Below are 109,006 nucleotides of genomic sequence, written 5' to 3'. Positions count from 1 at the left end.
TCCACCACTGTCAAAGGTCAAGTTCCAACGAAATAACCCACGTATTCATAGTGTGACGTAAAGAAGGGGCGGATACCTTCTCCCTGTTCAATTATAGAGGTTGGAGGAGAATGAGAGAGAGAAGAGAAGAAGACCACAGGAACAAGTGAGAACAAGTGTTTGAGATCAAGGAGTCAGCATGAAGATCACAGTCTTGCTTTTTTTCATTCTCCAGGTGGCACTTGTTGTCAGATCTAGCCTTTTTTCGCGGAGCCGACACATTAGAAACAACAGCATCACAGACGACCAAACCTCCCAGATTAAACAACTGACAGGTGAGAGCTTCGATTGATTGATTGATTGAGTCGGCCTACTTTATTAACAGTTCGCAAAAAAAAAGAACAGAAAGTACAGTTCTATACAAAAGAATGCTAAAAGGATTAAACCCAAGAAAGCATGGCTAGTTGTTTCCATTGGGGTCCATGTGTATTCATGATTGTTTAATTAAAGGTAGGGTAAGTGATTTGCTTTGGTTAAAATAAGTGTTAAATAGATCTATATTCTGATAGTACTCATTGCTATAGAGTGTTTGTTCAGTATTAGGAGTCTCCTTGTCTCTCCACCTCTTTATTAAACAGAAAATGAAATGTTTCAGTTTCATTTCCAATTTTATCCAACCAGGATAGAGAACTCAATCAGGATACAGATTAAACAAGTGAAATTGGAAGTGATGACACTAAGAAATGAGCAGGCAAAATTGGAACTGGAACACTATACAAATTAAGCTTAAAAATGGGTACTTTCTCCTGATTGGCTGAGATTTTGACACCTACCGAAAAATGTATTTTCTGTTAAAGAGCTGGAGAGACAGGGAGACATCTGTTACTGAAAAGACACTCTATAGCAATGATTACTATCAGAATATAGTGCTTTAACCTTTTAACAAAATACTTTTTGTTTTAACCAAAAAATATCACTTACCCTACCTTTAAGCTTGATTGTCAATTTTATGTTGAAATGCAATCATCAGTTTGCTTGTTTTTTCAGGTGAAATATGATTTTTATTGATTAAAGTCTATAGTCTATTCCAGTGGTGTAAAGTACATCTACTCAAGTACTGTACTTATAAGTAAATTTAATTTTGAGGTATTTTTTGCATTTTTACATCTCAAAGAATATTGTACTTTTACTCCACTAGCCTACAATTAAATGAACACTTTAGAACTTTAGTTACTTTATAGATTTTGATTATTATTACAAAACAAGTAACCACTTCAGCCCTATACATTTCAGCCATTTGAAAATAGCAGATCTGCAAGCTCACAATGCATCGTGATGTGATGCATTGTGAGCTTGTAGATATGCTATTTTCAAAAGATCTTTTATATTTTGAACTTGTGAAATGGGACATTCTGCACAATGGGTAGGTAGGTTTTAAGTACATATTTTGATGCCGATACTTTTGTACTTTTACTCAAGTACATTTTTAATACAGGACTTTTGCTTGTAACAGAGTCTACATTGTAGTATTGATACTTTTACTTAAGTAAATCATGTGAGTAGCTTCTTACATGGTCTATTCTAAAAGTGAAGCAACGATCGGGGGAATTGTGGGAAAACGTTGGTTTCTTATTTGTTCATTATTATTATTAGGCTACTTGTAAATATAATTTGTAACTAAAGCTTAGAAGGAACAAAATATTTGCTAAGTGTGTTGTGTGCATGTGTTCTTACACATAGGCATATGCTTAATGCATGCTCAACTCAAATAACCTTGTAAATTCTGCCAGTATTGCCTATATAGACATAGGGCAGGGGTCTTCAAGGTTTTTCAGGCCAAGGACCCCTGAGAGAGAGATGAAGCAGGGACCCCCCCCCCCCTCCCCACACACACACACACACACACACACACACACACACACACACACACACACACACACACACACACACACACACACACACACACACACACACACACACACACACTACATTGCATAAAATAGTGTTGCAGATAAAAGTATTTCATAGATAGCTTCATACTTGTTTGACAGCACTGTCATCAGTGTTGTGTCAATTGAAGTTTTGTGTTTGTTAACACGTTATCTTGGATTCATGTGTATTTTTAGACATTTAACCACTTAAACCCATAAATACTTGGCTCTGTACTTGTTCTGCTCCTTTTCCCCTCTACACCAAACCTTTTTGCTAAAAAGAATAGAAAAAAAATTGCAGATCTACATGCTCACAATGCCTCGGCTTATACTCCCCTCAGAATAGGGATGCTCTAGGGTTGAAGTGGTTAATGTAATAAAACAACAAAAAGTTCATACCACACAAAGATTTGGCGGCCCCCCCTAACTCTGAGGACCCCTTAGGCGAACTCATCCAATCAATCAATCAATCAATCCAAAAAATTAAATAAAAATCTGTCTGTCATTTAATATCAATATGAATTGAGTACAAAGGACCCTATTGAAACAGCAATATCTATGAATTCAAGTCTCCATGGGGTGACTAATTGATATTTATGATTTTTTTTTCGGTGAACTGTATCTATGAATTCAAGTCTCCATGGGGTGACTAATTGATATTTATGATTTTTTTTCGGTGAACTGTCCCTTTAATGTTGTAATTCTATCACCTGCCCCTGGCCCCTTGCCATTTTTGTAATGTGGCCCACAGGTTCAGCTATTTGAGTATCTCTGCCCTAGGCTCCTGAGTCACAGAGGATCGAAATACCGCTTCTCTTAGACCACAGTGTAATTACATAATAAACAACAAAGCTTTAAAAATAGCCTACTAGGATAAACGATACAAAAAAAGCCTTATAGAATTAAGTTAAACTGTGGGTCAAGGTAGCTAATTACGCATGTATGCGCGTGTCGTGCTCGCATGTTTTCTTTTGGCCATCAGTGGGTTGATGGATGATACGAGGTTAACCCATTTTGCCCAAGTATTTGGTGTGATGAGGAAAAAGGACATTTTTCTGTTTGGTCTAAAGTCTTGAAATATTTCATTGACATACTTTGGGGTGGGTCAAGTTGTCTATACTAGTTTTTAATTGTTAAAATCAGGGGTCTTCAATGGGGGTCCTCAGAGTACTACAGGGGTCCGCCAAATCTTTGTTGATTTTTTTAAATTTAAATTAACTGCTTGAACCCTAGCATCCCTCCCTATTCTGAGGGGAACATTTTCGGCAAAGAGGTTTGGTGTAGAGGGAAAAAGGAGCAAAGTACAGAGCCAAAGGTAAAGTCTTGAGGGTTTAAGTTGTTAAATGTCTGAGCCCCATGGAGCTAACTCCATTGGATCCTCAAACTTTCTGCTGGTTTAGCAGAAAGTTTGAGGATCCAATGGAGTTAGCTGGTTTTGTCAGAAGCGCTTTTTAATACTTTTCATTGGTTCAATATTTTTTTAATTAACACACAGGCTGTTGTTTGTTGATAGCACTGATTTATGGAAAACTAGATAAAGTGCTCCTCGGAGCACAGGTCTCCGCCAGGTCAGATACGTTATTGTGGCCTCCTGGTGGCGCTATAATAGGCCAAGGTGAAAAGGGTGCCATTTATTCTTAGGTCGTTCACGGCAATCGGACACTGCATTCATGATTTGAAGCATTTTGTTCCAAAAATGTGTTTTGCTAAATTGTAAATTAGACCTGCTGGTGGCGCTATAACAGGCCAATGTGAAAAGGGTGGCATTTCTTCCTCGGCCTAGTGGGAATGTGCGTGTGAAATTTCACGGAAATCGCACGCTGCGTTCATGGTTTGAGGCAGTTTGTTCAAAACGGACCAATCCTGCAAACTTTGGATGGCAACCTTAACCAATAAGGATGGAATATGGGAAATCGGACAGATCAGGGTTGATCACATGACTATAGAGATACTGTGTACCGATTTGCATGACGTTTGGTTAAAAACTGTAGGAATAATGTGAAAAAAATGGGTTTTGCACAAATCGGCCTCCTGGTGGCGCTATAACAGGCCCATGTGAAAAATTTGAGCCAGAGGTTCTGAATTGGCATCCAGGGAGTGTGTGTGCACAGTTTCGCAGCGACCGGGCCAACGGTGCCGGAGATTTGGTGGTAACACACGGACACACGGACGGACACACGGACGGACGGACACACGGACGGAGGGTAAAACATACTCTCTCGCCATACCTTACGGCCTGGCGGAGACAATGAATGTAAAAGCGGAAAAATGGAGTTAGCTGGTTTCTGCCCGACAACTATTCTATTATTGCCATGGGGCTCCATAGCAAGACTAGAATAGCTATTACAGTCAGGAGCTCAGGTTCTCCTTTCATAGTCACTGTCAATATATGACACCTTGTAAAAAACGTTGGTCCCAAAATGCCTCTACTACAGTTCTTCTGATACGCCGTGGTTATAGCTGTTCAGAGGCATAGTATTTTAATGGTGGCGGTCTCTTGAAACTCTTCGGCAGCTGTTTGAGCGCAGGGAGGCTCACATTGACTTTACAGCAGCCATAATCTTCTCAAGATTTACACATGTTCCTCCAAGGGGATGATTAATAAAGTGTATGCAAATGTATGCTAACTAAAGAAACCAAAAGCACTCACGAAATGTTTTCCATTCATATTTGTGACAGGATTTCATAGAATGTGCTGCAAGTAGGCAAACATGATGAAAGTGTGCAAATCAAGGAAAAAGTTTGTAATTTCTTTTATCTTTATAAATGTTTTCATATTACACAAGATTACATTACCACTCACACTCAATATAACAAACAGCACTTTTAGATAACCACTTGAACCTTTGCATTCCTATTCTGGGGGCGAACATTCTACAAAAATCGCTGATCTGCAAGCTCACAACACGTTACCTTTGTGATGCGTTGTGAGCTTGTACTGTAGATCGGATATATTCGGCAGAGAAGAGATTTGGCATAGAGCGAAATACTATAGTGGACCTAGAATATAGCTGTGAGGTACCCCGGCTCAGCTTCTTGATATGAGGTTTTAACAACATTCAAATAAATATATCTTCTTCAACTATTTTCAGATTTCAATGTATGGCACATCATTTAAAGCTTACATTCTGCACCTTATGCAGCATAATGTTAAAAAAGAAATTATTTTTTATTAACTCAAAATATAAATACGAGCAATGATATCGGTGAGCAGAGTTTGTGGGGTGCAGGTGGGCAGGCTATGGTGGGGTATTGAGGGGTTGTGTACACACCAGGCCGGCAACACATCACTGCAATACTGTGCTGTCCATTGTAAAACTATGCCATTTGACCTAAATTAGCTTATATCGTTTGACAACATTATCCAACATACAGTATATATATTTTTTATTATATTTCCAACAAGCTGGTAGTATTCTGAGCATCACCTTAGCTCTTGTTTCTCTGTAACTTAATGTTCTTGGACAGCACCTCATGTACTGTGTGTACAAAGTGTACACACAAGGCTTTATATTAAAGGGGGTGTAATTGAGGTGTTTTTGTAAAAAGAAAAAAACATACTAGTTTATCGTGTATGCCGTATTAGTTCTCTCTCCTGATTGGATAAAGTTGGTATCCTGACCTGAAAATGTATTTTCTGATTACTAAAGAGTTAGAGAGATGAGGAGACCCCTGTAACTAAACAAACACTCTATAGCAATGATTACTATCAGAATATAGAGCTATTTAACACTTACTTTAACATTTCACTTACATTCTAATCTACATACAGTACATCCTGAGGAATCTCACCACACTCCGCACTTTTACAGACTCCATATTGTTTCCCACAGCGCCTATGATGAAAGGGAGACAACGAACGCTGTTTGCTAGAAGAGTGTATGATAGTCAGAGGCTACATGCGGCGGTAAGTTGGGATAAATCTTATCAGCATGGAGGGCAGGGTCTGTGAACCAACAATGATTTCTGGTGATATGATAAGTTGTTTTGCTTCATCACCGGGTAGCAGCTCAAGGCTGTACAACAGTATATTGATTCATGGGTAAGAGGTTTTTCGCTTTCTAAATTGAAGTCACAGAGAAGTGAATGTACCAACAAAAACAATCATTTGCAACCGGGAAAAACATTAAAAAGGTTAAAGTACTATATTCTGATAGTAATCATTGCTACAGAGTGTTTGTTCGGTCACAGGGGTCTCTCCAGCTCTTTAGTAAACAGAATATAGTACATTTTCAGGTAGGTGACAACATTTAAGCCAATCAGGAGAGAGCACTGAAAATGCATTTTCTGTTTAATAAAGAGCTGGAGAGACATGGGAGACTCCTTTTACTGAACAAACACACTATAGCAATGAGTACTATCAGAATATAGAGCTATTTAACACTTATTTTAACCAAAGTAAATCACTTACCCTACCTTTAAATGTATTATTTGACAATCATAATAATGTTTGGTGGGGGGATAAATACTGTTATTCCACACCTTTCTTTTCTCTGTGGATGTATAATGTTCTCATTTGTTTATATAAACTGCCTTTGGGTTGATTTTCAAAAGGAAATTAGTTACGGTAATGGAAGTATCGATACCTGCATCTCTACTGGTTTGTGTGTTGACCACATTATCGCAACATCTAATTCACGCTTTCCTGTCTCTTTGGTTGAATAACTGATTGAATAATTGATTGATTGATTAAATACTTTATTAACACGTTTGTTGACAGTACATGTAGTACAGTCAAACGTTATGCTAAAGTTATCCTTGCTTTGATATTGTGTATACGTAATCTGCTTTGCTGCAACCTGTCAAATGTTGCACAAACTCATTTGGAGAGGCAGATGTGCCATATACCACATTTGGAAATAAGCCACCTGATTGTAATTCATTGCAGCAGGTTAACATTTGGCTCCTGGAACGTGTCCAAAGCATTGTACATGCCTGGTTCTGTAGCTCACCATAAACCCAGCTAAAAAGGCTCTCAGATGTCTGAAAGACGAGGAACAGATATTGACTTATGTTTTGTTTTGTCTCATGTTGGCTCCTTGAGTCCTTGGTCTCTTTTCTCTTCACCACAGAATCTCAAAGTGGTCCCTGAACCTTCCAAGTTGGCCCCTCCTAAGGTAATGCCGAACCCCATGAGCCCGAGTTGCTCCATGCTTGTGGACAGCTCGCACTCCCTTTGCTGTGACTCTTGCGTTTGCTGCCACTGTCGCTTCTTCAATGCTATCTGTTACTGCTGGAAGACAAACTCGCAATGCAGAAAGAAACATAAAGAATGAAACACACCTACAGTAGTTGCATAGATGGATATGCACTCAGAAAATGCATCCAGTAGAGGCGTGTACACGTAGGCCCCATTTGCACCTGGTTTTAACATGTGTTTTGTATCCAGATAGTGTAGGTACAATTCAAACAGATTAGTATAAACATCTGTTTTACACATGCAACATGCTGTTCTCTTCATTTCCACTTTCTGTACATTCTTCAGAAAATGGTGACGCCTGGGAAATCCTGTAATGTTATATGATGGACTTAATTAAATGTTTTCATAACTGATGAGAACCCATGATCTGCTGCTGGTAGTAATATGCAACCTGCAGTTTGTGGATTACAGCAGGGATTCTCAACCACAGGGCTCCGGTTTATAGTCGCAGAATAATATTTGGTTAGAAGGTAGTGGTCCTTAGTGGATCACTGGCAGCATGGCGCCATAGTAATTAACTTAATATTAAATCAATTATGTTTTCAAGGCAAGAAATACGAATATCAATATAAAAAATGTAATAATTATGTCTATCTCTGGAGTAATCATATCGTTATTGTGAGACATCACTGGGCAGGTGCGTGCACATCTGGAATGTGGCTGAATGTTAGAGGTCCCTCAAACAAAAACCAAACAGCAATGCAGCTAATCGTACAAAATGACTTTCCTCTGAATGTATATTCTAGAGTAGACTACATTCATCTGAATGTATATTCCAGAATGTATTCAATATTTATTTGCCCGACTGTGGAGGTTATGACACTGCACCATAAGTCCAGTGTGTCCAGTTTACTAGAGGGTTTATGTGGTTAATTTAAGCACTGAATTTTGGCGCTTAATTAATGAATGACAGTAGTAGCCAAATATGTCTTGAGAATTATTTTTCCTATTTATAATGATGAATATATGGGCCTTGATGTGGAAAGGTTTGAGAACCCCTGGATTACAGCATGTACTTCCTAGTTTGATATGCACGCACAAAAGTTTATGTTTAAATGTTTGTGATTCATTTCTGCAGATTAACATTTGACCATTGGAAAGTGTCCAAATACATACTCCAGTATGTAGTAAGACCCTTAAGTGCCAGGTTCTGCAGCTCACCATAAACCTAGAAAAAAAAACTCTCATATGTCAGAAAGACATACCAGACTTGTGCTTTGTTTAAAATCACTGTTAATAATAATAAACTTTATTTGTATAGCACCTTTCATGACATGACATGCAGCTCAAAGGGCTTTACAGAGCAAGAATACAATTACAGTTACAAATAATTTAAGAAAAATAAGAAAAGCAGAAGCATAAAACACATTAAAATAATAGCAACGGGCAGTGAATCAGGCAATACAATGAAGACATGTACAACAACAACAATGTTGACATTGTTTCATTGTGTCTCATGTTGGCTCCTTTCTTTTCACTACAGAATCCCAAAGCGGCCCCTGAACGCCCTCCCAAGGTGATGCCAAACCCCATCAGCCCGAGATGCTCCGTGCTTGGGGACAGCTGTGTGCCCCACTCCCATTGCTGTGACCCATGTGCTAGCTGCCACTGTCACTTCTTCAACGCTATTTGTTACTGCCGGAAGACAAACTTACAATGTAGGAAGAAATATTAAAGGAACGCAAGCACGCCTACAGTCGTTGCAAAGATGGACATGCGCTCAGAAAATACATCCAGTAGATGTGTGTCCACATAGGCCACATTTGCACCTGGATTTAACCTGTGTTTTATATCCAGATAATGTAAGTACAATTCAAATGGATTATATTTACACCTGGCACATTACCAATATTAACACTGAGATCAGATATGCTTTATGCACGCAAGTGTGCTGTTTCCTTCATTTCCTCTCACACTGTCTGGTAAATCCTGTTACGTTATTATATGGACTTTGGAATCCATGTTACAGTATGTTACTGTATATGTTGCTGGTATGTTGATGGTAGTAATATGCAACCTGGCTGTTTGTGGATTACATTAGCCTATACTTCCTACAGTAGTTTGATCTTGTGTTAGCATTAGGGTGTTAGCAGCAACAGAGAAAGTTCATTGTTCAAGGGGAATTGGCAAAATAATAGGAAAAATAGCAAACAAAAAACAAAGAGGAATTTAATCAATACAAAGCATTTGGATTTACCTGATACATCTGTATCAGATTATGCCCCTCTCCACAGATAAAGCCCCCTCTGCAAATGAAACCACTTAATTTTGGGTGACCTGATAGCCGAATGGTTAGAGCGCATACCACATAATGCCTGACAGCAAGTCCCTTCAAGTCTATTCAGCCGGCATTTCCCATTTGCTGTATGTCATTCCCCTACTCTCTATGCGTGTTTCCTGTCTCTCTGCACTGTACAGTACATATCAAATAAAGACTCAGAAAAAGATCAAATGAAAACAATTTTTTTAGGTGTATTACTGTTTGTGTAGCATATGATAGTAAACTGAAATCTTGACAGCTCCGGCAAAAGATGAATTACAATATTATATACGGTACTGTAGTTATCAACAACAATGTAGACAATCCACAATTCTCTTTTGTCGCAGCCACATGATTTCAGCTTGGTCTAGTATTCAGTTGAATGGCTGTTGTTCATGAATACAACCTAGTCAGAGGATTGTTATCGATGAGTCTTGTGATGTGAACAGATGGGGCATATTTTTTTTAATATTATTATCATTATTTGTATACTTTTTGAATAATTAATCATTAACATTTTTTAATTAAAGTATTGTGTTCTTCTTTTTTTTTGTGAATACAGTTATCCCATAGCATTTTAGACTAATGCATATTCTGTTGCATTGTTTGATAGTTTTATATGGGGAAAGCACCATTCTCACATGGATTCCATAATATTGCTGGGTTAGAAATACCCAGCTAAGGCAGTGGATAGTCACTGACATATTGGTCTCCTTTTAGGGAGACGTTCTGTATGGTGTTCCGTACAAAAACATGTTACATAATCCATATGGTGTTCTTCTGTATGTATGGTGTTCCATAAGGTAGAAATGCTTTCCTAATTTGGATGTGTACTGTTAGTTGACCCAACATTGCTCATAAGAATTTGCTTGATTAAAATGATGCCTTCTTGGAGCACCCTATCATTTACTGACCACATACAGTAACTGGGCCCGGGGCCGGCCTTACCCGCTAAACAAAGTAAACATTTGTTTTGGGGCCCCCTCAGTCCAAGATAATAATTTGTATCTGTACACAGTACACACACAACCATAACAATGAAATGTGGTATGTTTCACTCATCCCATATATGATTTACTTTGTAACCACATGAACCCTATAGCATCCCTATTCTGGGGGTGACAGTTCGGAGAAAATAGCTTATCTACGAGCTCACAACGCGTAGCTATATAACACGTTGTGAGCTTGTAGATCAGCTATTTTTGCCGAAGAGATTTAGAGGATGGCTTAATAGTGTGATAAGTATTCCAATTTTAATATAGTCTGTGATAATTGTAACTTAAGACATGTTGCGAGCTGGTGGAGCAGCTATTCATGCTTAATATTGTTGACACAGGGGGGCGCCCGCTGGCCTAGCGGTCCAGGCGCAAACCATATACGCTGGTAATCCAGCTTGACAGCGTGTCGCGGGTTTGACTCGCGATCCTGGCGACCTTTGCTGTGTGTCACCCCCTATATCTCTCCCCATTTCCTATCAGCCTACTTTCCTATCAATAAAGGCAGAAAAAGACTCAAACATTTTAAATATCTTTAATATATATATATATATATATATATATATTGTTGACACATTTTTATATTGTGTGCTACTTTTGAATTTATCTGAACATATTTCTATTGGTGTCAAATATTGCTTGCTGGGGCTTGGGGGTAGTTTTTGACCGAAACAGAGAGCCCCATAAATACTTTTTGTTTTAATAGGGGCCAGCATTGCACTACTGTACCTATCACCATGATTCTTTGTTACTTTTATGGGACATGACGAGACACAGACAGGACTGAAATTGACCAAGAACAACAAAAAACTAAAACTAAAACAAACAACAAAACAAAATTGAACACAGACAAAAAATATAACCAAGATACAATGGGGCGGAGTTTACGTCAAGAGTATCTGAGGTGCTCACCTCAGAGAAGGAGTATTTCTTTAGGATCAGTCTGGGTCAAGGGATGTGCATGACGTCAAATTATGTGGGGTGAAAACAGTTCACACAGAAACAACAGTTTGGTGGATGAAGAAATATTGTAGGGGGGATAGTGGATAGAGACAAATACCTGAAGAAAAAAGCTAAACTTGATTTCTTACATACTCTCAACTTGGTAAGTCATTGTGGGGCCTTCACAGAATAAAGTTTCATTTCTCAGGTTCTTCTTAGGTTACTTGAAATACAATACTTTTTTTCCCAGAAGATATGATTAACCCAATAGCCACCAGAATTATTCCAGGAAAAGGGGATTAGGAGAGAGCCATTGTACTGTTATAGCATACTTATTTGCTGCTTTTCTCAGAAATTACGTAGTAAATGTTAAATGGTGCATTTATATAGCGCTTTTATCCAAAGCGCTTTACATAGATTGTGCATTACATTCACCCATTCACACACCGATGGCGAAGGAAACCATGCAAGGCACCAACCTGCTCATCAGGAGCAATTAGGGGTTCAGCGTCTTGCTCAAGGACACTTCGACACTAACTCTGGGGGAGCCCGGGATTGAACTGGGAACCTTTGTGGTTCCCATCCAACCGCTCTACCGGCCACTTTACCCCTGAACAACTGCCGCCCATGTTGTGGTTTGTACCAGAGGTTTTCAAAGTTTTCTTGCTAATGGTTGTAAAACCAAGGACCACCCAGTAGATGCACATCCCATCATGGATTTAAATGCAATAAATGTGAAGCTACATTGTGTCACATTCCAAGGGTCATTCAGCTCATTTATTGTACATCAAAGGACAATTCTGAATGCATTAGAACATTCATTCAACTCTTTCGCAGAATAGAACACTGAAACTAACATAATCATGATTTAAGTACACACACACACGCACGCACGCACGCACGCACGCACGCACGCACGCACGCACGCACGCACGCACGCACGCACGCACGCACGCACGCACGCACACACACACACACACACACACACACACACACACACACACACACACACACACACACACACACACACACATTATATTGATTTATTACATACTGTACTTGGACATATTACAGTACATTACACAACAAATGTGCTAATGTCTATTTGTGTGTGCATACATATGCACAGGACATGCATGTGTGTATGGGCAGTATGAAGGGTTTGCTAAAAAGTAGGACATATACACATATTGATGGATTCAAGGAATAACAGATGGACTAACAGAGGAAGCCAAGTCCAGCCATCCGTAGGGATGGAAAGTGTTCTACAAGTCAATTCAATTAAAGTCAAGTCAATTTTATTTACATAAAGCACATTTAAAAACAACCAGAGTTGGCTAAAGTGCATAAGATATAAAAGATAGACAATAACACAAAGAACAGAAGATAAAAAGGCATGGTACAGAGAGCACATTTTTGTTTTGGATTAAAAGCATGTGAGTTTACAGCATGTAAGTTAAAACCGTATAAGACATAACAGAATAACACACAGAACAGAAGTTGTGCATGATACGCAAAATGATTTAAAAAAGATTCAAAGGCCAGGAAGAAAAAGTACTGTACTGTATTTGTCTTGATTTCAGTGTACAAAGAAGGGGCAGACCTACAGTACAGGGAAGGGTAGCCACATAGCAAAGCAACATAAAAGACACAATCACCCTTATGCTTCACCGAGGCTCGTGGGACAGTAAGAAGCATCTGGTCAGCGGATCTAAGTGGCCTAGCGGTGGAATGGGGGCACAGGGGGTCAGGTTATAAAAATAAATAATAAAACTTTAAAATCAGTTCTAATTTTTGAGACTTTGAATGGGGTGTTGATTTACGATTTCATTATTATCTGCTGAGGTTTGACCTACGTATTATATGCTTTATTTGTGGAGTATTATACTGGATTACATTGCTATAAGTTATTGTATTAGGAGTCTTGATCATGGCTTGCCATATGGTTATCAGTTAGATATGAATCATAGTACCAGACACAGTGTCTGCCTGCACATACGTGGCAAGGCTTTATAACAACTTGCTGTAAATAGCATATAATGTTGAGGAGTTGGCTCCTAAACTCTAAAACCCTAGTTAGGAACTGTTCAGGTGGATCTCCTGGCTAACATCTGACACCAGACTGAATGCACTCCAGGCAGAAAATACTGCCTACTTCAAAGAACATGTCTGGAAGAGGTTCCAGAAAATGTAAACATATCACTTCTAAGCGGGTGAGACAACCTATTATTCTGTTCAGTTATGGACAGGATAGGCTTGCCTATGTGTGCGAGTTGTGAAGACAAAGAGGAAGAAGAAGTAAGAAGTGTGAATGTGTGCATTTTCTTTTATATTTGTAAAAGTTTTGAAAATCTATGAAAAATGTTCGAATGTGGTTAAAAAGGTAGAATTATCACCGTATTAAAATCTATCTGGGAGGAGCGAAATACACATTTAATTTACCTGTTGTGTGTACTGTATATTGGGTAATTGATTGGTAAAAATAAATAAATAATACAAATTATTAATATTATGTTATAATTCAAGTGGTTAAATGTTGAATTAACATAAAGCAGAAGGACTGTCCGGAAACCATTACATAGGCGGCCAGAATTGTATTGCAATATGGATTAAAGGAAAGTCTGTATCTGAGATAAACCTAGAAAGGCTGAGTTGCCTAACCAGGGCTGTATAAGTCATGGGTTGCAGCCGTCTGATTTGAGGTGCCCCCTATGGCCAGAAGTGAAATCGCTTTTTGAGGCGTGCGCTATGGCTCCTGAACATTCCAATTTGGGGTTGATTGGATGTTGTATTCATGATATAATATAGTAATTGGGTGTGTTAGATTTTGTTGTGCCCAGAGCCATGTACAATGACAGTAGTCAACAGCATTGTCAATGCTTGCGCATTTGTACACCTAATCTAACACACGTAACTATTATTACTTTTATGCATCACTGTGGACTATAAGGTCAGCTTTATGCAGCCCGCCATGTTTTACCCCTCTGTAATCTTTTACTTGAACCAGAAAACAAGCTACAAAATTAGCATAGGGTTTATTGCCCCCCTTAAATTACTGCACACATGTTTCTTTTCCGCCTGATGTTTTGAAGTTCAAACACAATTGAATAGTTGTGTCTTGAGATATAAATGTTGGCATGACAGATGTAGCCAACTCACAGAATTGTGAAAACAAACAAACATGAGTGGATGAGTGTTGCTGGATGGAGAGCTGCATCTGCTGCTGCCATCTTCCTTGGTCGGTAATAACATACCGGTCAGGCTGACCATGCTGTCAGCATTAATAACTTGCACACTGTTTTCTTTTAAAAGGGATTTTCTTCATTGTCTTAGAATGCTAATGTAGCTATATGAGTACTTTGAGGGGCATAGAGAAATGTATTTGTAATGTAAGAATATACTCAACAGATACTCAGGAATAAGTAGGCTACTTAAATAAAGGAGTGACGTAGTTTTACTTAAGTAGCCTATTTACCACATCTGTGTAGATGGTGTGGGCGTCTTATTCGTTTATTTTAAAGGAAATGTCACCAGTGCAAGCTGAACTACACTATTTTTAAAAAAAATAATAGTTTATAGACATTTGCAAAAGCCTAGTTGGAAGAACCTACAGCAAACCTACTCGGCCCGGTCAAATTGGAACCAGGTATTTCTGGCCACCAAAACCCACTCTGCCCAGTCAAATTCACAACGTTCGGCACAGCGTTTTAACTGTTTTTTGCCTAACTACTTCCTAACTTAATATTAGGGGCTGTAGTCTGTTCTCTCCAACGGGCCCGAGTGTTCCGCGAAGAAAATGGGGCCGACTTAGGTTTTGGGCCGACCGTTCCGGTTACCTTGCGGAGTGACCAGACCGTAAAATGTATAAAAAACAAGACACTTCCAAGGTTGATATCTTATGAACTTGAAATATGCCAACATTTTGTAACCATTCAGACGGCTCACAGAAGAGGTGTTGAGTGGGAATGGACAACAGATACTGAAAAGTCCTCTTGCCTTAACAAGTGAACACTGTTTTGCCCGGTTGGACTGGCATGAGATAGGGCGATAGGCTATACAACTGTGCGGAAAGGATATTAAAACAACAAAACTGAATCTTTATTCTAATAAATCTGTGTCTTTAGATATAATTTACCCCCCCCCCCCTTTCTTTTTCCAGTTTAGACTTTAGAGGATTGTTGAATTGGCTTGCATTAACATCAAAGCTGGAATCTTGCTTAGATGCCCAGTACCCTGGAGATGAATACATTTAGGCAGTGCATACCTAAGTGTTGACTCCCTCACTTGACTTGTTTACTATGAACCACTGGGCATTCATACAGACATAATACCTACGTAATTCGCACCAGATTATGGAATGGAAGAACCCCCAGGGGCATCCGCAGTAAGAGATGTTCAGAAACTTTGGCCAACTTTATGCAATGTAACTGAAGTAGCATATTTATAAAACATATGGGGAAATCACAAAAGGGACGAGGTTGAGTTCCTTCAAAGCATACAAGTGGTTTTCACGTGGGAGTTTGAAAAACTGCATGTTCACATTGGACTCTGTTTTCTTTATTTATAATATCTGGCAGAGAAAGTGGACTCTTAAGAGGCTCTGCTCAGGCCTGACCAATGAATGATTGTATTGTCTTAACCACTTAAGCCTTATATCGTTTGTTGTACAACAAAAATAGATATCTTTCAACAGATAGGTTTAAAGTGATAGATTCAAGCTTCAAGAATAGCTTCAAGAATAACAAAATAATAAATAATAAGAGGGACTAAACGGGTAGTAATGCACAGTTCAGGCATTAGATTAAGCATCAAAAACCTAAGGACTTTTGAATTTCTTTGAAAATCTTTGCTTATAATGAATTGCCCAAAATAGGGATGCCAAGTTGAAAATGATTAATGGCATCTTCAAATCCATGGAAGCTGGTGGTTTAACTATGTGTTAGGAAAAAGGAAAATAGAGACCATGGCGCCCTCTGGTGGCCTGGGCACATCTCTCTTTCTTGCACCCACACACGCACAGACACGCGCACACACACACACACACACACACACACACACACACACACACACACACACACACACACACACACACACACACACACACACACACACACACACACACACACACACACACACACACACACACACACACACACACACACACACACACACACACACACACACTATAACATAACTGCGGTGGCTGGTTGTATTTGCCCTGCTCTTCTATTGAGAAATTCTGATCTCGTGGTAGGTTATGGTCACAACTGCTGGTTGACAAGTGGTGCAGCCTAAAAGGTAAAAATGTCAGCACTTGCGTGGGGATAGTGTGTGTTCGTCCTCTTGCATTACACCCTCCCGGTCAGCAGTGACAGGGACTACATGAGCAATTGGCATAATAATGATTAAATTGGGAGAAAAGGGCATTTAAAAATAAAATTGAAATCAAATAAAAAAAATAAACAAACAAAATGAGCACTACTGTTGATTATGCAACAGATTAGTAAAAACAACAATGGTATTATTACTATCATCATTATCTCAAATTTAAGGATTTCAATCACAGTAAAGGTTAAGGAATTTGTGAAAATTCCTTAAAGGGTTTCAGCAAGAAAACGTTCAACTTGTTATTCTTAAGGGACCAGCGTTTTGCTGGACCGTCTCTAGAGCAGCGGTTCTCAAATTGGGGTCCAGGGACCCCCAGGAGTCCTTGAAAGGGTTCCAGATGATCCCCAGCTAAATTATTAATATTCACCAAATAGTGACAAAAATGTTTGTTTGCTTAGATTGGGGTCGTCCCATACATAAGAATCTAATCAAATGGGGTCCGTAATGTAGGCTACAGTAGATCAGACTGGGGGTCCTTGAAAATAAAAAAGTTTGAGAATCACTGGTCTACTTGCAATGCATGCATCCACTTGTACTCAGAGAGTACACAACAAAAGGTCAACAGTAATCATGATAATGTATGTATACTGTACTTACTGTACTATCTTTTTCATTTTAGAGGATAGAGGAATTAGCATTCTGCGGTCAGAATGAAGCCAGTGTCCATGGAAGCTGTTTGACCTTTGGCTGTTGGTTTTCTAACGCCTGCTGAGGCTGGTGTTCCCACATGTACATGGTGTTATAACAAAAGGCTGCAAGCTGGCCATCCCAAGCCTGTCAAAATAAGGAGAACAGAGGGAGGGGGAGAGTTTGAGAAAAAGATCCAGCAGAGAGAGGAGAGATAGAGGAAGAAGATTCAGAGTCCTTGAAGCTGTACTGTTAAGGGGCATGTCAAGAAAGACCTCACCAAAAGACATCCTTTTAACGGTTCAGAAAAGAAAACATTGTGTTACAGTAGAAATACAAAACCTCTTTTGCCAAACTCAATGTTACACTCAGAGGTTGTAAATTAGGCTACTTCCCTTAGGCTGCTTGTCATGTAGTTTTAGTGTTATTACTCTGTCACAATTCAAGTTAATTTTATTAGAGTCCTAAATCCTTTATTGCTGAATTTCTATACATTGTGTATTAAAATCAAAACAATAAACGTGATATAGGCTACTTCTGTGTCAGTTAGCAGTATTTGAGGAGGTGTCCACTAGCTCTTATTTGCCCTAAAATGTTTTTTTTAATGTGTACATAGCATTTTGTTACATAGCACTTACATAGCACTTTGTTATTGGTAAGTGAGTGATATTTAACCCACTGTTCTTTAAACCCCCAAACACAACACAACAACGAGGTCAAAAGAACATTTAGAGTTTATTTGCCAAAATAGTGCTGAGGTCAAACGTACAGTTGTCCTGGTGCCCACTCGTCCAGGTGCCCAGTTATCTCCACAAGTGCCCACTCGTCCAGGTGCCCACATGTCCCTAGTGCCCAGATGGTTTTGGTGCCTACTCGTCCTAACCTGACCCTGCCAGATGGGGCGGTATTCTTCTTGGATCTGGTAGCGTCAGGTTATACTCGTCCAGGTGCCCAGTCATCCCGAAAATATGGTGCCCAGATGTCCCTAGTGCCCACCTGTCTTGTATTCCGTTTTATGTTTTCTTTTCTCCTGTCAGTGTTGTTCTTTTTACAAGTGTTGTTGTTTTTTGTTCTGTTTTTTTTTTAATGTTATTTGTATGTTGCATAACTTGCATATATTTGAAAAGCCTGTCGATTTCTACTCTGTATAACCTTACATTTTGTACTCATGCTTCGCCAATAAATCTTATTTGACAAAAAAAAACACAAAAAAAAGAAAAACACGTTTTATTCATAAAGTCTGTGGCACTTCCGCATAATGGTGATGACATCACTGACGAAACCTTGATGTGTTTGTCCCAGCCTATGCTGCTGTTGTGTGTCTGTCTGTCTGTAAGGGCTGCTGGAGAATGATGATGGCAAAACAACCGGCCTGAAAGAAACAACACGACTAGTCTGGGGCATTTTACCAGCTTCAAAGGACACACTGGGAGCCGACAAAAAAACAGGAGCGGACGGTAAAAAAAACAAAAAGAGACATGTGTTCTTTCTAGCTTCGTTCCCTCGCCACGAATGACTTTCTGTCGTTGACAGAAACATACTGACTGGCTCTTAACCATTGAAGTATAGGTTTAGAAGCTAGGTGATGGCGGACGGTTCAGGCTAAACAACACGAACTGCGTCTCGCGAACGCTGGCCACGAGCGAAAATGACGCAGTTTCACCTGCGATGAGTGTCGACGCGACGCGCGGCTACACTTATTCCAGGTGAAAATGCGTCAATTTTTGTCGAGCGACATTTGTTGAAAACGGGGTCGCACGGTGAAGCCAAATCTGCTAACCAGGGTTGCCATGTCTGCTTATTATCGCTAGAGTCGCTTGTAAATATTGTGTTGCGGTGTTTTGGGTTTGTTTCCAAAGTGTAGTTGCTTATTTGGGCTTGTTTCCTAATGTTGTTACCAGTGGTTCTCAAACATTAGATCGGCTATTTTCTAATAGCCAATGCATATAGGGTAAAAAGTGCTCATGTGGCCTAATAGTTGCTTCTTTTGGGCTTGTTTTCATACACCTGGTTGCTTATTTCTCTCGCAGAATCTGGCAACCCTGCTGCTAACTAGCAGTTGGATGTAACTATGAACTGGTGTTGTTTAGCTTTATTTCTTCACATGGCTTGACATTAATATTATAAAACTCGGGTGCATAAAACAGTTATTCTTATAACTTGTTAAGTCAATATGAATATTCACTTCATATTTAAAGTGAAGTGAATAAGTTGTTTCTATTTGGCAGCCTGGTAGGCTAAAGGTTGCTAAAGCTACTCACTCAGGTAGAGGACCGTTACACCACAATTGGTGGCCTGTCGAATACTGTGTCTCTTAAAGTTGGCTGTGAAAAGATTTGGTTGGGGGTTTTAGATGGCACTTGTGGGACATAGTATTTGTATTGACTTTTAGTATGAAATAATACTAATTCTCACTGTTCTCAGCATTAATCTGACAATTATCATAATACGTATGTCAATTTACTTAAGGTTCAGATCAGATCTCTGAGCTCACAGTTGCAAATGGGTCACCTATTTTTCTGTAACATCAACTTAGCTCGTTGCTAGTTAGCTAACGTTGGCATATCAACCTGTTCATCTACAAATTATACTTTTATGAGCTCATATTAACTAACTTTGATTGCTCAAATGTTCCTCCACTGGTTTGGTGCAGGTCAAAACTAAATGTGTAAATTACAAGTGTATAGATGTATCTGATAAGTTCAGTCCATTGCATTTTGTGTTCTAACTTAAGTCAGTTGTTGGGAGTGGTTTGGAATATTAACTTCTTTGCTTTAGGGCTCCACAAGTACCACTGACCTGTGCCTTATATTTCCAAATTACTTTATTCTTGTTGTACTGTTGTTGGTATTACATGATAAGAAAGAAAGAAAGCAGACTACTCCTGCTGATGTGCCTGTCTGGCACATATTTCCCACAGAGTTGTGATTTGTTGGTTGGTTTGTGTTTGGTCACTGTAGCTGAGTCAATATGGATAAACATAGGCCTGATGTGAGGCACGCTGTTATTTCTTGCTGCCTAGCTAGTGCATATTAGCAAAATCACATACATACACAGGACAGAAGAAAAATGGTGCTGCTGAGTAGGAAGAACAGAGTAGAAAATGAGTGCAACGTATTACTAGACATAAGTTAAGGTTCATTTAGATTTGGTATATACTGAACAGTCCTAATGAAACAGGTGAAGGTGGGTTAATGTGCCAAGATTCCAAACATTAAGATAAAAATGTCATGTATATGCCACCTTATTTGTTTCACTTGCTTACTAAGCTGTTCCATGCAAATTGGGCTACTGTGTTTCAGGACCATGGCAGTTTGTGGCACATCCAGCTGTCTCACCCAACCATTAAAGGTGCAGTAAGTGATATTCTTTTGTTAAAATAAGTGTTAAATAGCTCTATATTCTATTAGTAATTATTGCTATAGTGTTTGTTCAGTAAGAGGGGTCTCTCCAGCTCTTTAGTAAACAGAAAATGCATTTTCAGGTAGGGATTACCAATTATCCAATCAGGAGACAGAAATTTACATCCCATCTAATGACTTTTCTGTTTAATAAAGAGCTGGAGAGACAGGGAGACCCGTTATTGAACAAACACTCCATATCAATCATTACAAAGAATCTGAATATAGAGCTTTAACTTTTTTTTTAACAAAACAATGTTTTGTTTCAACCGAAACATATCACTTAAACTACCTCAAAGCCAGGTCAACCCTGGCTTGCACAGCAAAGGTGTACTGTTTTACACTGGGGGGGGATTATTTACAGGAAGCTGTCACTTTAGCAGCAACTTATGCTGGCTGGCTCTTAAATAATACTTATTTTGTGTCTTTCTCTCTCTCTCTCTCACACACACACACACACACACACACACACACACACACACACACACACACACACACACATACACACATACACATACACACACATGCGTGCACACACACACTCTCTCTCTTTCTCTCTGACCTTTTGCAAAGCAAGGAAACAGCTGTTGGGAAAGCTGTAGACCACCCCCACTGTGTGAAGCTGGTGGCGTGTGCCAAGCAGCGAAGCTAGAAACATGGTATTTGTGCATAAAGGCCTCTGTTTGTTGTTGTAAGGTTGTTGTAAGTTGGGTTAGCTTTTAAGTGAATTACCCAAGGAGTGCACAAACAATGCAAACAAGATGGACAGTTAAGTCACTTTCTCATTACTGAGGCTAAAACCAACCACTTTTGAGAACTTTTGGGAGGTGGATGGCTGCATAAGCTGCTGCAGTGCAGCCTGAGCTGTCTAGACAGATTGATCTGCACCTCTGATGGGATAAAGGTTAAGCAGAGAACTTGTTAAAATTCTTAGACGCAAGCCCATAGTCACTCCGACAGATCAACAACAGAGCTGCAGGGCTGCAAGGATGGGACACTTTGCCTCTGCCTAACTTGTTTTCTGAATCTGATAGTGTCTGAGGTTATGACTTAGCTTTTTTTTTGTTGCTGCCTGGATTCGCAGAGCTGGGGTGTGGGCCGAGAGAGAGAGAGAAGGGGAGACTTAAGCCCTTTTCATGTAAGGGAACACCCCACTGACATCATGGTCTCCCCTGATGTTTGTGGTGAGCACAGCTCTCACAGTGTGCGAGTGTGTGTGTGTGTGTGTGTGTGTGTGCGTGCGTGCGTGCGTGTATAAACTGTCATGTGGGTGAAATAAGAGAGCTTTAAGCTCACTGTATGAACCCAAATGCTTAGGTCTGTCAACAACCTTCCCTAGCAAAGAAGCAGCTTGTGCATGATCTTGCACTACAGAATTGCAAGCACACACTCTGCAAAATTTGAAATGCTTATTGCATCTCTGTGTGTCGGTCTGTCTGACTTTCTCGTACATAACTCAGGAACCATCTGACCGATAAACTTGCCGTGTCTATCGACGAGGACCCAAGGGTGTTTTGTGCTGAGTGCGAATTCGATTGGATCACGGTTGTGAAACACAAATCCATAAATTTCTCCATCTGTCTGAGTTTCTGTCTGTGTGTGTGTTTAATGCCCATATTTAGAGATCTCTGTGTCTGTCTCTCTGTACATTTGCTACTTTCAAAATAACTTGCCCCACCATTGTAACCTCTAGCCCAGGAACATTACTTCATTCAGCAAATAACAGTCAAGAATTGAACCTCGTAATGAAGAAAATGAACCAATCTGATGTATTAGCAATTTATTAAAAACCTAATTCTAAGTTGGAACATATTCTCCATATTTTTTCTGGTAGCCTGCATCTACTTTGTATTCATAATTGACATGCACACCAGCTAACACAGCGTTTGTTTCATTTGCTGCCTTCTGTCTCTTCACACACAACTTGTGTGAGAGACAGTGTTTTCATTCGGGTCAAACCTTGTTGAGCGTTCTACGAGTGTAGAATCCCTACAATAAACAAGAAAAAAAACAGGGTTTTGACATTATGTTTTTTCCCCTATTATCTGTCTGTGTCCCTTTTTATGCCCATGCATAGAGATCCCTTATGTCACCAATTTGACATCATAGGCTGGCCTCTAAGTACTATGATAATGGTTACTTGGCAATGGGTACAATGGGTACTCTGACAAGTGACAACGGGCATTGCGTAAGCGGAGGGGCATGCGTTACTTGCCCTGCAGGGAAAGTAGGCCATTTCTCAAATCTACTTTCCCCGTCTACAGGTATTTTTTTTAAACTGAGTTTTCCCTCCTTCGTTTAAAAAAATATCCCGTCTACAGTCTCTACACGAGCACGTTCATAAACAAATTTCTCTCAACATTAAAATGCAAAAAACACAGCTGTCAGTACATCGTGAGACTGCCTATTGTTAGCCTGTCAACAACTTCAGTCTTGCGATGACAGGCAGCCGTACAGTCCGGTCTGTGCTTTTTAGATGCCTCAATAAAATTATACAATGTGCACATTGAAAAACAAGATATCAGATAACAATGTGTGATATGTATTATTTTATTTTGAACCGATTAGTTTGTAATGATTCAGATATAGTGTTTCATACGCTTGTCTTATTTATTGCCTTGGGTGTTTGAGCTCCTGCACACCCAATTGCCTCTCTGAAGATAAATTGAGTTGTATTCTAGTGCAACTGAACAGACATCAGTAGTATCCTACTTGAAGTGGACAAGCCAACCGTCTCTGTATGGTCAGAGCCTACAAGTTGAACAAGGGTCAAATAAAATTAAACAGTGATCTGTCTTTCTGGAAATGTTTTCCACTGCCTTGTGGGTCACGCAGGGGGCGTTCCCAGCTTCCCATAGTAAGACACTCACTAATGCTACTAAGAAAATTTGGGTTACACTACCTTATGTTTTTCTACTTTGTCTCAGCTATATACAGTTTCAGATTAAATCTTTAGTTTCTTTTAAAAAACAAACCTTTGAAGCTGGTTTGTGAGTTAATATGATACATTTTGTGTCAGATTTCAACTAGCTGTGGTCCTAGTAGTATGTTGATCCCAGGTCCCAGGTTCGATTCCAGCCCTCAGCAGTGTGTTGAATTACATTCGCCCCCGCGGCGAGTCAGTTAGCCCATGTTATGGGTAGGGATGCCACCGATTTTTCGAATATTCGTTACAGTCTCCATAATCGAAAATTATTTTTAAATTTAGATTTTATTTATATATATTTTTTATTATTATTTAAGATTTGTTTTTTTACTTTTGTATGCCTTAGTTTCAACCAAAATATATGCTAATAGTAATATAGTATTAATAATCGAAAATGATTCGCCAGGGCTGTCCGATTTTCGAATTTGATCACGGTCAGTTTGTGGCATCCCTAGTTATGGGCCCAGAGTGTTTCAATAGTGCGTCCGGGCCAGCCCCCCATTTATAATGTGGACTGTGGAGCTCTGCATTGTGTAGCAGAGCAGTATCTGTCTTGTAAGCAAACCCACCCCCACAGAACACACTGCTGGCTTTCTCTTTTTTTTTTTAGTTTTTTCTTGTCTGACTATTGCATCAGGACAACAATTCACAACATTCTTATTTCATACAGACCTTTCATGATAAGCTGAATAAAAGCTGAAAATATTCCAAAATGTAATTCCCAGATCTGTCATGGTTAAATGACTCCAAGTTTGTAGTTATTGTCCTAATACCAGGGTTTATTTGATGCTGGTATGTGTGTGTGATAATGATCATCACATGGCTAAGGCAGGCAATCAATGCTTTTCCCCCCTCAAGGGCAAGTGTGCATATCAGAGGATATTATTTAGGCATACAGTACTACAGTGATCAAAGCTTAATGGAAGGTCAAGTGATTCTGATTCAAACGTGCTGTGTTTGGTTTTGTATGTCAATATCTCACTGCGTGTTAGACTTTATCTTAACTCTGCCACCTTGGCGAACCTTTGAAGCCGGAACAACATGATGCTTGCTTGATTTCTAAGTAACATTTCAAACTAGAGAATTGTGTTAGTATGCTGTAGGTACAGAACCTACAGCCTACTACTACTAGGCCTACGTATATTACAAGTTGCACTTCACACAGGTCTACTCACAAAGCACATGGACAGGACTTGCATTAGTACAAAATAAATTGCAGAACACTTTGGCATGATGGCAGACTCTTAAAGCTACTGAAGCAAAGTTCCTCAAAGAATTGCATCACCAATACAATAAAGGCCAGAGCTAGTGAATAGATGAAGCCTTGCACGGTTGCTGTAGAATTTCCGGTAATAGTGCTATGATGACTCACGTAAGGCCTTCGCCCTGGTCGCTGACCTAGGCTGTCCATCCTGCTTGTGTTTGCAAGATGCTCTTTTACAGTTTGAGACGTTCTATGTTTTACTGCAGTGGTTCTCAAACTTTTTCGTGCCAAGGACACTTATTAGCCCGCGGACCCCCATTTGAAAAGATAAGCCAGGGACCCCCCATAAGAGAAGATTTTTACGGCTCTCTAGCAGTGATTCTCAACCATTTTAATTTCAAGTACCCCCAGTTTAACATGCATTAGGCTACGGACCCCCATTTAATGGCATTTATATCTCTGGGACCCCAATTCATATTGTAAAATCAATGTTAATTTAACTCTGAGAGTGTACAAATGGAACTAACAGGTCCATTTGGTTCCATTTGTACACTCTCAGAGTTACAGACCCATAAGGGTCCATTTGGTTCCTATCCATCATTTAGCTGGGGACCCCCTGGAACCCCCTCAAGTACCCCTGGGGGTCCCCGGACCCCACTTTGAGAACCAATGTTTTACTGTATGACTGCCTAATGTTTTGCCAGTGATTGGCTGTTCAACATGTGGCAACGAATATTCATTGTATGAACATCATACTTGGCAGTTATTTATGATAAGATTTAAGGGAAGGGGAATCCTTTATTAATCCTGCGGGAGAAATTCTGTTTCAGCTTCACCCAGCTGCTGGCTGCTCAGATGGTTATGATTATGATGGTGTGCCAGGCACCATTATTCATTTGTTGGCTAAAGTATCTAAATGACTAGTAACTAAATATAAAATCAACCGTAAGTATTTTTTCCAAAGATATATTCTGATTTAATATGAAATGAAAATACTATAGATGTAATCTAAAATGTAAACTTTTTCAATGACACAATGACATGCTGCGTTCAGTCACATTTACATAGCTGCAAGCCTGCAACACATTTTTAAATGTGTTTCAATGTGTCACCTCTCTCTCGACGGAGAGAGGTGATAAAACAAAACATTTACAGCTGAGTCAAGAGGGAATCCCCCTTGGCCACGGGATATATTTGGCGTATGAGAGCTTCAGGCAGGGCTACTTGTCAACCAGCCCTACCCAACAGAACACCAGGGTCTACATTTCTCAATGGAAGAGTAGGGACACCATCTATTCTCCAACCACTGTAATAGGTATAGTGTATGTGAGAGATTTGTGGGGCATACTTAGTGGGGGCTCTGGTTTGAGGCCTGTGCAAGCTGGGACAGTGCAGATGTCGACACACACACACACACACACACACACACACACACACACACACACACACACACACACACACCATTTCTGTCCATTGTCAGCTCCTGGGATGATCATGAGTATTGGGCTGAGACATGCAGCGCATGCACTTCTGTTTTGACTGGAATGGCATCGTTTGTCTGTGCACTGGGGACACAGACAAACTGGGGTCTTCTGGAGTAGATGGTTGGAGATGGTGGCAGTCCACTCTTGTGTCTCTATGGTGATTGCCAGTCTACCACCATCCCACTTCGTTACACAATATTCATAGAGAGAGGGCGAGATCGCAAAGGTCCATTTGCCATCGTCATACACCAGCCGTTGCTTCTCTCTTGGCCAGATGTGTGGTAATACTAAGATGCTCGGTGATTGAGGGATATTATGTCCTGTCTATCAGATCTTTTCTGATGCTCAGTGTGTAAGTCAAACAAATAGTTACAGAAGGTGTGGGGAACTTGCCTGTAATACTTACCGTTGTTGTGTTTCTTGTTTAATTATGGATGGATGGCCGGCTTGTAGGGACTTGGGGGATTAGAGGGACTAGTTTGAGACTAGTTTGTGTTTGTTTTTCTTTTGTTATGATATAATTTGGACAGATATGTTTTACACCTTACTACGGTCTTGTATCCTACATGACTAACAGTCTAGAGTGTCCAATATGGCATTTCTGAGCTGATAATCTATAATTACCTGCTTGTTTCACTGGGAAAATGTTTTCTTTTTTGGGTTAGAAAAATACATTCATTGAACAGCAATGATTTTTCTGAAGATTTAAACCACACCATGAGACTTGTGGAATTGGTCTTTATATGATCATTAATAATTTTCTTTTGGAACAATTGAGGTCTATCGTATCTGTATAAACATGCGTTAATGTAATGTTCATTGTTCAATGTTCATTGATTTAAGCTGCTGTAGAACAGCAATTTTGACACAAATCATTTTAAACATTGATTTTTGTTCAAACAGGCAACAGCAGTACATTAGCACAGTTTTTGTTTTTCAGCCATTGAGTATGGTGTTTTTAATATAAAACCACCAGGTGCTTTGTGTAAAACCGCACATGTATTCCTTGGTGCTGTCGATGGCAGGATTTACACAACTTTTCACAAAAGGAAATCGCTGACTTGCAGTACTGCACGTACACACATTTTTTTTTCCCTTATTGCATGTGTGGTGAAACAATGCGCTTCGCTCACAGCTTCACAAGGTTTGCTCAGTTTAAGTTAAGCACATGAGCCCTAGTGTCCATATTCTGGGCATTTCATAATAGGCGAACATAGGTGAAAATAGCAGATCAACAAGCTCAAAATGCATCGCCTGTGCCGCGTTCTGAGCCTGTAGATTGGCTATATTTTGCGAAGAGATTTGGATTAGAGGGAATAAAAGGAGTTCACATAGTATAGAGCCCCTAGTTTCAGCCTTCAAAACGTACTCAAACCGTTTCAGGGGAAGTTTTTGCACATACTGTATGTGAACACTCCAAAAGGACTCAGACCCCTTTGAAGTAAACCAAACTCAGACCACCTTTAGGAGGTGGTTGAAGTACGGTTTGCTTCTAGTCCCTGGCTGGTGCGGTTCCCTTTTAATGTGAAGTTTGAACACAAAGCACTCCAGGTTCACTTTGCCTTTTGACAGTTTTAACCCTGGGTCTTCAACAGGGGGTTACTGCAGGGAGGTCGCCAAATCTTTGTGTGATAGGAACCTTTTGCTTTTACATTAACCCATTTAGACCTGGGGCCGATTCTAAAAACGCCTTCTAAATCCTGACTTAAGTTTTCTGAAAAACTTCAAATATTTATTCAAAAATTACAACAAATGTATGTTGCTATATACTGTACATAGCAACAAGAACCTCAAAAGGGGTTCCCGTCCTGAAAGGTATAGTTACAAATAGGGGTTCCCGCCCAAAATGGGTTAACCACTTGAAGTGAACCCTAGCATCCCTATTTTGGGGGAAACATTTGCCGGAATAGCAGATCTACAAGCTCACAATACGTTGCAGCACGTAATAGTGCTGTCAAACAAGTCTATGAAGTTATCTATGAAACCTATGAAAAAGTATAGAATAATGAGTGTCCCACTGTCCCTGCTTCCTCTCTCTCAGCTAAGGGGTCCTTGGCCTGAAAATGTTTTGAAGACCCTTGCTTCTAGGGTTGTAGATATGCTCCATCAGCTATTATTGATAGCCACTCTCATAGACCAGTAAATTTACATTTTACCCTTGCTGATTATGCTGAGTAGATTCAAGCCCAGGACTGTGTATATATAGCCCAGGAAGTATATAAGAATATTATTGGCCTCTTCCAGAGATGTGAAATATTGTGTCATTCTGGTACGTCCTTAGTCTAGACGGTATAGTGTATCAGTAACCAGACCTGACCTATTGACCCCTGGGTGCCGCTCAACCCATATCTGCAGTGCTTGGGGGGAAGAGTGGATTAGCAACCAGTCTGTTGCCTGGCCAATATTCCTTTTCATTAGTCAGGGCCTTGGAGAGTGGTGGCAGACAAGCACTGGACCCTGTCTCAGTCCCAGCCCCCTGCCTGGTTTGCCCCCTTGCGTGCTAATCGTTGTGGGCCTCCTTACTTTGAATGGCAGTAAGGCAAAGTGAAAGTGTTTCCTCAGTCAGAATCAGAACTGTTTTTAATTTTTTTGACTCAGTTGATTTTATTATCTCTGAGAGTCCATAAATTGCCCTCCAACCTAGCTACTATGAGAATAATAATATACGTTTTTGACTAGACAAACCAAACCAGCCTGTATGTTTTGTTGAACTTGGCAGAGAGGGGCTGTTGTTTGTTGTGAAGAGTTTCGTATGGTGGGTGCATTTTTAAACGTGTGAGTTTTGTTTGTGTAGTCCAGTGTGTGCTTACAATGTAAGCACACACTGCTGCTGGACGACTACAGATGTAAGTCTTACATCATACTTGGCTTTGCGTGGTAGTAGTAGCTTGGGATTAGCACCACAGAAGAGAGAGAAATACATTTTGGAAAAAGGCATCCAACCCCTCCATTGCAACATGGCTACTGAAACTATTGCTTTAATTGCAGGATTAGATGTATAGTAACGAAGTCTGACGTGAAAGCCCAAATACCACGGCGTGGCTCTGCAGGAGGCTTGCTGTCTATAAAGGCCCTGTCACACTGAAAGCTTGATTTGAGTGTCACTGACGCGTGTCAAGTTAGGCCACATCATGTTCACATTGGAAGCGTCAAATAGTCTGTATATTTTCAGGCTGCACCACAATTATTATTAATTTGAATCGCATTGTACCGACCCAAATGAAACGAGGGACATACTGTACCAAAACACACACACACACACACACACACACACACACACACACACACACACACACACACACACACACACACACACACACACACACACACACACACACACACACACACACACACACACACACACACACACACACACATTGTACACTTACGCAAGCTGGGACTGTTGAAGCATCGTTCTTTACAGTTCTCAGTCCACCAAAGAAAGGTAGACCATAAAGTTTTAATTACATAATTAAGTTTACCTTAATAGCATATTTGACGTGTGTGTTCTGTCTGTGTTTGCAGGAATTTTACGAGTGAGCGTGCATCAGAGAGTTGCTCGGGCTTGAGTTTTGGGCCCATGCAGGGCTCTACTCTTTTTCTCTCTCTGTGTTAAGCATGCACTCAGACCACCGGCTTACTCCAGTAAGCTAACGTAGTATCTTCAGTTTTTTTCACATGTGTTTGAAATATTTAACGTTCATTTCGTAATGGAATGGACTCCGATTAGACTGAAACCTTGCCCTAATTTGGAGTAAATACAAATTGTATTAAATGACTCGGATTGGGGGCAAAAATAACTCGAATTGAACCTCCCGTTTTTGTCTCCCCTGAACTCTCAGTGGAGGGTCATAGTCTGGTCTCATAGGGTTAATGATGGTCATATTGAGCTGAGGGTGTGGTCACTGCTGGCCCATAGTCTGAGAACATAAATGAGAACATAATTATCTGCGCTCTGCTGTAATTTTAAATAATGGTTATGGTATGGGAAGTTTAGCGTGTGTGTGTGTGTGTGTGTGTGTGTGTGTGTGTGTGTGTGTGTGTGTGTGTGTGTGTGTGTGTGTGTGTGCGTGTGCGTGTGCATGTGCATACATCAGAATCTGTTTTACTTCTGTGGAGTATTACAGAACATGGTATTTTTCAAGCCATGTAGAAGTTACTCGGGTCGGGTACCCTTTGAGTGTTTGATGTTAAAGATCACCATGGGTAGCAGTGGTAACCTTGGCTGGCAGCCTGGCACCATGGATCTGTGGCGCTGACATGTACACTAATACCCTGATTAAGGGCCGCTGACGCTGAGCACTATAACTATTACGATAACTGTAACTATATCGTTCACCACTAAAATCTGCAATTGACTTAGTATTACTTACTATTTTTAAAACTATATTTTTAGTTCTAGACTTCTAGTGCTCAGTGTGAACAGCCTTCTGGGAATAATTAGGTTATGCCAAGCAATAATTTCATTGAAGCATTTGGCAAGTTTATATATAAATAAATAGAGAGACAAAACTGTTCTGCCATCTTAATCAGGTTTTCCTTTCCCACGACTACCCTTACCCTACATTACATTACATTACATTACGGTCATTTAGCAGACGCTTTTATCCAAACCGACTTACAATAAGTGCATTCAACATGGGTAGGGAACGAAACTACTAATCACCAGAAGTCTTAAGTGCATTCTCCTCTAAAACAAGCAACTAAGAGTATTGTAATGATTTTTCTGTACCTTCACACCATAAGAGATAAAGTTAAAATACTCAAGTAATAACCAAGGTGCAAGTTCAGAGGTTCTGTGAAATGGGGAGACGTTAAAACACCCTTAAAGAAAGTGACAGGTGATTTACAATTGTAAGATCAAATCATTTATTATCCTTAAACTAAGTTTACAATTATTTCTGAGCCTATGAAACTATTAGAATGAATTATCAAACAAACAGTAAAGATACAATACCACTCAAATAACAGCGCGCTGGATACAAAAATCTCTCCCTCATCACAGAGTAATGATGCTCCAGACAAGGCGATATTTCTGCACTGAAGCATCCTTTCCCTATTCCAGCGTTACATCATAAAAACATTATCAATTAGATCTTGATGTTGGCTTCAGAGGACAAGGCTTCCTGCTGTTCTCACGCTGACTCCACACCTTCCCCGTCACAGGCCTCTGGACTCCTTCACCTCCCTTCGATGGTCCTACACTCCCTTACTTTTGATTGCGATAAGCGTCTATGAACCCTTTGTCTAAATAATTTGGCCAAGGTATATGGCATTTTTAGTTTTCTATTTCCTGGCTGGGAACTAACACTCTGACTTCTGCTGTGTAATTTTATGTCATTTTGATATCCATATTAAAGCTTTTAGTATATTACCATAAGAGTAACAAGAATATACAATTGTTATGACCTAATATTACTTTTGAGGCATCCCTAGTGCCTGTATTTTCAGTGAAACATTCCTTTCAAAAAGGGAGTAAATGAGAGAGAGGGAAAGACAGGGCCTCTCTCACTATGATCTCCTCTCCTCCTTGGTAAACACATTTTCTTTGAATAAGGTTATAATGACATAGTTAAACTAAAACTTAACACTTTTAGTCATACTAATGATTAAAATATACGGTATATATACAGTACACAGTATAATAGTCTATATACCACTGTGTGGCTTAAGTGATTAGAATAGCTGAACTTAAAGCAGTTATATGTTTAAACAGCAGGATATAAACAGGAGCCACTATGTGCCCCCCTTTTTACTCTTCTAAATTCCTCCATTTATGCAGTTTTCTACAGACACATTCATTATACTTCTAGACTTTAAATCTAATTTTCCTAACAGTATACTGTACGGTAAGGTAAAAGTGCAATATATCAGCTACCTACTTTCTTAAACAGATGAGACAAGTAGGAGAATCAAATGAGCAAGAGCTAAAACAAATAAGTATCGAATAAACAAGAACCAATAAGACAAGAGCCCGTACAACTAATTGACAACAAGTAGGCAAGGCAAAGAGGAAGGGTAGTGTTTCCTGAAGAGGTGGGTTACCCTAGTTCTGGATCTTAGATGAATGGTGATTGCACAACCATATGAATGAACAGAAATGCCTCAACCGATGTAAGATCGTCATTAGTTGACATGTAAACTCTTACTCTCTAGCTCTCTCTCTCCCCCACAGTCCGCCCTCTGAACGCTTATATTATGACCTTTATCTTCTTAATTAGCCTAGCTTAAACGCAGCCTGCTCAAAGTGTGTGTGTGTGTGTGTGTGTATGTGTGTGTGTGTGTGTGTGTGTGTGTGTGTGTGTGTGTGTGTGTGTGTGTGTGTGTGTGTGTGTGTGTGTGTGTGTGTGTGTGTGTGTGTGTGTGTGTGTGTGTGTGTGTGTGTGTGTGTGTGTGTGTGTGTGTGTGTGTGTGTGTGTGCGTGCGTGCGTGCGAGAGAAAGCCTGGTGCTCAAAGTCATATACAAAGGTTGACACTAATTGGAACCTCTGTACAGGATCAGAAAAGAGTGGGAGTTTTAGTATGAAGCAGAAAGTCTGTCAATTAATGGGTATTTTGCCTGGAATTTGTATACAGCCTTACATAATGATCTGTTAACTCTGCTTGCTTCTGTATCTAACTGCTGAACCGAAACCCTGGGAGCAGTACAATTACTTTGTGTCACAGTAATTATAATATAATAATACTTCAGACTTATAATATCGCTTATTGTCTCCACCAGGCCCCGAAGGCGTGTCAGAGACTATGTTTTGCACCCTGTCCGTCCGTCCGTTTGTCCGTCCTGTCTGCGAGCAGCTAATCTCCGGCACCGTTGGCCCGATGGCAGCGCAACTGTGCACGCACGCACACTCTCTGGATGCCAGAGCAGAACCTCTGCCCAAAATCTTTCAGATCGGCCTGTTAAAGCGCCACCAGGAGGCCGATTCTTTATATTACTCCTACAGATTCTATCCATACATCACGCAAATCGGTACATAGTATCTCTATAGTCATGTGATCAAGACAGATCTATCCAATTTTTCATATTCCATCCTGATTGGCGAATTCCGAACATTGCTGGCCCACAATAACCTACCTGACCTGGCGGAGACCTGTGCTCCGAGGAGCACTTTTTGTAGTCTGGACTGTGGTTACTAGATACTTTACAAAACAAAATAATTTATTAAGGCAAAAAGAAATAAAAGAACATAGGGTCTACAAATTATGACTAAAAGTCAACAGTTAAAAATAGAATGATAGAAAAAGCAGAAACGGGATTAGGCACGGAAGGCAAGAATGCAGATGTGGGTTTTGAGGCTGGTTTTAAAAGAGGAGAGGGTGGGGGCTGCTTTGATGTGACCAGTGCCATATTTACACTGTTTGAAAGGAGATGGTGTTAAAAAGGCTACTACTGTATAATTAATTTTACAATCCATTTTATACCCAGATTTCAAATGTAAGGTTTGCCTTTTTTAAGATCGGAATTCAAAGTGACACATCATGGTACTAGTGAGACTTGAAAGTACTGCATGACTTGTTTGAAACAGATTACTTCACTTGCCCTGTGCATGTGTGTGCATATGCATGTTGAATCCCAGACCATAGAATTGTATGGGAACAGACTATATCCTAAATAATGGAGAAGACTAGAGACTTCAGCCACGATCAGTCATTGAACCATTATAGTGGTTACAAGCTGAAACCAAACCATGCCGTGACCGTGACACCTTCCTATTTCCTCTCACAGGGGAACCATGGGACACGGAGTAGGCTGACAGGGAGGGCCTAGCAACACACACCAATCGTGAGTATACGATTTGATCTTTCTTAACCACATGAACCCTGAAGTTTAAGTGTAAATTTGGTTCTTCTATTTTTTTCTTTTTAATATATTTCTTTCTCATAAGATTTTGTGTTAATATAAAACTGTTAAGAAGGGGTAGGACATTATGAGCATTAGCTTCTTCCTGCTTTTACACATCTATGATTTATTGTTCATTGAGAGTTGGATTTGTTTTATTGTTTTATTGTGACTTTGTATGTAAAATTATGGGCCAAAATTCAACGGAAATAGCAGATCTACAAGCTCACAACACGGGTTGCGACATTGTGAACTTGTAGATCGGCTATTTTCGGCAAACAGATTTGGTGTAGAGGGAAAAAATGAGGGCGCCTAATATAAACTAGGCTTTGGTGATTGGATGAGTCCGACTGACGATTGAATGAGTCCAATCAATGGTTGTTTTTATGGCCGATGTTTAGGGACGATTTGTGTCATTTTATTTTGCTAGTGTAATGAGAATTCAACTCATCAAAAATTGCCTAAAGCACAATACAAAGCGTGCGTGCGTGAAATGAGAATCAATTTGGACCGTATTATGCAGTGCACATTCTTGTTGCACTGATTTCCAAAGAGACAGAACAAATCAGGGGTGACTGACTACGATAACCTAAATTACAATTAAGCCGTCTTCTAGTGGTTGCTGTCCAATCTATTTAAAACAATGATTCATAAATCATATTTGAGAGCTAGATGACAACTGGACATGCAGATGTGCATTGCACCCTGGCAATTTAAAGGTAGGGTAAGTGATTTGCATTGGTTAAAATAAGTGTTAAATAGCTCTATTCTGATAGTACTCATTGCTATAGAGTGTTTGTTCAGTATTAGGAGTCTCCTTGTCTCTCCACCTCTTTATTAAACAGAAAATGCATTTTCGTTTCAGTTTCATTTCCAATTTTATCCAACCAGGACAGAGAACTCAATCAGGATACAGATTAAACAAGTGAAATTGGAAGTGATGACACTAAGAAACAAGCAGACAAAATTGGAACTGGAACACTATACAAATTAAGCTTAAAAATGGGTACTTTCTCCTGATTGGCTGAGATTTTGACACCTACCGAAAAATGTATTTTCTGTTTATTAAAGAGCTGGAGAGACATGGAGACTTCTGTTACTGAACAAACACTCTATAGCAATGATTACTATCAGAATATAGTATTTTAACCTTTTAACAAAATACTTTTTGTTTTAACCCAAAAATATCACTTACCCTACCTTTAACACTATAGTTATGAGTCCCCGGTACTGAATGGAGCGGAGGAGAGATAGAATAACTTTTATGTTCCTAGTTGTCTATTTACCAGCTACAGTTTGAGAGCAAAAACGTATATTTATTTTTAAGATAAGCCATAACTAACGAAAGTGAAATCTATCTATCTACAGTAGCTGGTTTCTTTAAAGAATGCAAAGCCTTTCTGAGCAAGTGAAGCTTGGCGACGCATGTCACCGATCTTGTACGATCCTGTACACTTAGGCCAAAACTCATTTATTTTTGGAAGTGTGTCGGAGTCCTGAGTTCACTTCCAGTGACTAGCCGAAGTGGCAAACGTGTTAACTCAGTATTTGATTCATTTGATCAATTTGAAGACATCACAGGTGAGGGAGAAACCTGTTATCACCTTGAAAAGTGCAAAGCAAAGCAAACGCGTTACATTTTAGTATAGTATTAATGAAGGTCCATATTCCAGAGTCTGACTTGGCAGTGAGTAATTTATTTTAATATACTGCCATACATTGACCTTTGTGTGTTTATATTGCTTTTGTATTGGTATTTGATTTTTGTGTATGTGTGCATGCTTCTAGGCTTCCACTGTGGTGTATGACATGGCCACGGCCTCGTCTAGAACAGAGTCTAGCAATAACCACGGAGGAACAAAACAGCTCCATGCCATTGGTGAGTTCAAATATTTACCTATCAAGTACCTCATGAGCTACATCAGCAACAGCACTGATTCTCAACCTTTTTAATTTCAAGGACCCACGGTTTGATAGCCATTATGCCATGGACTCTCATTTGATACGATCTTTAACTCTGGGACCCTAATCTACACTGTAATTGTAACTCTGAAAGTGTGCAAATTGGTCATTATATCCTTATAATGGGTACATTCTAGGAGTTATAGACATGTAAGGGTCCATTTGGTTTGTAACTATCAATCATTTAGCTGGGGACCCCCTGGAACCCTCTCAAGGCCCCCTGGGGGTCCCCGGACCACTGTGTGAATTAATGTGATTATGTCATTTTTAGCTTGACTTACATTGAACCAAACGTTAATTGGGGTGCACATGCACAGCTAATGACCAAACACACACAGTTGTTTTGTGTTAATTCCCTACATTGACATTGCACCGTTAATGTAATAGGTTACATAGGAATGAATAGCTTATTTGAACTGGTGAATAAGACACCTTATTTCATGTAGTTTAAAATGTGGGCACATTGTAATTCAGCTGTGATTGGCTGTCAATGAGCAAGCCATGAATAATGTTTTATTTGCAGTCACATTTTCTTGTACAAACAAATTGGTCTCTGTACTGGGTACAGAGACCAGGAACTCCATTATGTGACAGACAGACAGATGACCATGTAGTGATGTAAATGATAATATTTGTGAATGCCATTGCTGTTTGGCCGATTTATCATTCCTTCCCTCATCCTGCTGTGGTCAGTTTCCTGTGCCAAACTCAAGAGGAAGAAGAGCCTCTTTGGAACGGCCATCTATGTGGAGGTGACCGCCGAGGGGGAATCATGTCGCACGGCAAAATCACACAGCTCCTCCAACCCCAAGTGGGATGAGAGACTCACTCTGTAAGCAACAAATATCAATCGTCCTAAGCCTGTCATAAACAACCGATTTTCAAGCTGTGTGTGTCACATAGTTAGCTTGAAAATCTGTTATTTTTGGTAAACAGCGCCGTCTTGACTCAATTCTGTCTCTCTGGCTTGTACCTCTCTATACGTCTGTGTCTATTCCGCTGCCTCTCTTTCCCTCATTCATCTGTAGCACATGAACTTGCTACGTGTATTTGTATACAGTAAGCCATACTGTACATACAGCCCCGGGGCGTTCCAGGAATAAGGGAGACTAGCCTGAATGAATCCCCATGGTATCTAGAGAACACGAGGAATACAGATGGGGGCAAACCTCTCTCTGTTGAAATAACCATGAATCTCCCTTTTCTTTCCTCTTGCTTACTCACGTCACATACTGTATGGCCCTATGTGCTGTAAGTTCTTCTGTTTATTCTCTTTTATAGGAAGGGAATGTCTGCTCTCACAATTTTCAGATGTTGTTTTCTTCCAATCACGGTGCTGCCCACCAGAGCTTCATTAAATGAGTGACTTGTTGCATTTTACTACTGAACATTGACACTGAAGAAACCCTGATGGACCGAACATGTTGAATAAACTTGAAGATTTTGATCTTGAGTTATGAGTGCCGACCATCTCTTCTCATGATATATACTGTGTCTGCAATAAATCTATGTACCTGAAACAACCCACAAGAACATTATACAGGGCCTGTCTCCAGTTCTACCAGCCCTTTTATGTACGACCATTTTGTAGTTGTATCCCATTATAATGAAACATCATTACCCAATATGGACACGAAATATTAATATAATAAAGCTTGTCAATAGCACGAGAACTGTTTAAGTTAACATGCTGACAACAGCGCTCATTAATTGAAGACAACACTGGTCAGTGGAACTTGTGCATGGACTCCTTGCGTAACACAACCATGTGTTCAAGTTTTTTCTCTATTAGGATGTGAAGCTACTCTGGATGTGCAATAAGTCCAACTCATACATCCTGCTATCCTATTATAAAATGAGGAAACCTCTGTCAGTCATTCTGTCCTCGTCCATTTTTCTCCTTTAGTGGGTTGACCATCGATCTGAACTTGTACACAGACATTGACCGCTGGCATATGAAGAGAGTGACGAAGGCAATTTTTCACTTTGATAAAATGTAATATTTTATTTGCATTTTGCCGTGGGCCCTTTTGTCACGGTAGGCTATAGGATCTGTAGCCATGGTTGTGGTCCCATAACCTAACCGGACGGTGGATAGACCTAGCTTCGGGGCTACAGTGTACACAGTAACACATACAACGCTAGAGAGAGAGAGAGAGAACACCAGCAGAGAGAGGTTGCACAGCACTACAAAGTTGTAAATTACTTTGTTTTAAATGCATGGTGTGTAGTACACCCAGCGAGGCTGTAGTGTATATTACGTGTGTATAAAATAAAGAGCAGAAGTGGTCACAGTCCCGACGCCTGGACGGATTGTTGGTTGCCCTGGCTTCGAGGCTACAGTCATCACACAACAGCAGAGAGAGAGAGCTGGCTCAATGGTGCAAAGTTGTAATAACGGTTGTTGTCCCAATGTCTGCATATAGTTCGGGCGCGCACATCCCTGTGTATGTACCTAGTCACTTATAATTTTACGGTCGTCTATGACGTATCTATGACATGACTCCAAATGTGGACAATATTTTCAGCCCATTCAGAGCCCCATTGATTTCCATCATAAGATTAAAGTTAATCTCTGAAAATGGATTAGTCCATTACTTCTGTGGCCTACTACTGGAAGTGGCGCTAATCGGTCCTGCGGTTTATGAAATTAGCTCCGGACACACAGACAGACAGGCAGATAAGACAGACCCTCTTGTAGAACCATGCCGTAAAAATGTAACGCATCATGATGCAACGTGTTGTGAGCTTGTAGATCGGCTATTTTCGCTACCCGATGTATGACAAAGTATATAGGGCTTCAGTGGTTAAGTCAGAGAAGCCCTGTGGAGTCAACAGCAGCTTGTAAGTGGGCAGAACTTTGCAGCTCTTTGGCGTCTGAATGGCACATGGCCGAATGCCAGACATGTCATCATGGAAACTAATTGGCTTGATTGGATAATCAAGACAAAACGGTGTGCTGCTGTGTTGGTGGTCATGTTTTTTCTGATGCAGAAGTTTTGTTGCTGGTCAGGTCTTTTAACAATACGCCTTTAGGCTGTAATCCTATATTGCTCCACTTTAGGTTATACTGTATACACATCCTTTAATCCTTTAATATAAAGACAGTACTGTGCTACTTTACTGTGTTGAGTAAAGTAGCACGAGAGCAGTGTTGTCTGTTAGTACAATGCCTATGCCTATTCTATGGCATAAAATGTTCTCATACACTCTTAAGCCAAAACGATTCTCTATATGAAACCAAAGAATGCACTGTAGCTCTGGTACTTTTCAGTGGTACCTACTTTGGGCTACTCAGTCAACAATCGATGAATGCAGTTTTAGCTTATCTTGAGGCCCTGAGGAAGGTCCTCTCTTGTAGTCGACCTTATTTGCCCTTAATCACAGTCGCGGTCTCAAAGGGCCTCACTGGTCCAGATTTAAGAAAAGAAACAAAATGATGACCCCTGACCTTCAATCTGGAGTCATTTCAAATGGGTCTTCATTCAGAATCCAGGTTATTATTTTTAGTCTCTCGAACCCGAGCGTTCCTATTCTGGGCATGTTATATTAGGTGAACATTCTGCGAAAATATCCGATCCACAAGCTCATAATGTTTCGCAAAGAGATTTGGAGTAGAGGGTGAAAAAGGTGTGGGACATGGTTGGACCCTTGGGGGACCCTGAACAACAAAGTGTATAGGGGTTAAGTAGTTAATAGAACCAAATGTTTCCGTATGGAATCTTTTTCTGTCCCTTGTTTTTGCAAGATTGTACGCAGTTGTCTGCCCCAGGAACAGTATTTGTTCTCTGATGAGGAAGCTAATGCAGAGAGAATGGGTTGTATTGTGCCAAAGTACACACTTCCAGTACTATGGCAGTATCTCAACTCTCTCCTCCCCACCCTGGTTTAGGTATATTAACAATTTTAACCCTGGCGTCCATAATTTGGCATGTCATTATTATCTCTATAAATTACGCAAAAAGTATTGAAAATTATAAAAGTCACATCTGCTATAAGAGATGCAAGGTAAAGGGCACAGAGTGAGGAGAAGGAGACATTTTTCATTAAAGCCACTGTAATGGATAGGTAGCTGTTTAATCCTCCTGAGCATTCCAAACACTAACATTTGTGTTCCCAGTGCCAAGAACTGCTCCCTCTGCGGTTTCTTTCCCATGAAAACCTCCCTGCAGGGTGTAGGACTGACGCTGGGGTCACTCTCTGTCTCACTGGACAGGAAGGGAAAGGAGAAGTCAAGTGAGATCGATGAGTCCCCATGCTTTGTTTTCACATTGAATGAGTCGGCTCTGTACTTGATCTGCTCTTGTTTCCTTATATACCAAATCTCTTTGCCAGAAATAGCTGATCTACAAGCTCACAATGTGTTGCAAAGCGCCACATTGTGAGCTTGTAGATCGGCTATTTCTGGCTAATGTTCCCCCCACAATAGGGGTTCAAGTTGTTAATTACATCTCTGGATAACACTTGGTGGCATATTTGTTTTTTGTAATGTAAGTGTAGCTCTATGAACGTAGGCCAGGTCATTTCGGTTTTAAATGGGTAAATGTAAGCTTGTTACAGTTGTATGAAAGTGCAAACCTCAGAGGTTTATTGAGAGCCTTTTAAACTTGACTGCTAAGCGTTTGTGTGCTTGTGATTCTGGTATTTCTTGGGGATACACAACTTTGTTGAGGTCACACACCACAAGTGATTTTATTATTTGATTATCGTTCATTTACGATTTGTCTGCTCCCTGGAGTTTATATTTTGTGTGTTGTGTTTTTCCAGGAATGTAACGCCACACACACAGGTGGACTTCAAGGTATGGAGCCATCACACCTTAAAGGCAGATGCTCTGCTTGGCAAAGCCACACTGGACCTTCTGCAAGCCTTAGAGCAGCACGACAGAAAATGTATGAATATACTTTATCTCGCACTCACACTCACTCTCTCTCTCTCACACACACACACACACACACACACACACACACACACACACACACACACACACACACACACACACACACACACACACCCCTCTCCCTTACCCCTCCTCTTATTACATCTATTATAGTTTTAGTTATGACCTCTACATGCATCATCTCTGGTTGTAATGATGTGTGTCTATCTTTCTGAGGATGCGCGTGTGTCTGTATGTAAATACATGTGTGTGTGTTTGTACATTGGTATTTAGTGAAGGTGAGTAGAGAGCGTGCGGCCATCAATTAACCTTTCCTCCGAAACGACTTGGCTTGACCTTTTCCTCTTCAAATCAATGTCTTCTCCCTCCGTCCTCTGTCTTCCCAGTGGAGAATGTGAAGGAAGTGTTGAAGCTGAGCGTGGAGCAGAAAGGTTCTGCCGTGGCAACGGGTGAACTCACCGTCTACCTAGATGGACTGACGGTCTCTGAGCAGGAGCCACTGGCAACACTCACCAACGGCAACACCGGCAGTGCCACCAGTGAGCTCAATACATTGACATGGTCATACAAACACATACTGTACACAAGGAGACACTCACACTCAGACACACGCAAGCACATGTGGGAAACTGGAAGTATGAACATGTTGGTGGTTACATGGTTCGATGATACTGACTAGTACTTTGATCTAAACACACACATTTTAGTTCTAAACACACACATTTTAAAATAAATATATGTGGGATGATGAAAATTGAGATGACTGACGGCATCAAAATGACATAATTGATATGCCAGAATAAATGATAAAAAACGGAGTGCATGCACCTTCAGGGGTAATTTTTACATGATGGAGCACAGGGCGCAACAAACACATGAGGCTGCATAGGGAGCAACACAATTGGAGAAGGTCATAGATCCACCAATGCTTTTTTTTTTTTTTTTAAATAATTTTTATCCCACGATTTTGTAACCCACATTTTTTCACCCAGTGCCAATTGCCTATGTAATCCTGGGCACTACCTACCCTCTGCCAGCCTAGGGAGAGCCCAAGCTGAAGCTCATGCCTCCTTCAATGCATGAGGAGCAAGCAGGCCGCTTCTTATCACCCGACAGGGGGGAGTTTCCCTGGTTGGACATAGCGCGTGGAAGGAACACGTTATTCCAACCAGTTCCCTTCTCCTCCATCAGGCGCCCCGGCTGACCAGGGGGAGGCAGTATAGTGACCAGGATTACTACATGTTTTTGTGAGGGTATTAACTACCCTAGGAGACACGGGGAGAACATGCAAACTCCACACAAGATCCACCAATGCTAACCTTAACCCGCAAAGGAGCCATGCTATTAAACCCTGTCTTGATTATATACATTCTTTAGTCACTGGTATATTTTGAAACGTATGAAATGTTATGAAGTGCTCCCTGTATTTCAGGATGTGTGTGGGGATCTTACAGGATCTCTTTCCTCCACAGAAGTCCAGCAAAATGGTGATGCCATGCATGAAGATGGAGAAGGCTCATCCTCCTCTTCCTCGAGGGCTGCCAACAGGTGAGACAGTTAAACACTTAAAGCCCTATTCCACACATTTCAACAATAGCCAGGTTGAAAGAGGTTAACCAGGACTATTCCCTGGCTGGGAGAACGTACTTAAATGGAACAAGGTGACATTTTTTACATGATTTGTTACTATTTAGAGACAACTGAAGGATAGATAAATATCTAAAGATCCTCTCAGCCTCTAATTTATATAATATGTCATTTATATTATTTATATCTTTAGCTTTTTTAGTATTCCTGCCAGGATTTAATCTTAAAAATATATATTTTTATGAATTCACCATATTATACAAATTGTTTCCGGTATGACATCATTGTGTTGGGAAATTCAAAATGCCTTGTTGATTTAAACGGTGCTATTTCATCACATAAAAAGTGGGTGAAACGGTGATGAGTTGCAGTTTCATTCTTTTAGAGCACTTAAATGTCTCTGTCAACCCAAGACAAGATAAATCTTGATTGCAGATAATAATAATACGAGTGGCCTCCCTTTAGGCGACTAACTACATCTTAACTTGACTTTTTCAACCACAAACAGAGGGAGGCCTATTCTTGCACAAACACATTTGGCACTTGGCCACCAGCTTCATCACCCGTCTTCATTAATGTCAACACTTACAAGAATCTTTGTGAGCAAATAGAAAGTTATTGGAAACCAATCAACCTTTATGCCAGAAAAGGTCTGGTATTTTTTTTCATGGTGCCCTTTAGTGGGCTGACCGATAGACGGAAGAAACCCCTGCTAATGGATTGTTGGCCGAGATGCGATCACAAACCTCAATTGATCCCGCCGAGTTACATTGAAGGAGGATGGCTGGGGGGGTTCTGACTGAAAGTGCTCTCTCTACTCTCTCAGCATGCATGGATATGCGCGCACGCACACACACGCACGCGCGCACACACACACACACACACACACACACACACACACACACACACACACACACACACACACACACACACACACACACACACACACACACACACTGGTGCCCTTGCAGCATCCTGTATCCTGCCCCAAACTATATTTGTCTGTTGAGACCTTTTTCTCTGTATGCCCCCCTCTCTCTCATTCTCAGTTTACAGCATTTTCTTACCTTGTTGCTGCCTGAGTCTCCATTCATCTTTTTCTATCTTTCTCGTCTGGCTCTCTGTCCTTGTCATGTTTTTTACCTTGACTCATTCCTCTCTCTCTCTCCATCTCTTTCTCTCATTCTTGGTTTACAGCATTTTCTCACCCTTTCCATTGTTGCCTTTGTTTTCCATCTCGTCTTTCTCATCTGTCTGTCTCTGTCCTCTGTCAGTCTTTTACCCTGATTCCAACCCCCGTGTGTGTCTGTCTGTCTGTCTGTCTGTCTGTCTGTCTGTCTGTCTGTCTGTCTGTCTGTCTGTCTGTCTGTCTGTCTGTCTGTGTGTGTGTGTCTCTCTCTCTCTCAATCTCTCTCGCTCAGCTGTCTGCCCCGTTCTCAATTCCAGTGGTTGCCACACTGGTGCCAATCCTATCTGTCATATTGTGTAAAAGGTGCCCCCTTCTACGGGGCCAACATCACTTTTTATAGGGGAAATCATGGACAGTAGCCGTCTGTAGATCACAACCAGACGGGAGGGGGTTGGGAGAGGGGAGTGTTTGTGTGCGTGTGTTTGGGTTGGGGGGGGGGGGGGGTTTAAGAGGGGTAGTGGCTCACCGCCATCTGCATTGCAGTTGCTTGCTGCTGCCTTTTAGGAGGACTGCAAAACGACACACAAGGGCAACCTTAGACTTTGTTGTATGCCCTTCTCATATCTCTCTCTCTCTCTCACACACACACACACACACACACACACACACACACACACACACACACACACACACACACACACACACACACACTCTCTCATTGCCTTATCTCACTGTTATGCTCTGGTGTTTTTTCCCACTAGCTCATTGCAGTCTTTGATCCGTGTGTAGTTTTATTCCTCTCTCTGCACCATTGTTCACTTTACCTTCCACTCTTCCACAAGCTCAATTTCTCAAATGATTCTCTCTCTGGCTTTCTTTCTTTCATTCTGTCTATATGTCCCTGCTTTTCTCTCTCGTGCCCCCTCCGCTGTCCTCGCCTTCTCTTTCTTTCTACATTTCTTGCTTTCCCTCTCCTCTGTCTCACTGTGTCGTCTCTGAGAGTTCCCCCTCCTCCATGATTCCTTCCGTCACTTCGTCCTCTCTCCCTCCCTCCCTCCCTCCCTACTGCTTATCCTCAAACACTAACTGAGGGAGACCCTTTCCTGTTGAGCCAGTAGCCCTGGGTCGCACAGCCTGTTAAAACACACTGAACGGTCACTCACTGGAAGCCACTGTGTGTCTGACTGTGTCTGTATGCGTTCTTGCCTTCCGCTGCGCACACAGTGTGCTTCTTTGGCTGTTTACCAGTTCACTTTAATTTTATAATGGAACTCCATGGGGCTGAAACCTTGCCCAAATTTGGAATCATACGCCATAGATGACTTCATAGATGACAGATGTCACACGCTAGCCAGTGAAGTCCGAAATCAATGTTGGATGCCTCCAAGGGGGAATACCTTAACCCATTCAATTCGGGAAATCATCTGTGTCATTTTAGATGTAGCTATTTATAAGCTTTTTTCAGAAGCTGTTTTTCAGAAAACAGTTAGGATTTAGAAGGTGTTTTTAAAATCCATTTTGAAAGTGAAATATCCCTTTTAATGATAACAAAAATACAGTTTCTGACAACTTTGCGTTGTGTTGAAGATATGCTCGGGTGCTAGAACCCTGCAGGATAATTTTTTGAGCTGTACTTCCGTATGCTGTACTGGCAACAGAGCTACAAGATGCAAAAAAGACTACTAAAATGAATGCTTCAAGTCACAAAAAAAGACTATTAAAATGATAGTCACACAGTATGACTTTATATTTTAAAATCTTAGGCTAACATTACTCAGGTTTGACATTTCAACTGAGAGAACGTCAGTCGACTGAGCTTTCTCCGACTGAATTGTCGACTTTTAGGGGAAGCCCTACTGTCCCGTCTTGCTCAGACGGGGCCCGACTTGAGTCGCATGGCAGAGTTCTGTCCCTGGAGCCAGCAGGGGCCTTGGGTTGTGCCTGGACAGTAGCAGTGACTGCACACTGCTGGCTGGGAAACAATGGATCTCCTTCAGTGGGACCCTTGACGTCATCATGCCAACCCAATTCTACCCTCACTGCAAATGCATGCATGCACATAAACATACAGAGACACTAACACACACACACACACACACACACACACACACACACACACACACACACACACACACACACACACACACACACACACACACACACACACACACACAGCGCATTCCATCGACATAATCGTCTCAGCACCACAACGCAATGACTTTTATCTTGTCATGCAGTAGGCTGCGTGCACACACACACACACACACACACACACACACACACACACACACACACACAGTGGCAAATAGGTTGCACATATTTTTTTCAGCTACTTGGGATTAGGTGCTACTACTGCTGCTGCACTCCTGCAAAGCAGCTTGCGGGCTGTACGCGTAAACAGGAAGAGGTTTAGAGGTTTTCTAGGTAATAAAACGGGAAGCGACGCAACATGGCGCTGCACATGTCCCGCTGGATTAGACATTCTACTGTAGGTAACCTGAGTGTTGCCACGATGAACATCGTTGTGAAATCTGTTCTGTGTTTGTTTGGACATCTGGCTGTAAAACGGTTATAATTATGGAGTAGTGATCCACTCTATGCAGATATACGATTACTAGCCCGCACCCACAAACATCCTCCGTCTCTGTGTTTGTCCATCTGCGTTTCTAGCGCTCTCTCTCTCTGCCTGTGGGCGAGCAGACATACAGCCCCAGCCTCCAACCAGTCAGACCCTGTTGTCACAGCATTAGACATGACAGCGGGCCCTTTTAGCCGAGCCCTCAGACGCTAATTTGTCACTGGCTCTTTGTAATGGAGGAGACGCGGTCTGGGAAGGCCTCTCAGGGGAGAGGGGGGGTTTGGCTAAGTACTCTGCATTGGGGTAAGTGGGTGTGTGGTGGGGGGCGGGGGTGGTCTTGTTTGCACTTTGCTCTCTCTATTACCCCAGCTGTCAGCGTGTCACACAAGGTTTATGCACAAGCTATGTTTGATTTCTGCAATAGGAAGTTCCTTGCCATTCACACATTGTTTGGTGGCAGTAGACTGCATAATGTGTCTAGACTCTGAAGCAGACTTCTTTGTTGTTTATTGCATGTGAAGTTACACAATCCAATATTTCCAGTATTTGTGGACTTTTTGGCCTGCTTTGTTATGCTGCAAAATAATGCAATTGTTATGATTATGGCAGGCAGAGATATTGTGATCGCTCCTGGGTGTGTTTGTCTGGAGCTTGCATCTCTCTCTTGCATCTAATCTTGCAAACTAAACGGATCGGTGTCATATTTATTGAGCACACTGACAGCAGTCCAAGGACCTTACTTTATGAATATTTTTCGAATCGGTCAACGACAACTACTTAGTTTTTGTGAATAGTACCTCCAGGCTATGGGATAGGCAAGGCTATGGGAGTGGAGCTAGCCAGTCGGGCACAACTTGCACGTCCGGCGTATGGGTTCTACACGCATGCACAACATATGTAAATCTGATGTGATCGATGATCATATAAAGAATGTTATTACTTTTTGCGCTTATCGTAACTAGAGTAATGTTTTTTTTATGATTTCTTCTTTTTTTAAAGAGAGTAAATTAGCCTTGGCTAGAAACCCTATATCAGTGGTCGGCAAGTAAGTTTGGCCTCGGGCCAAACCTTTTCAAAGACATTAGATGGTGGGCCAGAACACAATCAATGGCTAATTTAGGACGTGGAACTTGCAACAAACAAACATATACAATAATAATGACTGTATTGTTATAAAAGTTACTACATAAAGATGTGATATAACAGAAAAAGCATGTGGAATCAAATGTTACAGGTGCACACAGAAATGCTTATCTAATCCTTTTTGTGCAGGCGTCATCCTTGAATGTTTCACTTAGAGGATATTTAGTGAACATTTTATCTGGAGACAGACAGTACTCCTTTTCGAACAAGAGCTCTTTCATGGTTCAAGGTCTCTTAGAATGGAGAGAAACAATGTATCATTTAAGGCATGTGAAACACAGCTTTGGTGTGTTTTTTAAACGTGAGAGGAGATTTTCATCCAAAAGTCTCAAGAGGAAAGTTGACAGTAAAACATAACATTCAAAGAACGGGAATATAACTATTTGTTCATCATACCTGATTTCATCAATTCAAAGCTATTGCTGTCCATATCCTACCTGGACTGTCAGTCAGCTATTGTAAATTATTTACAAAATTACTTGTCGGGGCCAGATATTAACGCTGGCGGGCCAGTTCTGGCCCACGGGCCGCCTGTTGCCTACCACTGCCCTATATGCACTACATCTGTTTCATTTTATTTTAACCTGTTAAAAATAAATGTTTAGTTTTAGCGGTGTCCCTGATAAATAAACAAATAAAAAAATGAGCAGTTGCAAGTTAAATGCATGCAACGCTCATTTGCCAAATCTAAAGAGGGAACAGCTGACACAGCTTTACGCTGCAATAGTGCATGTCGATGTGAAACCGTGTCATTCCCAGCCCAGAAACGGAATTAGAATCAGCTTTATTGTTCACAGTTTTACAGGTGTAAAGGTGGTGCGTAAACAAAAAAAAATTGTGCGCGCTTCATCATTTTGTTGTTTCCGTGAGAAGAGAGAGGATAGAGGTAGAGTGAGAGCTGGAGAGATTAGGGGGTGTGGGGGGAAACGCAGGATAGAAACGGGTTAAATAATCAAAAGATTTGCATACAGATGTAACAAGCCTATGTAACAATGATGTTACATGTTGTATGTACTCAATGTTAAAACAGCCTCTGTAGAACATTGGTTCTCAAAGTGTGGACCCCCAGGGGTTCTTGGGGGGGGGGGGGGGGGGTACCAGGGGATCCCCAGCTAAATCGGTTAATAAAGCGGCACAATAATTTTAACCCCTTTATCCATATTTTATATATCTGCTTGTAGATCTGCTATTTTTGAAAAATCTTGAAAATACGTGCAAATCTTTCAATCTCTTTTTTTTTAAAAGGCGAACATTTTTAACACAAATCTTTGCTTCTGGGGGTCCCTGGCACAACACATTTTCAGATGGGGGGTCCGCAGCCACATACATATCAATTTGGGGGTCCTTGACATGAAAAAGTTTGAGAACCACTGCTGTAGAAGGTCCGTAGTATCCTGGGCCCCATGCTGAACTTCTTCAGCCGCCTTAGATGAAAGCCTTTTTCCCCACGTGGCCAGTACATGCTCATCCCAGGAGAGGTCCAGCTCGGTTACGATGATGTGACTCACTCCACAGCGTACCCGTTGATGGAGATGTGGTCCAGCCGCTCTCCTCTCTTCTTGCTGTCCATGATGATCAGCTCCTCCTTGTGTCAGGTTGTCGACCTCTCTCCTGAAGGCTGTGTTGTGTTATCGTCGTTGGCGAACAGGCCTATCACTGTGGTGTCGTTGGCAAACTTAACCCATTCAATCCGGGAACGCATACTGTGTCATTTTAGATTTTTAGCTATAACCATTATTTTATACTTTGGGCTATTAAAAAGAATAGCAGATAAACACGCTCATAGCGTGGCACGAGCTTGTAGATCTGCTTTTTGTTAGTTTTTTTATCGTGAAACTTTGTGCAAATCTTTGAATATATACGTACTTGTTCAGGCTGGTTGTTGCAGAGAATAATTTAAAAGGTAATATATCAAAATCTCATCTTTGGACACTGGGGACAAGATTTTAAGATTAGGCATTTATAGTTACATTTCAGGGGTTAGAGTTCTGCATGTTCTACAAACTCACAGCAATGTATTGTGAGCTTGTAGATTGGCAATTTTCGGTGTTAGGGTAAAGAAATGGCAGAAATGTGTAAAAAATGGCATTCATAATATTACTGTCCTAAAATGTTGATGTCCTCCCAAGTAAAGTAATACAAACGTGTGTTTGTGTCCTCCCTGCAGCACAGTTAACGGTACAGACTTGGCGTCTGATCACGGCCCGGTGTCCGACTCCTGTTCGCCCTCCAATGGCGTGGACAGCCAGGCGCCTTCGGACTCCTCTAGCCTCGCCCCTGGCCCCGTCGTCAACGGAGACACCGCGCCCACCTACGCACCAGCCTACCAATCCCTGGACAGTGCCACAACTGGTAGGACTGAATTTTTAGGCATTGCTTCTCAAAGTGGAGTCCGTCCGGGGACCTAGGGAGGTGCCCAGCTAAATGAGTTAATATATACGTAACATCAAATTGGTTTAAACACTTTAACCCTGTGTTTACATCGGCTATTTGAAAATAATAGCCGATGTACCCGCGTGTGTCTACCTCGCGTATCGGATCAAAAACCACCATTGGCAGTTTTCGCACCTCGCTTACAAAAGTTGTCGACGCTGAGTGTCAACAGCGTGAATTAACACAAATGACCAACATGGCTGGATGCATATCATTGGTCCATTGTGTGACCTGCTAAGTACTGTAGGTGTCAGATGTTCTGTCTGAAGCAGTCAAAATAGTTGGATAACAGTGGCTGATGGATTCATGAACGAATTCAAGTGCAGAGGTGACGCAAATGCATATGACAATGCTAAAGTATCAACAAATAAAATGTGATATACAGTATCAGTATACAGTGGGTTAATAAACAGGCCTACATATTAAACAGGTTATTTCAATCGGCGATCGCTCAGTTGCGCGTGTATGCGTGAGCACGTGTGTGTGACGCAGCACTCCACTAGCTAAAAAATCCACAGTACATCCCTGCTATAGGGAGGGAGGGACTGGAGAAACCAACACAGAATACGTCTACAGAATGTATGTCTTGATCTTACAGGCCCACATCAGAGCTGTAATAATGTGGCCATTATTACATTATCTCGGCAGAGTGCCGAGATAAAAACGTGTGTCCTCCCAATGGGCGCTCACTCTGTAGAGTGGCCTGCACTTCACTGCTGCCATCAGGGACAGTCACGGCCGACTTGGTTCAGGAACAGCACATTCGTTTTCATTAAAAGAACACTGGATTGTGCTGCTGTCAGCAAAACATTTTTAAAAAGAGAGTGCAGTATGCTGGACAGGGCAAGCAGGGCACTCATAGCACACACAGCCAAGTCAGGGCTGACGTACAGAGGAATTAATATTCTCCTCCCAAAGCACTAACTCAGGGGATGCATCATTGTACTGCAGTAAGCTGTCTGCTCACTTTGGAATGGCAGTCCTCCGTTAGTCTGCGCTGTTGTAGCTACAGCCCGGTGACAGATTCTTGGGGCCAGTCCGATTGGAAGTGTCTAAAAAATGTAATAATTGCAATATCAATTTGAAAAACCTTGATTTTATTAAAGTTTCTGGTTGAGAACATTTAACTTATAAGCAATTAAATAAATACAAATGATCACAAAAACGTTCTGATAGATAAAACATTTCAATACTACAATTAACCATTATGAAAAGTACCATCAAAATAATGTCAAATATAATATTTGTAATATTAAACATGCAGTTGACCCCCTTTGTCTCTCTCCCCTCTGTACTCTCTCCCGCAGTCAACGGAGAGTCGTGTAACAACGTCGCTCCGGATGCCGCCGCCACCACCTCCTCCACCACAACAGCACACGAGGCGCTGCCCCCTGCAGACATCCCGATGGACTGCAGCCACGACACCGCCCTGTCAGACCCAGATAGCACAACCCCCGTCCCTCCAGCCTCCTCCAGCAGCACCACCACCACCACCAGCTCCTCCACACCAGCTCCTGCCACTTCGTCCTCTGCTGCTAATGATGGTGATGATGGTGCTGCTCCTGCTGCTGCTGCTACCGACCCCTCCGCCTCCAACGCCACAGCACAGGCACCGGTCTCGGCCTCCTCTTCCGTAGTAGCCTCTGGCGAGACGGCGCCGGCCTCAGGAGGAGGAGGTGACGGTGATGGAGGCGCAGATGGAACGGCAGCTACGGACGGGGCAAAGCCCAGGCAAGAGAATCCCAACGCTGGAGCCCCAGACCCCCTGCCACCAGGGTAAAACACCACTGGGATGGGGGGGGGGCAGGTGACAAAAGTAGTGAGAGTATGTACTGTATATGCACGCTAATGCAGTGGTTCTCAAACGTATTCATTTCGAAGACCCCCTTGAGCCATTAAGACCTGAGGCCGATTCTACAAATTGTCAGTTGACATTTTTTTTGAAAAAAACGCATGTTGCTATATCAGTGGTTCTCAAACTGTCTGGCCGTGGACCCCCATCTGAAAATATTTCCTTCCAGGGACCCCCAGAAGCAAGGATTTGAGTTACAAATGTTCGCTTTAAAAATATATATTCAAAGATTTGCGGCACCGAGTGCCGCACTACGAGCTTGTATATCTGCTATTTTTGAATAGCCAAAGAAATCTAAAACGACACAGATGCGTTCCAGGTCTTAATGGGTTAACTCTTGAGATTGTACAAATGTTGCGGGTCCATTTGGTTCCATTTGTACAATCTCAGAGTTACAGACCTATTTGGAACCCTTCCAAGGAACCCTAAGGGTCCCTGGACCCCACTGTGAAAACCACTGCACTGATGCATCGAACCTAGGCTTGTTAACTAGGTTATTAGCCTCCGGGCCAGACTATTGACTTTAGGGTCGGGTACTGAAACCCAAAACCAACATGGCAGTGGTTCCTGTCCCACCGGTATCTGCTGGACAAGAATCACAATGCAGATGGTGCTTCATTTCGGTGGCACTTAACACTAGTGATGTTAGTACTGTATGTCTCAGATACATTAACAACATGCTTAATTAGGATTATTAACATAACCTGATTATTCCCAGTAATAGTGGTATTTTTGTGCATGTAAAACGCAAAGAAGAGGTAGGCATGACAAAAGGACATAGGGATGAACTTGGAGATAAAGATGGAAGTAAAGGAAGAGAGAGCTAATTTATTGTCTAGACGTGCTACAATGTTGACAGGACCACTATCCATAGAGCTGACCCCAGATCAGAGTTGGTAAAAAGGCAATGGCACTCTGTCAATTTTAATTTCAAATGTTAAAAGTAGGCAAAATCATGAGTGTTAGATAACCCTGAAAAAAAATGTTTGGTGAGCAATGATCCTTGCTGGTCCATTTTTACTCTTAACTCATTGAATGCCATTAACGTGTTTCACATGTTTATGGTGCAACGTGCCATTAAGGTGTTTCATGTGTTTTTGAAAAAAATAGGAAAAAACAAAAAAAAGAACCCAAGATATCATTATCTGAAGATTTGCAGCTCCATCCACTCCTTGTTTAACTTATAACTGAAAAAGGCTATATCTCGCTTCCTAAGCACTTTTTTTTTACTTTGAAAAAATAAAAAAATAAAAATCGTAATGGCCATAAATAGATAATAATAATTTGGGCACTCAATGAGTTAAAGGTAGGGTAATTAAGTGATACGTTTTGGTTAAAACAAAACTTTTTCTGTTAGAAGGTTATAGCACTATATTCTGATAGTAATCATTCGTCGTTTGTTCAGTAACAGGAGTCTGTCTACCCATCTCTCCAGATGTTTAATAAACAACATTTCAGCCAATTAGTAGAGAGTACCCATTTATCAGCGTATTTTATTTTTTGTGTTTCAGTTCCAATTTTGTCTGCACGTTTCTTTGAGTCATCACTTCCAATTTCACTTGTTTAATCTGTATCCTGTCTGAGTTCCCTATCCTGATTTGATATAATTGGTATCCCGACCTCAAAATGCATTTCCTGTTTAATAAAGAGCTGGAGAGAGTAGAGACATGGAGACTCCTGTTACACTCTATAGCAATGATTACTATCAGAATATAGAGCTATTTAACATTTATAGAAAATCACTTACCCTACCTTTAATCACTTAAACCTTAAATCTTAAAAGTATGTCTTCGCCCTAAATGTGAGTCCTATGCCCATGCACGTTGTCAGCAGTTAAATATTAGGTTTGTTAACTGAGTTTTGGGTTGTCTCTGCTTCACTAGTACAAAGACAAACTAATCAGCCACAGTCGGGTACCAGTATTTGATTGGTCTCTGTTCATTTCCAATGCCACAACAACCTGTGAGTTTAGCGTGTGGAACTTTGACGTGTCTTTCAGGTGGGAACAGAGGAAAGACCCCCATGGGAGAACGTACTACGTAGACCACAACACCAGGACGACCACGTGGGAGAGACCACAGCCACTGCCTCCAGGGTCAGTTTCACACACTAACAAAAGTCAGGGTGTCCACAATTTTATTTGGTTAGCCCACCAAAACACCATCTCACCATAAACTAGGGTCAGAGGTATCAATATACAAGCTCTTTCTGTACAGAAATGAGCAAGATTGCCACTCTGATATAAGAGTGTCCAATTTCACCATTGTTTTTATTTTGAAATATATGTAGTAGGTCATAGTCTAGGAGTTTCCAAACCTTTTCAGCTCGAGGCCCAAAAGAGAAATTTGGTCTTCACGGCACCCAAACTTACAAAAATACATTATGAATTAACCACATAAGTCCCATTTAAACAACTCACGTGGCACATTTTGAGCTCATTTTGACTTGCATTTCTGCAATTTCTTTGAACATTTCTGGGAAAAATGCTCATTAAACCCAATGTCTGTGACATGGGGAAAACACTTGTCATAGTGTGTTGTGTTGTATGGGTGTATTTCCTGCATCTTTCCTTGCCTTCTCCATCTATCTGCTAAAACGGAATGTTCTGTGTCATTGAGCTGGTTTTGATCAACATACCTGATGCACACTCTCTTTCCCAATCCTTCCGTCTCTCTCTACTCTGTCCAGATGGGAGCGGCGTGTTGATGACCGGGGCAGGATCTACTATGTGGATCACAATACCCGGACCACAACATGGCAGAGGCCCACCATGGAGTCGGTCCGCAACTTTGAGGCGTGGCAGAGCCAGCGTAATCAGCTGCAGGGAGCAATGCACCAGTTCAACCAGAGATGCCTCTACTCTGTAAGTGGGAAAGGACTGCTCTCACCCCTCTCATCTTCACCCCTTTTTAGAGGTTATGAGGCAGGAATCAAACCTGCCAGTTAAATTGCTGTTATGTGGTTGGCCCTTTTTTGGCTGTGGCAGCAGGTCGGCCAAGACAAATCGAGGAATAACGCATGACATCAACCCTCTACCTTTTTGTTTGTGTGTTTTGTTTAGATTTTGAAGATAGAAAAGGCATCCATTAGTCCCCCCAGGATTCTGTGGAGAACGAATCTTGATTCCGCGGAGAACAATCCTTGATTCCGGAATCCGCGGCTTGACAGTTAATATTCCGTGGACAATAAAAAAACTACCTAAAATCACCATTAATAAAGCAAAAATAGATTTTGTTTTTATAATCAAGTAAAATCCTTTATGAAATAAATACAATTAATTGTAATACCATTCTAAAACACTGTAAAACACTGTGGAACCTAGTAATTGAGTCAATGTTACTGGTTATAAAATAATCAACATAAGTTCCGGCATTGTAAGTGCAACAAAAACATACTGTTATAAAAAAGGTTTTAGAACACACACACACACAGAAATCTCTCAATTATGCCCGTTGCTTTCAATCAAAACTGCCGGTGTTATGACTCGAGACTCGTACTGAATTCGCTGTGAAAAGCCAGCCTTTAGAACCCGCCTTCTCCGAAACTTTATCCACACACACACAATACAGCACATGCTCGCACGTTGACATCCGAGAAATCCACGGGTGAATGAGAAATCAGCGGTCATTTCCGCAATCGCTGATGGAGATTGTAGTCATTTTGTGGCTAGTGTGAAAAACAACATACTTACTACTATCTGTTTCAGTGAAACCAGAGGGATTTCAAACGGGTTTCAAATTATTTCGCACTTCTCTTGCATCCCAAATTTGTCTCAGAGCTTAGCTAACAAATGCCAGTAGGACAGTAAAGGGCGACTTCAGGCTGAGGAGCAACAGTATGCTACAGTAATTTTGTCTATAAAATGCAACATTTCCTACAGTACACTCCCAGACTATCTAGGTAAATTGTCTGACTTCCAAAGACACTTTATATTCACTATGTACCATGTAGGTTAGCAATCACCCACAGCAATCTGCTCTACATCTTTTCCAAATAAAAAGATTGTTGGCTAACCTCTCCAAAACGTCACCAGCAGGGCTACAATCTGACCATTTTACACAATGTGAACCGTGTGTGTCATTGGAGTACCCGGTTTCCCCACCGGACTGCAGCTGCAGCCTTTATCGCTCTTCACATCACATAATGTGCACACAGGTCATTTCAGCTCCGAGCACCCCCCCCCCAAATCAGAGCTAAGGCTCAACAGCTCTTGAATTTGTCTTTGAAGATAATTCAGTCACAGCAGGTCTGATGATGTAGATATTGCTTTGATTCTTTCCTGGCGAATATTGTATGAATTATTTGCATTTGTGTAGAAGATGTGGCTGACTCCATCTGTAACTGCTCAATACCTTTTGTTTTTATGCCATGGCCTACATTCCTGTTGTAAGTTGAGCTCTCAAAATGTCACATGTAGATAATCTAAAGGCGTTAAACTGTGCTGGGATTGTGCTTTTGTCTTTTATTGGCTGGGGTTATTGGCTCATGTCAATCTTAATCTTAATAATTATAGGCATGTGGTTTTCACACGGGTCACACGCTATGTAAATGTAAACCCAGACCCGCTCGTTCTCTACTTTCATTCTCCTGGTGCAGTTGTTTAACACCCCTGGGTGACCCAGTGTTTACAACCTACTCCTTGTCAGGGCAGCCATTGATCTGGTGGTCTGAGAGGCCACAAACCACCACCCTTCCCATTCATCTACCCTGACCCCAATCTGGGAACCCATCGGCTGCTGAATCTGTCTTGAGAGATTACCCTGACTAGCTTTCAACTCTAAACAGGAAATGATTTGGACTGTGTTTGGTAAATCACCTAGACAGGCTGCTCTCCGTGTCATCAGCAACATACGTTAGCAAATAAGTTAATAAGCAAATTATTTGGTTAATTATCTACCAAATGGAAATTCCTTAACCAGATGAACCCTGGTGTCCCCATTCTGGGCTGCATGTCATAATATTCAGCAAAAATGGGTGGACATTCTGCAAAAATAGAAGAACATTTATCTTACAAGCTCAGAATGCAAAACGTTGTACAGTATTTTTGCTATTTGAAGTGCAATACTTTAAGTGGTTAATAGAGAATAAATCATAGTTATTTTCTCCACTCTCCGCCAGGCTGGACGGCCGGAGACTATGTTTTGACCCTGTCCGCCCATCTGTGTGCGCCCTTTTCTAATTCTTTTTATATTTTTTAACTTTTCAATATTGTGTGTCATGTACAGTAACTGCTTTACAGCACATTGTTATCTGGCATATTTCTAACCTGATTGGTGTGTTTTCCTGGTGGGTCTGAATGGATGCATGGCTTTATTTCCAGGCCTCCATGATGTCTGCTAAGAACGACCCTCTGGGCCCACTGCCTCCTGGTTGGGGTGAGTTCAGCTCCTTAATTTAAGACCTGAGGCCGATTCTACAAATGCCTTCTAAATCGGTAGTTCTCATACTTTCAAGATTTTTCAAAAATCTTCAAAAACAGCAGATGCACAAACTCGCAGCGTGGCAAAAAGTGAGTGACACGCTGTGAGCTTGTATGTCTGCTATTTTTGAATAGCCAACGCTAAAATCTAAAGTGACATGATGCTTTAGTGTGAGGCCAGTAAACTGGTGCACTCCACTGATAATTGTCCAGCTTAGTGGTCTCTCAGAGTTCCATGCAGACACTAATTCTCTAATAACCGATTCTCATGGAGCCATACGATCTGAGATCTCCAGCTACCGATACGAGGTTAGAGCAGTAAAAAAAAAAACTACGCCTAATGCTTTGGAAACCAATCCTGATTCTGTGCCAATATAAAGGGCCATCCTAAAGTCTTTGCAATGATTCTGAAATGTAGTTTTTAAAATCTCAGAATTGTTTCCAACAAGTTCAAGGCCTTACATTGAATTTAGATGTCACCAGACGTATCGGTAGGCAGAGATATCTGATTGTAGGGCTATGCGAGACTATGCAGACGGATTGGATATGGGTTGTATTCTAGATTTGGGTGTGTCAGCAATTTTCTGTTGACGATGTGCAAGTTTGAATATTGAGATCCATATCTAAGTGGTAAACAAATATTATGCCCCTATTCCCCTTTATTTGAAGAACCATGTACCTGATTAGTACGCATAGACCGATTTAATAAGATGGAGACATAAAATGTGTTGTCTCCATCTTGTCTTGTCCATCTTTTCAGCAGCAACCTCATCAGTTGCTGCTGATAAACGTTACCACCCTCAAACTAATCTCTATAAACAGATAATCTGCATATGAACACAGAATCTGTAGGTAAGGGACAATATTTTTGGTGTCGGAAGTGTTCTGGTTCCCGTTGTAGTCAATTTGTAGTATTGACCAATCACCAAGCAGGCTTTGGTGACACAAGGTTAGCATCCAGGTGAACAGTCTGTGTGGAGAATTGTCCCTTGCCTTCACAGGCTAAATCGTCATTAGATGATAGTCAATGGGTTTCGAGATTGCCCTCAAACTAGAGCCTGTTCAGTCTAATGTATGTATGTATAATCTTTTGTAAAAGTTAGCACACTTGTTCAAATCCATATTTTTCTGCAGCTTTGGTAAAAAATCCTGACCATTGCATGCCCTGTTTAACTTCCTCTTCTTCTGTGTTTGTGACAGAGATTAGAGATATCAATGTGATACACTGCCTACCAGATGTTAGGCATTTGTTAACCACTTTTCCTGGCATCCCTATTTTGTGCATGTCATCATATACATTTTGTCCAAAAATATTTAGGTAACTGTTTTTGCTATTCATTTTATGACAAAATAAATAGGGCCTTACGTTTTAAGGTCCTAATTTGTCTTTTTGTTTGTGTTTGTGTGTGTGCACATACGTGTCCACAAGCAGAGAGGCGTGTGGACTCCAATGACAGAGTGTACTTTGTCAACCACAACACTAAGACCACACAGTGGGAAGACCCTCGAACGCAAGGGTGAGTGTGGCTGTACTGCAGCATCAGAACCAGAATCTGGTCTCTCTGTCAATGCCCATTTAGCCACTGACTTGTCAATACATTACAACCTATCCTGAACAGACTGTGGCCAGCTTAATGGCAGACTTGTTCACTAAATATTGTATGTTTTGGCTTCGATCTTTTGGGTTGTGTGTGTGTGTGTGTGTGTGTGTGTGTGTGTGTGTGTGTGTGTGTGTGTGTGTGTGTGTGTGTGTGTGTGTGTGTGTGTGTGTGTGTGTGTGTGTGTGTGTGTGTGTGTGTGTGTGTGTGTGTGTGTGTGTGTGTGTGTGTGTGTGCTTGTACAGGCTACAGAATGAGGACCCTCTTCCGGAGGGTTGGGAGATTCGGTACACGAGGGAAGGAGTCCGCTACTTTGTGGATCACAACACGCGAACTACCACCTTCAACGACCCACGCACGGGAAAATCCTCTGTGTAAGACCAAACACCTTAATAATATGACCCATGTTCCTGTGCATTTGTAATCACATTTTCCACATCAGAATTTTAATCAAAATTCCAATAAGGGCCGCTCGGGTGGCGTGGTGGTAAAGTGCCTGCCCACCACCACGGAGGTTGTGGGTTCGAATCCACCGTGGTGCATCCTGCTTTGTCAGAATCTGCTTTATTGTCACATCACAGGTTTGCAGACGTAAAAAAGTGGGTGAAATTAGTTTTCGTGCAAGTTCTATCTAATGACTAAATCAGGGAGAAAAGGGGGTAAAAGAAAATTATAAATCAAATAAGAATCCATTTCTATTAGAAAATGTTCATATAACAATGTTGGACATACAAGTATATACGAATAGACTGAACGTATATAGTATTAAAAAGTAAATTGCTCAAATCACCGCCAAAGGTGCCTCAACAAGCAATCTGATTTCAGTCTGTATAATGTGTCTTCGGCGAGTTTACACTTTATATCAGCGGTGTCAAACTCGCGGCCCGCGGGCGTTTTGCGGCCCACGGAAAGGTCCCTGGCGGCCCAGGAAATACTTTTAAAAATAGTAAATTGATACTTCATCTAACACAGTGGTTCTCAACCTTTTTACAGCAAGTACCACCTCAGATTTTATCTGTCATTCCAGGTACCATTACCGCCAAACGTGTACGCGCGCGATATTTTGCGCGCGCGCAGCGCGCGCGATTTTTTTTGCGGTTATTAGCGGTTATTGATGCTTTTTGGGCGGGTTTAGGATGGATTTAGGGCAGTGGTTTTCAACCTTTATCATGCCATGGACCCCTAAATTGATAAACATTCGGCCGTGGACCCCCATTTGAAAATGTTTTGTGCCAGGGACCCCCAGAAGCAAAGATATCAGTTCATTTTCGCTTTAAAAAAATATAAATATTCAAAGATATGCAACACTTTTTCAAGGTTTTTCCAAAAATAGCAGATCTACAAGCTCATAGCGCGGTGCCGTGCCTGCTATTTTTGAATAGCCAAAGCTAAGTGGTTAAAAATGATTGTGACGCTATTAACTCATTTTGCACAAGTTATGAAAATGATAATGACAATATGACCACCATTATAACTAATGTTAAAATACAGTAGCACAGACTTCCTGCCTACCACCCTACCCCTTATTCAGTGAGCTATGCACAGTTCACACAGGAGGCAAATTTATTCCTAATAAGAATATTTATTATTTTTCACAGAAGTCAGCCACAATCATGCTGTACAAAACGGGCACTTTAACTGTTACAATGAGGAGCCATACAGGCAAAAAGACCTTTAGTTGTACACTTTGTGAACAAAGATTAAATTTTCACACATTCTCAACAATAACCACACACACACACACACACACACACACACACACACACACACACACACACACACACACACACACACACACAGTGAAAACAATAACTGTAGTACTGCAAACACACAGCGTGTGAAAACAATAACTGTAGTACTGCAAACACACAGCAAGTGAAAACAATAACCAACCAACCACACACACACACACACACACACACACACACACACACACACACACACACACACACCTAGTGAGAAGTTCAACATTAACTATTTTTACAACAACCTGTTGCCATTTTTGAAGGCCATGCTAAATACAAACAATTTGAAAAGGTAGCCAGCATATTAGTGACAATGTATAACGGAGAAAGTGCTGAAAAAGCAGGGTATTCACTGTGTTGGGTCCAACAACAAGGGTCCAACAATAACAGTCTTCTGAAAGCAGACACACGCGCGTTGGGTCCAACAACGACTGTCTTCTGAACACACACACACACACACACACACACACACAGAGAGAGAGAGAGAAATAGATAACATTAACGACTGCACTTGAAACAACACGCCATACATCCATCCATCCAAATATACTTAACAATCACAAAAAGCAACGTTTGACAACTTACCGAAGCCTAATGAGACGGTTGTGCTTGTCTCTCCGCACACAGTCCTTTGAAGTCTGGGTCAATGGAGGTCAGCTTCAGTCGGAGGTTTGGCTCTGCATCCAGCCTATTTCTGTACTTCGTTTTTATGTAGGCGAGTGAAGAGAAGCCTTTCTCGCAGAGATATGACGTCGCAAAGGGAAGGAGAACGCGTACTGCCTTGTCCGAAAGAGCGGGGTATTCACTGCGTTGTTGTATCCAAAAGTTTATCAGTGATTGTCTTCTGAACGCAGACTTCAGTGTTTCATCGCAAGACAATTCTAATAAACTCTCCTGCTCATCAGCAGTGAAGTTCTTGGGCATTTCAGAGGGTTCAATGCTGAACGGGGTTCTCATCCAGTTATTATCTTCAGCTTTCACTGGAAAATATTCACGGAACTGTTGCCTGAGTGAGACAATGTGCGCAACGATGCTGTCCCTCACTCCGTTATCGAGGGTCAGGTCGTTGTCTGACAGAAAGGTCTCCAATGTGGGGAAAGATGAAACATCTCCTGCCTTGGCTTTGATTTCAAACAGCTCCATCTTTTTCACAATGGCATTAATTTTATCTTGCACATCAAAGATATTGACGGAGAGCCCCTGTAGCCCCAAATTCAGGTCGTTAAAACGAGAGAATATATCCGACAAATATGCCAGTTGACTGAGCCACACACAGTCGTCGAAAACACCAGATAAGGGGAAGCTTTTGTCCTGTAAGAATGTTTGTACCTCTCTGTGCAATTCGAAAAGCCTTGTAAGTACCTTCCCTCTTGATAGCCACCGTACTTCTGTATGGAGCAACAGTTGAACATGCTCGCTGCCCATTTCATCACAGAGCACATGAAATAGGCGAGAATGCATAGGTCGGGCTTTAATGAAATTGACAGTTTTCACAGCCGTGTCCAAAACAGCCTTAAGTTCTCCTGGCATCTTCTTCACCGCCAGGGCCTGACGATGTATGCTGCAGTGGGTCCATTGCATCCCCGGTGCCACCTCACGTATCCGCGCTGCAACTCCCTTGTGGCGACCTGTCATAGCCCGTGCGCCGTCTGTACACACTCCACAACACATTTTCCAGTCAAGCCCATTATCTTGGAAAAAAGCGTTAAGCAGATTGAATATGTCCTCAGCTGTAGTTCTGGTTTCTAGTGGTTTGCAGAACAGAAAGTCCTCCTGAGCTGCACCATCATATTCATATCTAACATACACCATCAAATTGGCCAAATCTGCGACATCAGTTGACTCGTCCAGCTGGATGGAATAGTAGCGGCTACTTTTTATGCGGTCTACCAGTGTGTTTTTAACATTATCTGCCATGGCCTCTACTCTCCTCGACACCGTGTCGTTGGAAAGTGGAATCATATTTAACCTTTTGGCCATCTTCTCCCCACACATTATGCGTGTCATCTCTTTCGCTATTGGCAGGCACAATTCTTCACCAATTGTGTGTGGTTTACCTGCTTTAGCAATGCGGAGGCTTGCACGAAATGAGCATTCTTGTGCTTTAGCTACAGGTGTAGCAGCTGAGTGTATAGTGGACTTGGCCTTATTCAGTGACACTAGCTTTCTTTGAAAGAATTCAAGTGGTTTGTTTACGTGCTCTGCGTGTTTGGTTTGGAGATGCCGTTTGAGATGCGCGGGCTTCATACACTCATTGCTAAGAGTGTTACTACACAATACACACTGTGGTATGGGGTCTGCCTCTGTCCCACTCCAAGTGAATCCAAATTTGATGTAGCACGGGTCATATTTCCTCGTGGGTTTGCTGACTTTGCTGCTTTTGCTGCAGCGGGGGCCGCCCTCATTGCTGCCGCTCGCGGGGCCCGCTGTGCTCGGTTCAGGTACCGGCTCCTGCTCGCCCTGCCCCTCGTTCACGTGCAGATCCTCCTCCTCTAAATCCACGCTGCTCAAATTCTCCTGTTCTCTTCTCTTCTTCAACGTTCCCGTTTTCAGCCACGACTGCATCATTGTGACTGTTACAGTAGTTATCTGTTCTGTTTAAAATCGCGCCAGGCGCCAGCTATCAGTTCACCCTTCACCGTGTTTGTTTACTTTTGATCGTGGCTACCAGTACCGGCGCATTGAAAGTAACAGCCAGGAAATGCGCTGTTCCCACGCTGACAAAGTGTTCAACAAAAACTTTTTTAAATTAAATTTGAGTGATATTATGGTAATGTTATTTCCATTCAAAGTAGTATTTCGATAGTTTTATTATATTTTCATATATATAATTTTTTTTTTTTTTTTCATTTCCCCCCCACTTTTTTCATTTTTGGGAACATTCTTCCGCGTACCACCAGGGGGGGGCTCAAGTACCACCGGTGGTACGCGTACCACAGGTTGAGAACCACTGATCTAACAGACAGAGTCGCATTTTGCACTCACTTGCTGTGCGGCCAAGCAGCTCTCCCCCACCCGCTGCTACTTGGCTGAGTACCTCTGATGGCCCTGCCATTGTCTCCCCAGCTGTGGAATGTTGTGGCTGATTGGCTCGTTAAGAGTCTATTCAACTACTAGTCGAGTAGTAATGGCGATAGGCTACTCTTTGATCCTCACACAGGAGTCAGCACGGTCTCTCTCTCTCTCTCTCTCTCTCTCAGTGCTATGAAAACTGAGTTTGTTCAAGCAAAGAGATGTCAGGTGTCTGGGAGCAGCAAGTGATTTAGATTAATTTTCATGCTGGCTACACCATGTAAATTTGATATTTTTGAAAATATAATAATGGTAATAGGTAGTTTAAATTTATCAAAGCTGCTTCTTTTATTTCTCAGGAGCTTGCCCAGTGAAATCCTCAGTATTAATTTAACTCGGAGCGTATTTAAATTCAATCTGGGAAAGCATCTGTGTCATTTTAAGATCTATTTGGCTATTCAAAAATAGCAGATATACAAGCTCATAGTGCGGCACTATGAGCTTGTAGATCTGCTATTTTTGTAAATGTAAATAATTAAAGTAGCTAATCTTCATAAAACATTTTTTAAAGTGATATACTGTAGATAGCAGTGACTGAGATGTAGTGGAGTAGAAAGTTCTGGAAATTGGAAATACTCTAGTAAAGTAAAACTACATCAAATCTGTACTTAGGTACAGTACTTGAGTAAATGTAATTAGTTACTTTACACCACTGTTCTATAAATGTAATTATTTAACCACCCACACACATTACCAGGTATTGTTTAACTTCAAATTTAATTATTCTACTTAAAATGGTTTATAATAATTATAATAATAATAATAATTATTATTATTATTACCCTTATTATTATTATTGTTACAAATTACATTGTTTGTTTTCTGAGACAAGACAACAGATTGAAAAACAATGCTGTATAACTGAATGCGTGTGAGCGCGCATGTGCGTCCGCAACTGGTTCCTGCCCACCTCAAGTCACCATTTGACCAATCTTGCCCGGACACCAAAATGAGTTTGACACCCCTGCTTTATATGGTCAGACACAATCAGATAACCATCTGATTACTCAGACACCTTTTAATGCAAAGTGTCAGCTCTGTCTTATATAGTGACAACAAGGACTGTGATTTTAGTGTTATGTGTACGCGCACTGGCTTCTAACGCTGATATATTAGAATAGACGGATTAGATTATTAAATGCATAAAATATGATTTCGGGGGAAACTGATCAGCCATTTTAGAGTAGATTGATGTCTAAACCTTTGACTCCTTCCGCTCTCCTGCAGCACCAAGGGCCCTTCAATTGCTTACGAACGCAGCTTCAGATGGAAGCTTGCCCATTTCCGATACTTGTGCCAGGTAATTGTCTGTCTTTATCTAATTTTCTCCCCATCTCTCTCTCTCTCTCTCTCTCTCTCTCTCTCTCCACTTCGCTGTCCTTGTGACTTTTCTGCTCTTGGCATCTTAGACAAACCTCCTCTGTCTCATCAAGGTTTACAAGCTAATCATGTTAAATGTCTCATCTGACACATGCTCTTTGTCTTTCTGTCTTTGCAGTCCAATGCACTCCCCAGCCATGTGAAGATCAACGTCTCCAGACAAACACTGTTTGAAGACTCCTTCCAGCAGGTGAGAGAGTGTTCATTTACATGTTACAGTATGTGACATGTGCCCAGATAGCATCTGGAATAGGATTTTTTTATTGACATATTTATACATGTTATCAAAATGTGTTAAGGCTGGAACCCTTGCAGGGTGGGGGGATTGCAAAGGCGTACACCTTTGAAATCTCAACGTTTTTTTGTGAATGGCAACAAATCTGCTGCCTTGTGCACTGAATAAATGTTAGTGTGGTTGTGCAGGGAAACGATTAAGGTCATTGTAACGACAAGTTGACAGAACACAGGCGGGATATGGCTCCGTTTGAAGAGCGATTTGCAGAAGTGGTTTGGTAGTATCACCAGACTTGAAAACATAAGAACAGCAAGGTCATCATTAAAGTATATTTGATAGTTATGAGAACATCCACACATGATGCCCCTGCATCACAGTATGTTGCCAGTTTAAGTTCCTGCCCATGTTGGTTTCAGTAATCGTATTTCAATCTGTCCACAATGTTTCTCAGGTGCGTTTACACCTGGATTTTTATGTGAAGTGCAATCATATTGCTATATATTATGATCACCCAAGATGTATTTTAATGGCAGGTGTAAATTGCCTCTCAACCACTATCCTCCTCTCACTAAACATTTTGACTCCTTGCGTGCACACACAGAGACACAGAGACACACACACACACACACACACACACACACACACACACACACACACACACACACACACACACACACACACACACACACACACACACACACACACACACTGTACAGTACATATCTTCTATGTATGCTAATTATGTGTGTGTATGTGTTCAGATTATGGCCCTGAAGCCTTACGACTTGAGGAGGAGGCTCTATGTCATCTTCAGAGGGGAAGAGGGACTCGACTATGGTGGACTAGCCAGGTAACATAGACTTGCACGCGCACACACAGTATGAAACATGTGTACTTGATGTACCACTGAATCCCCCTATCCTTCCCTCCCCTTTCCATGTCTTTCTCTCGCTCTCTCACACTGTTTCCCTTTCCCTCTCTCTACTTCTCCCTCTCTCTCTCTCTGTCTCTCTCTAGGGAGTGGTTCTTCTTGCTGTCTCATGAGGTGTTGAACCCCATGTACTGTCTGTTTGAGTACGCTGGCAAGAGTAACTACTGTCTGCAGATCAACCCCGCCTCCACCATCAACCCTGACCACCTCTCCTACTTCTGTTTCATAGGACGCTTCATCGCCATGGCGAGTGCACACACACACACACACACACACACACACACACACACACACACACACACACACACACACACACACACACACACACACACTTAAGCCATCACTTGAATATAATATGGTACAGTAAATTATTATTATTTTCCTCTCAGACTAACATTACTTGCTGTCTCTTTCGCTCTCTCTCTATATCACTCTCTCCCGTGTGCAGGCGCTGTTCCACGGCAAGTTCATCGACACGGGCTTTTCGCTGCCTTTCTACAAACGCATGCTCAATAAGAAGCTAATCCTCAAAGACCTGGAGTCCATTGACCCAGAGTTCTACAACTCACTCATCTGGATCAGGTATTGAGACCGCTGACTGCTAGTGACACGGCTAAATCACTGCTGTTAAATGCACGTTTAAGGTTGATGTTTTTCATGCTGCAGTTCCGTTCCTTTGGCCTGGTTTAGATATCTATGAATGAAGACATTACAGATATCAAAATTCAATGGTCATTACCGGCAGCAGGGTATTGTAATAATCAGTCCTGTCTGTGTGTTTGTCTGTTATCTTCAGCAACAAGGTTTTGATGTAGAAGGAAAAAGGAGGGGACCTAGTATAAACCGTTGCAGGGCTCCTGTCAACAAAGTATATATATGTGGTTAAAAAAAAGATTTTCTTGAAACATTCAAGGAACATTCCCAGGGTAACCCTCCAGTTTATTGACTTCTGGTGAATGTCAATCCCACAGCTGACCCGAACCATGTTATTGCCTTTGAGAATTTTGTTTATTTCAGTCCCTCATATAGAAACTATATTTACCTGATATTAATATAATTTTTGCTGTAAAGCAGTTACTGCACATGACACACAATATTGGAAATGACATAATGTGCTGCTGCACCATGCCGGGTTTTCATCTCCTTCCAGATAAATAAATGTTATACAAACTTACACACAGTCATGGTAGTACAGTACTGAACACAAGTTACCAACTTGTCACGATGCGACACATTGTGAGCTTGGCTATTTTCACTGAATACGTGTGCCTTGAGATTTTAACTTGCCCGTCGTGTGCAACTTGGGAACTGTTAGATTTATTACTGAACCTTAACTCCATAAAAGTAAATCTAGATAAGGTTAAGGTACCTGGTTCAGTGGTTCCATAGTGTGAGGAGTCACCCCTTGAAAGAATTGCTACACAGGTGATTACAATTGTAAGAATCAAAATGGTTTATTATCCTTAAACTAAGTTTACAATTATTGATGAGCCTATTAAACAATCAGAAATGAATTGTCATATACAGAAATAAAAGATACAATACCACTCAAATAACAGCGCGCTGGATACAAAAATCTCTCCCTAATCACAGAGTAATGATGCTCCAGACAGGGCGATATTTCTGCACTCAAGCATCCTTTCCCTAGCCCAGCGTTACATCATAAAAACATTATCAATTAGATCTTGATGTTGGCTTCAGAGGACGAGGCTTCCTGCTGTTCTCACGCTGACTCCACACCTTCCCCGTCACAGGCCTCTGGACTGCTCACCTCCCTTCGATGGCCCTACACTCCCTTACCTTTGATTGCGATAAGCGTCTATGAACCCTTTGTCTATTATAATTTGGCCAAGGTATATGGCATTTTTAGTTTTCTATTTCCTGGCTGGGAACTAACTCTCTGACTTCTGCTGTGTAATTTTATGTCATTTTGATATCCATATTAAAGCTTTTAGTATATTACCATAAGAGTATTACAACAAGAATATACAATTGTTATGACCTAATATTACTTTTGAGGCATCCCTAGTGCCTGTATTTTCAGTGAAACATTCCTTTCAAAAGGGAGTGAATGAGAGAGAGAGAGAGGGCCTCTCACCTATCATGCTTTGATAAACACAGTTTCTTTGAATACTAAGGTTACATTGACACAGTTATACTAAAACTTAACATTTTTAGTCATACTAATGATTAAAGGCATTGTAGGGAGTTCAGACATAATCAAAGAAAAAAACTGTTGTCAAACACCGCCCCTCCAGCAGTTCTTTTCCCCGACCACCAGGGGGTGACGCAGGGGGGACTTTTTAAATGAGTCATGCCCAAAATAGGTTGCCTTATGCGGATACAATTCGCGGAAATGCCCGACCCTACGGTTCTCTGAATTTATATTTTTAAATAGGCTCTTTCATGATAAATTGACCACATATATGAAGCTAAACAACTAAATTCTATCCAAACGATTTTTTAAAAGTAAATTATGTGCCTCAAAAAAGAAGTTTGAGAGCGTTTTAAAACCGAAAGTAAAAAGTTGATACGGGCACGGACGCGCACGGACACGCACATGCGTGCGTTAATTTACGACCCGGACATAAACAACATGAACATAAACAGAAGGGAAAATACGGATTTCAGACAGAGGACTGTGTTTCAATGAAGGAAAACACCCCAGCATCATTATATAGTGGCTGATAGAGGGGAGAAAATGCAAAAAATATATATATACATATTTTTTAAATGTAGGCTTAATGTTCCCTACAATGCCTTTAAGATATACGGTGTGTATATATACAGTACACAGTATAATAGTCTATATATCACTGTGTGGCTTAAGTGATTAGAATAGCTGAACTTAAAGCAGTTATGTGTTTAAACAGCAGGATATAAACAGGAGCCACTATGTGCCCCCCTTTTTACTCTTCTAAATTCCTCCATTTATGCAGTTTTCTACAGACACATTCATTATACTTCTAGACTTTTCCTAACAGAACAAAAAGCTTGAAAACCTCTGATCTATAAGTATAATCTCCTATGTCTTACAGGGACAACAACATTGAGGAGTGCGGTCTAGAGATGTTCTTCTCTGTGGACATGGAGATCCTTGGGAAGCTCTCGTCCCATGACCTGAAACCTGATGGCGCCGACCTCCTGGTCACAGAGGAGAATAAAGAGGAGTACATCAGGTACAACAAGCAGACATCACCAAATCCACCAGGTCACCAGTCAGAAGGGGATTTGTTTAGCTGAGGGGACACTGTGTACTATGTAACATAATGAAAGGTAGACGAGGATTAGGCATGTAGAGGTTAGGTTTAGGGGTTAACCCATTCAATCCGGGAACGCTTCTCTGTCATTTTAGATTTATTTGGCTATTTTTGAAAAATCTTGAAGATTTGTGCAAATCTTTATTTTTCAAAGCGAACATTTGTAAAATATTTTGTTCCAGGGACCCCCAGAAGCAAAGATTTGAGTTACAAATGTTCTCTTTAAAAACAAATATATATTCAACATATACATACATTTTCACGATTTCTTTCAAAAATAGCAGATCTACAATGTATATCTGCTATTTTTGAATAGCCAAAGAAATCTGAAAATGACACAGATGCCTTAATGGGTTAAGGTCAGAGTTACCGTAATTCTGATTTATACTTAGCTGCACGTTGGTGTCGCACAGTGATGATCTACAAGTTTACAACGCGACATGTGTGTGCTTGTAGAGTGGCTCTATTTGGTGCCTGACATCAGTGACGCTACTGAGTATAACTCAGGTTTTACGGTTAAGGTTACAAAGGGCTTTTATAAAATTGCCATACTATCATCTGTATGTCCTCACAATAGTAATACAAATGTGTGTGTGTCTGTTTGCAGTCTGATGGCAGAATGGAGGTTCTCCCGTGGAGTGGAAGGTCAGACCAAAGCCTTCCTGGATGGCTTCAACGAGGTGGTTCCTCTGCAGTGGCTCCAGTACTTTGATGAGAAGGAGCTTGAGGTGAGACCAACAAACTCTTCTTTCGTCACTGTCGAGCTGAAACCTCCCATCTCCATATTCTAACCTTTTCTGTTTTTTTCCCCGTAAATGAATGCCTTACTTGATCATGCAGCATCACACAAAAGCATCAAAAGTAGCAGATCTACAAGCTCGCAACGTGGCGCGAAGCGACGTGCTTTGATTTATAGCTGTAAGGATGTTGTGAACTGTTGTGAAGTTTGAGTCCTTTACTTTAAAATCCCAACCCCTCGACCCCTTTAACCCCCCTGATGCCACATAATTTCCCTTAATATTTTTAATCTTCTTTATTTGTCTTTTAAACCACTTTTTTTCAACCAGGCGTCCCTATTTTGGGTATGTCATTATAAGGCAACATTTTTAGAAAAATAAAACAAGCCAGCAGATATGAACGATTAATCATGCATCCCTACTTTACTGGTGTCAAATTGTTTGAAATGATTGTTTGCCAGTGTCTTTTCATCCGTAGTGTGAAGTCGTTTTTTGCTGGGTGACGTGCTGACAATGCATTTTCATTGTAGCTCACAGCTTCTTTGAGTTATTACTCCATAAATCACTTTCAATGGAGTACTTGAATTGTTTCCAAGCTGACCTACATTTCTGGCTTAGCTGCTTTTACTGGCGACCTTAGCTGAACTTTCCTCAGGAAAGCCCACTTTTTATGATTTATACAGTTCTTAACATCTTTAGTGACTTGCTGTGGCTTGTTGTTTGGGGTAATGTTTTATTACCTGTGGGAATATTGCAGCATTCACACAAACATAATAGTATGTAGCCCATTAATGACCTCAGTATAGTAGTTGTGATGTCTGATAGAGAATATTCCAGTGTGAACATCAATTGCATGCTTTAAGAGTTTCTATGGTGTCAGAGGTCCATGCATACAGTACCTCAACACTCGATTACAGTTTACTGCAGTGGTTCTCAAACGTTTTGATTTCAAGGACCCCCATTTTGGCACGCATTAGGCCACGGACGCCTATAACTCTGAGAGTGTACAAACGGTCCATTTTGTTCCATTTGCACACTTTCAGATTGACAGACCATTATGAGTCCATTTGGCTTCTGACTATCAATAATTTAGCTGAAGACCCCCGGGATGATTGAGTACTTTCTACTTTTGGTACTTTAAGTACATTTTAATACCAATACTTTTGTACTTTCACTCAAGTAACTTTTGCTAATTTCTACATTGCAGTATGATACTTTTACTTTAAGTAAAACATTTGAGTACTTTTTCCACCACTGCGTGTGTATGTGTGTGTGTTCTCCAGGTGATGCTGTGTGGCATGCAGGAGGTAGACCTACAGGACTGGCAGAGGAACACAGTGTACCGCCACTACACCAGAAACAGCAAACAGATCATCTGGTTCTGGCAGGTACTACTGACACACACACACACACACACACACACTAGGGCTTTAGATATATGGTTCCTGTCGGGCAGAAACCTCTTATCTCCTTAACTTTTTGTGTTTTTTTATCGGAAATGAATGCCCTACTTGATCATACTTTAGCGTCTCACACAAGCATCAAAAGTAGCAGATCTGCAAGCTCGAAACACGGCGCGAAGCGACGCGTTTCGAGCTTGCAGATCTGCTACTTTTGATATTTAAAAAAAAATAAAAATCCTGAAAAGTCAGTTTTGGACATATGTTCCCACCCTTTTTGCCACCTTACTGATGCCGTTGCCTTGACTGTGATGTCTCTCCATCATGCTGTATCTACAGTACCTTTTTACCCCCCCCCCTTGCCCTGTAAGTTGTTTTTAACTGCTGTACTGTCTTTGGCGCCTGAATTTCCCCCGGCGGGATCAATAAAGGTCTTATCGTATCTTATCCAACTCTGAGAGTGTCCAAATGGAACCGTGTGTACATTCTCTTACTTATAGATTAGATTAGATGAACTTCGTTTCAAGACACAACAGGTCCATATAAAAACAGAGATACAAACCAGACAATTATAGCAACACAGAGAGAGCCTGAAGTACCAGACTGATTTCACTCCATTAAGCCCAGATCAGTTAAAAACATATAAACGTTGCCGCCAGTGTTTCCAGAAGCACGAGGAATACCTTGTACCCATGTGTGATCCCTACACATTCTTAACACATTCTTTGACTCTAGACATCAGTCTACACATACATCTGTAGATAAGACTCCTCAATACAGCTTTAAAGATGGGTACATTACTAGTATTCCCAAATATTTCATCTTGGGAGTTTCAGCAGTATTCAAAATGCATCATTATATGCCACCTGAAGTTTCTTTTTCATTTTTGCATTACTATAACGGCACCACAAGTGGGCTGTATATAGTGCAGTACAATTTTAAAAGGTCTATTACAGACCTGTTAACGGTCATTTGGTTTCTAATGATGAATCATTTAGCTGGGAGCCCCCAGGAAACCCACGTTGACAACCAACGAAAGATTCCTTTTATCCTAATTATGGTGCTAAAGAACATAAATTTAGTGTGTGTGTGTTGTGTCTGTCTCCCTCTGCAGCTGGTGAAGGAAGTGGACAACGAGGTTCGATTGCGGCTCATGCAGTTCGTCACAGGGACCTGCAGGCTGCCACTAGGGGGCTTCGCTGAGCTCATGGGTTAGTAGTGCACACAGCCTCACACACATTTAACATGCCCAAGCTTGGGAAATTCAACAACAAGTGTTTCAGGATACAGATCACGGATACAGGAAGCATCATCTCTTCCAAATGTTACTTACTTATCCCCATAGGCTCTATGCACAGCAGCCATATTATCACTTCCTTCACAGGTGTTACCAATGATGCTAATAAAGGCTCTGTTCCATTTAGTCTAGCACAGTGGTTTCCACGACCCCCATAACTCTGAGAGTGTACAAATGGAACCAAATGGACCCGTAAGGGTCCATTTGGTTACACACCTGTTAGGGCAGGTTACACACCTGCAAGGGGCCATTTGGAAGCCCATGAGGGTCCCTGGACCCCAACTGTAGACCCACTGGTGTAACAGAGTGTTTCCAGTGGGCCAACATGCACAATATCAGCACCCTGACTCTGTTTGACCAGAATGGAACAGAGCCTTCATTAGTATCATTGGTAACACCTGTGAATGTCTTCATAATATGGCTGCTGTGAATAGAGCCTATTACGCTGGCTGGCGCATAGGGCAGCAACAAAGTCTCTCCACTTCCATCTGTCTTTGGCCATCTTCTCTATGGTCCCCCAGCTCTGATGGTGTTGCTGGAGTTTTTTCTCTTCTTCCATATGTGGCGACTGCCAATTATCACAGACACTGAATAGAATTTAGCCAATGCCTTAGCTCTTGGCTTGGGCATTCCTGCAATCTGCAGGCCTCTCACAACTAATTTATTGACATTACAGAGGCTTCCAAATATGAACACAAGCAGTTAACATTTGTAACCAAGCTGTATAATGGCATCCTTAAGACGTTGGTACTTTAGCACCATGGTAAGGAATGCCTCTTCCAGACTTTGGTCGAATGCACATCCCACTTCCAAAATGGTCACTTCTCTACTGTCCTCCTCAACAACAGCATCTGGTGTATTAGCTGTAACATCTGAAAAGGCATCATTTTCATTATTGCACAGTTTGAACATGGCAGTTGAAATACATTTTGGCAGATGATGAAATATACGAACTGTATGTCTTTAACTAATAGATAGACATTTCTGTCAGGACGGACGCTTTTAAAAAGTGTTTCCTGGGGGCACCGATAGCCGAGGGTTTAGAAAAATTACCTATTTGGGGCATGTCTTTATAGGCATTATATACTTTTTTTTCACAAATTGTCAAAAAATAGCGAAAATACACATCACATCACAACGTGTTGTGAACTTGTGATCGTTTATTTTCACTATGAATGCAGGTGTGCCTTCTGGTTTTGATTTGCCCATTGGTGTGAAAATCACTTCCCTAGGACATAATGAAGTGGATCTAGGAGGATTTTGTTTGTTATCCCAAGCAATTTGACAATATTTTATAAGGATTTTACTATCTTTCACCTTATCTTTTAACGTTTTTCCTGTTGTCTGGATATTAGGGAGTAACGGGCCACAGAAGTTCTGCATTGAGAAGGTGGGGAAGGACACCTGGCTTCCTAGAAGCCACACATGGTGAGTGGACTGCTGTAGTCATCACGTGCTTGGCTCCTATAGGGGCCGAGCCGTCTATTCTGTATGTGTCTGTGTGTCCATGGCTAATCTCTTGTTTTGTTATATTTGAGTGGACGTCCACACCAAGCACTCTGTAACGATAATTATTTGAGCATCTAAACGACTGATGTCGTTAAGTTGTGGTGTTGAGTAGGAACAATTTTTAAAATTATATATTTTTTATAGTTATAGTGCTTGGTGTGGAAGGCACATTAGTCTTTACAAATTGCTCTTCATTGTTTCTTACTGGCTACTGTAGCTATAGTTCTAGGTAATAGCTGTAACTATAAACTTCAAGTAATGTTCTTTCACGCTAACCTGCCCCTTCTCTCTGCCTGTTACAGCTTCAACCGGCTGGACTTGCCCCCTTACAAAAGCTTCGACCAGCTAAAAGAGAAACTATTGTTTGCCATCGACGAAACGGAAGGATTTGGCCAAGAGTAGAAAGGAGACAGAGAGAGGAAGGAGTCCTTCGTCTCTCTACCTACTGCTGTTTATCCAGCCAAGGAAAAAAAAAAGAAAAAGGAAAAAAAAAAAATTTGCACAGATAACTACCAATTTACATAAGCTATTTTGTCATTTTAAACCAAATCTTAATTCTTAGTGTCATTTTTGCAGTATCCCTGCCCCAGCTCCTCTCTACCAACAGTGCTTAAATTTTATTTTTGAACCCCACCGTAAAATATGCAAACATTTCAAAGCGAAGGTAAATCACGGATGCTGATTGCCCCGCCCCCCCCCTCTCTCTGTCCCGGCTGGGCTTTTAAAAGGAGACTGAAAGCATCGTAGAGACAATTTGATAGTCCAAGTGATAACCTCTTCTATGGCTCTAGTTCTATAGAGCTTTTAAAGGGTGATTGTAGTATCAGGGTCCGGTGCCTGACTTTTTTTCCCCCTCTTGATTTTAAATTGTTTTTCTCATCATTTCTTATGCTTTTTGTTGGACCCGTAGCTGTTGTTGCGTCTGTTGCTGCGCACTTGCATGGCTGCCTCTGGAGAAGAGAATACCGTCAACCCCCCACCCACACCCCCCTCCCAAACAGACAGACACACACGCACACACACAATGCACAAACTTCCTGTGTAGAATGGTGGACTGCTGTTGTATCCACATCTTGCCACACACACACACACACACACACACACACACACACACACACACACACACACACACACACACACACACACACACACACACAGTTTGTAGACTGCTATCCCTCTGTCAGTATTGTAACATTTCTGTCATCGTTCATATTATTATCATCATCATCATCAACAAAGCCCAGTATTTGACCAGCCTGCCCTCTTCTCCATCTTCTTTAACTACTGCACAAAGATGAGAGGTGGAAAAGGGGCCTATTGTGTGTGTTCCCCCCCCACCCCAGTGTTCATCCAATGACACGATGGACAACCCTCGCCTCACCTAAGAGCTATTGTGGACAAAATGGACACTGGCCTTCATTTAGTAAAGAAAGGCTTCTCCTCTTCAGCCTGTCAATTTTTGGGCAACAATCAAGTGGACATGAGGAATCAACAAAGTCCTCATTTGCCGCTTGGATGCTATGTTTTGGGGTGCAGTGATTGGCGTATATGGGCACTTTTTCACTGCATGGTACAGACGCCACTCTACTCACTTTAACCTCCGTGAAGTGGGATAGGTCCCTCTCAATGTAGCTGTTCATTGTAGCAACGTCCAACCCTCTGCGTAATAAAATAAAAAGTCAACTGTCTTTAGTTCTTCAACTTATTTTTTTTTATATTAAGAGGGACAAATACCTGAAATGGCTGTGTATTTCACTACTAACACAGTTATCGTACACGCTAGGAAATCCATAAAACAGCAACTGTCAAAATGCAGATACTGTATATAGGTTAACTTTAAAACGCAGGTATATAGGTAAACTTAGTTACTAATGTTAGCTACAGGTTGGCAGATTGATGCCCGACAATGAAGAATGGTCAATATGAAGATTGTCTAAAATCTGTGTTCACAAAGGTGACTGATCCAATTCAGACCAGAGTTAAGACCATTTGTCTGCAGTGTTGGAAGCTCGACAGAGATGATACCAAGAAAGTGCTGCTACTGTCGGTAGGTTGCACAATGGAAAAAGAAAGAACGTGAGTTAAGTTGTGCCAGTACTGTACCATGCACTGGAAAAGTGCAATGTGTGTGGGGTCAGTGGCTCAGCCATGTAGGCTGAGAAACACCATGTTTATCTGTGAGACATGCGGGCACGTTCCAGCCCATCTATATTGCAGCCAGCCACATGCCACAATCACAAAACTCAAAACAAGGCATTTGTGATGAGCTTGCGGCTGGCAAACGAAATACACGCCATGGTACCTGTATAAATCCTGGGCATGTATTCATTTTGTATTAGTCGCCAGTTGTGAGCTTCCTGTTGAAAACAGTTCTTCGGTGGAAAGAAACATACCCAAAGCTTAGGATTCTGTGGCATACATACACTGCTGTTACCTCTAGTCACTCTCTCTCTCTCTTCCACACATTTTAGGTTCCATGATAACTGTCCACTGTCTGCGGTGGTGTGCGGCTGTAGCCACTTTGTTTTAACAGTGTTGCTCAATAAGGATGTACAATATTTGGACAGGGAATTTTCCCAGACAACTGAGGACAAAGCAAAACGTACATCATTATTTGCACCAGTGGTGTTCAATTCTGTGCCGTGGAGGTCAGAGGATATTGGATTTCATTCCAACCCAACATAAGCTGATTTCAATGCATTCAGACCTTTGTGGCACATGAATGAGTACCCTTTGTATGGATGGACTATACATATAAAAAAACATTTTAGTAATGAGAGACAAATATCTTTCATTCTGTATTTTATTTGTGTCATTTAAAGCTACATTGTGAAACAATTTTGATAGTAACAGGGCCTGCACACAAAATACAGCATTTATAAAGTAAGGCTTAATTTAGGCTGGAGAGACGGTAAACACAACAGCTTGTTCTTGTAAGTCCCTTTCTTGATCGGTAGGGGGCAGCATAGCGCACAATGCAGCTTTGGAAAAAAAAAATGCAATCTTCATGTGATTCTGTCAAGCGACTGGTGTGCAGTATGTGTGTGTATGTATGACTTCTTAGAACGCTGCCTAAACATGCTCTTTAATGTAGTAGTACATAAAACCCATCTCACCACAAAGTAGGTGGGTAAGAAGACCTGAATAAATCAGCTTAGATCAACTTGAAGAGTGTGACCCTAGTGTAGCAAGTGATGAACGGACCACAGTGATGTCCTCCATGGATAACCTACCGTACTCAAAATACACCAATGTCATCATTTGCCTATCTTGCAGTATTTTCGAGCACTTGGAACCCACAATTTCAGTATAATTAAACTCTTGTCCTATAGAGCAGTGGTTCTCAAACTGTGGGCCGGGACTGCTTTTGGGGGGGGGGGTCCCCAGATGACCAACATGAGAGAACATTACTGCATCAAAAGTAATCAACAAACTATACTATAAGAACTGGTCAAACATTGGCCAAATCGTCCAATAATATAAGAGGCAACATTCTTTTAAATAGCAGATCTACAAGCTCACGACACCTCGCAACGAGCTTGTAGTTTGGATATTTTCACAATATTTATCTGTGGTCAAAGTCAAACTAAATTTAATTCTTCAACTCCTACAATTCCAAGTGCTTGTCAGGGTTTGGGTCCCCAGTTCAAGATTATTTGGGGGGGGGGGGGGGGGGGGGGCGGCCTGAAAAGGTTGAGAACCACTGCATTAGAGCAACAGCTTGATTTATACTTAGTTGCATGCCCGCTTGTAGATCTGCTATTTTCGGTGCGTCACACCGGCATGCAAACATGTATAAATTATAAGCATACAGTGGAGGATTGCTAAAATAGTTGTAAAATGTTGGCTGATAGTTTATCAAACAGCACAGTGATAGCCATCTAGCCTCACAAATCGGACCTTTGCTTTTGAAATCCTTAAGCAATCGTTTAAGAGTTCTGGGAATTAATATGGGTTTAAATCAAAAACCTGTTTGAACATTCTTGTTTTCTCCTTTTTTCTGCAAGAGAAATTTTAAGGCACTAGATATACAATTAAAGAAAACTGTTTCTGATATTGAATAACACGAATGCACAGGCACAACAATAATTCTGTTGTAAACTTTTCAGGCAAATAACAGTAAATACTGGTTTGCTTGATAAATCCACCAGGCGTTTTGACCCCTAAAAGCTCGACTCAGTGTGACTGCATTATGGCTGAACTAGAACATGCCTTCTGAAGCCATAGTGCTTCACCTCGTTTCTCTTCTCTAAAATAAAATGATAATCTGCCTATTTAATTTATTAAGTCTATGTTCAATCATGTCACTTTCTTGTTTTCTCGTTTGAGAAGTACATAAGCCTTATGCCTGATTTATACTTAGTTGTGTGGTGGTAAATACATTTTCAGTGTGCGATGCCCGCGCGCAACTAAATATAACTCAGGCTTTAGTTTCATTACATTTTGCATGTAGAAGTCAGAGCTGAGTAGCAGAAAATGTATCTTATAAACACAAATCTCCTGTGATGGACAATGTAGTGTGCCACGGGCCAAATGGAAACATCTGTGGAAGCTCTTCCACAGTGTGCCTCCTCTGGGCAGCTCAAGGCCTTTTCTTGCTGCCAGAGTAGTGGAAACATGCCAACCTTGAAAATGCAATGCTTTTGCTTTAGATTGTCCTGTTATTTTATTTATTTTTATGCACCCTAGTTACTTGCTGTTTCTTTTTCCTTTGGTGCATCAGGTAACAGACCTTCACTCTCAAAGTCTTTTTCTTTTGTATTTCAACCAACAACTCTGATGCTTATACTTTCATTTTGCAATCCAAAACCAAGTGTGTGTGTGTGTGTGTGTGTGGGGGGAGGGGCTATAGCAGAGCATTCTTTCCTCGTGTAACTGTTGGATACTTGCACCCCAAAATCCGGAATGGTTGTTTGGATGTATTTTGGATGTGTTAAGACCACTGAAGGGTGGTCTATCTCGACAATTGAGAGGACTAGTCGAGATGCCCATTGTGTATATAACATCTATTCACCTGTCCCTGTCGACATGTAATATGGGACGACAAGAAAATAAAATGTACTCTTGTATGAAAGGCCAACAGAGCCTCCTCTAGAGAAAAGTACAAAACTGCATAACATGCTTTCCTTTTGAACAAAAGAAAAAGAAATCCATAATCAAAGAACTCAGTGTATATGCATATTCATTGTATAAGAAAAATTAAATACCTATTCTAATTAAATACACAGACACTGTTCCATTGTTGGAAATCTGTGATGCCTTTGTTCTTATCAAAAAGAGGCCACGTTCCGGGTTGCCTTCAGCGCTGCCAACTGCAACAGTAGATTTAACAGTACCTGAATAGGTACATGACACAAACAAGATTCATGATGATATATCAATCTGTGATTATACTGTGATATGAGATTTTGATGGCTGCACTTTAGGCAATCTGGAACGGGTCTGAACTGTAACATATCGCGTGTAGATACACACTGTAACTGTACAGAATGCCCCTTTACTGGAGACTGTGTATAGAGATAAGAATCATTTTTAATCTCCTGACCTGTTTTAATGAAGAGACAGATGGATTTATGAGAAAACAAAATGGATGAAATAAACCCCACCAACCCCTGCCTTCCATGCTTTTCTGTTGTGAGAGTGACAGGGAATAAGATGCATTCTGCTCAGGATTCAGACAAAAAAATAAATGTTGGCTATTTTTATTCTGTTCATAAAGAAAAAAGATACCGTTATTTTCTCTTGTTTTATTTTGTTTTGGTTGGATCTTGCCTGTGGAAAGAACCATATTTAATAAATGTATCTGACCATCTTTACAGCAGTTTGGACTTCATACAAATAAAGAATCCTCAGTGTACAATTGTTAAATCATAACTGCATTTCAACAATCATAACTTCATTTGTGGTTTGTGCCCCAGAGGACAAGTCATCATAACCCCATCTCTAGACAAAAGTACAAAAATACAATTCATTTATTTTATGATTATTGAGGGAAATACTAGGCGGCATTTTCTTCCATTGCCTCCCATGTCATCATGAATCAGAACATCTTATGGGGTAGTGATACCCCATAAAAAAACTCATTTCCCAGGCCAGCTACTGTCAGTGAAACTTCTAGCAAGAAGGAAGCCTTAATTCATGTTTTTTAGGGTCTCTAAATCTTCATACTTGAATAAAATGACTCATCTTTTCACCCTACCACATGAATATATAATTTGGACGGTTAAATCATGTTTCAATACACTGTATATATTAGGTATAGTTAGCAAGCTATATCTTCTCTCACAGAGAGGAGTGTCCACCGTGTGTGTGTGTGTGTGTGTGTGCGTGTGCGTGTGTGTGTGCGTGTGCCCCCACATATGCTTGGATAAGAAGGATTAGAGGATAAGAATATGGGTCATTTCTTTGTGTAAGGCCAGAAACAGGCTACTGATTGAATACATTTCATTAGGAATAGTTCATTACAGTACTACAAGAATCCCATCCGTCATTGTGGTAGTGTCCTCTCATCCTAGCTTCTTCAGAAGATCAACCGCTTCTTTATGGACCTGTAGAGGAACAAGAAGCAAGTGGATTGGGGGTTTAGAATGAGATTTTTGACTGGAAACAATCCAACAAACACTCCACAAGAAAGAGGCGTTTCTTTGCCAAAAAAAAGGGGCATGCCCTTCAAATGTGGAGTGTTTCACTATTTATTTAGCCTGCAAAAAAAATAATTTTCTGCTAAATGGGTGCTTCCCAAGTTCCCCTGCTCTGGCAAAAATAAAAGATTGATGGAAATGTCCATCACATGCTTGCATGGTGATGACCCCTGCTTAAACCCCATATACCTATATCCGTTTCTTTTCCCCCTCAACACCAAAATAGACGATCTACAAGCTCACAACGTGACAGGTTGTGAGCTTGTAGATCTGCTATTTTTGCTGAATGTTTGCTCCGAGAATACAGACGCTAGGTTTCCTGTGGTTAAATAAATAATAGCTTCTAGTTAGCTACCAAAAGGTTGGTATTGCTGCTTGTTACCTCTTTGTCTTCCTCTGTGTGCGGAGGGTACTTTGTTGCCTTGGTCAGCCATAATAAGGCACTCTCCTTGTCATTCATGGCCATGTAAGTCCTCCCCAGCATTAGAAGGTTTTTACTGTAGAAGTTAGGGTCAACTGGAAAAGCCAAAATAAAGACAAACCTGTTTCTGAAAGCCTTGTGACACTTTTACACAATGCAATGACTTATGTTGCAGTAAAGCACAAGATAACAGGCTGTGTAAATGCTCATTGTAAAGTGTTCCTTGTGACACCACAACGAGCCTGCAATGTGTTACCTTCCTCAGCTTTCAGGAAGAATGCCAAAGCCTGAGGGAAGCAGAAAGAATAAGTAAGTGGTTGATTTGTAAATACGGAGAATTGTCCTCAAAAGTTGTAAACCAGTTGAGTGAATAGTAAGTGATGATAGACATCATGGGAGTTTGAGGCTGCTTTACTGAGCTCCTTTGAGCCACACGGTTCTCTGTAAGGACAAACACACTGTCCACTGAGTGGTCTTCACCTCTTCATATGTGGATGTAGGAGGTGATGCGAAGATCACAGCTGCCACCTTGCGCTGGTACCACGGCAACTCTGCAAAAGCGAAGCACCTAGGAAAGAGTAGATGGATAAGATCAAAACACCTCAAAAACAACTAGCTTGATTACCATGGAATTTGCTGTGTGTGCCACTGCCTTCATGCTCCTCAGACTAGAGACAGAGTCGACACACACTCGTAGCTTCCTATTTATTATTTTATTATTTACGACAGAACTAAAAACATATATGTTTTTTTTTAAGCAACAACATAGCCGACAGTTTTTAGTTCTCAGTCCTAAATACATACAGGAACTGTATAACTAAACTACGAGTATGAAACTTTGAGCGATGACTCTCTTGTTTTCACTGTTTACTGTAGTTGGCTACTGTAGTAGTTTACGACAGGTCAGTGTTGCCTCTCTTTTAACTCTTTTGCCTCTCTTCTTCCTCTAATGCAACCATTAGCCCCAAATTACCCATTGCACACACACTATCTCAAAATCTAATGGGCGGATTGACATGACATTTTGGTAGCCCCCCATGGCCTTTCCCCTTTACGGCACAGGTTTTCAAATTAAGGACCGCCAGGGGGGCTAATTGGAAAGGAGAGGGGAACAATAAACAATAAATAATAATAACCACGTTCAGTCTGGCATACCAATTTTGGGCATGTCATTATTGTCAAAAGAATCCAGAGCAAAATTTGCTCACGACAGTGAGCTTGTAGATGGGTTCAAAGTTTGCTTTAACATTTTAGCTGAAACGGTTTTAAGCCTGTTGAACCTGTTTATTTTAACTGATTTTTTTGTTCTTGACACTCTTGCATTTTTACAGGATATTGTGTAACTCTGTTATAGTGTGACAGTAGATATTAGTCTATTAGTCAGTTTGAATTGTTTGTGCTTATTATAACACTATTCATGCCAGGTCACTCTTGGAAATCTTTTAATCTCAACGAGACTTTCACCTGTTTAAATGAAGGATAATCATGGGCTTTCAGACTCTTAGTCCTGTTTTTCATAATTACATGTTTGCACTAATGTGTTTCAATTGGATACATTTTGCACATATAAATACACACACACACACACACACACACACACACACACACACACACACACACACACACACACACACACACACACACACACACACACACACACACACACACACACACACACACACACACACACACACACACACACACACAGGGTTAAATGATAGACTCACCAGTGACCCAAGATGTGGATTGAGGTAGCATCTTTGTGGTTCAGCTCTACGGCTCTCTGTGGAAAAATGTCAGTGTTTGTGTCAGATTTCTGCTGAATGTGCCACTTTGTTTCTGTGATATGAACCAAACACAGGAGGAGCGCACACTGGTACAACAGAGAGAAGGATGATTTGATTGAAACCAACGTTTCGACAGTATCGTCTTCTTCAGGGTTTCCCGAACCCTCAAACCCTGAAGAAGACGATACTGTCGAAACGTTGGTTTCAATAACATTATTTTGCATCGTGGCAACGAGTAGTGAGTCCTTCTCTCTGTTGTAATTGTGATATGAACCAAAACAGGATTTACCTCCAAATGTTCCCTGATGATGTACGAGTTTCCTATTTTCACCTTTACACCCTCGTAGTCGCCAACATCACTGAGACATATCGCGTACCACTATACGTGCATAGGAGGAGAAAGAGAGAGGTTCTGAAAGATTACAATAAGTATGATATAAAACCACATGAACCCTAGCATCCCTATTCTGTGGCGAACATTCCGCAAAAATAGCTGATCTATAAGCTCACAACGCATCGCAGCGCAAGTGAGCTTGTAGATCAGCTATTTTTTTCGGTGAAGAGACTTGTCATAGAGGGAAAAGGGAGGGAACCCCTGGGGTCTATACTCGATGAAGTATAAAGCGTTAAGTGGTTAATGTCCGATTGGCTGAATGGCAAGGAAAATGCTTTCTTTTGTCATTTAATATTTAACAGAAATGATGGTATTATGGTATAGCATGGGGACAGTCCTACTTTGTGTGCTGCGAAGCAGGCTTCATCCTTCTCCAGGGCCTTCTTGACATATTCAAAGGCCTCGTATCTCAGCAGCTTCTTCTGGTCAGCGGCCACGTTTGACATTTGGGACAGGTCACGAGATGCCCGCGCCAAACGCCACAGGAACTCTGCATTTTCACTGGACGGACACACACACACACACACACACACACACACAGACACACACAGACACACACACACACGCACACGCACAATATGGTATGAGTGTAGGTACAGTACAGGATTTATGTAGTATAAACCTTACATATATATATAGATGGGGCTCTATTTTTGGCACCTCTAAACCCGCACCCGCTGCCCACTAGCCGTGCTATTTGAACTTTTTCAAATAGTAAGAAGTTTAGGGATAAGGGGTAAGACGGCATCTAGCAACTCATAATGTAATAACGGCTCATAATGTAATAACGGTTCATACTGTAATAAACTAAATGTAATGAAAGCTCATACTGTAATAATCATCTCAAAATGTAATAAAATCATGAGCGCATAACATAATAATGGATTTTTGTATAATGTAAACTAATATGTTGCATTAAGAACCTTGCGTACGCACTCACATAGTAATAGAAGTTGATGATGTAATAACACACAGGTGAACTGAACAGACAATCAACAATGGGATAGGCTGAGGGACTAAGAGGACACAGGAGGAGAACATGACTAAACAACAGGGAGGTGAGACAAGACAGGTAACAATAACTAAGCAGAACAGGAAACAAGACTACAAAATAAGGTACAGAACATCAGCAGGGCAACAACAACAGAGTAACAGAATAACAATACTACATACAGAACAGAACAAAGGCCTAATAAGTCCAAGACCTTATAAGGGCAGGAAGGTCTAAATAATAAAGTCAGAGTGCGCGGCCCAAGGAGCGGACCGTGACAGAGTGTGTGTGTGTGTGTGTGTGTGTGTGTGTGTGTGTGTGTGTGTGTGTGTGTGTGTGTGTGTGTGTGTGTGTGTGTGTGTGTGTGTGTGTGTTTTACATCCATACGTATGAAATGTCAGCCTTTGGTGGAACGTATTATGGCCTTGGGATATAACACCCAGGGCATGTGTGAGTACACATGCCCTGGGTGTTTATCTATGAAAACACACGCAGTCACACACACACACACATGCACACACACACACACACACACAAACACACACAGGGAAAATTATATTCTGATGAATACGTAAGGTTCTTAATGCAACATATTATTACATTATGCAAAAATCTGTTGTTATGTTATGCGCTCATGATTTGATTACATTATGAGCTTATAATTACATTATGAGCTTTTATTACATTTAGTTTACTACATTATGAACGGTTATTACATTATGAGCCGTTATTACAGTTTGAGTTGCTACAGTGCGCACAAGATAGGGCCCCTATAGGCTCTAACCCTAACCCAGTTTTCAATGGTAGCTTTATTTTTCTGATAGTGTAATATCCCAAACTAACTGTGATGTAATTAGACAGAAATTGTGTGTGTGTGTGTGTGTGTGTGTGTGTGTGTGTGTGTGTGTGTGTGTGTGTGTGTGTGTGTGTGTGTGTGTGTGTGTGTGTGTGTGTGTGTGTGTGTGTGTGTGTGTGTGTGTGTGTGTGTGTGTAACACTGAGCTATGAAGGAAGGAATTTTTCCAGCACAATAGACCTACTCATCATAGTGGCTTACTGGAGTGGATTATTTGAGCCTTTGTGTGACTGAGTTGGCCTGGTATATACAGACAGATGACAAATTAAGGGAAAAAACGGATTAAATTAGCGAAGAAACATAACAAATGCAGATGCTTCTAGAATCTATACAGATATACTGCATGATACAATTAACATCCTATCATGTTTTGGGGCATGTTACGCATGAATAAAAATGCTGAGATGGATGGCAAGAGAAAAAGATCTAAGTGACTTCGAAAAGGCAGACATGATCAGATGAATCAAGCCTCTCCACTTGCTTCTACCATATAATGTAGCCCTACTTCTACACACACACACACACACACACACACACACACACACACACACACACACACAATTTTTATTTGGATCTGCATAAAAAGCGCAATACATGATAGATCCAAACATTGATCAGAAGAAGGTCACATTATACGGGCAAACCACATACAACTGCTGCACACGCTTAACACACAGAGGAAAAAAGATAACGAATTGATGACATACTATATACAGAAATTCAACAGTTGTGTTTTTTTTTGCCACTCAAGGGTAAATGAAACATCGCCTTCTCCAGATAGACAGACTGCCCATAATAGCTGAGACAGAACAGTATTTAGCCAACTTTTTTGCATTTGTCTTTTGCAATCCTCCTAATTGCATGCCACGGAGTGGATGCTGTGGACGTGGACGTGGCCCAGACTCCCAAACACAAGGACAATAAGTTGACAGTTATATCCCAAGGCCATAATACGTTCCACCAAAGGCTGATATTTCATACGTATGGATGTAAAACACCAAACGCCATTGCCCTTATATGGTCGTGGACACTTTAGGCCTGTTCTGTAGGCCTGTCACGGTCCGCTCCTCGGGCCGCGCACTCTGACTTTATTATTTAGACCTTCCTGCCTTTATAAGGTCTTGGACTTATTAGTTGTTGCCCTGCTGATGTTCTGTACCTCATTTTGTAGTCTTGTTTCCTGTTCTGCTTAGTTATTGTTACCTGTCTTGTCTCACCTCCCTGTTGTTTAGTCATGTTCTCCTCCTGTGTCCTCTTAGTCCCTCAGCTTATCCCAGTGTTGATTGTCTGTTCAGTTCACCTGTGTCTTATTATTTCCATGTCTATTTAAGCCCTGTGTTTGCACCTTGTCCTTGCTTGTTCATTGTCTCTTGTTGCGTGTAGTTAGATATTGTGTTCAGTTCCCTGTTTGTGCTCCTGTCTTTAGTTAATAAACCCGTTAAACCGACCTGTTGGCCTCTGTCTCTCTCTGCACTTGGGTCCTACAATCCTGCCCTGACTCAAACCATGACACACGCGCATAACTTACTACTTGTTTATTATTTTAGGTGAGAACCTTCTATAAGCCCTATAAGGGCTTCCTTTCTCACCTGCACTTATTTCTGTGTTTTTTTAATAATGTTAAAATGTGAATAAATAAATCAAAGACTGTTAGCAAGATGTTATAGTAGGGTTTCAGCCAACGCATAAACCCCTCATTACAAAGACGAATGCACATTATTGAGTTCAGTGCAAATACCATAGACCATAAATAAGTCCCATATGCATGTACTGTGTATATGCAGGCACAGGAATGGGGTGTTTAACCTATGGCACAATGGACCTAAATTACACAATATAAGTAAGAACACACACTTCAGAATAGCATTTGATGAAGTAATACGTATTACCAGAGGTTCGGGCCACTACGCACCCTCACACCTACGTCGCACCGTCAATCCAACTGATATGCCCATATATTGAGATCCCTGATGTAATCAGTATATGCCCATACATGGTGAAGCCCCCCTTTGTGCCCATATATGGAGTTGACCGATTTGTTTGCGCCTGATGTCATGACGACACATTGGGGTTAGACAACACACTCCATATTTGGGCATAGCTGCATTGGGAACTCCTTATATGGTTATGGCTGAGTCATGGTGACATGAGTGTGACAACGTAGTGATATGAATATCAACCATGAATAGGCATACCTGTATATAAAAACATGGTTTTGAGGAATCAATGAACTGAAAGTAAGAGTGACGAATGACAAAAAAGATGGTGGTCCTTTAACAGAAGAAATTATAAGGCAGTAAGGAACCTGGCTTAAATAAGGGAGAAACTATGTGGTAATAGTGTGACAAAGTGATACTCTTACCTGTCTTTGTACTGTATCAGAAGCTGATAGAGTTTCTCTGTCTCTGCGCAGCTGTACAGATAGTCCGCCTGCTCCAAAACCTCCTCTGCTCACATGCAAAATACAATACCAAGCTTAGGTTTCACATTTTTAAAAAGGCAAAACCTGCTGCATGACATCTCACTGTGCAGACAGCAATAGGCTCTATGCACAGCAGCCATTTTGGAGAAAAATTGGGCCTCTTCTGACTTCCTTCACAGGTGTTACCAATGATACTAATGAAGGCTCTGTTCCATTCTGGTCAGACAGAGTCAGGGTGTTGATATTGTGCATGTTGGCTTACTGGAAATACTAGTGGGTCTCAAAGTGTGGTCCAGGGACCCTCATGGTTCCTTGAGAGGGTGTAACTCTGAGAGTGTACAAATGGAACCAAATGGACCCGGGAGGGTCCATTTGGTTCCATTTGTACACTCTCAGAGTTATGGGGGTCCTTGAAATTAAAAAGTTTGAGAACCACTGTGCTACACTAAATGGAACAGAGCCTTCATTAGTGTCATTGGTAACACCTGTGAAGGAAGCAAGGAAGGGGCCCAATTTCTGTCCAAATATGGCTGCTGTGCCAATTGGCATAGCTTACCTTTTTCTAATGCAAGGACCACAGATGTACCACCGTGTACCTTCTGGTGAGCCTCAAACCCCAGATAAGAGAGCGTAGGTAGGCTCAGTAAGAATGCAGCTCGCCCACCCTGCGTAGGTGAGTGCAGGACAGAGAGATGGTCATAATCACATCACACACACTCTACTCTACTGTGGGAATGATACAATGTACATTGTACTGTATCCGACATGTTATTTCCCCAGCGCCCCAACCTCCCACCCCCCCATCAAGGTCATAACAACAAGACAAAAGAAAAACAGTAAAGTAAAGACAAAAATAAAACAAAACAGCAAAAAAATAAGTAAATAGACAAATAGTAAAACATTTTAAAAAAGAGTAATAAAAAAGAAACAGACAAACGGACAGACAAACCAAACAGTATAATGTTTGTACATCAGAACGTACTGTAATTTTCAGGTTAAGTTATATAAACAACTCTTGACCTATTCCACCATTAAGTTCACAAGTGTATGCTTTCAGCAAACTCTATGAAAGGGGTCCAGGTTTTAATGTATCTATCTTTAGAGCCACTGCGATCGTTGTCCTCTTTTGACCCCATAAGGCCATAGACCTACCTAAAATAAACTGGCCTGGTGCCTTGATCCAGAGTTACCTATAGCCGGAAAAACTGGCCTGGTGCCTTGATCCAGAGTTACCTATGATAGGTAACTCTGGATCAAGGCCTATGAGTTACCTATGATAGGTAACTCTGGATCAAGGCCTATGAGTTACCTATGATAGGTAACTCTGGATCAAGGCACCAGGGCAGTTTTTTTTATCAGAGCCCATGGTTTAGACCACGGACCCCCATCTAAAAATATTTTGTGCCAGGGACCTCAGTAAGAGATTTGTGTTGTTAATTTCTTTTTTTAAATACATATTCTACATTGTTCATGTTTTTTCAAGATTTTTAGAAAATAGCAGATCTATAAGCTCTGAACATGTCACATCGCTGCGTTGAGAAGTTGTAGATCGGATATTTGAATTTCAAATAGCCAATGTATTCACTATAGGTTTAAAGTGGTTAAACTGATTTTGATGCTCTATTAACTCATTTAGCTGCGGACCCCCCTGGACCCCCCCACTTTGAGAAACACTGTGCTGTAGCCTGCTTGACTAGGAGGACAAGGCAAGGCCATAGGTAACTCTGGATCAAGGCACCGGGCCAGTTCTTTTATCAGAGCCCATTTAGACTTCGGAATTTGATTGTGTTATTTACTAGTGTTATTTATTGTTATTAGGCTTTCTTCCAGACCAATGATAGCAATGATCACAGTCACAGATGATGGCATATAATAGGGGTCGGCAACCTTTTTGATATGAAGTGGCAAGTTTTCATTGTCCTGATAGTCAGTGACAGTGTGCCATATGACACCACATCAAAATGAAATATGTCCAACTGATTTTAATTGTCCATAGGCTATATGTAACAACCTTTATTGTTTTCTTCTTTAGAAATATTTTCTTTCACATCAGAGCTATTAGAGGTTTAGAGCAATAACCCCACCTATCTCTCAGACTCCCTCCCCAGTCAGAGTTGGGAGTTTGAATGTATGTAGAAATAATGTGCAGGGTGTAATTTGTACATAGATGCGAGAGGACTTATTTTAACTGAATAAACGTTTCTTTAATATTACATTTTAAAAGAAAAAACCTCTCTCTCACACTTATGCCAGATCACCCTGTGCCAATGTTGGCACCCATGCTTCAGGTTGCCTACCCCTGGCATATAATATCAAACAGACTGCACACATCAAATAAACATTGCATTCATCAAATCATATACTATAAAAAATGCCTAAAAATAAAACACAAAAATCAGTCACAAAATAATAAAGGTTGTAAGACTACCTTAAAGCATCTTAAGGTAATTAACACTGCTACAGAGCCCTCCCTGGCTGTAACAATACCCCACTGCACTTTAACCTACATACCGGTAGCCTACTAAACTGCATCATCAAAGTAAATGTTTAAGAATATTTCCAAACGCCCCCCCAAGCAGCTAATATTACCCCTGTGCAGTCAGCCAATAAAGGAAGATAGGAAATAATTAAACCATCATGACAGCAGGTGAATTAGGGAAAAAAATAGATTGTTTTAGAATCATATTTAATTGCACTTACCATAAGAGTAGCTGTGATCTTCTTCAAAGCTCTCCAGTGATGCAGATTGTTCCATTTAAGCCAGTTTGTTTGGCTGACATTCAGTGAGACCAAAGATCTGGCAACAGCAGCACTTCTACAGAGAGCTGCAGCAGCCATCCTGTCTAATGAGTGTCAACAATGTACTACTACTGTCTGCAGAACTGAGACAAACAGGTAGACTGTGTTATCAACATGTTGGTGAGGCGTTCAAGAGCTCAATGAACTCAGAACGTTGAGAAACGGCAATAGCAAATAGAAAGGTACTCTATTTTTTTTTTACTTAAGTAAAAGTATCAATACTGCAATGTAGACATACTCTCTTACAAGTAGAAGTCAGGAATTCTAAATTGACTTAAAAAGTACAAAAGTATTGGTATCAAAATGTACTTACAAAAAGTAGAAAATATTCATTATGCTGAATGTCCCATTTCACAAGTTTTCAAATGTCTAAAAAAATTCTAAAAATCTTTTGAAAATAGATCTACAAGCTCACAATGCGTCACGATGCGACGCATTGTGAGCTTGCAGATCTGCTATTTTCAAATTGAAGTGGTTAGTGTATGTTTTGTAATAATCAAAATCTACAAAGTAACTAGTTACTAAAGTTTTCAAATAATTGTAGTGGAGTAAAAGTACAATATTTGTCTCTGAGGTGTAGTGGAGTAGAAGTAAAATTGGAAATACTCCAGTAAATTAAAAGTACCTCAAAATTGTACTTATTCGTACGGTACTTGAGTACATTTAATCAGTTACTTTCCACCACTGATTACTTTGTTGTATCGCAACAGTTGCGTGTCTCTTGAATGCACCCCGGATTCGTTTGCTTCCCCAAAATGTTTCATCGATGGGAAACAAAGGACGAGACATATGGTTCCGGGTTCACATGGGTACATTCAGCCCACGATAATATATATTATATAACATTTCCCTTTGTTGTTACTGTTATTTTCATATATCACACACCCAGAAAGGTTTACATGAACTCTGCAATACTGCAACAATAAGAAATATAGAAATTGCTCGTACATACTGTTCGCGTGACTAATACTATTAGTCATACTGGTCATGCGTTGACGTTGAGAGCTACGCCCACTCTAGCCCTGGTCCAGAGCGTTAGTGAGTTCTCTCTAACGCCCTGCCATGCGCACTCACTGCTAGTGCTATTCTCATAGACCGAAAAATTCCACTGCCGTGCGAGGTCTCTGTCTTTAGTAAATGTAAACAAAACTGCTTCGCTACTCACCGAAACAAAGGCTGTTTTGTGTTGGTGAAAGTCTATTTTCCAGGGTGGCAAGCCTCTCAGGACCCCACCTTCTCTGTATAATACACTTTTTGGGCAGAAAATAAAATTATTTTATTTACACCACTGCGCCCCCTACAGATCTGGTCAATGGTAATTTCTATTGACCAGGTCTGTAGAGGGCGCAGGTGAATAATTAAAATAATTTCCGTCTGGTGGACATATTTTATTTTCTGCCCCCAAAAAATATTATACAGAGAAGGTGGGGTCCTGAGACGTTTCCCACCACAGCGAATAGTCTTTCAACAATATAAAACTGCCTTTGTTTTGGTGAGTAGCAAAATAGTTTTGTTTATTTTTTACTAAAGTTGGAGACCTCGCACGGTAGTGGAACTTTCGGTCTATGAGCAGAGCAGAGCGGCTGGCAGAGCGTTAGAGAGAACTCACTAACTCTGGACCAGAACTACGCCCACTCCAGGGTTGCGGTAAGTCACGTCACACCCCACCCATACCCACCCACCCACATACACACACACAGCTGTTATTTGGCATCAGGCTGCTAGTGCTTGGGGAGTCCCATAAGCTACAACACTACAACACTAACTACATTTCCAAGCCTAAAGGAAGCACATTCGGGTAAGAATTCTGCTCTAATGAATATAATTGCTGCTGAGAACTTTGTCGGTGCGTAAACTTAATTTGTTGTCAGTTTTGTCTGGGTGTCTGGGTGGGCTCTGTACTATATCTGTACTGCTTTGCTAATTCCGACCTACCCAATGTGTTACTGTCAACCTTAGTTTACAAGCTAGTGTTGTTAACTGCATTAAAGGGGTCTAGCTTTTGTCAAGGACATGTATACTACTACTGTGTGTGTGTGTGTGTGTGTGTGTGTGTGTGTGTGTGTGTGTGTGTGTGTGTGTGTGTGTGTGTGTGTGTGTGTGTGTGTTATACGTTGTATGGGGTGTCGTATCTGGTCCCCTTAATCAGGTGAAAACAACACTATCTCCTGAGTGTAAGAATAACAAAGCTCCAGTTCAAGTAGACTGCAGTTAAATGTGTGTTTGTGACACTGAGAGAAACCTGTGAACTTTGAGTGTGGCTAGCAGTTTCTCAAAGAGAGACAAAGCCATCTTAATTAATTAAGTGAAAGCAATAGGTTTGTCTCAAAGCTCTCTGAGGGACTTGTTGTAGTTCACACCAAGACCTGGGAACTCCTGTTCGAGGTCAAAGGCCAGGATCTTATCAGGGTGTGACTTGATTAACTCAATAGCAGAGACATGCATCTGTATTCAAATCAAGGGGGTCTGCTGCCTGATTGAGTCTAGTGCAGGGGTCTTCAACAGGGGGTCCGGGACCCCTAGGGGGTCCTCAGAGCTACTATAGGGGGTCCGCCAAATCTTTGTGTGATAGGATTTAGTTTTTTTTACATTAACCACTTGAACCCTAGAATTTGTTTTCTGAGGGGAACATTAGCCGAAAATAGCAGATCTACAAGCTCTCGAGAATAATGAGAGCTTGTAGATCGGCTATTTTTGGCAAAGAGGCTATAGGTGTAGAGGGAAAAAAGAGCAGACTAAGTAAAAAAAAAACTTTAACCTGAAACACAATTTTATACAATATAGAGTAGGGGGTCCCTGCTTCATCTCTCTCTCAGCTAGGGGGTCCTTGGCCTGAAAACGTTGAAGACCCCTGGTCTAGTGTATTAGTGACTGCTTTCTCATCCTCTTGTCTCCAAAAGGTCACAGCCTCACCGGAATATCCCCACAATGTAATTAACTAATGATAAATGATAATAGTAGTTTAGACTTCATAATCTGTCTTTCATAAGTGGTCCAGGACCCGAGATACCACAGTTGTTTATATGTGTTTTACATCAGTGGTTCTCAAACTTTTTCGTGCCAAGGACCCCCAAATGTATTTGGCCACGCACCCCCACCTGCAAATATGTTGTGCCAGGGACCCCTAGCCCTGGTCCAGAGCGTTAGTGAGTTCTCTCTAACAAACTCACTAACGCTCAGGACCAGGGCTAAGGGACCCCCAGAAGCAAAGATTTGAGTTAAAATGTTCGCATTTTAAAAAAAGATTTAAGGATTTGCACACATGTTCGAGATTTTTAAAAAATAGCAGATGTACAAGCTCATGAGATTGTATATCTGCTATTATAGCCAAAGTATAAAATATGGATAAAGTGGTTAAAATGATTGTGACACTTTATTAACTAATTTAGCTGGGGACCCCCTGGTACCCCCACAAGGACCCCTGGGGGTCCTCGGACCCCACTTTGAGAACCAATGTTTTACATTGTACAATGAATGTACCGGTATTTTCCGGTATGTTGTAAAATGCATGAGGTTTGACTCACATCCCAGTATTCATACGTAATCTTCTAACTACATGTATAACTATAACTATACTTAATCACTCTTCTTAAGCTGTGTAATCATATAGCAGAACAGATATAATGTGTTTGTGTTTGTCATTTTCTCTTTATTACAGTATACAGTTTGAACCGTATCTGCCTGTTTCTGTCCTGCTTTGTTTTGCTTACCTGCAGATAACAGAGTATGGCTCTGTCGGACTGTCGTGTCCACAGTTTCAGTTTATTTTGTTACAATTTAGGCACTTAGCAGATGCTTCCAAGGAACTTACAAAGTATGAGCTACAACAAACTTAATAGACTGACAAGTGAACAACATACCTAGCATCTTATGTTTATAACATAACGCACTAAACGGAAATGGCGCTAAATAGCATTAAAAGTGGTTCTTTGGCTAGTAATCACAGGGGAACCTCTTTTGGTGCTATAATGATAATACTAATAACAATAGCTTGAATGCATATAGCGCCTTTCATGAACCCAAGGATGCTTTACATTAAAAACAATGAACAACCAACAAACAACCAAACAAAACAACAAATAACTATTTACCATAAGCCTGAGAGAATAGGTGTCCAGAGTTAGAGCATGGCAAATCTCCATTGGGAGAGAGTTCCACAGGCTGGGGGCTGCCACACTAAAGGCTCTGTCCCCAAAGGTTTGCTTCTGGGTGATAGAGAGGAGGTCCAAGTCTGTGGACAGCACGTTCCAAGCACGTATCATTTGACAAAGGTGCTATATAGCACCTCCATAACGTTACCTGTGGTGATGTCATAACTATAGGCTTGCCTTGCTACTCTCTCCCTTGTTCTGCATCAGGCAGGATGATTGTATAGCATGACAGTCACATCGTCCATTGCGTGATGCCATGCTGAAAGGTTTTGGTGTCCCTTGGCTATGCACTGGAATGGCATTTGACCTCTAGAGCTTCTTTGTCTGTCTGGACTGTGATGACTGGGTTGGATTAGCGAGGCAGACGGTAACAAAACAGGCTGATTGGGTCCAGAGAGGCGGGTGAGGGTTCTGGGTGGATGGAGGGGTGCTGCTCGCTTGTATTGAGAATGAGCTTGTGAATCAGTCAGGACTCTTATTGTACAAATGTATATATTCTCTTAGTGTGCATAAAACTTCTAGCCTGATTATCAGCCTGAAGCTGCGTAGAGCTTCAGTCTGAAATTGGCTCCAATGTCCGCGATTACTAGGGGGAGGGGATTCAAATTTCCCTAAACCAATCACAAGAGATCTACGGATCCGTCTACATCTGACGTCATCGCACAGCTTGTTTTAGCAGATATTCGCTGATTGGCTTGTCGTTAGACCACCCCCACCTCCGACTCTGATTTGACAGATTTTTCTTCGATCGTGAAAAGCCATAGGCTGACATTATAATGCCAGACCAAGAGGAGCTCACTCAGAGAGTGGGCGGGGTCTATGGTCTGGAACCAGGCTATAAAACTTCAGAACAAGCCGTATGACATCTTGTTCTCCCAGCCCACGCTTGCGTAATTCGACTGAAGTCATCACAACCCTTAATAGAGGAGAGCTTTTAGATTAATAACGAATTATTTTAAATCATAACGGTTCCTGTGTTGTGTTCAACAGCCATGGCTACAGGTGGAGGACCAGTGCCTGGCCTGGGGCCTAATCAGTGTGTGACCAAGGTGGAGCTTACCATCTCATGTGAACATCTGCTGGACATGGACGTCTTCTCCAAGTCTGACCCCGTGTGCGCTCTGTACATGAATACCACAGGGTCCCAGTGGTATGAGGTTAGTAGCAGGCCAAAGGGGTTAAATATTTTTGTTTCAGCTAACAGTACACTGAGCATGTTTCCATTATGTGCTCAGTATTTTAGATAACTTTAATTTACGTTTTATTTTCTTCATGGCAGTTTGGTCGCACAGAGATGGTCCTGAATTGTCTCAATCCAAAGTTTTCAAAGAAGTTTGTCATGGACTACTACTTTGAGATGGTGCAGAAGCTGAAGTTCTGCCTCTACGACATCGACAGCGACAGCCATGACCTCGGACAAGCCGACTTCCTGGGGGAGCTGGAGTGCACATTGGGCCAGGTGAGCAGAAGAATTGACCTAACGTAATTATGTTGATGCCATTTCATTTGTTTTTATAAGAATAGTGAAGAGAGACAGGAGAGTGAATATTTCCATAATGTTGGCTGCAGCCTGAAAACATAATGGTGCTGTTAGAGTGAAATTGGTGACCTACCAAATTATGTAACTCAGACGGTGCAGTCAATAGGATCTAACAAGGAAAAATGCTTCTAATACAGTAACAGGTGAAGAGCTGTCGTTCCGATCACATAACTTCATGAGATTTGAGAACACTCGTCCAAATGACAGTTTTCAGGGACAGAGAAACTTGTTACTATTATCCAATATTGCTGCAATAGTCGCTTCTCCAAAGAAACAGGTACTGTATACAAAGCCAACAACACATCATATTGCGGCACATTGTTGGCTTGTACATGTGTTCTTTTTCACAAGTGACACCATCATAATACAGACTATAAATCTGTCTGTTCTAGCTGTCCCAGACACCATTCCACCTGTACAAAAGCCCATTCAACCATACATCCATGCATTCACCATACAACATGGATTCACAAACTGCACCTCACTTGACTGCAGTTTTAGGTAATGAAAGGAAGTCTACATGGCAAGATGATAAGAATCTGCACTCATATATACTAAACTGGCGTATAAAAAAATAAGAATTGATACAAACGCCACCCAACAGCCCCTCAGTGCACCCCTTTCAAACATATTAGTAGGACCCCCCTCGTCCAAATGACAGTTTTCAGGGACAGTGGAACTTGTCACTATTATACAATATTGCTCAATAGTCGCTGCAATAGTCGCTGCAATAGTCACTTCTCCAAAAGAACAGGTACTGTATGTAATGATTTTATTATCTAGGTCCTTCAAAGTCTGGTCAGATGATGTGGATGAGAGAAGTTCATAGGAAAATACAAGGTGATGTCTCAGTTATAGCAGCATAGAAGAAGAGCGATGCATCGGGAACACATTAAGTCTCAAACAAGCGTCCAAGTCAACATGTTCTCATTTATTGAAAGACAAGCAGTCACATATATACATTGACAGAATTAGTGTTGGACAGCCCACCGAGGCGGTCTCGTATGGGCGTAGCTATTACACAAATAAATTATGCCTATATGTGTAAGTGAGTGAAGTGCAAAAGTTCATCAGGTGAGATAAGCGAAGACATCGGCAGGGCCCCTTTGCCACATCCTGGATTGTCAGACAGATGTGCTGATGGGAGGATGTGCTGTGGCTAACAGGGACCCGATGTTGAGCAACATCAGCAGGCTTTCACCACGGGTGCAATATGGCCTCCCGGACGGGGCACTATAGCCTCCCCGATTTACGGGAAGGCTGGTATATGAATCTTGTAGATAACTGTCATTTCTGCAAACATGTAAACAGTTCTAGGCTAGCGTTTTACCAAGAAACGTTAGGGTGACAAAGGGGACAGGAAATAAGGTTAAGAAGCACTGCACCTCAGCACTTCCATCCAGGACAGGTTGCACCCTAACATAAAGAAAGCCAATTACTTTTTCATTATATCAGTGATGTGAAACTGCATACGAGGAGTTAGAAAAGTTAGGTAGAGGAAAGAGCATTGTATAATATTCACAACACTGTATACAAAGCCAACAACACATCATATTGCGGCACATTGTTGGCTTGTACATGTGTTCTTTTTCACAAGTGACACCATCATAATACAGACTATAAATCTGTCTTTTCTAGCTGTCCCAGACATCATTCCACCTGTACAAAAGCCCATTCAACCATACATCCATGCATTCACCATACAACATGGATTCACAAACTGCACCTCACTTGACTGCAGTTTTAGGTAATGAAAGGAAGTCTTTAAGAATTGATACAAACGCCACCCAACAGCCCCTCAGCACACCCCTTTCAAACATATTACTCCTAGGACCCCCGACTTTTTCTGAACACCCCCTGGGAGGGTGGTACCGCGCTGCTGAGAAACACTAGACTAATCAATTGGTCTTTTTAATCCACTTAAGCCCTATGTTATACACACAACAGTGTCACAGCAGTGTCATGCAAAAATATCCAAAATATCTGATCTACAAGCCAGCTCACAACATGTCACTCATAATGTGAGCTCGTGGATCTGCTTTTTTTTTAAACTCGATTCTTTTATTAAAACCAATAATGTTTTTTTTAACCGATTAGTTCAATTTACTGCTGCACACCTAGGGTATATTGACCTGCACTCTGTAATTTTATGTTTCTAAATTCCCAAATCACATAGATTCTTAGAACAGAAAGTCCTTTTTTGTGTTCAGGTAGCACTCTGACTTACTTATATTTCAGAAATACAAGATGTCATACAAGAAGGAGATGTCAGTATATAAAAGTGTGGATAAGAGCTTAAAGGAGAGGTAGAGTCTTAGTTGTTTTCTCTTTTTAGCTTAGCTGTCTTGTGTCAAGTGAGCGTATGTAGCTGTTCCTTAAATGGTACTTCAGTCATTTTTACAAGTGTTTTTTGTGCCTAGATTGTGTCCTGTAAGAGGCTGACTCGACCACTACAGCTGAAGGACAATAAGCGTGCGGGCCGTGGAACCATCACAGTGAGTAGAATCCTCACTGGTACATCGTCAACCTGATGACTATATCATTCTAATATATATCATTTTCTTGAGTCACACTCTAAACTTGAAACAAACAAAAAGGAAAAACAAATTGTACAGAATTACAGACTATTATTTTGCAACAAGGTGATCACAGTGAGCTACGTAGTGCCCAGGTTTACAAAGTGGGGGCACACAGTCAATTGGAAAGGAGAGGTGAAAAAAAGAATAACAATAATAAGCATTGAAAAATATATGACTAAATTGGGGATAAAAGGGGCTAATTCTTTTTTTTGGCTGCAGCTACTCTACATTTTAGAAAAAATAAATAAATTCAAGACTAAAAATTTTTGTCCCGGTTTAACCACTTTCAATAAAAGACCCTATTTTGGGCATATCCTTATCCTATATTAAAATTGGCTACTGGGAGGGCTGGCCGGCGGACCACGGCCAAGTCACTCTGACTCAGACATAATCATAAACAAACGCGATACGCCCATATACAGTATAGGCAGGACCACGACCACATCACTCTGACTCAGACATAACCATATGGAGATCTGGTTGTCCAGAGCCACTAAGCCCATATTTGGTCATGTGCATATAGGGGACCGACCGACGCATGGGCAAGGACTCGAGGGAGTGCGGTGCCGTGTTTTTCGGATATGCAGGTAGACACAGATACAGAGATCTCTATATATGGGCACAAAACAGACAGTGTACAACGGGTACTCTGACAAAGCCTTTGACACTATATGACTCAGACATATTGGTCGGATCGGCGGTGCGGCGTACTGTAGGTGTGAGCTCTAGTTGTCAAAAAGTCTTGTTTATATATTTTTTTACATAGTGAAAATAGCCAATCTACAAGCTCACAACCTGACATGTTGTTAAAGCCATTTTGCATGGGGAAAGTAGCTAAGTAGTTTTAAAGGCAGCCAAGCCATTCTCAAATAACATAAAATGAGTGTAACTTCCTGTTTTTAAATGTTGTATCTCTTCATTTATAGATATGTGCTGATGAGATCACTGACAACAGAGTGGCCAATTTTGAAGTATTTGGCCGCAAATTGGACAAAAAGGTACTGAAGTTTATTTGTGACAGCTAAGGCTCACAACAGCTTCCTGTTGATATTAACTTGAGTTCATTTTTCAGTATTTGTGGTGGTCAGACCCATTCCTGGAAATCTACAAGAAGGCAGAAAATAAATGGCAGCTGGCCTACAGAACAGAGGTAAACAAACTCAATACAGACTCACACACTCTGGCCAAGTCTGAAGGAATCTTATAGGAGACCTTGTCACAGGGACGCTGTAACAAACAATGTAACAACAAGTTAAAGAAAAGTGTCAGAAAGAAAATGTATAAAATGTGAAGTTGGGTGTTGAGGTGGAATTTAGGGAATAGGCAGTATAATAATGGACTTGTTGATTATGAAGTCCCTTCAGAGTCTGTTTGTCTGATTTGCATGTTATTGTCTGCCTGATTTGCATGAAAAAAACGTCCTGTGTTTTTCCAGATGCATAAGAAAACTGATTGGTCAATCAAAACAATTGGATCATTCAAAGTATGTATGTATGTATGTATGTATGTATGTATGTATGCAAAGACCTTTACCGTTCCTTTCTTGCTGCAGGTGGTTAGGAACAACGTGAATCCAATATGGAAACCCTTCAAGATCCCCCTACAGTCTCTCTGTGATGGAGACATGGAGAGGCCAATAAAGGTACAACACACGCACATGCGTCTAGCAATAATCTGCCATTACTATTTGCATATTTATTTAAAATAACAGACCATGTAAATTGCATCTTAACATAATAACAATGCATTCTCCTGAAACCATATTGTCAACTACTACCTATGGTGTTTTTGGTAGAGTTTGTTATGGCTTAAGTTAACATCGTACTCTAACATACTAATGAACTGAATTCATGTGATTTTCATTAAATGTTTTACATTACGCTATTCCCACCTTTGAAGCAAGCTTTTCGCGAAGGGGCATTTGCCTGCCAGGCTGGATGTGTGTGTGTATGCCTTATTCCCAGAAGGTGCGCATTTTTCTTTGTCCTATTTCTTTCCCCTTTTATTTAAACTTAAAGCTGCAATCTTATTATAATAAGATTATGACTTACTATTATAATGAATGAAATGTTATTTTAACCAATATGTATGGTATAGAATGTTAAAGGTGCTGTAGGTGACGATAACCAAATCACTTCTTTGGGGTATTTCTTTGTCACTGTACATTTGCACCTGTGCGTGAAATTTGTCTTCTGTATTTAACACATTGTTAGCAGTGGGTGCTACGGGGGCAGTTAAGGGGTAATTGTCTTGCTCAGGGACACTTGGACACATACAGTAGACAGTAGAGTGTTCCCCCCACTCTTCTCTTGAGAAATGTAGACCCTGGTGTTGGGTAGGACACATAACGGTTGACAGTGTCATTAAAGTCATTATTTGAAGCAAGACTGCCCCAGTAGGTAGGCCGTGGTTCGAATCCGACACGGAGGCCCTTTGTTGCATCATGTCATCCCCTCTCTCTCTCCCGCCTTTCCGGTCTCTCTTAAGGCCAGTCCACACTAATGCAGCTCTGTGCAACTCCTTGCAACATGCAACTACTTGCAACCATTATCCCCAATGGCAGTTGCAGGAAGTTGCATCGGTGTGGACTGGCCTTAAAACTGTTTTGTAGCAAGGAATTGCGACTAGTTGTATTGGTGCGGCCTGGCCTTAACTGTCCAAATATTTTTTTTATCATACAGTGCTCAAAAAACATATTATAAAATTGAAAATAAATGTTATTTGAAGCACTGGATTGTACATTAGATGCAACGCCATCTTTATTGTAGTTCGGACATTGTTACAATTACATCTCTTCGTCGGAAGAGGGAGACGACTGACAAAAAACTCACAGATTGTAGCTTTAATTTTATGTATTTTAAAGTCTTGTACTGTGCATAAAATGTGATTGCTTGTTTATGCTTCACTTAACTTTTTGGAATGTAGCTGATAGTCCAAGACTCCAAGTAGATGGGCTTTAATTGTCTCCGCCAGGCCGAAAGGCATGGCCGAGACATGTTTTTCACCCTGTCCGTCTGTCCGGCTTGATGGCAACGAAACTGTGCACACACACTCCTACCAGAGCAGAACCTCTGTCACACATTTTTCACATGGGCCTGTTATAACGCCTCCAGGAGGCTATATCATGTGATCAAGACGAATCTGTTTGATTTTTTATATTCCATCCTGATTGGCTAAGATTGACATCTAAAGTTTGCAGGAGTGGCCGAAAATTATGAACGCACAATCACACTACGTTGAGGAACAAATGCCACCCTATTAACATTGCCCCATTATAGCGCCACCAGGAGGCAATTCTTTTTTAATATTACTCCCACAAAGTTTGTCCAAACCACCACACAAATTGGTACACATTATCTGTCAAGTCCGATTTTTCGTATTCCATCCGGATTGGAGAATTCCAAACATTGTTGGCCCACAATAACCTACCTGACCTGGCGGAGACCTATTTTCTAGTTTGTGTATCTTTTATTATGTAATTGTAGTCAGAGGCGTCATTCGTTTAATAAAAACCTAGATAGCAAAAAGGTGACCACTTAGGCCCCAGTTAAGAAATAGTGAATTTTGCCTACAAGCTCACAATGTGTGTTGTGAGTTTGTAGATCTGCTATTTTTGAAAATAAAATAAAAAATATAAATTTTGAACATTTTGGAAATTACTCGCCTACTGTATAATGGGGTTGAAAGTGGCTAAAATAACTGAATTAGAGGTTAAATGCAAACGCTAGATGGTGGCAGTTGCCATCCCCTGGTACCCCAAATGATGCCCCTGATTATAGAGCATGTGAGTACAATTCAAACTTCTGTGAGTACATTTCAAACTTTTCAAATGTATTTTCAGAGAGTGTAGCTTGATAATTTCAGTAGTGGTAAGAATTAAGTAGCACACACGGATACTACCAACAATGGTTGCCTTTAATGTATGGGCAGCAGAATGGTCCAAATGAAGTGTCACGACTGGTGCTAGCAGGGTAATCTCTATAAATAGATCTCTGCATGATCGACAGATGCTAGCCGTTGGGTTCCGAGATTGCTATCAGGGTAACAGACAGTAATACAGAAGAAACACCCAAACGCAGACGGCTGAGGAAGATCTGATGCAATCCAGTGACACGCCATAGCATGCACCATTGATTCACTGGGAGGCAAATTGGAGCCAGAGGTTCAATGGTGAAGTCAAAGCGACTGACTGGGCAGTATAGTAGTAGTATATATAGTATATAAGGCTGTAATAATGAGAATTAGTTGTCAGGCTGTCAGTAACTGACATTCTGGCGATGAGCCCATATTTACTGCCCAGTCAAACAAATAATCTATTCTCTTTAGATACCTCATACCTAAAAGTATGTAGTGTAAGGTCTCAATTATTCAAGGATGTATTTTTTCATACACTTGTCCACCCAGCTCTCATTGACTTAAATGAATGCCGTGGCTCCATTTTACCTCCCAGCTCGATGAATCTGCTCGCTGGTAATGCCGGACCGAGAAAGGGACGTTCATAGGTTTCCTTCTTTACATAGCCTTGGGTGGAGGTGGGAAGATGGGTGGCTGCAGTCAGAGCTGATGAGAACAGTGGTGTGGATGTGTGGGCAGTCTGGGCACTGCAGTCAGGTGATGATAAGGCTGGAAGGTCTGGGGACATCTGGTGGACAGCTAGAGGATGTCAGGTCTGGGGAATTGAAGGAAGATACTTGGCCTGGGAGAAGTGAGCAGGCCTGGAGACAGGAGGATTGATTGATTGATTGATTGAATACTTTATTAACCGTTTGCAAAAAAGATACAGTGGTACAGATTTATACAAATGGTGCTAAAAGGATAACACAAAAATCGCAAAGGTGGAGGGCTGGTGATGATAAGGGGGTTGAAAAGGGGAACTGAGGAGCAGATTGTGACATAGAACAGAATAGTACGAAAACTATGAACTACGACATGTTTCAGCAGCCATCATCAGCATTTTAAACTCCTGTTCTTTCAAAAAAATCACACAACAGATGCAATTCGTTGTGAGCTTGTAGATCTGTTATTTTTGAAATATTTAGCCAATTTTCAAGTGTAACGGCTTGCCCAATATAGAGACACCAGGTTGAACGTGGTTAGTAGAAGAGCAAAAGTGATCTATCAGTCTGACTTTTTCAATATATATTTTATTCCTGATCCATAATTAAATAAACGATTATATGATCACAAGCAGTACTTAAAAACATAGGATAGGACTGAGATACTGTAAGGGTAATATGATTATCAGAGTAATAGTACTGTACATGAAGAAAAATCGTAGCAAAGGTCAACCATCCATTACTGGATCTTTTGTCTTGTCATCTGCTAAGTTTTTCTGTTTGCCACCAGGTTTTATGTTATGACCATCACGAAAATGGCTCCCATTCACTGATCGGCGAGTTTGAGACTACACTCCCACAAATGCAACAGGGAACACACCTTTCCCCGGTGAGTGTCTATGTGTGATAGCATTTACAGTTTCATTAACCCCCATGAATCTTCCAACATAATGTCTATTGCAATTAAATGTATTATTAATGTTTAATTATGTATTACTATATTATTAATATTATATTTATACATAATAATAATAATTAGAACTACTAATTGACAAAAACATGGGTCTGTTCTTTTTCCCCCTAGGCTGAATTTCCATGTGTCAACAGAAAGAAGTTGCACAAGAAGAGAGGCTATACAAACTCGGGGGTCATAGGCATCAAGCAGTGTCAGGTATTCATTCTTTGTTACATCAGTAATGCAGTTATTCCAGCTGCCATGCAGCTTTTCTTCTGAAAGGAGAGTGGTCAGCCCTTGTCGTTGCTTCAGTTAATGGTGAGATGGGTTTATAATCATCCAGCGTATATCACTTCAAGATGACTTGATTTATCTGATGTTTAACCTTCAGGTGGTGAAGGAGTATACCTTCCTGGATTACATCATGGGAGGCACTCAGCTCAACTTCACTGTGAGTAGAGTTTATAAATATCACACAGACAAAAACTACCACATGCACCCATGCAGCAACAACAACTGGTGGTGCGTTTACTTTCTTAACCTATCACTGTCCACCTTCATATATCTAGAGGGCCAAAACTAGGCTTTTGAAGCTCTGAACCATTGCATTGAAAATTGTCTCAGTACTTTAGGCTTCCTTACACTTGCACATGCTACATTATTCATGAGTTTGACTGAAATATTTTTTTTCCCAAAGATATGTACTTTACAAATTAAGATTGATGGCTGGCTGACTGACTGACTGACTGATTTAATTGTTGACATGGTAATGTGATTATATACAGAGCAGAGGGTGTGCTTGGGGTCATGTGAAGGTGACGGGAGAAATCATGTGTGATGGGAATAAAATGCTCAAAAACATGTTTTCACTTGTGTGAATCAGATGGTTTCTCCTCTTGTTGACAATTCCCACACTTCAGAACGTCTTTCTCAAAGGCGCCTTCCTTCACTAAACACACACAAATTCATCCACACCACAATGCTAACAATCCACAACACCTACTACCAAAACAACCCACGAGTAATCCTCAATGACTTCAGTCTTTAAATACTGAATCCCACCAGGCAAATGATCAAAGCCCTACCATTCCGATTAACCGACTGAAGCAGTGTTAGCTTCTAACGTAATTATTTTTCACACAAAGCAAGTTAAAATAGTCTAGGGAGTTTGGTGCATGTGTTGGAGCTTCATTGTCAGTCTGCCATCACTATCCAGATCCATGACTGTTATTTGTATTTGGTCCCTTAACAGATTGCCATAGACTTCACAGGCTCCAATGGGGATCCCAGGACCCCTCAGTCGCTCCACTACATCAACCCTGAGGGCTACAATGAGTACCTGACAGCAATCTGGGCCGTGGGTAGTGTTATCCAGGATTATGACAGGTGAGACCAGCCATGGTTTGTCTTATGTTCTACAACCACAAAGTTTTAACTTTTTAATGATATTACACATTTTTCACTATTCACTATTTTCTGTTTTGGCCACTCTAAATAGACATTCTACCATGTAGCCAAAAGGGAAAAAAATAACTGTTGTTGTTTATTATGAATTATGAATGATGATGATATACATTTTCCACTCACTGTTCTTGCTGTTTCTCCTGTGCAGTAACAAGATGTTTCCTGTCTTTGGTTTCGGAGCCCAGATCCCACCTACCTGGCACGTAGGTGCAGTATGGAATAAATAATCTGTTAACTGAATGAAAAGGCATCACTTCCCATTACTTTCACTACAATCCTTCCTATGCCTGAGGATAGTTTAAGTCTTATTATTCAAACAGAACACTCGTTTATAAAGCTGGTGACTGGTGAAAAGAGACATTCCCCATCCTCTTAATTGTGTTGACATTACGCATCTGATTTATTAGTAAAGGGTGGGGGAACAAAATCAGGATGATTTTTTCTCAAAGTACACGTTTGCAATATTTGGCTTATTTTAGTAAATTTGTACAAAGTTAGCTTGTGAATCCTGATGCAGAAAAAGTAAACATCCAAGGACATAGGAATATCATATCAAAAAGTTGATACCGTAGAAATGTATTTCAGCTCAGAACCTACCAGATGGTAAATCCATCCTTTTTGTTTTGATATTTACAGGTTTCCCATGAATTTCCCATCAACTTTGACTCTTCAAATCCATTTTGTGCTGGTAAGTGTAACCCACACTGCTGCCATCTGTAAAATTGATTTTTTTTACAAGGATCAAAAATAGCGAAAATACTAATAGCCGATCTACAAGCTCAAACGCGTTGCGGTGCGACTCGTTGTGAGCTTGTAGATGGGCTATTTTCGCTATTTGTCCCATTTGGTGCATAGTGTAATGTAGATAAGGTTTTGGCATGAAGTTCACGTGTGTGTTTTTTAGGTATAGAGGGAGTGGTGGCGGCATACCAGCAGTGCCTCCCCCAGGTGAAGCTCTTTGGTCCAACCAACTTTGCCCCGGTCATCAACCATGCCGCCTGCTTTGCCAGGCAGGCATTACAGCAGAACTCTGCCTCTGTGAGTAGTCGATCCATTCCATGAAATGTGGGATGAATTTAATGTAGCACTTAGCTTTGGATAAAATCTTACTTGAAGTCAGCTTCAATGTTCATTGTGGTATAAAATGTGTTTCGTAAGGCCACTTACCAAAATTATATTATTAATAATATAATATTTATATTATTATATATTATATATTCAACTAATCAGTATAATATCCACAGTATTATGATACGCAGGTATGAATGCATATCCATAGCATGGTCCATAAAAACATACTTTGTGAGATATTGAATCTATGGATTATTTAGTTGTCTTAATTTTGCTTCCACTCTAATTCTTCTCCACTGCAGCAATACTATGTTCTGCTCATAATCACTGATGGCGTGATCACAGACATGGATCAGACTCGCACTGCCGTTGTGGAGGCCTCGCGGCTGCCCATGTCGATCATTATCATCGGGGTGGGCGATGCAGACTTCGAAGCCATGGAGTTCCTGGACAGTGACGACAAAATCCTGTACTCACCGAGGGGCCATCCTGCCCTGCGAGACATTGTCCAGTTTGTGCCCTTCAGGCAGTTCCAAGTAAATAAGCGCGACATGATGGTTGGTAGAACATTCTTTTCTCCTTGCATTGGATCTCTGTAACCACATGAACCCTAGCGTCCCTATTTTGAGGCCAACATTCGGCGGAAATATGTTCGACAAAGATATTTGGTAGAAGGAGAAAAGGAGCAGACCTAGTATAGACCCCTGGGGGACCCTGGTCAACTAAATATATATAAGGTTTAAATTGTTATGTTAACTTGGTAGGTGTCCTTTTGTAACAGCTCTTAAAATGAATTTTATGTTATGATTAGAGACTTCATGTTATACATTGTATACATTGTTAAACATTTTACCTCTAAGGTTAAAGACACACCAAACACTTCAAGTCTCCCAGAGGGCCCATCTTTTATATGCCTTATCTTGTCATTGCAGGCGAACAGGCAGGCTCTTGCACAGAGTGTGCTTGCAGAGTTGCCAGACCAAGTTTCCTCCTTTTTCAATTTGTACAAACTGAAACCCCCCAATGAATCGGTTTTCTCTACTCCTGAGTCCGATATATAAGGGTAAGGATCAATAAATAACCTAAAATGTCAGGTTTATTTGTTATCCCCAGCACTCTGTCTGTACAGTATGTGCTGTTTAGCAGAGCTAATGGTCCCATGGCCAAGTAATTGTTTATTCACAATGTAATTGTATTCACTGAGTCTCATTATGTGCTGATTAGTAAAAAAAAAAATGAAATGATTGTAATATTTGATGTTGTTTACTTGCCGTTGTAAATTTCAAAATGCTACGTTTGTACAGATAATTGTTAGTAATGGTGATGTACCATTTTCTTATTATTCTATTTTCTCTTTTCTCTTCTCTTTCTACAGTGTGTTGGTGGTAAGCTGTTGTCTCTGATGTACAAGAACTCAACTGGAGCATCTGGAAGTGCAGACAGCACCTGGATCTTCAAGGAGTCAACCTCACTAGCATGGCAGATATCACTGTCTTCAGAAGTTTTATTTTTAGGGTCATTGCATGACCATTCTAACCTCACATCATTGCATTGCCTTTTATTTACACACCAAATGTCTTTAAGATGAAAATAAGAATTTACAAATGCAGACATGGGGTGAGACTGGATTGAAACAAATGTCAGCTTTTTGCAATGCAAAATATTATCCTTTTTGTGTATGTACACACAAAACATTTTATGACAAGACAATGATTTAATTGTTTTGCTTGCTTTGTTGCTTTGTAATTGTTTAAATATACTGTACATGTTCTCAGGGTTGGGTTGACTACATTTTTTTTTTAAAGTAACCATAATCCGGCCACATTTCATACAGACAAATGTCTAATTAGATTATAGTTACATTGTCAAGGAAGCTTGATTACATTTTTGATTGTCTTTCAAATATGGCTTTTTTTTCTCATGCAAGGTGCAATATTTCCAATGTTTGAAATATTCAGTTTAGATTGTTTTTTTAATATATATATTATAATCCAGAGGATTAAGTTGGCCATGTAATGGCCATGTAATTTGTATTA

General features: G+C 41.0%; 3 protein-coding genes across 6 annotated transcripts; 2 read left to right on the top strand and 1 right to left on the bottom strand.

The window, feature by feature from the left end:
* Positions 1–18,643: 18,643 nt before the first annotated feature.
* Positions 18,644–80,158, top strand: wwp1 (WW domain containing E3 ubiquitin protein ligase 1). 2 transcript variants are annotated; one of them, XM_084048004.1, is made up of 25 exons: positions 18,644–18,779; positions 34,064–34,120; positions 35,966–36,056; positions 36,833–36,971; positions 40,907–41,031; positions 41,426–41,578; positions 42,512–42,587; positions 49,644–49,828; positions 51,217–51,685; positions 53,761–53,856; positions 54,450–54,624; positions 57,082–57,136; positions 58,613–58,697; positions 59,024–59,152; positions 64,823–64,895; positions 65,094–65,165; positions 65,972–66,060; positions 66,228–66,387; positions 66,590–66,723; positions 69,180–69,320; positions 70,009–70,129; positions 71,422–71,526; positions 72,653–72,749; positions 74,191–74,263; positions 74,647–80,158. In XM_084048004.1, the coding sequence occupies exons 3-25, from the start codon at positions 35,987–35,989 to the stop codon at positions 74,744–74,746; spliced, it is 2,922 nt and encodes a 973-aa protein (XP_083904130.1). In that variant the 5' UTR covers positions 18,644–18,779; positions 34,064–34,120; positions 35,966–35,986; the 3' UTR covers positions 74,747–80,158. The 2 variants fall into 2 exon arrangements, with proteins under 2 accessions (XP_083904130.1, XP_083904129.1); XM_084048003.1 differs by having other exon boundaries at positions 58,610–58,697.
* Positions 80,159–80,276: 118 nt separating this feature from the next.
* rmdn1 (regulator of microtubule dynamics 1) lies at positions 80,277–90,748 on the bottom strand. Of its 2 annotated transcripts, XR_014600055.1 has the most exons (11): positions 90,556–90,748; positions 88,412–88,520; positions 87,796–87,880; positions 83,929–84,088; positions 83,483–83,572; positions 83,134–83,189; positions 81,887–81,974; positions 81,663–81,693; positions 81,368–81,501; positions 80,513–80,892; positions 80,277–80,366 (listed from the first exon to the last, which is right to left on the bottom strand). XR_014600055.1 is itself a non-coding variant. In XM_084048005.1 (10 exons), exons 1-10 carry the CDS (start codon positions 90,691–90,693, stop codon positions 80,851–80,853), a joined length of 933 nt encoding a protein of 310 aa, XP_083904131.1. In that variant the 5' UTR covers positions 90,694–90,748; the 3' UTR covers positions 80,298–80,850. The 2 variants fall into 2 exon arrangements, 1 of the variants encoding a protein (XP_083904131.1); XM_084048005.1 differs by having other exon boundaries at positions 80,298–80,892.
* A 1,581-nt stretch (positions 90,749–92,329) lies between these two features.
* Positions 92,330–108,744, top strand: LOC311039285 (copine-3-like). 2 transcript variants are annotated; one of them, XM_084049041.1, is made up of 17 exons: positions 92,330–92,452; positions 95,796–95,962; positions 96,085–96,264; positions 98,766–98,840; positions 99,851–99,922; positions 99,997–100,074; positions 100,477–100,566; positions 104,271–104,369; positions 104,565–104,651; positions 104,827–104,886; positions 105,688–105,821; positions 106,048–106,102; positions 106,536–106,587; positions 106,804–106,937; positions 107,273–107,506; positions 107,903–108,033; positions 108,346–108,744. In XM_084049041.1, the coding sequence occupies exons 2-16, from the start codon at positions 95,798–95,800 to the stop codon at positions 108,029–108,031; spliced, it is 1,644 nt and encodes a 547-aa protein (XP_083905167.1). In that variant the 5' UTR covers positions 92,330–92,452; positions 95,796–95,797; the 3' UTR covers positions 108,032–108,033; positions 108,346–108,744. The 2 variants fall into 2 exon arrangements, with proteins under 2 accessions (XP_083905167.1, XP_083905166.1); XM_084049040.1 differs by having other exon boundaries at positions 107,273–107,527.
* The last annotated feature ends 262 nt before the right edge of the window (positions 108,745–109,006 follow it).

The sequence above is a fragment of the Gymnoscopelus microlampas genome, assembly GCF_963454915.1.
Source record: "Gymnoscopelus microlampas genome assembly, chromosome: 22".
NCBI classification, from domain to species: Eukaryota; Metazoa; Chordata; class Actinopteri; order Myctophiformes; family Myctophidae; genus Gymnoscopelus; species Gymnoscopelus microlampas.
Note: the sequence above shows the minus strand (reverse complement) of the source record. Positions and strands in the feature narration are given on the sequence as shown.

Bases quoted from the DNA above. Each gene is read 5' to 3' on its own strand.
- LOC311039285 (XM_084049040.1), top strand. From the start codon at position 95,798: ATGGCTACAGGTGGAGGACCAGTGCCTGGCCTGGGGCCTAATCAGTGT. The intron at 98,841-99,850 runs GTGAGTAGAATC...CTTCATTTATAG, and splicing joins CGGGCCGTGGAACCATCACA to ATATGTGCTGATGAGATCAC. The intron at 106,938-107,272 runs GTGAGTAGTCGA...TCTCCACTGCAG, and splicing joins TACAGCAGAACTCTGCCTCT to CAATACTATGTTCTGCTCAT.
- wwp1 (XM_084048003.1), top strand. From the start codon at position 35,987: ATGGCCACGGCCTCGTCTAGAACAGAGTCTAGCAATAACCACGGAGGA. The intron at 54,625-57,081 runs GTAAGTGGGAAA...CTTTATTTCCAG, and splicing joins ACCAGAGATGCCTCTACTCT to GCCTCCATGATGTCTGCTAA. The intron at 70,130-71,421 runs GTGAGACCAACA...TGTGTTCTCCAG, and splicing joins TTGATGAGAAGGAGCTTGAG to GTGATGCTGTGTGGCATGCA.
- rmdn1 (XM_084048005.1), bottom strand. From the start codon at position 90,693: ATGGCTGCTGCAGCTCTCTGTAGAAGTGCTGCTGTTGCCAGATCTTTG. The intron at 83,573-83,928 runs GTAGGACTGTCC...ATGCACGTATAG, and splicing joins CCTGCTTCGCAGCACACAAA to TGGTACGCGATATGTCTCAG. The intron at 83,190-83,482 runs GTAAATCCTGTT...ATTTTTCCACAG, and splicing joins TCATCAGGGAACATTTGGAG to AGAGCCGTAGAGCTGAACCA.